This window comes from Triticum aestivum, chromosome 2D (genome assembly GCF_018294505.1).
Source record: "Triticum aestivum cultivar Chinese Spring chromosome 2D, IWGSC CS RefSeq v2.1, whole genome shotgun sequence".
In the NCBI taxonomy this organism is placed as follows: Eukaryota; Viridiplantae; Streptophyta; class Magnoliopsida; order Poales; family Poaceae; genus Triticum; species Triticum aestivum.
The window spans coordinates 358502249-358646427 of record NC_057799.1 but is presented as its reverse complement, the minus strand read 5'-3'; the positions used below and the strand labels follow the sequence as shown (position 1 = coordinate 358646427).

The 144179-nt window shown below is 44.5% G+C and overlaps 1 protein-coding gene across 2 annotated transcripts; it reads left to right on the top strand.

Moving 5' to 3' along the window:
- The first annotated feature begins 136261 nt into the window (after nt 1-136261).
- LOC123053147 (U6 snRNA-associated Sm-like protein LSm6) lies at nt 136262-140815 on the top strand. Of its 2 annotated transcripts, XM_044476555.1 has the most exons (3): nt 136262-136524; nt 140189-140302; nt 140384-140815. In XM_044476555.1, exons 1-3 carry the CDS (start codon nt 136386-136388, stop codon nt 140428-140430), a joined length of 300 nt encoding a protein of 99 aa, XP_044332490.1. In that variant the 5' UTR covers nt 136262-136385; the 3' UTR covers nt 140431-140815. The 2 variants fall into 2 exon arrangements, with proteins under 2 accessions (XP_044332490.1, XP_044332491.1); XM_044476556.1 differs by lacking the exons at nt 140189-140302; nt 140384-140815 and adding an exon at nt 139295-139969.
- Nucleotides 140816-144179: the final 3364 nt, after the last annotated feature.

Sequence of the window (144179 nt, the reverse complement as noted above, 5' to 3'; positions counted from 1 at the left end):
TCTTGCATTGCTATGTCATTTGCTTAGTTTAGACATGCTTTGTGTGAATGCCACCTGTTTAGTGTCTAATTACCATATATGTGAATTATGCAATGCCATCTTGTTGCAAGACATTATATATGTGAATTATGCAATGCTATCTTGTTGCAAGGCATTATATACGTGAATTATGCAATGCCATGCTGTTTAGCCAAGCGTCATATATGTGAATTATATCATGCCGTCCTTTTTTTTGTATTTCTCATTACTTTTGTCGACAATGTTTGTATATTCAACTGCTCTTCCTGTGCATAAGCCATTTGAATTGGTGATGGAGAAATCTGGAGTGAAAACAAGGTCTTCAGAGCAGACAATGCTACCTGGTGAAGCAAATATCTTGCTGGTTACAGATAGCTCTTCAGAGGAGGATTCAGAGGCAGATGACCAGTCCTATTATCCACCTGAGGTGTATGCTCATATTACTCATATCATGCATATGTTGTATTGCAATGCTTAGTTTTTACATCATATACACGATATTGAATGCCATCTCCTTAGTTGACACATCATATATGCGATTGCCCTCTGCTCACTTCCTTAGTATATAAATCATATATTTGAATTATATCATGCCATGATGTTTACATAGACAGCATGTATCTGAATTATGGCATGCCAACCCATTTTCTAAAGACATAATATAGTTATATCATCTCATCCTGTTCACATAGTCATCATATTTTGAATTACGTCATTCTATCCGTGAATTATATCATGCCATCATGTTTCCATCGACGGCATGTTTGTGATTTATGGCATGCCAACCACTTTAATAGACACATCGTATAGTTATATCATGTCATCCTGTTTACATAGTCATCTTATTTTGAAGTATGTCATTCTATCCTGTTTAGTTAGCCATCATACATGTGAAATTGTGTCATGCTATCCTATTTAATTAGCCATCATATATGTGAAATTATGTCCTGCTATTCTGTTTGGTTAGACAACATAAATGTGAATTATTTCATGCCCTGTTTTCTTCCCTACCATCCATTGCACCTGTCTATCTTACAATGTCTGTACATTCAATTACTTTTCTTGTTTATCAGCCATTTTAATTGGAGGGGGTGATGGCAGTATCTGTGGGAGTAAAAACACGGTCTTCAGAAAAGATCGTGCTACCTGTCGATGGAGATAGAACCACGGTTGTACTTGCCCAAGAACCAGCCCCACCACACATAACCCAGACTCACGCAGATTGTACCCCTACCCAGTTGGACAGAGAACCAGCTACACCCCTTCTAACCCCAACCCCAGCAGATAGTAACCCAATTCCCGTTGACACAGCACCGTCTCCACCACAGAGCACCCAAACACGAGCAGTTAGTAGGGCAACTGCAGTGCTCAAAGCACGAGGACCACCACTCTGAACCCCAAGTCAACGCTTAAAGCAGAAGAAGAATTGTTCTCAGGTCAGGTTCCGTAGCTATGGTTCATACTACTTTGCTCTTGCATCACTGTATTTACTCATACCAACTAATTTCAAATTTGAAGGATGCAATTGAAACTCCAATGGCGCAACAGGTATGTTTTAAACCTGTTTCTTTAACGTGTTTGCTGTTGTAACTTGCTCTATGTTGGTTGCAGTTTCAATTGAATAAACAGTTATATTCTGATGGCATGCACCTTACAAGTGTTGTTATTGCTGTGTAGTTTCCCACACTTATATTCTGTCTAAGTTGTTTTGTCTTAAATAGATATGATTCGAACTGTATCTATCTTGATTTGGCAACATAAACTAGAATGATATAGACCATACAGTGACCACACTACATAGATATATGTTTGTTTCATGTTGTTATCCTGTCCACCTTACTACTGAACTGGTTTACCAAAATGAGTTTCATATACTACATTGTAAACCTGTGATGTGTTTGTTTGTTTCTCTTTTAGAATGCGGATAAAATATTGGAGAAGAGTACCCCATTATGCAATGGTACAGGAAGTAATGCAGATAAGGTTCAAGATAGTGAGACATCCCTGTTGGTCTCCAAGAAAGCTGATAAAAACTATATTGAAGACACTGAGACAACCCCAAAGTCCTGTCTTGATGTAGTGTTCGAGTTACTGGCTACTACTGCTGGCACCAGCTCTTTGAACTCGCTGCCTGAATCAGTTCGGCTTCTTGAGTCTCAACTTCAAGTTGAAAGACATCGATCAGATGTTATGCGACAGGAAGCTGAAGGACTGAGGAAGTCCCTGCAGAATTCAGATGCATACTTTCTGGTGCAACAGCAAGTGCTGGAGGATTTAAGCGCCAAACAAGAGAAAGCTAATAAGCTTGCTAAGCATCTTGCCAGGATTATGGGTACCCAGGATATTGTTTCTTGAGCTCTTCTGAAGTGGTTTCAGTTCTGGACTTGTTTTGCTGCGGCGTTTATATGCTGCTTTGTTCCCTATATTTGCACTGGTGGCGAACTTTGATGCCCAGTGGATGTAATATGTGTAATAGCTGTGATAGCCTAGCATAAGTTGCTTGCCTATTTATTTCCTTATTGTCTTGTTTATTTGTTTTCTTGTAGTCAGTGCAATTCTTTTTCCGCGGTTTGCTAGTGGCCGCAATAACCAATTTTTTAAAACTAGGCCACATTAACCATGGGCTACATATTTACTGTAGTTAACATGGGCCTCCTATGGGCCGTAGAAACAATTGGCCTTCTAAGGGCCGTAGAAACAATGGGCCTTCTACGGGGTGTAGAAACCATGGGCCTTATATGGGCTGTTGACACAATGGGCCTTCTACGGGTCGTATCATCAATGGGCCTTCTACGGGCCGTATGATCGGTTGGCCAAACATGGGCCAATAATAGACCACATTATGGCCGTAAATGGGCTAGAGTTGAAAGCGTCCGTTCATGGGCCGACCATAATGGGTCGTCGTTAATCGGCCGTATTTGATGACGCTATGAAAACGGCCCAACGTATTAACGGGCCACGAACGGGCCGACTGTAACCACAGGTTAAATTTGGCCCACAAGCAGAAAATGATAGTAACGGGCCGAAAGTAAACGAATGCTGGAAATGAGCCCAAGAATAAATGGGCCCTGAGAAGGCCGAAAGATAACATGGGCTGGAAACGGCCCAACGGAATAATGGGCCGTTAACGGGTATAAAGTGATACACTGTTCATTACGGGCCAGTTTTACCACGGGCCGTTAATGGGCCGAGGGTTACTAAGGGCCTCATATGGGCCGAAAGACGTCATGGGCCATACATGGGCCGGAAGTTAAAACGGCTGGAATTATATTGGACGGCCCAGATGACGCTACTGGGCCTAACACAGATAGGCCGTAAACGGGCCTTGGGTTAGCGGGCTGTAAATGGGCTATATGCGAACATGCCGTTAATAGGCTTGCCGTGGGCCGGCCCGCCACCTTTTGACCAAGTCAAACGGACCGGCCTTTTCACAGGAATGGGCCTCTGTTGGGCCATGCCACATGTCGACGTATCATAGGCGCTTTGGGTCCAATGAGTGGATGACATCTGTCCCAACGGCGAGCCAACACGTGTTCCCTCCAGCCAATGATGATTTTACATGTGGAAAATCCCCATTGGTCGGGGCTGTTAATGGGTTATCGGATCCAAAACCGGACCCGATAGCTTAACGGCGTTCCGTTACGGTGGATGCCACGTGTTGGTCACCCTTGACGAAAGCACTTCTGTGACGCGCGATTTATCGTCATGGAAGTGGACACTTCCGTGATGATAATTTTGGTAATGTCATGGAACACTTCTACGACAGCATAGGTATGACTATCTTGATTCTGTCATAAAATTGTCATCGATGTACATGCATGACAGAAAATGTGACCTATTGTGACAAACACGTATCATCACGGAAGTGTATTTTTTTGTAGTGCATACCCTCGTAGACCGAAAGCGTAAGCGTTAAGCAACGCGGTTGATGTAGTCGAACGTCTTCGCGATCCAACCAATCAAGTACCGAACGCACGGCACCTCCGCGATCTGCAAATGTTCAACTCGGTGACGTCCCCCGTACTCTTGATCCAGTTGAGGTCGAGGGAGAGTTTCATCAGCACGACGGCGTGATGACGATGATGATGAAGTTACCGACACAGGGCTTCGCCTAAGCACTACAATGATATGACCGAGGTGGAAATCTATGGAGGGGGGCACCACACATGGCGTGGAGGAGGGGTGGGCCGGCCCTCATAGGGCGTGCCCAACGGGGGAGTCCTACTCCTAGTAGGAGTAGGTTTCCCCCCTTCCCTTGTTGGAGTAGGAGAAGAAGGAAGAGGGACAGAGAGGGAAGGAAAGGGGGGCCAGCCCCCCACCCAATTCGTATTGGTCTTCGGGGGCGCGCCCTCCACCTGGCTGCCTCCTCCTCTCTCCCACTAAGGCCCAATAAGGCCCATTGACTCCCCGGGGGGTTCCGGTAACCCCACGGTACTCCGGTAAATGCCCGAACTCATCCGGAACCCTTCCGGTGTCCAAACATAGCCTTCCAATATATTGATCTTTATGTATCAACCATTACGAGACTCCTCGTCATGTCCGTGATCACATCCGAGACTCCGAACTACCTTCGGTACATCAAAACACATAAACTCATAATACCGATCGTCATCGAACGTTAAGCGTGCGGACCCTACGGGTTCGAGAACTATGTAGACATGACCGAGACTCACTTCTGGTCAATAACCAATAGCAGAACCTGGATGCTCATATTGGTTCCTACATATTCTACGAAGATCTTTATCGGTCAAACCGCATAACAACATATGTTGTTCCCTTTGTCATCGGTATGTTACTTGCCCAAGATTCGATCGTCGGTATCTCAATACCTAGTTCAATCTCGTTACCGGCAAGTCTCTTTACTCGTTCCGTAATGGATCATCCCGCAACTAACTCATTAGTCACATTTCTTGCAAGGCTTATAGTGATGTGCATTACCGAGAGGGCCCATAGATACCTCTCTGACAATCGGGGTGACAAATCCTAATCTCGATCTATGCCAACTCAACAAACACCATCGGAGACACCTGTAGAGCATCTTTATAATCACCCAGTTACGTTGTGACGTTTGATAGCACACTAAGTGTTCCTTCGGTATTCGGGAGTTGCATAATCTCATAGTCATAGGAACATGTATAAGTTATGAAGAAAGCAATAGCAATAAACTAAACGATCATAGTGCTAAGCTAACGGATGGGTCAAGTCAATCACATCATTCTCTAATGATGTGATCCCGTTCATCAAATGACAACTCTTGTCCATGGCTAGGAAACTTAACCATCTTTGATTAACAAGCTAGTCAAGTAGAGGCATACTAGTGACACTCTGTTTGTCTATGTATTCACACATGTACTAAGTTTCCGGTTAATACAATTCTAGCATGAATAATTTTATCATGATATAAGGAAATATAAATAACAACTTTATTATTGCCTCTAGGGCATATTTCCTTCAGTCTCCCACTTGCACTAGAGTCAATAATCTAGTTCACATCGCCATGTGATTTAACACCAATCGTTCACATCGTCATGTGATTTAACACTTTATAGTTCACATCGCCATGTGACCAATACCCAAAGGGTTTACTAGAATCAATAATCTAGTTCACATCGCCATGTGATTAACACCCAAAGAGCACTAAGGTGTGATCATGTTTTGCTTGTGAGAGAAGTTTAGTCAACGGGTCTGCCACATTCAGATCTGTATGTATTTTGCAAATTTCTATTTCTACAATGCTCTGCACGGAGCTACTCTAGCTAAATGCTCCCACTTTAAATATGTATCCAGATCAAGACTCGGAGACATCCAGATCGGTGTCAAAACTTGCATCGACGTAACTCTTTTTGACTAACTCTTTATCACCTCCATAACCGAGAAATATTTCCTTAGTCCTCTAAGGATAATTTTTGACCAATGTCCAGTTATCTACTCCTAGATCACAATTGTACTCCCTTGCCAAACTCAGGGCAGGGTATACAATAGGTCTAGTACAAGCATGGCATACTTTGTAGAACCTATGGCTGAGGCATAGGGAATGACTTTCATTCTCTGTCTATCTTCTGCCGTGGTTGGGCTTTGAGTCTTACTCAACTTCACACCTTGCAAAATAGGCAAGAATTCCTTCTTTGACTGTTCCATTTTGAACTACTTCAAAAACTTGTCAAGGTATGTACTCATTGAAAGAACATATCAAGCGTCTTGATCTATCTCTATAGATCTTGATGCTCAATATGTAAGCAACTTCACCGAGGTCTTTCTTTGAAAAACTCATTTCAAACACTCCTTTATGCTCTCCAGAAAAATTCTACATCATTTCCAGTCAACAATATGTCATTGATACGTCCATTTTGCATCATGCTTTTATATCGATATTTATTGCATTATGGGATGTTATTACACATTATGTCACAATACTTATGCCTATTCTCCCTTATTTTACATGGTTTACATAAGGAGGGAGAATGCCGGCAGCTGGAATTCTGGGCTGGAAAAGGAGCAAATATTAGAGACCTATTCTACACAACTCCAAAGGTCCTGAAACTCCACAAAAGTTATTTTTGGAAATAATAAAAAATACTGAGCAGAAGAAATACAAGAGGGGGCCCACACCCTGGCCACGAGGGTGGGGGCGCGCCCTACCCCCCTGGGCGCGCCCCCTGCCTCATGGGCCCCCTGTTGGCCCTCCGGTGCCCATCTTCTGCTATATGAAGTCTTTCGTCCGAAGAAAAATCATAAGCAAGCTTTCGGGACGAGACTCCGCCGCCACGAGGTGGAACCTTGGCGGAACCAATCTAGGGCTCCGGCAGAGCTGTTCTGCCGGGGACACTTCCCTCCGGGAGGGGGAATCATCGCCATCGTCATCACCAACGCTCCTCTCATCGGGAGAGGGTAATCTCCATCAACATCTTCACCAGCACCATCTCCTCTCAAACCCTAGTTCATCTCTTGTATCCAATTCCTGTCTCTAAGTCTGGGATTGGTACCTGTAGGTTGCTAGTAGTGTTGATTACTCCTTGTAGTTGATGATAGTTGGTTTATTTGGTGGAAGATCATATGTTCAGATCCTTTATGCATATTAATACTCCTCTGATTATGAACATGAATATGCTTTGTGAGTAGTTACGTTTGTTCCTGAGGACATGGGAGAAGTCTTGCTATTAGTAGTCATGTGAATTTGGTATTCGTTCGATATTTTGATGAGATGTATGTTGTCTATCCTCTAGTGGTGTTATGTGAACGTCGACTACATGACAATTCACCGTTATATGGGCCTAGGGGAAGGCATTGGGAAGTAATAAGTAGATGATGGGTTGCTAGAGTGACAGAAGCTTAAACCCTAGTTTATGCGTTGCTTCGTAAGGGGCTGATTTGGATCCATATGTTTCATGCTATGGTTAGGTTTACCTTAATACTTCTTTTGTAGTTGCGGATGCTTGCAATAGGGGTTAATCATAAGTGGGATGCTTGTCCAAGTAAGGACAGCACCCAAGCACCGGCCCACCCACATATCAAATTATCAAAGTACCGAACGCGAATCATATGAACGTGATGAAAACTAGCTTGACGATAATTCCCATGTGTCCTCGGGAGCGCTTTTCTCTATATAAGAGTTTGTCCAGGCTTGTCCTTTGCTACAAAAAGGATTGGGCCACCTTGCTGCACTTTATTTACTTTTGTTACTTGTTGCTCGTTACCAATTATCTTATCACAAAACTATCTGTTACCTATAATTTCAGTGCTTGTAGAGAATACCTTGCTGAAAACCGCTTATCATTTCCTTCTGCTCCTCGTTGGGTTCAACACTCTTACTTATCGAAAGGACTATGATAGATCCCGTATACTTGTGGGTCATCAAGACTCTTTTCTGGCGCCGTTGCCGGGGAGTGAAGCGCCTTTGGTAGGTGGAATTTGGTAAGGAAAAATTTATAAAGTGTGCTGAAATTTACTGTCACTTGTTACTATGGAAAGTAATCCTCTGAGGGGCTTGTTCGGGGAATCTTCACCCTGACCAGTAGAGCAAAGAGTTGCTCCTCAACCTACTGAACCTACTGAAGATGAAAATGTCTACTTTGAGATTCCTTCGGGTATGATAGAAAAACCGCTAGCTAATCCTTTTGCAGGAGATGGAACAATGCATCCTGGTGAGCACCTAATATATGTGGATGAAGTTTGTGGATTATTTAAGCTTGCAGGTGTGCCCGATAATGTTATTAAGAAGAAGGTCTTCCCTTTATCTTTGAGGGGAGATGCATTGACATGGTATAGGCTATGTGATGATATGGGATCATGGAACTACAAACGATTGAAATTGGAATTTCATCAGAAGTTTTATCCTATGCATCTTGTTCATCGTGATCGCAATTATATATATAATTTTTGGCCTCGCGAAGGAGAAAGCGTCGCTCAAGCTTGGGGAGGCTTAAATCAATGTTATATTCATGCCCCAATCATGAGCTTCCAAGAGAAATAATTATTCAAAATTTCTATGCTCGGCTTTTTGATAACAATCGCACCATGCTCGATACTTCTTGTGCTGGCTCTTTTATGATGAAGACTATTGAATTCAAATGGGATTTATTGGAAAGAATTAAACGCAACTCTGAAGATTGGGATCTCGACGAAGGTAAGGAGTCAGGTATGACACCGAAGTTTGATTGTGTTAAATCTTTTATGGATACCGATGTTTTTCGTAAATTTAGCACTAAATATGGACTTGACTCTGAGATAGTAGCTTCTTTATGAGAATCTTTTGCTGCTCACGTTGATCTCCCTAAGGAGAAGTGGTTTAAATATCATCCTCCCATAGAAGTAAAAGTAGCTGCACCTATTAAAGTTGAAGAAAAGATTATCACTTATAATTATCCTATTGTTCCTACTGCTTATGTTGAGAAACCACCTTTCCCTGTTAGAATAAAGGATCATGCTAAAGCTTCAACTGTGGTTCGTAAAAGCAATATTAGAACCTATACACCCCCTAAGCAAGTTAAAGTTGAACCTAATATTGCTATTGTTAAAGATCTCTTGGCTAATAATATTGATGGGCATGTTATTTATTTCTGTGATGAAACTGCTAGAATTGCTAAACCTTGTGCTAAACATAAATATAGACCTGTGGTAGGCATGCCTGTTATTTCTGTTAAAATAGGAGATCATTGTTATCATGGCTTATGTGATATGGGTGCCAGTGCTAGTGCTATACCTCATGACTTATACAAAGAAATTATGCATGATATTGCACCTGCTGAGATAGAAGATATTGATGTTACCATCAAGCTTGCCAATAGGGATACCATACCACCCATTGGAATTGTTAGACATGTTGAAGTCTCGTGTGGGAAAACTAAATATCCTGCTGATTTTCTTGTTCTTGGTTCCCCACAAGATAGCTTTTGTCCCATTATTTTTGGTAGACCCTTCTTGAACACTGTTAATGCTAAGATAGACTGCGAAAAGGATGTTGTTACTATTGGTTTGGGTGATATGTATCATGAGTTTAATTTCTCTAAATTTCATAGACAACACCGTGAAGAGGAATTGCCTAGTAAGGATGAAATTATTGGTCTTGCTTCTATTGCCGTACCTCCTAATGATCCTTTGGAACAATATTTGCTAGACCATGAAAATGATATGTTTATGAATGAAAGAAGGGAAATAGATGAAGTATTCTTTAAACAGGAACCCATCCTGAAACACAATTTGCCTGTTGAAATCCTAGGGGATCCTCCTCCACCCAAGGGTGATCCTGTGTTTGAGCTTAAGCCGTTACTTGACACTCTTAAATATGCCTATCTTGATGAGAAAAAGATATATCCTGTTATTATTAGTGCTAACCTTTCAGAGCATGAAGAAGAGAGATTATTGAAAACTCTGAAGAAGCACTGCTGCTATTGGATATAGTCTTGATGATCTTAAGGGCATTAGTCCCACTCTATGTCAACATAAAATAAATTTGGAGAAAGATGCCAAACCAGTTCGTGATCACCACCAACGGGTGAATCCCAAAATGAAAGAAGTGGTAAGAAAGGAAATACTAAAGCTCCTTGAGGCAGGTATAATTTATCCCGTTGCTGATAGTCAGTGGGTAACTCCTGTCCATTGTGTCCCTAAGAAGGGAGGTATTACTGTCGTTCCTAATGATAAAGATGAATTGATTCCGCAAAGAATTATTACAGGTTATAGGATGGTAATTGATTTCCGCAAATTAAATAAGGCTTCTAAAAAGATCATTACCCCTTACCTTTTATTGATCAAATGCTAGAAATATTATCCAAACATACACATTTTTGCTTTCTAGATGGTTATTCTGGTTTCTCTCAAATACCTGTGTCAGCCGATGATCAATCAAAGACCACTTTTACTTGCCCTTTCGGTACTTTTTCTTATAGACGTATGCCTTTTGGTTTATGTAATGCACCTGCTACCTTTCAAAGATGCATAATGGCTATATTCTCTGACTTTTGTGAAAAGATTTGTGAGGTTTTCATGGATGATTTCTCCGTCTATGGATCCTCTTTTGATGATTGCTTGAGCAACCTTGATCGAGTTTTGCAGAGATGTGAAGAAACTAATCTTGTCTTGAATTGGGAAAAGTGCCACTTTATGGTTAATGAAGGTATTGTCTTGGGGCATAAAGTTTCTGAAAGAGGTATTGAAGTTGATAAAGCCAAGGTTGATGCTATTGAAAAGATGCCATGTCCCAAGGACATCAAAGGTATAAGAAGTTTCCTTGGTCATGCCGGTTTTTATAGGAGGTTCATTAAGGACTTCTCAAAAATTTCTCGGCCTCTGACTAATTTGTTACAAAAAGATATACCATTTGTCTTTGATGATGATTGTGTAGAGGCATTTGAAATACTTTAGAAAGCATTGATCTCTGCACCTATCGTTCAGCCACATGATTGGAATTTACCTTTTGAAATCATGTGTGATGCTAGTGATTATGCTGTAGGTGTTGTTCTAGGACAAAGAGTTGATAAGAAATTAAATGTTATTCAATATGCTAGTAAAACTCTAGACAATGCTCAGAGAAATTATGCTACTACTGAAAAAGAATTCTTAGCAGTTGTATTTGCTTGTGATAAGTTCAGACCTTATATTGTTGATTCTAAAGAAACTATTCACACTGATCATGCTGCTATTAAATATCTTATGGAAAAGAAAGATGCTAAACCTAGACTTATTAGATGGGTTCTCTTGTTACAAGAATTTGATTTGCATATTATTGATAGAAAGGGAGCTGAGAACCCCGTTGCAGACAACTTGTCTAGGTTAGAAAATGTTCTTGATGACCCACTACCTATTGATGATAGCTTTCCAGATGAACAACTAAATGTCATAAATGCTTCTCGTACTACTCCATGGTATGCTGATTATGCTAATTACATCGTTGCTAACTTTATACCACCTAGTTTCACATACCAACAAAAGAAAAAGTTTTTCTATGATTTGAGACATTACTTTTGGGATGACCCACATCTTTATGAAGAAAGAGTAGATGGTGTTATTAGACGTTGTGTGCCTGAGCATGAACAGGAACAGATCCTACGCAAGTGTCACTCCGAAGCTTATGGAGGACACCACGCTGGAGATAGAACTGCACATAAGGTATTGCAATCCGGTTTTTATTGGCCTACTCTCTTCAAGGATGCCCGTATGTTTGTCTTATCGTGTGATGAATGTCAAAGAATTGGTAATATTAGTAGACGTCAAGAAATGCCTATGAATTATTCACTTGTTATTGAACCATTTGATGTTTGGGGCTTTGATTATATGGGACCTTTTCCTGCCTCTAATGGATACACACATATTTTAGTTGATGTTGATTACGTTACTAAGTGGGTAGAAGCTATTCCAACTAGTAGTGCTGATCATAACACATCTATTAAAATGCTTAAAGAAGTTATTTTTCCGAGGTTCGGAGTCCCTAGATATTTAATGACTGATGGTGGTTCACATTTTATTCATGGTGCTTTTCGTAAAATGCTTGCTAAATATGATGTTAATCATAGAATTGCATCTCCTTATCACCCACAGTCTAGTGGTCAAGTAGAATTGAGCAATAGAGAGCTCAAATTAATTTTGCAAAAGACTATTAATAGATCTAGAAAGAATTGGTCTAAGAAATTGGATGATGCATTATGGGCCTACAGAACTGCATATAAAAATCCTATGGGTATGTCTCCGTATAAAATGGTTTATGGAAAAGCATGTCACTTACCTCTCGAACTAGAACATAAGGCGTATTGGGCTATTAAAGAGCTCAACTATGATTTCAAACTTGCCGGTGAGAAGAGGTTATTTGACATTAGCTCACTTGATGAATGGAGAACCCAAGCCTATGAGAATGCCAAATTATTTAAAGAAAAAGTTAAAAGATGGCATGACAAAAGAATACAAAAGCGTGAGTTTAATGTAGGTGATTATGTATTGCTATACAACTCTTGTTTAAGATTTTTTGCAGGAAAACTTCTCTCTAAATGGGAAGGTCCTTACGTTATCGAGGAGGTCTATCATTTCGGTGCCATAAAAATCAACAACTTCGAGGGCACAAATCCGAAGGTGGTGAACGGTCAAAGAATTAAACATTATATCTCAGGTAATCCCATAAATGTTGAAACCAATGTTATTGAAACCGTAACCCCGGAGGAATACATAAGGGACACTTTCCGGAACGTTTCAGACTCCGAAAAGGAATAGGTATGTGGTACGGTAAGTAAACCGACTCCAAAACAGTTCTAATGGCAACTTTTCTCCATTTTGGAATATTTAGAAAAATAGAAAAATAAGAAGCAGTCCGGGAAGGACACGAGGGCTCCACGAGGGTGGAGGGCGCGCCCTACCCCCCTGGGTGCGCCCCCTTCCTCGTGGGCACCTCGTGCGCTCTCCGGACTCCGTTTTCTTGCACGATACGTATTTTGGTCGGTAAAAATTCATTATATAATCTCCCGAAGGTTTTGACTCCTGTACCACGCAAATATCGTCTGTTCTTGTTAGATCTTTTTTTTGACAAATCTAGATCATCATGACGTCTCCAAGTGCCCCCAAGGACAAGTTCTTCGAGAAGGTCATCAATCCCTATATCGCGGAGGTGCTGCAACACCCTCAAACCATTGAGATGCATGAGGGGGTGCTGCACATCCGCGATGTTGAGGGACCGAGGAAGACTGGAAGCATGGAGACAAGGCTCGAGGCAATGGAGCAACAATTTTTCAAGTGCCAGGAGATGGTGGAGCGTGGACTTGACTCCAATCACATGATGATCGCAGAGTTCACCAACAACCACAAGATGGATGCCAAGGACATTGGGGAGGCCATCTTCAAGCTCCACGAGAAAATTGAGCACCTCCAAGCCCAAACCTATGACCTGCAAAACCAAAACTGTGAATGTGAATATAGATTCAAGAGAATGAGTTTGGCTGCAGATTTGAGGATCCCGGAGACTCGATCATCCTTCTATGATGGTGAGCCCATGCCTTGGAAGAGGGACGACAAGCCTGCTTCATCAACAACCCCATCACCACCACTTCTGAGGATGGAGACATAATCACATGGGTATGGGCACTCCCCTTGGCAACTACCAAGCTTGGGGGAGATGCCCCGGTATCGTATCACCACCACATCTCCTATCTTTACTATTTTTCTTAGTTCGATCCTTTTAGTAGTATCTTGATCTAGTAGAATAAAGTTTTAGTATGATCTAGTTTAGAGTTTTGCTTTATGATCTTTCTATGTAATCGAGTCCGTAAGCTATATATAATAAAGATTAGTGTTGAGTCAAGGGCTTGATTATTTTGCTATGATCTTGAGTGAATAAAAGAAAAGAGAAAATAATAAAAAGAAACAAAGAGATCATATTGATCTTATGGAGAGTAATGACTTCACATAGAAAGAGTATGATGATTAAAAGTTGTTGAGACTTGACAAACATAGCTTTGGTCATCGTTGCAATTAATAGGAAGTAATAAAGAAAGAGAGGTTTCACATATAAATATACTACCTTGGACACCTTTTATGACTGTGAGCACTCATTAAAATATGACATGCTAAAGAGGTGATGTTGGACAAGGAAGACAACGTAATGGGTTATGTTTTCTTATATCTGAGATAAAGTATATTGTCATGGATCATCCAACATGTTGAGCTTGCCTTACCCCCTCATGCTAGCCAAATTCTTTGCACCAAGTAGAGATACTACTTGTGCTTCCAAATACCCTTAAACCAAGTTTTCCATGAGAGTCCACCATATCTACCTATGGATTGAGTAAGATCCTTCAAGTAAGTTGTCATCGGTGCAAGCAATAAAATTGCTCTATAAATATGTATGATTGATTGGTGTGGAGGAAATAAGCTTTATACGATCTTGTGATGTGGAAGAAATAAAAGCAACGGACTGCACAATAAAGTTTCATATCACAAGTGGCAATATAAAGTGGCGTTCTTTCGCATTAAGATATTGTGCATCCAACCCTGAAAGGGCATGGCAACCTCTGCTTCCCTATGCGAAGGGCCTATCTTTTACTTTTATCTTCTACCTTATGCAAGAGTCATGGTGATCTTCACCTTTCCTTTTACATTTTATCCTTTGGCAAGCACAGGATGTTGGAAAGATCCTGATATATATATATATCTAATTGGATATAGGGTAGCATGAGCTATTATTGTTGACATTACCCTTGAGGTAAAAGGTTGGGAGGCGAAACTATAAGCCCCTATCTTCTTTGTGTCCGGTTAAAACTCCGTAACCACAAGTATTGCGTGAGTGTTAGCAATTGTGAAAGATTAAATGATAGTTGAGTATGTGGACTTGCTAAAAAGATCTGACATAGACTCTTTCTGATGTTATGATAAATTGCAATTGCTTCAATGACTGAGATTATAGTTTGTTAGTTCTCAATAAAGTTTCTGATTCATACTTGACATTGTGAATAGATTATTACTTGAGCATAAGAAATCATATGACAACATCCATATATGTTGCTGTTATGATAATAATCATGATACCCTCATGTCCGTATTTTATTTTATCGACACCTCTACCTCTAAACATGTGGACATATTTATCGTTATCGGCTTCCGCTTGAGGACAAGCGAGGTCTAAGCTTGGGGGAGTTGATACGTCCATTTTGCATCATGCTTTTATATCGATATTTATTCCATTATGGGCTGTTATTACACATTATGTCACAATACTTATGCCTATTCTCTCTTATTTTACAAGGTTTACATAAGGAGGGAGAATGCCGACAGCTGGAATTCTGGGCTGGAAAAGGAGCAAATATTAGAGACCTATTCTGCACAACTCCAAAAGTCCTGAAACTCCACGAAAGTTATTTTTGGAAATAATAAAAAATAGTGAGAGGAAGAAATACCAGAGGGGGCCCACACCCTGGCCACGAGGGTGGGGGCGCGCCCTACCCCCTGGGCGCGCCCCCCTGCCTCGTGGGCCCCCTGTTGGCCCTCCGGTGGCCATCTTCTGCTATATGAAGTCTTTCGTCCGAAGAAAAATCATAAGCAAGCTTTTGGGACGAGACTCCGCCGCCACGAGGCGGAACCTTGGCGGAACCAATCTAGGGCTCCGGCAGAGCTGTTCTGCCGGGGACACTTCCCTCCAGGAGGGGGAAATCATCGCCATCGTCATCACCAACGCTCCTCTCATCGGGAGAGGGTAATCTCCATCAACATCTTCACCAACACCATCTCCTCTCAAACCCTAGTTCATCTCTTGTATCCAATTCTTGTCTCTAAGTCTGGGATTGGTACCTATAGGTTGCTAGTAGTGTTGATTACTCCTTGTAGTTGATGCTAGTTGGTTTATTTGGTGGAAGATCATATGTTCAGATCCTTTATGCATATTAATACTCCTCTGATTATGAACATGAATATGCTTTGTGAGTAGTTACGTTTGTTCCTGAGGACATGGGAGAAGTCTTGCTATTAGTAGTCAAGTGAATTTGGTATTCGTTCGATATTTTGATGAGATGTATGTTGTCTATCCTCTAGTGGTGTTATGTGAACGTCGACTACATGACACTTCACCGTTATATGGGCCTAGGGGAAGGCATTGGGAAGTAATAAGTATATGATGGGTTGCTAGAGTGACAGAAGCTTAAACCCTAGTTTATGTGTTGCTTCGTAAGGGGCTGATTGGGATCCATATGTTTCATGCTATGGTTAGGTTTACCTTAATACTTCTTTTGTAGTTGCGGATGCTTGCAATAGGGGTTAATCATAAGTGGGATGCTTGTCCAAGTAAGGACAGCACCCAAGCACCGGTCCACCCACATATCAAATTATCAAAGTACCGAACGCGAATCATATGAACGTGATGAAAACTAGCTTGACGATAATTCCCATGTGTCCTCGGGAGCGCTTTTCTCTATATAAGAGTTTGTCTAGGCTTGTCCTTTGCTACAAAATGGACCACCTTACTGCACTTTATTTACTTTTGTTACTTGTTGCTCGTTACCAATTATCTTATCACAAAACTATCCGTTACCTATAATTTCAGTGCTTGCCGAGAATACCTTGCTGAAAACCGCTTATCATTTCCTTCTGCTCCTCGTTGGGTTCGACACTCTTACTTATCGAAAGGACTACGATAGATCCCCTATACTTGTGGGTCATCAAGACTCTTTTCTGGCGCCGTCGCCGGGGAGTGAAGCGCCTTTGGTAGGTGGAATTTGGTAAGGAAAAATTTATATAGTGTGCTGAAATTTACTGTCACTTGTTACTATGGAAAGTAATCCTCTGAGGGGCTTGTTCGGGGTATCTTCACCCCGACCAGTAGAGCAAAGAGTTGCTCCTCAACCTACTGAACCTACTGAAGATGAAAATGTCTACTTTGAGATTCCTTCGGGTATGCTAGAAAAACTGCTAGCTAATCCTTTTGCAGGAGACGGAACAATGCATCCTGATGAGCACCTAATATTTGTGGATGAAGTTTGTGGATTATTTAAGCTTGCAGGTGTGCCCGATGATGTTATTAAGAAGATGGTCTTCCCTTTATCTTTGAAGGGAGATGCATTGACATGGTATAGGCTATGTGATGATATGGGATCATGGAACTACAAACGATTGAAATTGGAATTTCATCAGAAGTTTTATCCTATGCATCTTGTTCATCGTGATCGCAATTATATATATAATTTTTGGCCTCGCGAAGGAGAAAGCATCGCTCAAGCTTCGGGGAGGCTCAAATCAATGTTATATTCATGCCCCAATCATGAGCTTCCAAGAGAAGTAATTATTCAAAATTTCTATGCTCGGCTTTCTAATAACAATCGCACCATGCTCGATACTTCTTGTGCTGGCTCTTTTATGATGAAGACTATTGAATTCAAATGGGATTTATTGGAAAGAATTAAACACAACTCTGAAGATTGGGATCTCGACGAAGGTAAGGAGTCGGGTATGACACCTAAGTTTGATTGTGTTAAATCTTTTATGGATACTGATGTTTTCCGTAAATTTAGCACTAAATATGGACTTGACTCTGAGATAGTAGCTTCTTTCTGTGAATCTTTTGCTGCTCACATTGATCTCCCTAAGGAGAAGTGGTTTAAATATCATCCTCCCATAGAAGTAAAGGTAGCTCAGATACAAATGCATGATGTATATATTATATCATGCATATATCATAAAGAAGGAGTCACCTATTATAGTTGAAGAAAAGATTATCACTTATAATGATCCTATTGTTCCTACTGCTTATGTTGAGAAACCATCTTTCCCTGTTTGAATAAAGGATCATGCTAAAGCTTCAACTGTGGTTCGTAAAAGCAATATTAGAACCTATACACCTCCTCAGCAAGTTAAAGTTGAACCTAATATTGCTATTGTTAAAGATCTCTTGGCTGATAATATTGATGGGCATGTTATTTATTTCTGTGATGAAACTGCTAGAATTGCTAAACCTTGTGCTAAAGATAAATATAGACCTGTGGTAGGCATGCCTGTTATTTTTGTTAAAATAGGAGATCATTGTATGGATTTGTATGTATAGCCACTTCAGTCGTGCTCCTCGTTTCTCGAATGGAAAAAACCGCTGACATCCGCCACAGGGTAAACCACCGCCTCTCAGGCCTCCCCGTAACCACCAGTTGAAACTGAGCGAGGATGCCTCCCCTAATGGAAGTTACGGGCTCAAACAATACCTAATGGTAGGCAACTTTGCTACCCGAGCACCTCTTTCAAAGAAAATCTCGTTCTGATCCTATCATGGCTTATGTGATATGGGTGCCAGTGCTAGTGCTATACCTCATGACTTATACAAAGAAATTATGCAGGATATTGCACCTGCTGAGATAGAAGATATTGATGTTACCATCAAGTTTGCCAATAGAGATACCATATCACCCATTGGAATTGTTAGAGATGTTGAAGTCTCGTGTGGGAAAACTAAATATCCTGCTGATTTTCTTGTTCTTGGTTCCCCACAAGATAGCTTTTGTCCCATTATTTTTGGTAGACCCTTCTTGAACACTGTTAATGATAAGATAGACTGCGAAAAAGATGTTGTTACTATTGGTTTGGGTGATATGTATCATGAGTTTAATTTCTCTAAATTTTGTAGACAACACCGTGAAGAGGAATTGCCTAGTAAGGATGAAATTATTGGTCTTGCTTCTATTGCCGTACCTCCTAATGATCCTTTGGAACAATATTTGCTAGACCATGAAAATGATATGTTTATGAATGAAAGAAGGGAAATAGATGAAGTATTCTTTAAACAGGGACCCATCCTGAAACACAATTTGCCTGTTGAAATCCTAGGGGATCCTCCTCCACCCAAGGGTGATCCCGTGTTTGAGCTTAAGCCATTACCTGACACTCTTAAATATGCTTATCTTGATGAGAAAAAGATATATCCTATTATTATTAGTGCTAACCTTTCAGAGCATGAAGAAGAGAGATTATTGAAAACTTTGAAGAAGCACCGCGCTGCTATTGGATATACTCTTGATGATCTTAAGGGCATTAGTCCCACTCTATGTCAACATAACATAAATTTGGAGAAAGATGCCAAACCAGTTCATGATCACCAACGATGGCTGAATCCTAAAATGAAAGAAGTGGTAAGAAAGGAAATACTAAAGCTCCTTGAGGCAGATATAATTTATCCCGTTGCTGATAGTCAGTGGGTAAGTCCTGTCCATTGTGTCCCTAAGAAGGGAGGTATTACTGTCGTTCCTAATGATAATGATGAATTGATTCCGCAAAGAATTATTACAGGTTATAGGATGGTAATTGATTTCCGCAAATTAAATAAGGCTACTAAAAAGATCATTACCCCTTACCTTTTATTGATCAAATGCTAGAAAGATTATCCAAACATACACATTTTTGCTTTCTAGATGGCTATTCTGGTTTCTCTCAAATACCTGTGTCAGCCGATGATCAATCAAAGACCACTTTTACTTGCCCTTTCGGTACTTTTGCTTATAGACGTATGCCTTTTGGTTTATGTAATGCACCTGCTACCTTTGAAAGATGCATGATGGCTATATTCTCTGACTTTTGTGAAAAGATTTGTGAGGTTTTCATGGACGATTTCTCCGTCTATGGATCCTCTTTTGATGATTGCTTGAGCAACCTTGACCGAGTTTTGCAGAGATGTGAAGAAACTAATCTTGTGTTGAATTGGGAAAAGTGCCACTTTTTGGTTGCATCATATACAGCTCTTCTTTAAGAAATCCATTAAGGAATGTAGTTTTGACATCCATTTGCCAGATTTCATAAAATGTGGCAATTGCTAACATGATTCAGACAGACTTAAGCATCGCTACGATTGAGAAAATCTCATCGTAGTCAACACCTTGAACTTGTCAAAAACCTTTTTCGACAAGTCTAGCTTTTTAGATAGTAACACTACTATCAGTGTCCGTCTTCCTCTTGAAGATCAATTTATTTTCTATTGCTTGCCGATCAACGGGCAAGTCAACCAAAGTCCATACTTTGTTCTCATACATGGATCACATCTCAGATTTCATGGCCTCAAGCCATTTTGCGGAATCTTGGCTCATCATAGCTTCCTCATAGTTCGTAGGTTTGTCATGGTCTAGTAACATGATTTCCAGAACAGGATTACCGTACCACTTTGGTGCAGAACGTATTTTGGTTGACCTACGAGGTTCGGTAGTGACTTGATCTGAAGTTTCATGATCATCATCATGAACTTCCTCACTAATCGGTGTAGGCATCACTGAAACTGATTTCTGTGATTAACTACTTTCCAATTCGGGAGAAGGTACAATTGCCTTATCAAGTTCGACTTTCCTCCCACTCACTTCTTTCAAGAGAAACTCCTTCTCTAGAAAGGATCCATTCTTAGCAACGAATATCTTGCCTTTGGATCTGTGATAGAAGGTGTACCCAACAGTTACTTTTGGGTATCCTATGAAGACGCACTTCTCCGATTTGGGTTTGAGCTTATCAGGATGAAACTTTTCACATAAGCATCGCAACCCCAAACTTTAAGAAACGACAGCTTAGGTTTCTTGCTAAACCACAGTTCATACGATGTCGTCTCAACGGATTTAGATGGTGCCCTTTTTAACGTGAATGCGGTTGTTTCTAATGCATAACCCCAAAATGATAGTGGTAAATCGGTAAGAGACATCATAGATCGCACCATATCTAATAAAGTACGGTTATGATGTTCGGACACACCATTACGCTGTGGTGTTCCAGGTGGCGTGAGTTGCGAAACTATTCCACATTGTTTCAAATGAAGACCAAACACATAACTCAAATATTCGTCTCCGCTATCAGATCGTAGAAACTTTTTCTTGTTACGATGATTTTCCACTTCACTCTGAAATTCTTTGAACTTTTCAAATGTTTCAGACTTATGTTTCATCAAGTAGATAAATCATCTGTGAAGGTCAGAAAATAACAATACCCACCGCGAGCCTCAATACTCATCGGACCGCATACATCAGTATGTATTATTTCCAGTAAGTCAGTTGCTCGCTCCATTGTTTCAGAGAACGGAGTCTTAGTCATCTTGCCCATGAGGCATGGTTCGCAAGCATCAAGTGATTCATAATCAAGTGATTCCAAAAGCCCATCAGCATGGAGTTTCTTCATGCGCTTTACACCAATATGACCTAAACGGCAGTGCCACAAATAAGTTGCACTATCATTATTAACTTTGAATATTTTGGCTTCAATATTATGAAGATGTGTATCACTACGATCGAGATTCAATAAACCATTTATATTGAGTGTATGACCATAGAAGGTTTTATTCATTTAAATAGAACAACAATTATTCTTTGACTTAAATGAATAACCATATTGCAAATAAACATGATCCAATCATATTCATGCTCAACGCAAACACCAAATAACATTTATTTTAGGTTCAACACTAATCCCGAAGGTAAAAGGAGTGTGCGATGATGATCTTCTCAACCTTGGAATCACTTACAACACACATCATCACCTTGCCCTTAACTAGTCTCTGTTTATTTTGCAACTCCCGTTTCGAGTTACTACTCTTAGCAACTGAACCAGTATCAAATACCGAGGGGTTTCTATAAACACTAGTAAAGTACACATCAATAACATGTATATCAAATATACCTCTGTTCACTTTGCCATCCTTCTTATCCGCCAAGTATCTAGGGCAATTCCACTTCCAATGACCATTTCCTTTGCAGTAGAAGCACTCAGTTTCGGGCTTGGGTCTAGCTTTGGGCTTCTTCACGAGGATGACAACTTGTTTGTCATTCTTCTTAAAGTTCCCTTTCTATCCCTTTGCCCTTTTCTTGAAACTAGTGGTCTAGTTAACCATCAACACTTGATGCTTTTCTTGATTTCTACCTTCACCGATTTTAGCATCGTGAAGAGCTTGGGAATTGTTCTCATTACCCCTTGCATATTATAGTTCATCACGAAGTTCTAGTAACTTGGTGATAGTGACTAGAGAACTTTGTCAATTACTATCTTATCTGGAAGATTAACTTCCACTTTATTCAAGCAATTGTAGTACCCAGGCAATCTGAGCACATGCTCACTGGTTGAGCTATTCTCCTCCATCTTGTAGGAAAAGTACTGTCAGAGGTCTCATACCTCTTGACATGGGCATGAGTATGAAATACCAATTTCAACTCTTGGAACATCTTATATGCTCTGTGGCATTCAAAACATTTTTGAAGTCCCGGTTCTAAGCCGTAAAGCATGGTGCACTAAACTATCAAGTAGTCATCATACCGAGCTTGTCAAAACGTTCATAACGTCTGCATCTGCTCCTGCAATAGTGTTGTCACCTAGCGGTGCATCAAGGACATAATTTTTCTGTGCGGCAATGAGGAAAATCCTCAGATCACGGACCAAGTCCGCATCATTGCTACTATCATCTTTTAACTTATATTTCTCTAGGAACATATAAAAAATAAATGGGGGAGCTACATCGCGAGCTATTGATCTACAACATAGATATGCTAATACTAGGACTAAGTTCATGATAAATGAAAGTTCAATTAATCATATTACTTAAGAACTCCCACTTAGATAGACATCCCTCTAGTCATCTAAATGATCACGTGATCCATATCAACTAAACCATGTCCGATCATCACGTGAGGTGGAGTAGTTTTCAATGGTGAACATCTCTATGTTGATCATATCTACTATATGATTCACGTTCAACCTTTCGGTCTCAGTGTTCCGAGGCCATATCTGCATATGCTAGGCTCGTCAAGGTTAACCTGAGTATTCTGCATGTGCAAAACTGTCTTACACCCGTTGTATGTGAACATAGAGCTTATGACACCCGATCATCACGTGGTGTCTCGGCACGACGAACTGTAGCAACGGTGCATACACAGGGAGAACACTTATACCTTGAAATTTAGTGAGGGATCATCTTAAGTGCTACCGCCGTACTAAGCAAAATAAGATGCATAAAAGATAACACATGCAATCAAAATATGTGATATGATATGGCCATCATCATCTTGTGCCTTTGATCTCCATCTCGAAAGCACCGTCATTATCTCCATCGTCACCGGCTTGACACCTTGATCTCCATCGTAGCGTCGTTGTCGTCTCGCCAACTATTGCTTCTACAACTATCGCTACCGCATAGTGATAAAGTAAAGCAATTACATGGCAATTGCATTTCATACAATAAAGCGACAACCATATGGCTCCTGCCAGTTGCCGATAACTGTGTTACAAAACATGATCATCTCATACAACAATTTATATAATCATGTCTTGACCATATCACATCACAACATGCCCTACAAAAACAAGTTAGACGTCCTCTACTTTGTTGTCGCAAGTTTTACGTGGCTGCTACGGGCTTAGCAAGAACCGTTCTTACCTACGCATCAAAACCACAACGATTTTTCGTCAAGTTTGCTATTTTAACCTTCAACAAGGACCGGGTGTAGTCACACTCGATTCAACTAAAGTTGGAGAAACAGACACTCACTAGCCACCTGTGTGTGAAGCACGTCGGTAGAACCAGTCTCGCATAAGCGTACGCGTAATGTCGGTCTGAGCCGCTTCATCCAACAATACCGCCGAATCAAAGTATGACATGCTGGTAAGCAGTATGACTATTATCACCCACAACTCTTTGTGTTCTACTCGTGCATATAACATCTATGCATAGACCTGGCTCGGATGCCACTGTTGTGGAACGCAGTAATGTCAAAGAAAATCCTATGCACACGCGAGATCCATCTAGGTGATGCATATCAATGAGCGGGGAGAGTGTGTCCATGTACCCTCGTAGACCGAAAGCGGAAGCGTTAAGCAACGCGGTTGATGTAGTCGAACGTCTTCGCGATCCAACTGATCAAGTACCGAATGCACGGCACCTCCGCGATCTACACACGTTCAAATCGGTGACATCCCTCTTACTCTTGATCCAGTTGAGGCCGAGGGAGAGTTTCGTCAGCACGACGGCGTGATGACGGTGATGATGAAGTTACCGACGCAGGGCTTCGCCTAAGCACTACAACAATATGACCGAGGTGGAAATCTGTGGAGGGGGGCACCGCACACGGGTAAGACAACTGTCAACTTGTGTGTCTATGGGGTGCCCCCCTCCCCCGTATATAAAGGAGTGGAGGAGGGGAGGGCCGGCCCTCATAGGGCGCGCCCAAGGGGGAGTCCTACTCCCAGTAGGAGTAGGTTTTCCCCCTTCCCTTCTTGGAGTAGGAGAAGAAGGAAGAGGGGCAGAGAGGGAAGGAAAGGGGGGCCGGCCCCCCACCCAATTCTGATTGGGCTTGGGGGCGCCCTCCACCTGGCCGCCTCCTCTCTCCCACTAAGGCCCAATAATGCCCATTGACTCCCCGAGGGGTTCCGGTAACCCCCCGGTACTCCGGTAAATGCCCGAACTCATTCGGAACCCTTTCGGTGTCCAAACATAGCCTTCCAATATATCGATCTTTATGTCTCGACCATTTCTAGACTCCTCGTCATGTCCGTGATCACATCCGGGACTCCGAACTACCTTCGGTACATCAAAACATATAAACTCATAATACTGATCGTCATCGAACGTTAAGCGTGCGGACCCTACGGGTTCGAGAACTATGTAGACATGACCGAGACTCATGCTGCCTCTTGAGCACTGCATTGGTGTTCCATTTAAGAGGAAAGGATGATGCAGCAAAGTAGCGTAAGTATTTCCCTCAGTTTTTGAGAACCAAGGTATCAATCACTTAGGAGGCCACGCTCAAGTCCCTTGTACCTACACAAACAAATAAGAACCTTGCAACCAACGCGATAAAGGGGTTGTCAATCCCTTCACGACCACTTGCAAAAGTAAGATCTGATAGAGATGATAAGTTATATTTTTGGTATTTTTATGATAAAGATTAAAAGTAAAGATTGCAAAATAAACGGTGATAGAAATAACGGGAGATTAATATGATAGAGAATAGACCCGGGGGCCATAGGTTTCACTAGTGGCTTCTCTCAAGATAGCGTAAGTATTACGGTGGTGAACAAATTACTTCCGAGAGAATTGAGCATAGTTATGAGAATATCTAGGTATGATCTTGTATATACGCATCACGTCCGTGACAAGTAGACCGACTCCTGCCTGCATCTACTACTATTACTCACACATCGACCGCTATCCAGCATGCATCTAGAGTATTAAGTTCATAAGAACGGAGTAACGCTTTAAGCAAGATGACATGATGTAGAGGGATAAACTCATGCAATATGATATAAACCCCATCTTTTTATCCTCGATGGCAACAATACAATACGTGTCGTTTCCCGTACTGTCACTGGGATCGAGCACCGCAAGATTGAACCCAAAGCTAAGCACTTCTCCCATTGCAAGAAAGATCAATCTAGTATGCCAAACCGAACTGATAATTCGAAGAGACTTGCAAAGATAACCAATCATACATAAAAGAATTCAAAGAAGATTCAAATATTGTTCATAGATAATCTTGATCATAAACCCACAATTCATCGGATCTCGACAAACACACCGCAAAAGAAGATTACATCGAATAGATCTCCAAGAGAATCGAGGAGAACTTTGTATTGAGATCCAAAGAGAGAGAAGAAGCCATCTAGCTAATAACTATGGACCCGAAGTTCTGAGGTAAACTACTCACACATCATCGGAGAGGCCATGGTGTTGAGGTAGAAGCCCTCCATGATCAATGCCCCTCCGGCGGAGCGCCGGAAAAGGCCCAAAGATGGGATCTCACGGGTACAGAAGGTTGCGGCGGTGAAATTAGGTTTTCGTGGTGCTCCTCGATGGTTTCGGGGTACGTAGGTATATATAGGAGGAAGAAGTAGGTCGTTCGAGCCACGAAGGGCCCACGAGGGTGGAGGGCGCGCCCAGGGGGGTTAAGCGCGCCCCCTGCCTCATGGCCTCCTCGTTGGTTGCTTGACGTCCACTCCAAGTCCTCTAGATCACGTTTGTTCCAAAAATAACTCTACCGAAGGTTTCATTCCGTTTGGACTCCGTTTGATATTCCTTTTCTGCGTAACACTAAAATAGGCAAAAAAGACAGCAATTTGGGCTGGGCCTCCGGTTAATAGGTTAGTCTCAAAAATAATATAAAAGTGTATAATAAAGCCCATTGAACATCCAAAACAGATAATATAATAGCATGGAACAATCAAAAATTATAGATACGTTGGAGACGTATCAAGCATTCCCAAGCTTAATTCCTGCTCGTCCTCGAGTAGGTAAATGATAAAAACAGAATTTTTGATGTGGAATGCTTCTTAGCATAATTTCAATGTAATTCCTTTTATTGTGGCATGAATATTTAGATCCGAAAGATTCAAGATAAAAGTTTAATGTTGACATAAAAACAATAATACCTCAAACATGCTAACCAAGCAATTATGTCTTATCAAAATAACATAGCCAAAGAAAGCTTATCCCTACAAAATCATATAGTTAGGCCATGCTTCAATTTCGTCACACAAAACGTTCTCATCGTGCATAACCCCGATGACAAGCCGAGCAATTGGTTCATACTTTTTAACGCGCTTCAGCCTTTTCAACCCTTACGCAATACATGAGCGCAAGCCATGGATATAGCACTATGGGTGGAATAAAGTATAATGATGGGGGTTATGTGAGAAGACAAAAAGGTAGAAAGTCTCACATTGACGCGGCTAATCAATAGGCTATGGAGATGCCCATCAATTGATGTCAATGAGAGGAGTAGGGATTGCCATGCAACGGATGCACTAGAGCTATAAATATATGAAAGCTCAACAAAAGAAACTAAGTCGGTGTGCATCCAACTTGCTTGCTCACGAAGACCTAGGGCATTTTGAGGAAGCCCATCATTGGAATATACAAGCCAAGTTCTATAATGAAAAATTCCCACTAGTATATGAAAGTGACAACATAGGAGACTCTCTATCATGAAGATTACGGTGCTACTTTGGAGCACAAGTGTGGAAAAGGGATAGTAACATTGTCCCTTCTCTCTTTTCTCCCATTTTTTTTCTTTTTTTTTCTTGGGCCTTCTCTTTTTTTTCTTTGGCCTCTTTTTTTTTATTTAGTCCGGAATCTCATCCCGACTTGTGGGGGAATCATAGTCTCCATCATCCTTTTCTCACATGGGACAATGCTCTAATAATGATGATCATCACACTTTTATTACTTACAACTCAAGAATTACAACTCAATACTTAGAACAAAAATACGACTCTATGTGAATGCCTCCGGTGGTGTACCGGGATATGCAATGAATCAAGAGTAACATGTATGAAAAATTATGAATGGTTGCTTTGCCACAAATATGATGTCAACTACATGATCATGCAAAGCAATATGACAATGATGGAGCGTGTCATAATAAACGGAACGGTGGAAAGTTGCATGGCAATATATCTCAGAATGGCTATGGAAATGCCATGATAGGTAGGTATGGTGGCTGTTTTGAGGAAGATATAAGGAGGTTTATGTGTGATAGAGCATATCATATCACGGGGTTTGGATGCACCGGCGAACTTTGCACCAACTCTCAAGGTGAGAAAGGGCAATGCACGGTTGTCGGGTCTTGGGTTCCGGCAAAACCCTTAAGGTTCGAACTCTGGGGTGCGCGCGAAGTTCTTTCCCCCCTACCGATCCACGCCCTAGCTCGCTAAGATCTCACGGACGAACTCGACGAACTCATAACACAGAGAGGCACGGGGTTTATACTGGTTCGGTCCACCGATGTGGTGTAATACCCTACTCCAGTGTGTGGGGGTGGTGTCACATCCCTAGCTTCTGACATTGCACTAGGCTAACTTCATGTGTGCATCATGTTTAAGCTTTGAAAGAAACTTGAAATGGGGATTGCCTAAACCCTAGCATCAAAGGAATTCACTAGGTTCAACCAAAATATTTCTAGTAAATCCAAATGGCTTTAAAAAAATGTTCATCACTCTTGGAAAATGCTGGAAACAGTAACCAGAGGTGATGCACATTTTTCCATGACATATTTGGGCTCTGGATTAAATCATACTCTATTTGCATTTGGGCATTTAAATGCTATTAAATATTTGAAATGCTCAAATAATCATAAACTAAAATGTTTACTGTTGGATATATTCTAAACAGTAGCCCTGATTAGTTTCATGATTTTTGGAAATGCCCTGGCATTTTTAATAAAGCCCAGAACACAATTACAGAAATAGAAAACAGAACAGAAATTATGGAAAGACAGAAACCTCACCTGGGCCTTACCTGGCAGAAGAGGCCCAGCCCACCAGGGGCTGAGTGGTCTTCTTCCTCCTGCCAGGAGGACAGACAGGTGCGTGGCGAGCGCGCCGACGACGCCTTGCCACCTCCTGCTTCAGCCGCACGACCCCGACCCCTCCAGACGTGCCACGGAGACGCCCCGCAGCCCCTCGCCTCTCCCCCTCACTCTCTGCTCTCTCCCTCGCCCTCTGCTCCCTCTCCCGAGCACACCCGAGCGGAGCTCGTCGTCGCCGACGCAAATTACCGCGGCCACCGTCCATCCCGTGCCTCCCCGATGGGTCCAGAGGAACCGCCATCGCCTTCTGCGTCGTCAACACCAACCCATTCGACCGCGGGAGCCCTCTAGCGTCTTCCCCGAGCTCATCCCCAACCTTCGGCCGCCGGCAACCTCACCGGCGATTCGCCGCCGTCTCCGCCTCCCCGAGCACGCTGAGCTACTCATCGACCTCACTGTGAGCCCCTGTTGCTTCCTCCTCGCTCTCCCCCTCTGTTCTCGTCCCCTAGCCCCGTCTTCCGACCGAGCCCGAGAGCTCACCGCCGCCGGCCATGACGCCGCCGTGGCCACTATCACCTAGAGCTGCAACCGAGCACATAGCTGTGCTCAGCGCAACGCCCGAAGCCCAAACCCCCCTCCAGCTGCTCCTGCCGTGCTTCGCAACACCGAAACCGCCGAGAACCGAACTCCGGCCGCCGCATTCGTGCTCGCCGCCGTCGACTCAGACCACCCCAGCTCCTCCCGCTTGGCCTACTAGATGTGCGCGAGCCCCAGCTACGCGTAGGACCAAACCGCGGTCGATTTGGTCGACCGTGGGCAAATCCCGAGCCCCTCCGCCGTCCCGGGTTTCACCGGCGACGAGCCGTGGACCAAGTCCGGCGGGTCTGACCCTGCTTGACCGGGGTTTGACTTCCCCCCTGACCCACTGACGTGTGGGGCCAGCCCCTGTTGAAAGTTAGTTTAGTTTAAACCTAAACTTAATTAGGCACTGAGAGACTGACATGCGGGACCCACTGGTCAGGTTTGACCTGGACCAGCCGCTGTTGACCAGCTGACGTCACAGCGACGCAGTGCTGACGCAATTAATCCTTTTCTGGATTTAAAATAACTCAGGAATTCCAGAAAATAGTATAAACTTCTAAAAATCATATAAAATCAACCGTAGCTCAGAATGAAATAATTTATATATGAAAAATTATCAGAAAAATGCAATCCATCCATCTGTATCATTTTCATGCATGTCAAACTAAGTTATACCTGCTGTATAGGTGAAAACATGATAATGCACTATTTGAATTCATAGTTTGAATGTGAATTTGAATCTTTGGTTCAAATCAACTCAAACCATTCTGTTCTAGCTTGCATTAGCCCAAACCACATTCATATTGCCATGTCATAGCATGCATCATATTGTGCATTGCATTGATCATGCCCTTCTCTGTTTGCCGGTAATCGTCCCCTCTCAGTAGCCGATGCTCCGATGACGTGATCGATGACACCGATGAAGAACTATAATATCTTCAGAAGTGCCAGGCAAGCAAAACCCCCTTGTTCAATCCGATACAATCCCATTCTCTCGCTCCTGCTCTCTTCTCCTGCATTAGGACAATCGATTCAACTGTTACATGCTGCGGTAGTTGAACCCCTTTTCCTCTGCATGACCTGTCATTGCCACAGTAAATAGATGAAACCCACTAGCATGAGTAGGAGTTGTTTGAGCCCTGATGTGCCTACTCATTCATGCTTGTTTGTCATGCCTGCTACTGCTTAGAGTTGAGTCGGGTCTGATTCGTCGGGGATGAATTGGAATGGTGATGAACATGTCCTACTGTGTGTGTTAAGTGTGTGAACACGATTTGGTAAAGGTAGCGGTGAGAGGCCATGTAGGAGTACATGGTGGGTTGTCTCATTGAAGCCGTCCTCAGGAACTGAGTTCTGTGTTTGTGATCCATGATACAGTTACTACCACGCATTGGGCCCGAAACCAATGGACCCTCTCGGCTTCTTAATCACCCTTGTCCTCTGTCCAGGAGTTGCAAGTAGTTTCTGGTGTTTGTAGTATGCTGGAGGCCGTGGACAGCGCTGACCGAGGGGTGGGCTGTGATGCGGTAGGCACGTGGCACGGTGTACCGGGCGCCCGTTTGGTGTCTCGGGAACCCTGCACACATCGTTCGGGGCCGTATGTGGAAACCTCGGCCGGACTCCCTGCGGATGGAACCTGAATAGGCGATAAACCTGGACTAGAGACTTGAGTGTTTAGGTAGGCTGTGGCCGACTCCCTCGCCAGGCTTCCGCTTGAAGGTTGCCGAGGTACACGACGTGTACATGGTGGTAAGTGGCGAGAGCGTGTGTGACGAAGTACACCCCTGCAGGGTTAATATGATCTATTCAAATAGCCGTGTCCGCGGTAAAGGACTTCTGGGTTGCCTATAACAGTTCATAGACAAGTGAAAGTGGATACTCTAAAATGCGCAAGATAAGCGTGAGTGCTATGGATGGCGTTCTCGTAGGGAGACGGGAGCGGGTCCATAGTGGAGTATTGATATGGTGAATATGTGGACTCGTGTGCGCCACCTCAAAAGAGTTGCTTGCAGTTGTAGTTCAGGTTAGCCACTGAGTCAAAGCTGGCTTGCTGCAGTCAAACTCCACCACCCCCCCCTTTGTTGATACCGATGCATATGTAGCTAGTTCTGATGTAAGTCTTGCTGGGTACATTTGTACTCACGTTTGCTTATTTATGTTTTTGCAGAGAGACTTCAGTCTCGCTAGTAGTTCCGCGTGGACTTCGACGTTTAGCTTGATACCTCAGCTACGATCTTGTGCCCTCGGCAGGATCTAGTAGATAGTCAGGCTTCTCAGCCTTTTTCATTTATAGTTGTCTGTACTCAGACATGTTAAGCTTCCGCTTGTGTTTGACTTGTATGCTCTGAGTGTTGGGTCATGAGACCCATGTTTGTAATATCTGGCTCTTCGGGGCCTAATGAATAATACTCTGAGTCGTAGAGTCTTGTTGTGATGCCATGTTGTATCTGCACATATCGAGCATATTGTGTGTATGATTGAAATGCTTGGTATGTGTGGGATCCGACAATCTAGTTGTCTATCCTTAGCAGCCTCTCTTATGGGGAAATGTAGTCTAGTGCCTCCTTGAGCCATAGTAGTCTGCTACAGCCCGGTTCACCGGAGTCCTGCTAGCCCAGCACTACTGCTCTGGACACTTGACTGGCCGGCATGTGTTTCATATCGTTCCTGTGTCTGTCCCTTAGGGGAAATGTCACGCGGCGACATCCGGAGTCCTGCCTAGCCTGCTACAGCCCGGGTTCCCGGAGTCCTGTTAGCCCAGTGCTACAGCCCGGATTCGCATGCTGCTGACCGACACGTTCGATGTTGATTCATGTATGCCTGTCCCCATACGTTAGTGCCGCTTTGGGTTCACGACTAGCCATGTCGGCCCGGGTTCTCTGTCATATGGATGCTAGCGACATTATCATATACGTGAGCCAAAAGGCGCAAACGGTCCCGGGCCATGGTAAGGCGACACCCGTGGGAATACCGTGCGTGAGGCCGCAAAGTGATATGAGGTGTTACAGGCTAGATCGGTGTGACTTGGAATCGGGGTCCCGACAGCGTTGGTATCAGAGCCTGACTGCCTGTAGGATTACCAAGCCAAACTGGTCGAAGTTGAGTCTAGAAATGCTTTAGTTATGTAAGGGAATTGATTGTGGGAAGGAACGTAAGGCTCTTTTTACTCCTTTACCTTATGCCCTTCTGATCTGAGTCACCCTCTTCTCTTCGACGGGGATTAGGAACTAGGATTCTCATCTTTCTATCAGGATCACGTGTTACTAATCCGTAGACTCGTAGGATTGTTGGTTTCAAGCCTCAGTTCAGTCTCTACTACTTCCGTGTGTTCATAGTTGGTCTCGGAACCTTGATATTGTGCTTCTAAGTGGTTATGCCACCATTTTGCAGGATGTCTCAAATCTTTTGAGCATTTACAGCCGTTATGCTATCCGAGTCATCCCAGGTTTCTAAACTATCTGATGCATTTGCAAAATCATCTCCCTCTGGTCGATGTTCCTTTAGGCCAGGTTAATCACACTAATCGTTGAGTTGAGGTACTCTGTTGCCTTGACATATATATTGGAGATATTATTATGACCCTAGGTGTCATCGAGGACCACTCAGTAATCTAGCAATGCCTTGTATCCCCAGTGTGATGATTCTGGCCAATATTCTCGAAAGCATCCCGTGATGCCATTTAGTTAGTAGGCATTCTATTCCTGGGTTCTTGAACCCAAGATTCACTCTACTTAATTCGTGTAGCTAGTATTTGCTAGCTCCCTTAAAGATATTAGTAACCTTTGCGATAGTCCTCGAGGTCCGTGGTATTTCCTTCTTCCAAATACCATGAACCCTTATGGCAGAAGTTCTTTTAACCAAAAGATCACAACCAGAGCGCTCTTGAGGAGTACTCCATCCATATTGTGACTCTGCCAGTCCTTCCTCCTCTGCATGGGTTACCCGGAAGAAATATGTTGAATTTGTTCGACATACTAATCCATGCATCCACAACTCAGAAAAACATATGTTCCCTTGGGTTGTCCCTCTTTAGTTATTTTCTGGCCCTCGTCTATCAATTGATAGTCAGGAGTAATTGTGCATTTGTGTTATCAATGCCTATTATTCTTGTGGTCCGTCAAGCCATTCTATTCCAGAATGACTAGGAGAAACAAACTCCAGTACCTCAACCATATCCAGGATTGGGTCAAAGTAGCTGTATTCCACAGATCAAATGCCAATCCAGTTTTTGTTCTGTTCTACCTTGGAGTGTTACCATCTTTATGTCAAGAGTGTCATGAGAATTGCACCACCTCCTATGAATTCTTGACGCAGTAATACTTCTTGCTATCATTGTTCATTCCTCGGTTCCCGTGTTATTGTAACCGGAATGCCGACAAGTGAATTGTGGTGTGTGAAATCAATACTCCGAGCAACTTGTTGCTTGGTAGTTAATGGACAATACTCTCACTCTTAGCGTGTTGGTTATTGAATCACCATCCTGAGGTTGATCGTGCTACCTAGTCCATATTCCCGGTGTACTTTTCGATCAATGAGTTAGGATAGTGTCAGTCCTTGCTTATTCGGTCATATCGTCTTGCCCTGAAAAGCAAGATTGTTCTCGATCCTAATAACATGTCGGTGGATCGCGATTTTCCAAATATCTTCTTGGAAGTACCACCAGGTTGTCCATGACCGATATGTTGAGTCGTGAACAAGTTGGTTTTCCAGTAAACCACCCCTTCTCCAAGAATCCGTGTTGGATACCCCTGAGCTAGTTGGTCAAGCTAAACAACAACTTGGAGAGTTGGAAGATAAAAGGTTGTCTAACTTAGTTCATTTCCAAAGGGATATCTTGTGTCTGTGTGTGTGATGAAGAAAGATGATATCTTCATTGATTGATCCCTGTGATCAGTTGTTGGATCTATTGTCTTGTCCAAACTTTGATTCGAGTATGGGCTATCGTCAAATCAAACCAGAGCCAATGGTGTTCGTAATGTTGTCTTACTCGTGGTTGATCCCTCGAGCATACACCATTATATTCTTTGGATCTGACCAATGCTATCACTTGTTCACATAATCATGGAATTCCATCTCCATGGAAACCTGGATGAATTGTTGTTGAGCCCATCAGCAACACTGCTACCTTCTCCATGACTCGTGTTGAACATCCAGCTAGTATTGGAAACTTTATAAGCATTATCTTCGTGTTCCGTTCATGAAGCATATGTTTGGATGAAAGTAGAGACTTCCTCTAATTCACGTGCATCTGATGCAAGTTGCCGTCGTGGACTTGAGAAAGTCAATGTTGCCTCCTCTGGAATCGTCCCAAGTCAGTTATGCACGTGCGAAGTATTCCGTGGTCTGTTAGACTGATCATCTTCATTCCATATGAATTCTCTAGCACACCAAGCCACTGATTGATTTGTTCAAGGAAAAGGAGTTGTTGTGCAAATCCTAGGTCATGCACAAGACTTCGTTACCCTAGATGATGGTTCCCCACCTGAACTCGGTAGTGTTTTATCATAAGACTACTATGTGGTCATGCTTGTCTGGGACAGCGTGTTCACATGTGTTTGTAGCAGAACCAGCTCATGTTTTGGAGCTTGCTATCGTAGTTCATCCCCTGAGAATCTCGCAACGTCATCTCGTCGATTTGTGTTGCAAACTTTCATTTTCCTTCTAGACTTGATGAGTCTGGAATATCCTGACACCAACCAGATCTGAATCTCGGGCAGATATGATGGTTGGAACATTTTCCAAGAACTACAATATTGGTCTCTCGTTAATCGGTAAAGTGGATGTCGTGGCCAACACATCCAGCCGGAAGTCCTATTATTGTAGTATCTTGATTGGTAAAGTTGGCCACCTCCCCATAAGGATTTCGTAGGACTTACCTCCGTAGTTATTCCTTATGGATTCTTGTGCTCCTGAAGTCCGACCTTTTACTTGATGTTCTAGATACCAAACCTTATCAATAAATGGGTTACGCTAGCACATCAAGGAGAACATTAGAAGCGGAGTGCTAAATGTCTCTCGGTCGATCATCCAGATCTGCTTCTTTGGCATTGCTAAGGAAAAATCTGAGAAAGTGTTGTCCTCCTTTGCACCTGCATCCTCCATCACCGTTCATCATGGTAGTATGTTGTGTTGCCAGGATCCTCGACACGGATGTTGGTAAAACCTTGATGAATATGGAAATGCTCAAGTTCTTGAGAGCACGCACAAGCACTAGGTGTTATCATCGGCACTAACTGGGATTGCTCCCAGTTTCCTTCGGTTATGCTAAACCTTTCAAACAGTAGATTCACTCTCTACTGTTGAGCTCCTCCCTAGTTACTACAATCATTCCTAGCATTTGCATTTTTGTTCCCAGCTTGCACCGTCATTGTGCCATCCTACCATGGGTCCCATCCATTTCCGATGATAAGCAAAATCATCCCTTGCTTTGTCTTCAACAAGGTAGTTCACATCATCCACTCTAGTCCGAGTATGCCATTCCTTCGAACTCCGCCAAACGATTGCTGTGATTTGCCTTAAGCTGGTATAAAGAGTTTCAATGATCTATGTATCAAAAGTAATTCTTTTTGCCACTTAAGGAATAGTTCTATGAGTCACCTTCCCCAAGGTGCCCCGTTATGGAATCATGGCAATTATCTCCTCGCTACCTTGAAACCATGCACCGTCTTATTCAACGTGGAATTGTGTTTATCAACTTGAACCTTCGTTCTCTGTTTCACTTCATCCCTCTCTCGATGTATGTGTTGAGTCTCAGCTCAAGAGATGTTTCAACGTCTCACTCCATGAGTTGATCGTGAGTTGCTCGATCTTCAAGGAGATCGATTTCTATAGAGTTTCCCTTGTCGTCATAGTGTCGGATGAAGATCTCGAAAGCAAAGACGTCAACGTTAATTGAAGCAACGGATCAACATCTTCGCGAAGAGCAATTGGATCATGAAGATCGTGTTAGCTTTGTGTACCCTCTGTCTTCTTACCTCACGTCTCGAATCTCGGGACGAGATTCTTGTTTAGTGGGGGTGAGTTGTCACATCCCTAGCTTCTGACATTGCACTAGGCTAACTTCATGTGTGCATCATGTTTAAGCTTTGAAAGAAACTTGAAATGGGGATTGCCTAAACCCTAGCATCAAAGGAATTCACTAGGTTCAACCAAAATATTTCTAGTAAATCCAAATGGCTTTAAAAAAATGTTCATCACTCTTGGAAAATGCTGGAAACAGTAACCAGAGGTGATGCACATTTTTCCATGACATATTTGGGCTCTGGATTAAATCATACTCTATTTGCATTTGGGCATTTAAATGCTATTAAATATTTGAAATGCTCAAACAATCATAAACTAAAATGTTTACTGTTGGATATATTCTAAACAGTAGCCCTGATTAGTTTCATGATTTTTGGAAATGCCCTGGCATTTTTAATAAAGCCCAGAACACAATTACAGAAATAGAAAACAGAACAGAAATTATGGAAAGACAGAAACCTCACCTGGGCCTTACCTGGCAGAAGAGGCCCAGCCCACCAGGGGCTGAGTGGTCTTCTTCCTCCTGCCAGGAGGACAGACAGGTGCGTGGCGAGCGCGCCGACGACGCCTTGCCACCTCCTGCTTCAGCCGCACGACCCCGACCCCTCCAGACGTGTCACGGAGACGCCCCGCAGCCCCTCGCCTCTCCCCCTCACTCTCTGCTCTCTCCCTCGCCCTCTGCTCCCTCTCCCGAGCACACCCGAGCGGAGCTCGTCGTCGCCGACGCAAATTACCGCGGCCACCGTCCATCCCGTGCCTCCCCGATGGGTCCAGAGGAACCGCCATCGCCTTCTGCGTCGTCAACACCAACCCATTCGACCGCGGGAGCCCTCTAGCGTCTTCCCCGAGCTCATCCCCAACCCTCGGCCGCCGGCAACCTCACCGGCGATTCGCCGCCGTCTCCGCCTCCCCGAGCACGCTGAGCTACTCATCGACCTCACTGTGAGCCCCTGTTGCTTCCTCCTCGCTCTCCCCCTCTGTTCTCGTCCCCTAGCCCCGTCTTCCGACCGAGCCCGAGAGCTCACCGCCGCCGGCCATGACGCCGCCGTGGCCACTATCACCTAGAGCTGCAACCGAGCACATAGCTGTGCTCAGCGCAACGCCCGAAGCCCAAACCCCCCTCCAGCTGCTCCTGCCGTGCTTCGCAACACCGAAACCGCCGAGAACCGAACTCCGGCCGCCGCATTCGTGCTCGCCGCCGTCGACTCAGACCACCCCAGCTCCTCCCGCTTGGCCTACTAGATGTGCGCGAGCCCCAGCTACGCGTAGGACCAAACCGCGGTCGATTTGGTCGACCGTGGGCAAATCCCGAGCCCCTCCGCCGTCCCGGGTTTCACCGGCGACGAGCCGTGGACCAAGTCCGGCGGGTCTGACCCTGCTTGACCGGGGTTTGACTTCCCCCCTGACCCACTGACGTGTGGGGCCAGCCCCTGTTGAAAGTTAGTTTAGTTTAAACCTAAACTTAATTAGGCACTGAGAGACTGACATGCGGGACCCACTGGTCAGGTTTGACCTGGACCAGCCGCTGTTGACCAGCTGACGTCACAGCGACGCAGTGCTGACGCAATTAATCCTTTTCTGGATTTAAAATAACTCAGGAATTCCAGAAAATAGTATAAACTTCTAAAAATCATATAAAATCAACCGTAGCTCAGAATGAAATAATTTATATATGAAAAATTATCAGAAAAATGCAATCCATCCATCTGTATCATTTTCATGCATGTCAAACTAAGTTATACCTGCTGTATAGGTGAAAACATGATAATGCACTATTTGAATTCATAGTTTGAATGTGAATTTGAATCTTTGGTTCAAATCAACTCAAACCATTCTGTTCTAGCTTGCATTAGCCCAAACCACATTCATATTGCCATGTCATAGCATGCATCATATTGTGCATTGCATTGATCATGCCCTTCTCTGTTTGCCGGTAATCGTCCCCTCTCAGTAGCCGATGCTCCGATGACGTGATCGATGACACCGATGAAGAACTATAATATCTTCAGAAGTGCCAGGCAAGCAAAACCCCCTTGTTCAATCCGATACAATCCCATTCTCTCGCTCCTGCTCTCTTCTCCTGCATTAGGACAATCGATTCAACTGTTACATGCTGCGGTAGTTGAACCCCTTTTCCTCTGCATGACCTGTCATTGCCACAGTAAATAGATGAAACCCACTAGCATGAGTAGGAGTTGTTTGAGCCCTGATGTGCCTACTCATTCATGCTTGTTTGTCATGCCTGCTACTGCTTAGAGTTGAGTCGGGTCTGATTCGTCGGGGATGAATTGGAATGGTGATGAACATGTCCTACTGTGTGTGTTAAGTGTGTGAACACGATTTGGTAAAGGTAGCGGTGAGAGGCCATGTAGGAGTACATGGTGGGTTGTCTCATTGAAGCCGTCCTCAGGAACTGAGTTCTGTGTTTGTGATCCATGATACAGTTACTACCACGCATTGGGCCCGAAACCAATGGACCCTCTCGGCTTCTTAATCACCCTTGTCCTCTGTCCAGGAGTTGCAAGTAGTTTCTGGTGTTTGTAGTATGCTGGAGGCCGTGGACAGCGCTGACCGAGGGGTGGGCTGTGATGCGGTAGGCACGTGGCACGGTGTACCGGGCGCCCGTTTGGTGTCTCGGGAACCCTGCACACATCGTTCGGGGCCGTATGTGGAAACCTCGGCCGGACTCCCTGCGGATGGAACCTGAATAGGCGATAAACCTGGACTAGAGACTTGAGTGTTTAGGTAGGCTGTGGCCGACTCCCTCGCCAGGCTTCCGCTTGAAGGTTGCCGAGGTACACGACGTGTACATGGTGGTAAGTGGCGAGAGCGTGTGTGACGAAGTACACCCCTGCAGGGTTAATATGATCTATTCGAATAGCCGTGTCTGCGGTAAAGGACTTCTGGGTTGCCTATAACAGTTCATAGACAAGTGAAAGTGGATACCCTAAAATGCGCAAGATAAGCGTGAGTGCTATGGATGGCGTTCTCGTAGGGAGACGGAAGCGGACCCATAGTGGAGTATTGATATGGTGAATTTGTGGACTCGTGTGCGCCACCTCAAAAGAGTTACTTGCAGTCGTAGTTCAGGATAGCCACCGAGTCAAAGTTGGCTTGCTGCAGTTAAACTCCACTACCCCCTTTTGTTGATACCGATGCATATGTAGATAGTTCTGATGTAAGTCTTGCTGGGTACATTTGTACTCACGTTTGCTTATTTTATGTTTTGCAGAGAGACGTCAGTCTCGCTAGTAGTTCCGTGTGGTCTTCGACGTTTAGCTTGATACCTCAGCTACGATCTTGTGCCCTCGGCAGGATCTAGTAAATAGTCAGGCTTCTCAGCCTTTTTCATTTGTAGATGTCTGTACTCAGACATGTTAAGCTTCCGCATGTGTTTGACTTGTATGCTCTGAATGTTGGGTCATGAGACCCATGTTTGTAATATCTGGCTCTTCGGAGCCTAATGAATAAATACTCTGAGTCGTAGAGTCTTGTTGTGATGCCATGTTGTATCCGCACATATCGAGCATATTGTGTGTATGATTGAAATGCTTGGTATGTGTGGGATCCGACAAACTAGTTGTCTATCCTTAGCAGCCTCTCTTATGGGGAAATGTAGTCTAGTGCCTCCTTGAGCCATAGTAGTCCGCTACAGCCCGGTTCACCGGAGTCCTGCTAGCCCAGCACTACTGCTCTGGACACTTGACTGGCCGGCATGTGTTTCATATCGTTCCTGTGTCTGTCCCTTAGGGGAAATGTCACGCGGTGACATCCGGAGTCCTGCCTAGCCTGCTACAGCCCGGGTTCCCGGAGTCCTGTTAGCCCAGTGCTACAGCCCGGATTCGCATGCTGCTGACCGACACGTTCGATGTTGATTCATGTATGCCTGTCCCCATACGTTAGTGCCGCTTTGGGTTCACGACTAGCCATGTCGGCCCGGGTTCTCTGTCATATGGATGCTAGCGACATTATCATATACGTGAGCCAAAGGGCGCAAACGGTCCCGGGCCATGGTAAGGCGACACCCGTGGGAATACCGTGCGTGAGGCCGCAAAGTGATATGAGGTGTTACAGGCTAGATCGGTGTGACTTGGAATCGGGGTCCCGACAGGTGGATTGCCTCTTGGGCTGATGATGAACAGTACAAGGGGAAGAACAGCCTCCTGAGGTTGAGGTGTTCTTGTGCGAGCGTGGGTTGGCTCCAGACCGGATGAGATGTCCCTACTGTGGCACCTAGCTCTACTTATATAGGCCCTGGTCCTCTCCCCAAATATTGAGCGGGAAGGGAGCCAACAACAGCGGGCGAATTTGAAAGGGGACAGCTAGTACAAGCTATCCTGACAAAAGCGGTCTTCGCCTGCAAAAGGCTCTGGTGGTGACGCCGTCTTGGGCTCCATGGTGACCTCCGTCTTGCCGTCCCGCTAGTCTTGGTCTCGTTGCACCGATATAGAAACCTTTGTCTGATGCCTCGGTACTCCGCGCCTGCGCCTGCTTCCTTAGCACCAAAGAGGAAACAAGGACACTGCATGCGCTGGCGCCCGCCTGGTGTCAATCGTCATGGCTCACGTCACAGGAGCCTCGCGAGGTTCGCCTCGCCTTGATATCTCCGCTCCTCGTGAGCCTGCCTGGGGAGGCAGCTCCTGAGGAGGTCTTGCGTCGTCCGCCTCGCGAGGCTTGGTCCCTCGCGAGGGTCTTGAAAGCATTGTTGATGAAGATGGGCCGTACAGGCCTACTAGCACAGCCACGCCGTGGGCCGCAGGCAGGCAAGTCTGGGGACCCCCATTCCTAGAACGCCGACAGTAGCCCCCGGGCCCAAGGTGCGCTCGGGCTTGGCTTCGAGGCGAAGCCAAAGGTCAAGTACGGAGCGCCGCGGGCCCCAAAAGCCTGCGGCCTCGGTTGACGCGTGACAGTTGATTGGACGTGGGCGTCTTCGCTTCCCCACGCTACCTCGGCAACTGCTTGATTTGACAAGTCCCTGCGACATGCAAGGAAAACCATCATTACCTGTGATAGTGGGAGGCGCCGGTTGGCCTTCTTCCGCTATAAATGGGGAGGGGGCGGAGCCCCCATCGCCCATCTCTTCCTTGCTCGCTTGCTTCTTCCTCCTCGCTCCATTGCTAGCAGCGCCACCAATGGCGCCACGAAGGAAGTTCTCTGCCGCTGAGAAGGGGAAAGCCCCTCGCGAGGGACCCGGTTCCCCGGTGCCCAAGCGCGGACGCAGCCGTCCGCGCAAGCACGTCGCGACCCCTGCCGCGGCCCACTGTCGTGGCGGCACCGCGGCACGCGGAGGGGGTCGTCCCAGCCATGGCGTTCAAGTTGACGAAGGGAGGTGCGCCATGGTGGCGCGGCCTCCCCGTCCGCGCTTCCATTCGGCGGAAGTGTTGCCGGAGTTCGTCGTCTGGTTGGAGAACCTGGCCGGCAACTGGCTCCAGCTCCCGCGCTTCTTCGTCGACGAACTGCCGGCCTCTGGTCCAGGCGAGCTCTGGTTGCAGGTGGATGGTTGCTGCAGCAAGCCCTCTTTGGTCGCGGTCGAGACTTCCGAAGCGGGCAACATAGTCCTGGCCCGCAGCTGGCAAGTGTTCGCCCGCGCGGGCGGCCTGGCCAGCACCCTCCACTTCAAGTATGATGGTGGAGCGACCCTCTATGTGAGGGTGTTTGGGGAAGATGGTCGCCGCGTTGGGTGCTACCCCGAGACGAACGACGGCGAGGAGGTGCTCGGCCTTGGCGACGGTCACGACGAGCATGAGGGCGAGCCCGCCCTCAGCGGCGACCGTGTCTCGTCCAGCTATGGCGGCTCTTCCTCCGGCGACAGCTCCAGCAGTGGTGGCTATGACTAGCCGCCGCGCCCGCTTTGAAGGCGGCAGCGGGTCGTCTCGTCGCCGCTCCTTCGTGAAGCGCGAGGAGGGGTCTGGCTAGGCTCGGGATGTCACTAGGGGCCTGCCTCCGTGGATCGCTGCAACGCTGCTTTTGTTTTGTTCTTTTCCCTGCATCAAAAAATGAAACCAGTATGGGCCCAGAGGGGCATGTATCGAACTGTGGTTCCTTGATTATTGCACTATGCGTGTTGTTCCCGTGCCGTGTTGCTATTTTGCGCAAAAGATAACTTAACCTGGTGCATCCGGGACGCCCTCTTCCTTACGAGGTGTTTGTTTCCTCGTGTCCATCCTGACCTGGTGGTCTGTGCTTGCTCAGGAACTGCAAAAATTTGTTAGGAGGTGCGCTAGAAGATTTTCCGTCCACCCAAGCCTTGCCCTGGCGCTTTGTATCATGGTACCCGAGGGGCACGGACTAGGAGAGATGCGCCCGTTTTTGGGCTCGAACGAGGGTGGCTCGTGAGAAGGCAGAGAGGAGAAAAATGCTCACGAGGGCACCTGCCTAGCCCCCTCGCGAGGTATGCAAGATAGAGAACACGAGCGAATCAGAGCCAGAAAATGCGGTAAGAGGCGAGGGAATCGAATCAGCAAGGAACACTAAAAGCAAACTTCGGTTAAGAAAAAGCGAGCCAACTACGGAAAGCAAATGAAAAGCCGCGTCCGGCACCTAATCTAGTCTTCAAGTCTTCTCACCAGCGCGGAGCTGAGTGCTGCCACTAGGCGTGGGAGGGAGCCCCAGGGCCTGAGGTCGGCGCTCCTGAGACTCCGGGGCATGTACAGCCCCACTCATTATTACGTGAGAGTGTCACGGGCGGCGATTCTTCACAAGCACCGGGCCTTCTTCACAGGCTTTGGGGCTTTCTTCACAGGCTCTGGGCCTTGCTTCATGGGTAGAACTTCCGGAGGTGCTGGATGTTCCAGGCGTTCTGGATGGGTATCCCGTCCTGTGTCTCCAGGCGCGCGGCGCCAGACCTGGAGACATGGACGACCCTGAACGGGCCCTCCCACATGGGCGAGAGCTTGTGCAGCCCTTCCCTGGAGAGGACCCGCCTCAGGACGAGGTCGCCCACCTCGAGCGTCCTGGAGTGGACGTTGCGGCGGTGGTATCGCCGCAGCGCTTGCTGGTACCTTGCCGCCCTCAGTGCAGCTTCGCAACGATGTTCCTCCCCCAGCACGAGATCCATCCCCCGCGTGGCATCCTGCTGTGTTTCGTCGAACGCCAGGACCCATGCGGAGCGATGCTTGACCTCGTGAGGGAGGACTGCTTCAGCTCCGTAGACAAGGAAGAATGGGGTCTCGCACGTTGGCTTGGTGGCAGTGGTGCGGATGGACCACAACACGGACTGAAGCTCGTCGTGCCAGCCCCTGCCACAGGCCTCGAGCTTCTTCTTGAAGGTCCTGGTCTTGAGGCCCCTCGGGACCTCCGCGTTGGCGCGTTCGGCCTGACCATTGCTCCTGGGGTGCGCCACCGAAGCGTAGCAAATCTGCGTTCCAAGGTTAGCACAGTAGGTTTTGAAGAGGTTACTAGTAAACTGCGAGCCGTTATCTGTGATGATGCGGTTGGGGACCCCGAAGCGGCTCACGAGGCCCTTGATGAACTTGACAGCAGAGCCGGCTGGGATGGTACAGACGGCTTCCACTTCGGCCCACTTGGTGAACTTGTCGATGGCGACGTAGAGGTAGCGGTAGCCCCCTGGCGCTCGAGGGAACGGGCCCAAGATGTCCAGCCCCCAGACTGCGAACGGCCACGTGAGCGGGATGGTCTAGAGGCGCTGAGTCGGCTGATGAATTTGCTTGGCGTGGAACTGGCAAGCCTCGCAGGACTTCACCAACTCGGCCGCGTCGTTGAGCGCCGTGGGCCAGTAGAATCCACTGCGGAACACCTTGCCGGCAAGAGTCCGTGACGACGAGTGGTGTCCGCAGTCCCCACCGTGTATGTCAACCAGCAACTCCTTTCCTTGGTCACTGGAGATGCAGCGCAGCGTAACATCGTTCGGTCGCTTCCTGTACAACTCACCGTCCTGGATAAAGTATGCCATGGCCTGCCGGGCCACGCACTCTGCGTCCTCTTCCTTCTCCGGCAGCGTCCCTTGCATCAGGTACTCCTTGAATTCCTTGGTCCAGCATTCCTTCTGGGGCTCGAGCGCCAAGAGCAGGCGAGCTCCTGAGGTCGGGCCACAGGCTGGGGCTCCCGTGGCAGGTGGCTATGGAAGCTCCTCCCGAGGCTGAGCCATGCTTGAAAGTGGTGGTGTCGCTGATGGCTTGAAGAGCCGTTCCTCAAAGACACCGAGCTCTTGCGGCTGCCACTTGGATGCTCTCCTGGCGATGTCGTCGGCTTCCTTGTTGGTGCCCCGGGGCACGTGCTGTAGCTCCAGGCCCAAGAACTGCTTCTCCATCTTGCGCACCTCCGCGAGGTATGCCTCCATATGCTCGTCCTTCGGCTCGTATACTTTGTTGGAGAAGTTGACGACAAGCTGCGAGTTGCCTCTAACGGTAAGGCGCTTCACCCCCAGAGCTATCGCGGCCTTCAGGCCAACTATGAGGCCTTCGTATTCTGCGATGTTGTTGGAGGCCTTCTCGCCATGCTGGAAGCAGAGTTGCACGGCGTAGTAGAGCTTATCCTGAGTGGGCGAGATTAGTACTGCTCCGGCCCCTGCGCCCTGGTGCGCGAAGGTGCCATCGAAGTACATGACCCAACCGTCCGGTGCCTCGCTTCCTGGTGAGGTGGATCGGTCTTCGCCTTCTTCGAGTGTCGGGGCATCCGTCCATTCCACCACAAAATCAACGAGCGCGACCCCCTTGATGACCCTGGTAGTGCTGAACTCCAACTGGAATGCTTGCAGCTCGATGTTCCACTCAGCGACCCTTCCAGCTGAGTTGGGGCTCCTGAGCACTCTCTCTAATGGGTAGGCCGAGACGACCTTGATAGGGTGTCCCTAGAAGTAGTGCCGCAGCTTGCGTGAGGCCACCAAGAGCGCGAGCAGGAGCTTTTGAGGCATGGGGTATCGTGCCCTAGCGTCCCGCAACACGGTGCTAACAAAGTACACCGGGTGCTCGACGAGGGCTGGCGCGCTGTTGAGGCTCGGGTCTTGCGGAGATTGGGGCGTCTCCTGAGGTGGATGGGCTCCTGAGGCCTGACTGCTTTCGGGAATTTTGGCAATGTCGTCTTGCCGAGCTTGGTCTTTTGCTGCCAAGGCTTTTGCAGCGCCTTCTTGACCCTGCATTACTGCAGCTATAGCTTGGCGCAATGCGCCCTTGGCTTGGTGCTCCTCCCGAACTGCCACCAGTGCTGCGCTGGCGGAGTACGGGGTGGCGGCAAGGTAGAGCACTAGGGGCTCGAGAGGTCGTGGTGCCACCATCACCGGAGGGCTGGTCAGGTACTTCTTGAGGTCTTGGAAGGCTCGGTCGGCCTCCGGGGTCCACTCGAATGGGCCCTTCTTCTTCATGAGCTTGAAGAAGGGTAAGGCGCGCTCTCCCAGCTTGGAGATGAAACGCCCCAATGCAGTCACTCGTCCCGCCAGCTTCTGTATCTCTTTGAGGGTCTATGGTGGGCTCATGTCCTCGATGGCCTTGATCTTCTCCGGGTTCGCCTCGATCCCTCTGTGGGACACGAGGAATCCCAGCAGCTTGCCAAAAGGGACACCGAACACACACTTCTTCGGGTTAAGCCGCAAGTTCACCTGGCGCAGGCTCTCGAAGGTCTCCTCCAAGTCTTGAATCAAGGTTCTCGCCTCCCGAGACTTTACCACTATGTTGTCGACGTAGGCCTCTGTGTTTCTCCCGAGCTGCCGCCCCAAGGCGATGCATCAGTCGCAGAAAGGTCGTGCCTGCATTGCGCAGCCCGAAGGGCATGCAGGTGTAGCAGTACACCCCACACAGGGTTAGGAAGGTTGTCTTCTCCACATCTTCCACGCCATCTTGATCTGGTGATATCCTGAGAACGCATCCAGGAAACACAGCAAGTCGCACTCAGCGGTGGAGTCGACGATTTGGTCGATGCGCGAGAGCGGGAACAGATCTTGGGGTGGGCTTTGTTAAGGTTGGTGAAGTCGACACACATCTGTTCCTTCCCGCCTTTCTTCGGCACTACGACTGGGTTTGCCAGCCATGTGGGATACCGAACCTCGCGAATGGCACCCGCCGCCTCCAGCTTGCGGGTCTCTCGGACGATGAAGGCCTGCTTCTCCGTGGATTGCCGCCTTGCTCGTTGCTTGACAGGGCGCATGTTGGGGCACACCCTTAAGTGATGTTGAATCACCTCTCTCGGAACCCCCACCAGCTGATTGGTCTCCCATGCGAATATATCCTTGTTTGCGCGCAAGAACCTCACCAGCGCCTCTTCTTGGACGGAACCGAGGCCGGCACCTATGGTGAAGGTGGCCCCTGAGGGTCCGTCCTCATTGACTGGCACCTGCTTGGTTTCCGCCTTGTCTTGGGTGAACAGCTTCTTCTTCTTGGTAGGCGCGGCCTCCTTGGCTTCGGGGGTACCAGCACCGGCGGGCTGCGCCGCTGCTGCGGTCTTGAAGGCAAGCTTGAGTGCCGTTATGGCCTCCTTGGTGTCCCCCTTGATGGTGAGGATGCCCTTGCTCCCAGGCATCTTCATGAGGTTGTGGGCTGGGTGAGTCGCCGCCATGAACTGGGCGAGAGCCGCGTACCCGAGGATGGCGTTGTACGGGAGGCCGATGCGGGCGATGTCGAAGTCAACCAGCTCGGTGCGGTAGTTGTTGCGTGTGCCGAAGGTGACTGGGAGACGGATCTGTCCCAGAGAGTGGGCAGCGCCGCCACCAACTCTCGAGAAGGGCTTGCTGAGACTAACTGCTCGAGCGGCACGTGAAGAAGGCTGAAGGCCTCCACGGAGCGCAAGTTGAGGCCGGCACCGCCGTCGATGAGGGTCTTGGTAACAGCCACATTGCAGATGGTGGGCGTGCAGAGCATTGGGAGCATGCCCAAGCCGGCGGTGGAGTTGGGGTGGTCTTCTGAGCTGAAGGTGAGGTCGGCCTCTGGCGCAGCCCAACCTGGCGGAGGAACGGCTTGACGTGGCGATCTGAAGGCGGTGCTTGAGAGCCGCCCAGCAGGGCTGCGACTGCGTGGTGCGCCGGCACCGCGTAGCGAGCAGTGAAGAGGTCGCGGAGTTCCCCCCAGAACGCCACCGCGGATCCAGGGAGGTTGAGCAGCCAGGCGCGTGGCTCGCCGGCGAGGGCCATGGGGAACCAGTTGGCCATGACCTTGTCGTCGCCCCCGGCCTCGAGGACGGCCTCCTCGTACGCCAGTTGGAACGGCGTCGGGTCTGCCGTGCCGTCGTAGCGCGGCGGCATCTCCGGCCTGAACTTGGGTGGCCATCGCACCCGTCGCAGGGCGGGGGCCAGGGCTCGGAGCCCCCTGGCCCCGTCGTCGACACCGGCCGCAGGAGCGGATGGTGGGGCACCCGCCATGGGGGCGAAGTGTGGCGGCGCGGGGCGTAGGCCGATGGAGAGAAGCTACGGCGCACCCCTACCTGGCGCGCCAAATGTCGGATCTTGGGTTCTGGCAAAACCCTTAAGGTTCGAACTCTGGGGTGCGCGCGAAGTTCTTTCCCCCCTACCGATCCACGCGCTAGCTCGCTAAGATCTCACGGACGAACTCGACGAACTCACAACACAGAGAGGCACGGGGTTTATACTGGTTCGGGCCACCGATGTGGTGTAATACCCTACTCCAGTGTGTGGGGGTGGATTCCCTCTTGGACTGATGATGAACAGTACAAGGGGAAGAACAGCCTCCTGAGGTTGAGGTGTTCTTGTGCGAGCGTGGGTCGGCTCCAGACCGGATGAGATGTCCCTACTGTGGTACCTAGCTCTACTTATATAGGCCCTGGTCCTCTCCCCAAATATTGAGCGGGAAGGGAGCCAACAACGGCGGGCGAATTTGAAAGGGGACAGCTAGTACAAGCTATCCTGACAAAAGCGGTCTTCGCCTGCAAAAGGCTCTGGTGGTGACGCCGTCTTGGGCTCCATGGTGACCTCCGTCTTGCCATCCCGCTGGTCTTGGTATCGTTGCACCGATATAGAAACCTTTGCCTGATGCCTCGGTACTCCGCGCATGCGCCTGCTTCCTTAGCACCAAAGAGAAAAAAAAGACACTGTGCGCGTTGGCGCCCGGCTGGTGTCGATCGTCATGGCTCATGTCACAGGAGCCTCGCGAGGTTCGCCCCGCCTTGATATCTCCGCTCCTCGTGAGCCTGCCTGGGGAGGCAGCTCCTGAGGAGGTCTTGCGTCGTCCGCCTCGCGAGGCTTGGTCCCTCGCGAGGGTCTTGAAAGCCTTGTTGATGAAGATGGGCCGTACAGGCCTACTAGCACAGCCACACCATGGGCCGCAGGCAGGCAAGTCTGGGGATCCCCGTTCCCAGAACGCCGTCAACGGTACCGTAGAGGCTAGAAAATTGTGGAAGGTTTGAGAGTGCGTATAATCCATGGACTCACATTAGTCATAAAGAACTCATGTACTTATTGCAAAATTTTATTAGCCCTCGAAGCAAAGTACTACTACGCATGCCCCTAGAGGGATAGATTGGTATGAAAAGACCATCGCTCGTCCCCGACCGCCACTCATAAGGAAAGCAATAAAAGAACACCTTATGTGTCAAAATTGTAACACAACTTTAACCATACGTGCATGCTACGGGACTTGCCAACCTTAACACAAGTATTTCTCAATTTCACAATTACTCAATTAGCACACTCTAATATTACCACCTTTATATCTCAAAACACTTATCAAGTATCAAACTTCTCATGATATTCAATGAACTCAATATGGAAGTTTTTATTATGCTCATCTTAGATGCCTATCACATTCGGATTAATTTCACAATTAAAGAAAATTACCATGCTGTTTAAGACTCTCAAAATAATATAAGTGAAGCATGAGAGATCAATAATTTCTATAAAATAAAACCAACACCGTGCTCTAAAAGATATAAGTGAAGCACTAGAGCAAAAACTATGTAGCTCAAAAGATATAAGTGAAGCACATAGAGTATTCTAACAAATTCCGAATCATGTGTGTCTCTCTCAAAAGGTGTGTACAGCGAGGATGATTGTGATAAACTAAAAATCAAAGACTCAAATAATACAAGATACTCCAAGCAAAACACATATCATATGGTGAATAAAAATATAGCCCCAAGTAAAGTTACCGATAGACGAAGACGAAGGAGGGGATGCCTTCCGGGGCATCCCCAAGCTTAGGCTTTTGGCTGTCCTTGAATTTTACCTTGGGGTGCCTTGGGCATCCCCAAGCTTAGGCTCTTTCCAATCCTTGTTCCATAATCCATCAAATCTTTACCCAAAACTTGAAAACTTCACAACACAAAACTTAACAGAAAATCTCGTGAGCTCCGTTAGCGAAAGAAAACAAAACACCAATTCAAGGTACTGTAATGAACTCATTATTTATTTATATTGGTGTTAAACCTACTGTATTCCAACTTCTCTACGGTTTATAAACTCTTTTACTAGCCATAGATTCATCAAAATAAGCAAACAACACACGAAAAACAGAATCTGTCAAAACAGAACAGTCTATAGTAATCTGTAACTAACGCAAACTTCTGGAACTCCAAAAATTATACAAAAATAGGACGACCTATATAATTTGTTTATTGATCTACTGCGATTAGAATCAGTATTTTATCACGTTCTGGTGATTTTAAACAATTGTTTTCGTGAACAGAAAATTCTGAAATTTTCAGCAAGATCAAACAACTATCATCCAAGAAGATCCTATAGGTTTAACTTGGCACCAACACTAACTAAAACATAAAAGCACATATAACCAGAGGCTAGATCAAAGATTTATTCCTAAATAGCAAGGATAAATATTGGCTTGTCTCCCAACAAGCGCTTTTCTTTAAAGCCTTTTTAGCTAGGCATTGAGATTTAGTGATGCTCACATAAAAAGATAAGAATTAAAACACAAAAAGAGCATCATAAAACACGTGACAAACACATCTAAGTCTAACATACTTCCTATGCATAGGCATCTTATAGGCAAACAAATTATCAAGGAAAGCAAAAACTAGCATATGCAAGGAAGCGGAAAGAAACAATAGCAATCTCAACATAACGAGAGGTAATTTAGTAACATGAAAATTTCTACTCCCTCCGTAAACTAATATAAGAGCGTTTAGATCACTATTTTAGTAATCTAAACACTCTTATATTAGTTTACAGAGGGAGTACAACCATATTTTCCTCTCTCATAATAATTACCTGTAGGATCATAAACAATTTCAACAATATAGCTATCACAAAACATATTCTTAACACGATCCACATGTATGCAATGTTGACACTCTTTCAAAATAGTGGGATTAACATTAACTAAAGTCATGACCTCTCCAAACCCACTCTTATCAAAAACTTCATAAGATTGAACATTCTCCAAATATGTGGGATCTAAAGTTGACACTCTTCCAAACCCACTTTCAATATTATTGCAAACAATATTATCAATCTCATATTCATCATGAGGCTTAAATAAATTTTCAAGATCATAAGAAGAATCGCCCCAATCATGATCATTGCAGCAAGTAGTAGAAATAGCAAAACTAGCATCCCCAAGCTTAGGGTTTTGCATATTATTTGCACAATTGACAACAAGAGAATTTATAATAACATCATTGCAATCATGCTTTTCATCGAAGGAACTATCATGAATCACTTCATAAGTTTCTTCTTTCAACACTTCATCACAATTTTCAGATTCACGAATTTCAAGCAAAACCTCATAAAGATAATCTAGTGCACAAAACTCACGAGCAATAGGTTCGTCATAATTGGATCTTTTAAAAAGATTAGCAAGAGGATGAGGGTCCATAACAATAGATTTTCAGCAAGTGAAGATGCAAGCATATAGAAGGCACATGGCAACACAAGCAAACAAAAGGTCTAACGAGAAAAAGGCGAACGGAAAAGAGGGACGAATAAAACGGCAAGGGTGAAGTGGGGGAGAGGAAAGGGTGATGCAGCAAAGTAGCGTAAGTATTTCCCTCAGTTTTTTAGAACCAAGATATCAATCCAGTAGGAGGCCACGCTCAAGTCCCTTGTACCTACACAAACAAATAAGAACCTTGCAACCAACGCGATAAAGGGGTTGTCAATCCCTTCATGGCCACTTGCAAAAGTGAGATCTGATAGAGATGATAAGATAATATTTTTGGTATTTTTACGATAAAGATTAAAAGTAAAGATCGCAAAATAAACGGTGATAGAAATAATGGGAGATTAATATGATAGAGAATAGACCCGGGGGCCATAGGTTTCACTAGTGGCTTCTCTCAAGATAGCATAAGTATTACGGTGGGTGAAAAATTACTGTCGAGCAATTGATAGAATTGAGCATAGTTATGAGAATATCTAGGTATGATCATGTATATAGGCATCACGACCGTGACAAGTAGACCGACTCCTGCCTGCATCTACTACTATTACTCACACATCGACCGCTATCCAGCATGCATCTAGAGTATTAAGTTCATAAGAACGGAGTAATGCTTTAAGCAAGATGACATGATGTAGAGGGATAATCTCATGCAATATGATATAAACCCCATCTTTTTATCCTCGATGGCTACAATACAATATGTGTTGTTTCCCCTACTGTCACTGGGATCGAGCACCGCAAGATTGAACCCAAAGCAAAGCACTTCTCCCATTGCAAGAAAGATCAATCTAGTAGGCCAAACCAAACTGATAATTCGAAGAGACTTGCAAAGATAACCAATCATACATAAAAGAATTCAGAGAAGAATTAAATATTGTTCATAGATAATCTTGATCATAAACCCACAATTCATCGGATCTTGACAAACACACCGCAAAAGAAGATTACATCGAATAGATCTCCAAGAGAATCGAGGAGAACTTTGTATTGAGATCCAAAGAGAGAGAAGAAGCCATCTAGCTAATAACTATGGACCCGAAGGTCTGAGGTAAACTACTCACACATCATCGAAGAGGCTATGGTGTTGATGTACAAGCCCTCCGTGATCAATGCCCCCTCCGGCGGAGCGCCGGAAAAGGCCCCAGGATGGGATCTCACGGGTACAGAAGGTTGCGGCGGTGGAATTAGGTTTTTGTGGTGCTCCTCGATGGTTTTGGGGTACGTAGGTATATATAGGAGGAAGAAGTAGGTCGGTGGAGCCACGAGGGGCCCATGAGGGTGGAGGGCGTGCCCGGGGGGTAGGTGTGCCCCCCCTGCCTCGTGGCCTTGTTATTGGTTGCTTGACGTCCACTCCAAGTCCTCTGGATCACGTTTGTTCAAAAAATAACTCTCCCGAAGGTTTCATTCTGTTTGGACTCCGTTTGATATTCCTTTTTCTGCGAAACACTGAAATAGGCAAAAAACAGCAATTTGGGCTGGGCCTCCGGTTAATAGGTTAGTCCCAAAAATAATATAAAAGTGTATAATAAAGCCCATTGAACATCCAAAACAGATAATATAATAGCATGGAACAATAAAAAATTATAGATACATTGGAGACGTATCAACTCACTTCCGGTCAATAACCAATAGCGGAACCTGGATGCTCATATTGGTTCCTACATATTCTACGAAGATCTTTATCGGTCAAACCGCATAACAACATACGTTGTTCCCTTTGTCATCGGTATGTTACTTGCCCGAGATTCGATCGTCGGTATCTCAATACCTAGTTCAATCTCGTTACCACCAAGTCTCTTTACTCGTTCCGTAATGCATCATCCCGCAACTAACTCATAAGTCAGATTGCTTGCAAGGCTTATAGTGATGTGCATTACCGAGAGGGCCCAGAGATACCTCTCCGACAATCGGAGTGACAAATCCTAATCTCGATCTATGCCAACTCAACAAACACCATCGGAGACACCTGTAGAGCATCTTTATAATCACCCAGTTATGTTGTGACATTTGATAGCACACTAAGTGTTCCTCCGGTATTCGGGAGTTGCATAATCTCATAGTCATAGGAACATGTATAAGTTATGAAGAAAGCAATAGCAATAAACTAAACGATCATAGTGCTAAGCTAACGGATGGGTCAAGTCAATCACATCATTCTCTAATGATGTGATCCCGTTCATCAAATGACAACTCTTGTCCATGGCTAGGAAACTTAACCATCTTTGATTACGAGCTAGTCAAGTAGAGGCATACTAGTGACACTCTGTTTGTCTATGTATTCACACATGTACTAAGTTTCCGGTTAATACAATTCTAGCATGAATAATAAACATTTATCATGATATAAGGAAATATAAATAACAACTTTATTATTGCCTCTAGGGCATATTTCCTTCAAAGCCTGCCTACTAGAATCGCCGGTGCTTGAAAGGAAAAGTGAAGGAAAAACATAGGAATTGGAAAGTTTCCTATGGTACTACTATTCATGCATTTGGTTCAAAGGAATGGAGTAAAGCAAAACTATAGGATTTGTTCCTTTAGTGTCTCCTTGAATGAAAAACCGTAGGAATTTTAATATCCACTTGTCCTCCTTTTCAAATTCCTATTCATTAAGCACAAGACTAAGAGATAGTAGCATAATAGCATTATAACCGTACATTTTCTTGTGGTTTGACTTAATCTCACCATGCTTCTTTGCATCCTGTGATCTTCCAATTCTCGTGAACCAAACACCAGATTGCCAGAAATCCTGTGTTTTTAAATTCTCTATTTTGCACGTGCATTCCTATCTTATTCCTATGTATTTCCTATCCCTGCATTGTTATAATCCTCAAATTCAAACAAGCCCTTACACAATTACTTCTGTTACAGATATGTGTCAAATAAAACCTTGTGTGGTTTGTCCCGCTCCTACTGTGTTGTGTTCCACCCCAGCTCAGCTGCTCCAACGACGGAAGGGTTCACCACAGCAGGGATCCGCTCTCCAAATTGTCTTTCGCCACCTCAGAACATCTTCCCCACCGCCGGCAGCCACGACAACTGCATTACCATCATCAACTGAGCAGATGACCTTGAGGACTACACGGGTCCGCAAGATAGGTCGCACTCTTCCGTGTCTGCTTACGTTATGCATCGCTTAATATGATGACATGCTACTTTATCGTCGTGTTCACCTATTAGACTCCGAGTCAGGTCCAAACTAATGTTGAAACTTGAGTTTTTAAATGGTTGTGGGGTACATATTGGGGCAACAATCAGTACTATCTGTCTACTATCTGGTTAATCTTGGGTGTCTGCTATGATTTTCATGTTGGGTGCAAACAAACATTAAAGGAGCCATTATCTGTATTTTTTAACTAAAGCTATTATCTGCCCGCTATCATTGGTTTTGGGTCTATCCACAGTTTGCTACCATCACTCTGGATTTGTGCATGCACTCCTTACATAATCTCACTATGTTTTATTCCTATGCATGTCAGTTATTGTACACAATGGAACTGGACATGTAGAGCAAAAGAGACAAGCCTTGCGTGGCAATAAAATTTCATGCAAACGTCGCTCCATGGTGAGCGCAAAGGCAGCCACCCTCCATCGATTTCGGATTGTAGTCAAGAGGAAGATAACTGTTCTGAGGGGGATTCAGAAGGAGAAGACCACTCCTATTTACCCCCTGAGGTCTTCGCTCTAACTTGGCATGCTGATGTTGGTAATATCATGCATATGGTGCCTTGCATTGCTTACTTTATACATCAAATATGTCATCTGCTTAGTTTAGACATGCTTTGTGTGAATGCCATATGTTTAGTTTCTTTATCGTATATGTGAATCATGCAATGCCATCTTGTTTAGCCAGGCATCACATATGTGAATTTTGCAATGCCACCCTGGTTAGCCAGACATCTTATATGTGAATTATATCATGCCATCATTTTTTATTATGTATTAAATTTTTCAGCAATTTTAGTACATTCAATTACTCTTCATGTGAATCAGCCATTCAGCACGGTCATGAGAAAATCTAGAATGCAAACAAGGTCTTCAGAGCAGACAATGTTATCTGACGAAGCGCATGTCTTTCTGGTTACGGATAGCTCCTCAGAGGAGGATTCAGAGATAGATGACCAGTCCTATCCCCCCCCCAAGGTGCATGCTCTAACTTGGCAGGGTTATGTTGCTCATATCGTGCGTATGGTATCTTGCATTGCTATGTCATTTGCTTAGTTTAGACATGCTTTGTGTGAATGCCACATGTTTAATGTCTAATTACCATATATGTGAATTATGCAATGCCATCTTGTTGCAAGACATTATATATGTGAACTAGCAAAAAAGCCCGTACGTTGCCACGGAAGAAAAAAATCATCACATTTGATTTGATTTATGACCCAAAATCAATTATTTCATCCCTTATCATTCAACTTCTGACCATGACTCCCGGTATATAGCTCTAATCTTAGGTTTTTAATATTAAACAAAATCCAACCATGACAAATGTGCACATTGTTAGTTGCGGAAAAATCTGTTGGTACCAAATGCTTCAACATATATTAAAAATAAGTACAATTATACGGCTTATAGGCCCTGTTTGGTTCAGGTTTTATCGACGGATTCCGCTGCCGCGCAGCGGCATATGAACCAAAGGGAGAACCCAGCAGAATCCGATTCCAGAAATCCGCTGCCAAAATTTGAACCAAAAGCGGAAGTAGCCCAGGACGTGCTTTCCAAAATCTGATTCCGCTGCGGGCCAAAATCTGAAAAAGCTGTATCAGCTGGTTTGCCAAATGACCTACATTTTTTCCACAGCAGATTTTTCACAACTGCTTTTAGAAATCCACAGCCGAACCAAACTGGGCCATGAATTATAGAAAAGAGAGCAGGTTGGTTGTTTCAAATAGAAGATCTCGGGAAACTTGTGGACCAAAGTAAAGAAATGAATGTAGGAGAAAAGATACACAAATTAGATTATGCTACGTAGACCCTATTTTCATGATACATCACCTTGTTTATCTTGCTTCTTCAGAGTAACTTGCATATATAAGAAGGTTAGCATAGAGCCAACAGAAATAAGATAACCACTACAGAGTTCAATCGGACTTCTCACATTAGAAAACAATTTGCCCCTTCCTTTTGGTTCGCATTTCTTTACAGTTTTTCTTAACTGTTTGGCATTCTTTGACCATTTATATGGTATTTTTAGATAATTTTGTTGTCCCTAATACTAAAGTTTAGTTCTGGACACGGTTAAGCCCATGTACTACCGTTCAACGCAAAAAAATCATGTCATAACCTTAAGCAATTGGAGCGAGATCCTTCCCTCGGGCAATCAAACTGGAAGTGTTGCTCCTGCATCAGGAGTACCAAGAGCAAACAGAGGCCTGTATCCCATAGGTTGCTGATTAGAGGAAACTTGGAGCATCCATTAAGCAAACATTCACATATGAAACCCATCCTGATCTATCCCGATGCTCAGATCCTCTAACTAATGGAGGACACACCATTTGCACTGCACAATTGAATGATCCATTCAATGCGTGGTGAATTTGTTCCAGAATTGGAGAACTCCATCAGCATATTAATGGTGAGTGGGAAAACCTAACCAGTAGTATGTCACATTGGTAGCTAAGTTACAGTAAGTTTTACTTTCTGCCCTTGACCACTTAGTTCGTTTCTTGTATTTTTTTGAAGCATGTCAAACATATCAGTGCATACAAAACAGTCAAAGGGACTAGGGCACCTTGTACAGATGATACTCAATGCAGAAGCAATTAGTAATAGTATAACCAGCAAGTAAGAGAACTCTCCTTCTTCTTCGTCTTCAAAATCACAAGGATGTCCTGAATCATTTTCAGGAGCCACCATCTCAAAGAAGAAGTAATTATCAATTGCAGCATCCACTACTACCTTGATGACAACAGTATCTGAAATTGGAAAGTTAACGAGCTCAGGCCTTATTAGCTGGGGAGTTACATTGAGAACTAAAACAAAATTATCTAAAAGGATGACTGAAACTTTATAACGGTAAGATTGCTTACCATGAGGATCTGTTGTATCTTGGTTGATGTTTTCAACTGAAAAATCTTCAGCTGGACATTCAAGAATAGATACTTGCTCGCACCAATTTAAATTGCTACTTGCTGTAGCTAGTTTCACACAATGGAAAGAAGATGGCAAAATAATACAAAGTTTCTATCCTATAACCATAAGAAAACTCGGTTGTAAATGAAAGATAGCGACTACAGGAGCTGATCCAAGCTTTCATCCTCACATGTGACTGTCTCTTCTAATTAACCACAGTCCATGTGAGTGAGTGAGTTCATCAGCACAAGTGCACGAGAACATATACATTGAAATTGCTATTCAAAATCGTGCAACTTATATGCATGTTTTTTCATCCTATAACCATCAGTAAGCTCTGGTTGTAACTCAAAATAGTTGCATCATAATTTGCAAACAAAAAAAGATACCTGCGGTGAAGTAGGCGGAGACGATAGTAGATGGTCTTCCGGCAAAGTCGGCGGAGGTAACGGCAGATGGTCTTGCACCAAAGTCCACAGAGACAATAGTGGATGGTCTTCCTGCAAAGTTGGCGGAGGCGACGGCGAAGTCGGTGGAGGCGACATTGGACTGTTTGTCTTCAAAACTTGCGATGTGATCCGGTCGAGGCTTCCTTTGTATGACACTGACGAATATGTGAAATCCGGGTCAGGCACCCATGGCTATTGTGTTGGAGGTGTTCTCCGTTCTCCTGCACGGACACACGAATAGATACTGAAATTGTATGGTCGCGGCTTACAGCTTACTGCAAGCCTGTCTCAAACTCTCAGTTCCCATGCATGCAGTTTAGTGTTGGTAATACTAATAACAAAACAAAGTAGGTGCTCCTTTTGCATATAGTGACTAATCTCCATGCCGTCATCTTCCCTCAAAAAATAGTATCACAATTGTTTCTAACAATTCTTGTCGAGCACAAGCACAAACCCTTGATACGTCTCCAACATATCTATAAATTTTTATTGTTCCATGCTATTATATTATCTGTTTTGGATGTTTAATGGGCTTTATTATGCACTTTTATATTATTTTGGGACTAACCTATTAACCGAAGGCCCAGTGCAAATTGCTGTTTTTTGCCTATTCCAGTGTTTCGCATAAAAGGAATATCAAACGGAGTCCAAACGGAATGAAACCTTCGGGAGAGTTATTTTTGGAACAAACACAATCCAGGAGACTTGGAGTGGAGGTCAAGAAAGAACCGAGGAGGCCACAAGGTAGGAGGGCGCGCCCAGGGAGGGTAGGCGCGCCCCCACCCTCATGGGCCCCACGTGGCTCCACCGACCTACTTCTTTCGCCTATATATATTCATATACCCTGGAAACATCCGAGAGCACCACGAAACCCTATTTCCACCGCCACAACCTTCTGTACCCGTGAGATCCCATCTTGGGGCCTTTCTCGGCGCTCCGCCGGAGGGGGATCGATCACGGAGGGCTTCTACATCAACACCATAGCCTCTCCGATGACGTGTGAGTAGTTTACCACAGACCTTCGGGTCCATAATTATTTGCTAGATGGCTTCTTCTCTCTCTTTGGATCTCAATACAAAGTTCTCCTCGATCTTCTTAGAGATCTATTCGATGTAATTCTTTTTGCGTGTGTTTGTCGAGATCCGATGAATTGTGGGTTTATGATCAAGATTATCTATGAACAATATTTGAATCTTCTCTGAATTCTTTTATGCATGATTTAATTATCTTTGCAAGTCTCTTCGAATTATCAGTTTGGTTTGGCCTACTAGATTGATCTTTCTTGCAATGGGAGAAGTGCTTAGCTTTGGGTTCAATCTTGCGGTGTCCTTTCCCAGTGACAGCAGGGGCAGCAAGGCACGTATTGTATTGTTGCCATCGAGGATAAAAAGATGGGTTTTATATCATATTGCTTGAGTTTATCCCTCTATATCATGTCATCTTGCCTAATGTGTTACTCTGTTCTTATGAACTTAATACTCTAGATGCATGTTGGATAGCGGTCGATGTGTGGAGTAATAGTAGTAGATGCAGAATCGTTTCGGTCTACTTGTCGCGGACGTGACACCTATATACATGATCATGCTTAGATATTCTCATAACTATGCGCTTTTCTATCAATTGCTTGACAGTAATTTGTTCACCCACCGTAAATTATGCTATCTTGAGAGAAGCCACTAGTGAAACCTATGCCCCCCGGGTCTATCTTTCATTATATTATTTTCCTATCAATTTACTATTCCTTCCGTCTTTTATTTTGCAATCTTTACTTTCCAATCTATATCATAAAAATACCAAAAATATTTATCTTATTATCTCTATCAGATCTCACTTTTGCAAGTGGCCGTGAAGGGATTGACAACCCCTTTATCGCGTTGTTTGCAAGGTTCTTATTTGTTTGTGTAGGTACGAGGCGACTTGTGCGTAACCTCCTACTGGATTGATACCTTGGTTCTCAAAACTGAGGGAAATACTTATGCTACTTTGCTGCAGCACCCTTTCCTCTTCAAGGGAAAACCAACGCAGTGCTCAAGAGGTAGCAAGAAGGATTTCTGGCGCCGTTGTCGAGGAGGCTTACACCAAGTCAAGTCAAGATTTGATCTCCCGCCAATGTGCGATTTCTGGCGCCGTTGCCGGGGAGACTTACGCCAAGTGAAGACTACCAAGTACCCATCACAAACTCTTATCCTCGCATTACATTATTTGCCATTTGCCTCTCGTTTTCCTCTCCCCCACTTCACCCTTGCCATTTTCTTCGCCTTCTTCCCGTATGTCTTTTTGTTTGTGTTTCCATGTGCCTTCTATTTGCTTGCATCTTTTCTTGCTAAAAATCTATTGATATGGATCCGCTTAAAGTGTTCTACTTGGATCATCTTCGATCCTTATGCGCTCATGCTGAAACCCCAACTAGCCTAGTTGATGGGAAATCTTTAGATGAGCATGCTCATTTTGTGCGTCACCATTTGTCTGAAAAAGGGAGACTCTTATGGGATCAAATAAATAGATTGCTATGTTATGCTTGGAATCTTTGTGAAATTTATGATTTTACTTGTTGCTCTAAGAACCCTAAAAAACACCTCCCCTACCTATGTGAGTTTAACGATAATGAAATCTTCTTATGCAAAGGGTGTTTATAGTTACTACGATATCGAACAAATTGAAGAATCTGTTGCTTTTAAGGGTGCTTATGAAGTTGCTTCTTTGATTGAAAAGTATGATATTACTCTCTACAATCTGAAATTTTTGACATACTTAAATATTGCTATGAAAACTATGCTCATAATGTCTATGTCAAAGAATTTATTGAAAGAATGACCGTTTCTTATGAAGAAAATAATGATATGCATGAATCTATAGATAATTATGATTCTGATGATTTGATTGAAATATCCCTTGATGAACATGATGCTTGCTATTCTTGTGGCCATGATGCCAATATTTATGAAGATGAATTGCTATAGTTCCTTATGTTAAACAAGAGATCGTTGCTATTGCACCCATACTTGATAGTTCCTTCGATGAAAAGCATGATTGCAATGATGTTATTATAAATTTTCTTAATGTCAATTGTGTTAATGATATGCAAAACCTCAAGCTTGGGGATGCTAGTTTTGCTATGACTACTATTTATTGCAATGATCATGATTGGGGTGATTCTTCTTATGATTTTGAAACTTTATTTTAGCCTCATGATGAATATGAGATTGATAATAATGTTTGCAATAATATTGAAAGTGGGTTAGGAAGAGTGTCAACTTTAGATCCCACATATTTGGAGAATGTTCACTCTTATGAAGTTTTTGATAAAAGTGGGTTTCGAGAGGTCATGACTTTAGTTAATGTTAATCCCACTATTTTGGAAGAGTGTCAACTTTGCATACATGTGGATCGTGTTAAGAATATGTTTTTTGATAGCTATATTGTTGAATTTGCTTATGATCCTACATGTAATTATTATGAGAGAGTAAAATATGGTTGTAGAAATTTTCATGTCACTAAATTTCCTCTCGTTATGTTGAGATTGCTATTGTTTCTTTCTTCTTCCTTGCATATGCTAGATCTTGCTTGTCTTGCTAATTTGTTTTCCTATAAAATGCCTATGCATAGGAAGTATGTTAGACTTAGATGTGTTTGTCACGTGTTTCATGATGCTCTCTTTGTGCTTCAATTCTTGTCTTTCGTGTGAGCAGCATCGAAATCTCAATGCCTAGCTTGGGGCGTTAAACGATAGCGCTTGTTGGGAGGCAACCCAATTTTATTTTTGCTTCTTGCTTTTTGGTTTTGTTCAGTAATAAATAATTCATATAGCTTCTGTTAAGATGTGTTTTCATGTTTTAATTAGTGTTTGTGCCAAGTATAACCAATAGGATCTTCTTGGGTGATAGTTGTTTGATCTTGCTGAAAAAAGACAGAAATTTTGCGCTCACGAAACTAATTGTTAAAATTCACCAGAACATAATAAAATACCAATTCTTTTTGCCGATGATTAATAGACAAATTCCGCACGTCCACCAATTTATTTCAGAATTTTTGGAGTAACAGAAGTATACGTTTGATCCAGATTACTACAGACTGTTTTGTTTTTGACAGATTCTGTTTTTCGTGTGTTGTTTGCTTATTTTGATGAATCTATGGCTGGTATCGGGGGGTATGAACCATAGAGAAGTTGGAATACAGTAGGTTTAACACCGATATAAATAAAGAATGAGTTCATTACAGTACCTTATGGTGGTGATTTGTTTTCTTATACTAACGGAGCTCATGAGATTTTCTGTTGAGTTTTGTGTTGTGAAGTTTTCAAGTTTTGGGTAAAGATTTCATGGATTATGGAATAAGGAGTGGCAAGAGCCTAAGATTGGGTATGCCCAAGGCACCCCAAGGTAAAATTCAAGGACAACCTAAAGCCTAAGCTTGGGGATGCCCCGGAAGGCATCCCCTCTTTCGTCTTCGTCTATCGGTAACTTTACTTGAGGCTATATTTTTATTCACCACATGATATTTGTTTTGCTTGGAGCGTCTTGTATGATTTGAGTCTTTGCTTTTTAGTTTACCACAATCATCCTTGATATACACACCTTTTGGGAGAGACACACATGAATCAGAATTTATTAGAATACTCTATGTGCTTCACTTATATCTTTTGAGCTAGATAATTTTGCTCTAGTGCTTCACTTATATCTTTTTAGAGCACGATGGTGGTTTTATTTTATAGAAATAATTGATCTCTCATGCTTCACTTATATTATTTTGAGAGTCTTTTAGAACAGCATGGTAGTTTGCTTTGGCTATAAAATTAGTCCTAATATGATGAACATCCAAGATAGGTATAATAAAAACTATCATATAAAGCGCATCGAATACTATGAGAAGTTTGATACTTGATAATTATTTTTAGATATGAAGATGGTGATATTAGATTCATGCTAGTTGAGTAGTTGTGAATTTAAGAAATACTTATTCTAAAGTTTGTGATTCCCGTAGCATGCACATATGGTGAACCGTTATGTGATGAAGTCGGTGCATGATTTATTTATTGATTGTCTTCCTTATGAGTGGCGGTCGGGGACGAGCGATGGTCTTTTCCTACCAATCTATCCCCCTAGGAGCATGCGCGTAGTACTTCGTTTCGATAACTAATAGATTTTTGCAATAAGTATGTGAGTTCTTTATGACTAATGTTGAGTCCATGGATTATATGCACTCTCACCCTTCCACCATTGCTAGCCTCTCTAATACCGCGCACCTTTCGTCGGTATCATACACCCACCATATACCTTCCTCAAAACAGCCACCATACCTACCTATTACGGCATTTCCATAGCCATTCCGAGATATATTGCCATGCAACTTACCACCGTTCCGTTTATTATGACATGTTTCATCATTGTCATATTGCTTTGCATGAACATGCAGTTGACATTGTATTTGTGGCAAAGCCACCTTCATAATTCTTTCATACATGTCACTCTTGATTCATTGCATATCCCGGTACACCACCGGAGGCATTCACATAGAGTCATATTTTGTTCCAAGTATTGAGTTGTAATTTTTGAGTTGTAAGTAAATAAAAGTGTGATGATCATCATACACCCACCATATATATTCCTCAAAACAGCCACCATACCTACCTATTATGGCATTTCCATAGCCATTCCGAAATATATTGCCATGCAACCTTCCACCGTTCCGTTTACTATGACACGCATCATCATGGTCATATTGCTTTGCATGATCATGTAGTTGACATAGTATTTGTGGCAAAGCCGCCGTTCATAATTTTCATACATGTCACTCTTGAGTCATTGCACATCCCGGTACACCGCCGGAGGCATTCATATAGAGTCATATCTTTGTTCTAGTATCGAGTTGTAAGTAAATAAAGTGTGATGATCATCATTATTAGAGCATTGTCCCAGTGAGGAAAGGATGATGGAGACTATGATTCCCCCACAAGTCGGGATGAGACTCCGGACGAAAAGAAAAAAAAGAAAAAAAAGAGGCCATAAAAAAAGAGAAAAAGGCCCAAATAAAAAAATATAAAAAAAGAGAGAAGCGACAATGTTACTATCCTTTTACCACACTTGTGCTTCAAAGTAGCACCATGATCTTCATGATAGAGAGTCTCCTATGTTGTCACTTTCCTATACTAGTGGGAATTTTACATTATAGAACTTGGCTTGTATATTCCAATGATGGGCTTCCTCAAAATGCCCTAGGTCTTCGTGAGCAAGCGAGTTGGATGCACACCTACTTAGTTTCTTTTGTTGAGCTTTCATACACTTATAGCTCTAGTGCATCCGTTGCATGGCAATCTCTACTCACTCACATTGATATCTATTGATGGACATATCCATAGCCCGTTGATACGCCTAGTTGATGTGAGACTATCTTCTCCTTTTTTTCTTCTCCACAACCACTTCCACATATAGTGCTATGTCCATGGGTCACGCTCATGTATTGCATGAAGATTGACAAAGTTTGAGAACATCAAAAGTATGAAACAATTGCTTGGCTTGTCATCGGGGTTGTGCATGATTAAATACTTTGTGTGATGAAGATAGAGCATAGCCAGACTATATGATTTTGTAGGGATAACTTTCTTTGGCCATGTTATTTTGAGAAGACATGATTGCTTTGTTAGTATGCTTGAAGTATTATTATTTTTATGTCAATATTAAACTTTTATCTTGAATCTTTCGGATCCGAACATTCATGCTACAATAAAGGAAATTACATTGAGAAATATGCTAGGTAGCATTCCACATCAAAAATTCTGTTTTTATCATTTACCTACTCGAGGACGAGCAGGAATTAAGCTTGGGGATGCTTGATACGTCTCCAACGTATCTATAATTTTTTATTGTTCCATGCTATTATATTATCTGTTTTGGATGTTTAATGGGCTTTATTATGCACTTTTATATTATTTTTGGGACTAACCTATTAACCGAAGGCCCAGTGCAAATTGCTGTTTTTTGCCTATTTCAGTGTTTCGCATAAAAGGAATATCAAACAGAGTCCAAACGGAATGAAACCTTCGGGAGAGTTATTTTTGGAACAAACACAATCCAGGAGACTTGGAGTGGAGGTCAAGAAAGAACCGAGAAGGCCACAAGGTAGGAGGGCGCGCCTAGGGGGGTAGGCGTGCCCCCCACCCTCGTGGGCCCCTCGTGGCTCCACCGACCTACTTCTTTCGCCTATATATACTCATATACCCTGAAAACATCCGAGAGCACCACGAAACCCTATTTCCACCGCCGCAACCTTCTGTACCCGTGAGATCCCATCTTGGGGCCTTTTCCGGCACTCCGCCGGAGGGGGAATGGATCACGGAGGGCTTCTACATCAACACCATAGCCTCTCCGATGATGTGTGAGTAGTTTACCACAGACCTTCGGGTCCATAGTTTTTAGCTAGATGGCTTCTTCTCTCTCTTTAGATCTCAATACAAAGTTCTCCTCGATCTTCTTGGAGATCTATTCGATGTAATTCTTTTTGCGGTGTGTTTGTCGAGATCCGATGAATTGTGGGTTTATGATCAAGATTATTTATGAACAATATTCGAATCTTCTGTGAATTCTTTTATGCATGATTTAATTATCTTTGTAAGTCTCTTCGAATTATCAGTTTGGTTTGGCCTACTAGATTGATATTTCTTGCAACGGGAGAAGTGCTTAGCTTTGGGTTCAATCTTGCGGTGTCCTTTCCTAGTGACAGCAGGGGCAGCAAGGCACGTATTGTATTGTTGCCATCGAGGATAAAAAGATGGGGTTTATATCATATTGCTTGAGTTTATCCCTCTACATCATGTCATCTTGCCTAATGTGTTACTCTGTTCTTATGAACTTAATACTCTAGATGCATGCTGGATAGCGGTCGATGTGTGGAGTAATAGTAGTAGATGCAGAATCGTTTCGTTCTACTTGTCGCGGATGTGATGCCTATATACATGATCATGCCTAGATATTCTCATAACTATGCGCTTTTCTATCAATTGCTCGACAGTAATTCGTTCACCCACCGTAAATTATGCTATCTTGAGACAATCCACTAGTGAAACCTATGGCCCCGGGGTCTATCTTTCATCATATTATTTTTCTATCAATTTACTATTCCTTCCGTCTTTTATTTTGCAATCTTTACTTTCCAATCTATATCATAAATATACCAAAAATATTTATCTTATTATCTCTATCTGATCTCACTTTTGCAAGTGGCCGTGAAGGGATTGACAACCCCTTTATCGCGTTGATTGCAAGGTTCTTATCTGTTTGTGTAGGTATGAGGCGACTTGTACGTAACCTCCTACTGGAATGATACCTTGGTTCTCAAAACTGAGGGAAATACTTACGCTACTTTGCTGCATCACCCTTTCCTCTTCAAGGGAAAACCAACGCAGTGCTCAAGAGGTAGCAACCCTCGCACCACTTCCGTGGAAAACAAATGATTCTCAGCTCAACTAAAGCTTAGAATTACTGCACATGGGTCTGTTTTTGACCGAGCTCTGCTTCAGAATATAAATCTCCATCCTCCCTTTCTGTCTAATCATCAACCCTTGCTCTACTCACCATTTCTTCGAGAGAACATAAATATTGGTTTTCGTTCACCAATACTTAAGGACGCAAGGAATGTTTTTACAAGTATTGCACATCATGTTAATCTTTAGCCAAGACAATTATACTCAAATGGTGTTTGATGACTTGATACTTTTCACACCGAATCTTCAGCAATATTGTTTCTTCTACTGATCTTCAATAAAAAATGGACAAGAGGAAAAAGAGAGAGAATGCATGGATGTGTTGCCTTACTTACATAACTGATGATCTTCAAGGCAGACTGCAAGTTCGCATACATAACTGATGACCTATAATTTTTTTAAGAAAACTGACTTCCTTCAATTTCTGTTGTAGCCGGGTGGCACTTTCCCTTTCCGTGATCTAAGGCATAACCATCAGAAGCATGTCTTAATAGACCAGTTCTATTTTCTAGCAGAATAACATTTGTTAATCACAACTTAACATGCACGACAACATCAGTCATCGTCCGTACGGTCTGGACCTGTCATATATGCAGAAACCGAAATAAATAGATAAAGCTTCCCCAGATACAATTGGGTAGGTCATACTTGAGAGAACTAGAAGCATGTTACAAAAGTTTGCTCTCTTGATTAGGTGGCCTAATCAAGATGTACATCTATACCTGACTGTTTAGGATTTGTCAAAGAGCACACTTGATGTGGTTAGAAATGTTATGCCAAATAAGCTAGTAAACCGCCCTAAAAGAGATGGATAATTTGTTATATTATTCATCAGAATATAATACAAATGGATGCAGTTTTCGACTTTTACTAAGGTTTATCGTCAGCTAACACCTTGAGACAAACTTGGATCCTTATATCTACAATCAAATTTTGCACAGCTGAAATTAAAATAATGGTAAAACAATTATTACCACCATAAGTATTCTGCCTAAACTGTTTCAATGGAGAGAACCTATTCACTCAAGGATTCCAGGGAACAAGATGTAATGAAAGTTCCAATGTAGGAAAACTTGCCTTTTCATGTTCTTTCGTAAACACATATTGTTCTCCAGCAATAAAATCATTTCTATAGAATCGAAGGTCTGAATCTTTTCCATTATTAGATGAACATTTTTTTTGTCGGAGTGTCATTTATATAGAATGCAACCACAAAAAAATTGTAAGTAAATAATTTCATATAACAACAGAAAATGCCTTGAGATTTATTACCACCTGAGGGAGAGTGTGGGTGGCGAAGAACAAGACTGGGAGGCAGTGTTGAGTGACCAGGCAGGTTGGGTCATCATCTCCTCTGCCCAGATGCAAATGAAGCAGAGTGAAGCGATGGAGAACCGATAGGATAGGTCCGGCTGAATCTGGCCAGAGCAGGCAATGAAGACCGCCGGGGCAGCCACTGACGGCGGCAACCTCCACACGCCCCTCCTCCTCGAGCTCTTACAAGTCTGAAGCACTCACGCCCTGTATAACTACAACTTCCTTGGTCGGCTCCAAACCTGCATCGAGTAGATCATCTCAGTCAAATGCAATACTGTACTCCATTAACTCAAGCAAGGAGAGTATAAAAGAATAGGTTCCATCAATGTGCTTCTGATTTGATCTTATTAAGAAATAATGTCAGAAGTACATCGGTCCATCTGACATTATGCTACTACTTCTAAAATAGATCCAAGTCTGCCTTTTTGTGTCAGCTGGAGACCTACTGCTTCTGTATCTTATTGTATACAATTCAAATGATGCAAAAATTATGAACTTGAGACTGAGACACCATGTAGAAGATTGTATAGTTTCAGAAGTTCCTAATTAAGATGGAATATGTTTAGATCATGGAGAAGCATGGACAAATAGCCTGCAGATAATCAATCTGTAGATTTCCTAGCTTGATTACATCATCTATTCAGGACCGGGTAGCAACACTAAATTATGGCATAATATTATTCACTTCTTTTTGTTGCCAATGAACACTGAATTGTCCACTTGTTACTAACTAATAGAGATTACCAAAAGCAATTGCCCTGAAAATCATTATGCTATTTTGAAGCTTACTTGGGAAAGAAACTAAAGCACTAACTAATCTCTCGTCTATTTCTTGGATAGAAGATTCAAGTATCAACTAACAGGATCCAATAGTTGGCATCAGATAAACTTACACCATGATTAAAGAGTGTTCAGAATCCAAACCATTTGATAAGTGAGCCAAAGAGGAAATGCTGCATGACGGACACCTTCTCAAGCACTTCAGCCTTGTACTTCTCGACCTCGGAGTCGGCGAGGTCCGAGGGGGACGCGGAGGTGGCTGTAATCGGGGCGATAACCTCGTTGATGGAGTCGGCAAGCTTCTGGTGCCAGAGGCGGAAGGCGGGGTTGTCGTAGCGGGAGCTGTGCAGGAACGGCGGGGTGGACGCAAGCAAGGAGAACAACGTAGAGATGAGGTCGAGGAGCGCATAGACAGCGGGGGAGTGGAGCGGGTCGGAGAGCTTGCGGCCGTGCGTGGAGGCAGAGAGCGATGCGATGGAGTAGAGGAAGTGGCGGCCGTGGGTGGAGTCCTTGAAGCGCGATGTCGTCGGGCGACGGTCGAAAGCGATTTGGACGCCTATGGGGGCGGCGGCGCGGACGGCTGTGGTGGCGGAGGCAAAGGGCGGCGCGGACGGCCGTGGTGGCGGAGGCAAAGGGCGTGTTGGCGCGATTGCGGGTTGGGGACGATGGGTGGGTTTATTTATTTATTTTTTGCGTAGCGGTGAATCTTTTTCGCACTTACGGATGGCAACGGTGGGTAATTATTTGCAACTTTTAGGGCATAATTAATGACGGTGAGCCGGCGGGCAGCTTTATTATTATTATTATATTATATTATATTATTATTATTATTATTATTATATAGGGAAAGATAGGGAAAGATTATGCAATGCTATCTTGTTGCAAGGCATTATATATGTGAGTTATGCAATGCCATGCTGTTTAGCCAAGCGAATATATGTGAATTATATCATGTCGTCCTTTTTTTGTATTTCTCATTGCATTTGTCGACAATGTTTGTATATTTAATTGCTCTTCCTGTGCATCAGCCATTTGAATTGGTGATGGAGAAATCTGGAGTGAAAACAAGGTCTTCAGAGCAGACAATGCTACCTGCTGAAGCAGATATCTTGCTGGGTACAAATAGCTCCTCAGAGGAGGATTCAGAGGCAGATGACCGGTCCTATTATCCCCCTGAGGTGTATGCTCAAACTTGGCAGGGTTATATTACTCATATCATGCATATGTTGTATTGTAATGCTTAGTTTTTACATCATATACACAATATTGAATGCCATCTCCTTGGTTGACGCATCATATATGCGATTGCCCTCTGCTCACTTGCTTAGTATATAAATCATATATTTGAATTATATCATGCCATGATGTTTACATAGACAGCATGTATCTGAATTATGGCATGCCAACCCATTTTCTAAAGACACAATATAGTTATATCATCTCATCCTGTTACATAGTCATCATATTTTGAATTATGTCATTCTTTCCGTGAATTATATCATGCCATCATTTTTCCATCGACGGCATGTTTGTGATTTATGGCATGCCAACCACTTTAATAGACATATCGTATAGTTATATCATGTCATCCTGTTTACATAGTCATCTTATTTTGAAGTATGTCAATCTATCCTGTTTCGTTAGCCATCATACATGTGAAATTGTGTCATGCTATCCTGTTTAATTAGCCATCATATATGTGAAATTATGTCTTGCTATTCTTTTTGGTTAGACAACATAAATGTGAATTATTTCATGCCTTGTTTTCTTCCCTACTATCCATTGCACCTATCTATCTTACACATTCAATTACTTTTCTTGTTTATCAGTCATTTCAATTGGAGGGGGTGATGGCAGTATCTGTGGGAGTGAAAACACGGTCTTCAGAAAAGATCGTACTACCTGTCGATGCGGATAGAACCACTATTGTACTTGCCCAAGAACCAGCCCCACCACACATAACCCAGACTCACGCAGATTGTACCCCTACCCAGTTGGACAGAGAACCAGCTACACCCCTTCTAACCCCAACCCCAGCAGATAGTAACCCAGTTCCAATTGACACAACACCATCTCCACCACAGAGCACCCAACATGAGCAGTTAGTAAGGCAACTGCAGTGCCCAAAGCACGAGGACCACCACTCCGAACCCCAAGTCAACGCTTAAAGCAGAAGAAGAATTGTTCTCAGGTCAGGTTCCGTAGCTATGGTTCATACTCCTTTTCTCTTGCATCACTGTATTTACTCATACGAACTAATTTCAAATTTGAAGGATGCAATTGAAACTCCAATGGCGCAATAGGTATGTTTTAAACCTGTTTCTTTAATGTGTTTGCTGTTGTAACTTGCTCTATGTTTATTCCAGTTTCAATTGAATAAACAGTTATGTTCTCATGCCATGCACATTACAAGTGTTGTTATTGCTGTGTAGTTTCCCACACTTATATTCTGTCTATGATGCTTTGTCTTAAATATATATGATTTGAACTGTCTCTATCTTGATTTGGCAACATAAACTAGAATGATATAGACCATACAGTGACCATACTACATAGATATATGTTTGTTTCATGTTGTTATCCTGTCCACGTTACTACTGAACTGGTTTACCAAAATGAGTTCCATATACAACATGGTAAACATGTGATGTGTTTGTTTGTTTCTCTTTTAGAACGCGGATAAAATATTACAGAAGAGTACCCCGTTATGCAATGGTAAAGGAAGTAATGCAGATAAGGTTCAAGATAGTGAGACATCCCTATTGGTCTCCAAGAAAGCTGATAAAAACTATATGGAAGACACTGAGACAACCCCAAAGTCCTGTCTTGATGTAGTGTTCGAGTTACTGGATACTACTGCTGGCACCAGCTCTTCGAACTCACTGCCTGAATCAGTTCGGCTTCTTGAGTCTCAACTTCAAGTTGAAAGACATCGATCAGATGTTATGCGACAGGAAGCCGAAGGACTAAGGAAGTCCCTGCAGAATTCAGATGCATACTTTCTGGTGCAACAGCAAGTGCTGGAGGATTTAAGCGCCAAACAAGAGAAAATTAATAAGCTTGCTAAGCATCTTTCCAGCATTATGGGTACCCAGGATATTGTTTCTTGAGCTCTTCTGAAGTGGTTTCAGTTCTGGACTTGTTTTGCTGCGGCGTTTATTTGCACTAGTCGCCAACTTTGACAACCAGTGTATGTGATATGCTGCTTTGTTCCCTATATTTGCACTCGTGGCGAACTTTGATGCCCAGTGGATGTAATATGTGTAATAGTCGTGATATCCTAGCGTAAGTTGCTTGCTTATTTATTTCCTTGTTGTCTTGTTTATTTGTTTGCTTGTAGTCAGTGCAGTTCTTTTTCCGCGGTTTGCTAGTGCCTGCAATAACCCTTTTTTTAAACTAGGCCACAATAACCATGTGCTACATATTTACTATAGTGACCCTAGGCCTCCTACGGGCCGTAGAAACAATGGGCCTGCTACGGGATGTAGAAACAATGGGCCTTCTACAGGCCGCAGAAACAGTGGGCCTTCTACAGGTCGTAGCATCAATGGGCCTTCTACGGGCCGTATGATCGATCGGCCAAACATGGGCCAATAATAGACCGCATTATGGGCCGTAAACGGGCTAGAGTTGGAATCGTCCGTTCATGGGCCGACCATAACGGGATGTCGTTAATTGGTCGTATTATGAAAATGGCCCAACAGATTAACGGTCCGCAAACAGACCGATTGTAACCACGGACTGAATTTGGCCCACAAGCAGAAAAGGCCAGTTACGGGCCATAAGTAACCGAATGCTGGAAATGATCCCAAGAATAAATGGGCCCTGAGGAGGCCGAAAGATAACACGGGTTGGAAACGGCCCAATGGAATAATGGGCCGTTAATGGGTATAAAGCGGGTGCATTGTTCATTACGGGCCAGTTTCATCACGGGCCGTTAATGGGCCAAGAGTAACAAAGGGCCTCATATGGGCCCAAAGACATCATGGTCCATACATGGGCCGGAAGCTACAATGGGCTGGAATCATAATGGACGGCCCAGATGAAGGTACTGGGATTAATTCTGATAGGCCGTAACGAGCCGTAAATGGGCCATATGCGAACAGGACGTTAACAGGCTTTCTGTGGGCCTATCCATTACCTTTTGACCAAGTCAAATGGGCCGGCCTTTTCACCGGAATGGGCCACTGTTGGGCCGTGCCACATGTCGAGCTATCATTGGCGCCTCCTGTCGAATGAGTGGATGACATCTGTCCCAGCGGTGAGCCAACACGTGTTTCCTCCGGCCAATGAGAAATTTACACGTGGAAAATTCCCTTTGGTCTGGGCTGTTAATGGGTTATCGGATCCAAATTGGAACCCGATAGCTTAACGGCGACCCGTTACGGTGGATGTCATGTGTCGGTCACCCTTGACAAAAGCACTTCTGTGACGCGCGATCTATCGTCATGGAAGTGGACACTTCCGTGATGATAATTTTGGTAATGTCATGGAACACTTCTACGACAGCACATGTATGACTATCTTGATTCTGTCATAAAATCGTCATGGATGTACATGCATGATGTAAGTGCATCTAGTGCCCCTTAGTGATTTTGGTGTATTGAAGACTTATAGGTGAAGGGACTAATGTGCTTATGAGTGTACACAGGTCTATAAGTCTATGAGGAGATTGATATTTACAGAGAAAGTCGACCCCTAAAAATGAAGTTCTTCGACTGAAGACTTTGGATTTCTGAAGACTTTCTGAAGACTTTGAAAGTGAAGAAATTGGTGTGACCTTGAAGACTTGGTATTCATTTGAGGAATAGAAGCGTGAAGACTTTTGTTTTCGTAGTTTCATTTTCTCTTTCTTGAGTCATAGGAAACACCGTACTATTAAAGGGGGTCGAGGAAATACGAAGGAAAAATTTCCATGTGATGCTCAACTCAAAATCCTACACCTACCAATCCCTTCGAGTGAAGCCATTGGAAATCTCATACAGTTCAGTCATATTCTTCATTGACAGAGACGAAGCTCTTCTGGTCTCTGAGGAATTTGTTCTGACTGAGGAGTTAGGAATTCGCCAGTGCGGATTGCCTACACAGTGAGGAACATGGTAGGCCTGAGGAATTTGATACTCAAATTTCTGACCATTGCTGTGCTATGCGCCAGCTGTCCCAAAATATCTACCCACCTAACGGTCATATCATTGAAGGGCATTTATGTCTTATCATGTCGGGCTGCTCCCTAGGCTATAAATAGCCGCCCCCTACAACCACTAGTTGGTTGGCTGCTCCAAGAGAAACTGACACTTGTCAATTGAGAGCATCCCATCCTCCGAGGACTTTGAGCGAAAATCATCAAGTGAGGAAAACCCAAACCCAAACACCTACAAACCCCAAGTGATTGAGCATCACTGAAGAGATTGATCCTGCGTGGATCCGAAGCTTGTTAGCTTTGAAGACTGTGCTTCTTCCAGACGGTTAGGCGTCATGGTCTAGAGCATCCAAGAGGAAATTGTGGATCGCCGAGTGACCGAGTTTTTGAAGGTTTGGAAGTCACCTGAAGACATACCACGAGTGATTGGACGAGGTCTGTGTGACCTTAGTTCAAGGAGAATACGGTGAGGACTGTGTGTCCTCAGGTTTAAATACCTAGCCGCTCCAACCAGACGTACAACTGAGAAAGCAGTTGGAACTGGTCTACCAAATCATTGTCTTCACCAAGCCTACTGGTTCTATTTCCTCAACTCTTTCATTTCCTCATTACTATGTTGTGCACTTGTTCATATCTGTGTTTGAAGACTTTGACTGAAGACTTTCTCAATTTCCTCAGTTCCATTTCTTCAGTCTGTTTGTCTTCATCCTGTGTTATCCTGTGTTTACGCTTTCTGTACTCTGTGCTTGCTTTCATTTCATCATGATGACTATGCTTGTGTTCTGCTATGCCTACTTTTGAGTACTTATTCCACTACAAGTAGTTCTTCGCTAAGGAATTTCCTCACTAGCAAATTCCTCAGTGAAGAATTCATAAAAATCACCTATTCACCCCCCCCTCTAGTCAATATAACGCACTTTCAATTGGTATCAGAGCGAGGTACTCCCTTGTTCTGTGTGATTTTGGTTTAACTGCCTGGAGTTTTAGTTATGTCGACCGCAGGTATGATCAAGGTCTCTGCTGGGTGTCCTACCTTCGATGGGACGGACTACCCCTACTAGAAGAATAAGATGCGAATGCATCTTGAGGCAATTGATAACGATCTCTGGTATGTGGTGGAAAATGGTGTTCCCTCTATCTCACCCTCACTGAACGCTGCCGATGTGAAGAGATTCAAGCAACTCGATTCTCAAGCGAAGAATATCATATGTGGTCATCTGAGCAAAGGACAGTATGGAAGAGTGAGTGCTTTGGAAACTGCTAAGCTTATCTGGGATAGGATGTCCAAAGTAAATGAAGGAGTCTCAACTCAGCGTGACTCTCGAGTTGATGTTCTTCGCAATCTCTTCAACCGCTTCAAAAGACTCGACAATGAAAATGTTCAACAAACCTTCGATCGCCTCACTGACATCTCAAATGAGCTTCAAGCACTTGGTGCCACTGACATCACCGACCATGAGGTGGTGAAGAAATTGTTGAGATCGCTTGATTCCTCATTTGATACTCTGGCATTGATGATACAAGAACGTGTTGACTACAAGTCACTTGATCCCGCTGATATCCTCGAAAGGCTAAACACTCATGAGTTCCAGCTTGCTGAAAAGAGAGATCTATATGGTTCGAGCTATGGCAAATCACGTGCACTGAAGGCCACGGCAGCTTCTGAGTCTGAGGATGAAGACTCTGACAGCAGCCTTGGTGACCCTAAAGAACTGAGCCATGATCTAGCACTGCTCGTGAAGAAATTCCAGAAGTTCTCAAGACGTGGTCGCTTTGGAAGACCCTCAAGGAGAAATGATTCCTCATCCAGTGACTACAAGAAGAGGCTTTGTCACAAATGCAAGAAACCAGGACACTACATTCAAGATTGTCCTCAGTGGGAAAAGGAATCGAAGAAGAAGAAATACAAGGATTACAGTTCTGATGATGCGAAGAAAAAGAAGAAATCCTCAAAATCTTCATCATCAAAATCCTCAAAGTCTTCATCTCACAAGAAGAGCAGCTCCAAGAAGGCTCGGGCATTCATTGGCAAGGAAATGGACTCTGAGGCTGAATCTGAAGAAAATGAGGAAGAGGAGGCATCTGAGTATTCCGAATCCGGTGTGGCGAGCCTAGCCCTCGCTACTGCATTCGTCAGCAAGTCTATTTTCAACACTGAAGAAAATGACCTCACCAACAAGGCTGATGAAGGCAATGATGACTACGCTCCCACCTATTGCTTCATGGCAAAGGGTGCCAAGGTACTCAAATATACCTCCTCTGAATCAAGTGAGAATGAATCTGATGAAAACCTTAAGCCCAGCTATTCTAAACTTGCTAAGATTGCTGTGAAACAACAAAGGGCTTTTGAAAAGGTTCAAAACATGCTAGACAAAAGTGATGATATGTTGGGTGAAGAAATGGATCGCACTAAAACCTTGACTGAAAATCTTCAGAGACTCCAGACTAGGTTTGACAACCTTCAAGGTCATCATAACACTCTCTTGTCTGATCATGAGAAGCTTTCTTATGAATTTCTTCAAAGGAAGCAAGATCTTGAAAAGCTAAGAGTGAGTTATGAAGATCTTCAGAAGGAGCGCGATTCATTACTTGCTCATCAAATCAGCGCTGCTCAGGAAGAATTTGTTCCTCCATGTTTGAAATGCATTGAACGTGAATCTGCTAATTCTTCACCTGAATGTTCAAATGCTTCTAATGCTACAAATTCTTCAAACTAATTCCTCATCTGAGGACATTGCTAGTATCACTGACGATGCAGGGCTGAAGGAATTGTACATGACAGGCATGTACAAAAGCCTCAAAGGGCATCAGACTCTTTGTGATGTGCTTAAAAAGCAGATCCTCAATAGGAACCCTAGGAAAGAGGGTATTGCCTTTGAGAGGAAACTCAATGCTGATGGTACATATTGGAAGCCTGAGCAGTACCCCAAAACCTCATGGGTTGCTGAAAAGGGACCTCCAGTTGATCCATCTAATTTATCTGGCTTTACATGTGAATCTTCTCATTCTTCTGATGAGTCATTTGACTCCAACTATAAACTGTTCAAAAATCAGAATGGTGAAGTATTTGCTAGATATGTTGGCACTAACTGCGGGAACGGTTCTCCTATGAAGAAAATCTGGGTTCCCAAAAAGTGCCTTGAAAGTCTTCAGGTGAATGTCCTCATGACACCACCTGTGAAGAATATGAACCCCAGATCAAATTCTTCATATGGACCAAATTCTTCATATGGATCCAAGTCCTCATACGGACCAAATTCCTCAAAAGGATCAAAGTCCTCATATGAACATCATCGTGCTAACAACTTTGTTTCGCAGGGAAGAGCCAAGGGCTATGAATATGAGCATTATTATTCTAATCATTATGTTCATAAGTCCTCGAAGAATTTCTCTGCTTATTCATATGCTTACCCTAACTTCTCTTATGTGAAACGAAATGGATTAGCTTCTATGCCACCTTTCTCGTATGGAGCTCGCAGAGTGATGAACTCTTTGCCACCCCTTCAGATGTGGGTGCTGAAGAAAAAGAACTAATCTCTTCTGCAGGGTCAGGTCTCCAGACATGCTTAAACGTCTGAAGAATTTGTTGGAGACCTGAAGAGTGCCTGAAAGGACGCAGGCTAATCATGAAGAAATGAACTTTCATTTCTCACGTCCTCATACTGTTTTAACTGTTGCATTGCTTGATGAAATTTGTCTAATGAATTGTGATGTCATACTCTTCACTGATGAAGTATATGAAGTTCGTAAGCCGCACTAATTCATCTGTAGGATGATCAAGCCAAAGCCACTGAGTGGGTCCTCGATAGTGGATGTACAAATCACATGACTGGTGACAAGAATCTATTGATAGATGCACCCTTATCACCATCGCATCTGAAGCATATCATCTTCGCTGACAAAGGCAAAAGTCAGGTATTGGGTCTAGGTAAGGTTGCGATCACAAAGGATCGACACATGGACAAAGTCATGCTTCTCGAGTCCTTAGGATACAATCTTATGTCTGTCTTAATGCTTTGTGATCTTGATATGGTAGTTGTCTTTGGCAAGTATCGTTGTGTTGTGGTTATGGAAGCTGACAATTCCAAAGTCTTCGAAGGCTTTAGGAGAGGAGACTTGTATATTGTTGATTTCTCTACAGGACCGCAACCAGCCGTGTGCCTACTTGCAAAAGCTTCAGAAGGTTGGCTATGGCATCGACGACTTGGTCATGCAGGCATGAGGAATTTGCACACGCTTGTGAAGAAGAAGCATGTCATTGGCATTGAGAATGTCAAATTCCTCAAGGATCACCTGTGTGGAGCTTGCGAAGCTGGAAAGATGACCAAGGCTAAGCATCCAGCGAAGACTATCATGACCACTACTCGACCATTCGAATTGCTTCACATGGACCTCTTTGATCCTAACCATTACTCAGCCGTCACAAATAACGCATCTCTCTATGGCCTTGTTATTGTTGATGATTACTCTCGTTACACATGGGTACACATTGTTACTTACAAACATGAAGTGCATGAAGTCTTCAAACGATTTTCCTCGAGGGCTTCAACCAACTTTGGTGTGAAGATCAAGCACATCAGAAGTGACAATGGAACTGAGTTCAAGAATTCTAGTCTTGATGACTATCTTGATGAACTTGGTATTACTCATGAGTTATCTGCTCCTTACACTCCTCAGCAGAATGGCGTCGTGGAGCGCAAGAACAGGACTCTTGTTGAGATGGCTCACACTATGCTTGATGAGTACAAGATGCCTCGTCACTTCTGGATTGAGGCAATTTATACTGCGTGCCACATCATCAACAGGGTATATCTTCACAAATTCTTCAAGAAGACTGCCTATGAACTCCTGACTGACAAGAAACCCAATGTGAGTTATTTCAAAGTCTTCGGTGCTAAATGTTGGATTAGAGATCCTCATCACAATGCTAAATTTGCACCGAAAGCACATGAAGGTTTTATGCTTGGTTATGGAAAGGACTCGCACACCTACAGAGTCTTCAACAACGTTCTTCACAAGGTTGTTGAAACTGTAGATGTGCGGTTCGATGAAACTAATGGCTCGCAAAGAGAGCACCGACCCTCTGTGATAGATGAACCAGCACCTGAGGAAACTACCAAGTTCAAGGCTACTGAGGATGTCATTCCTACTGAAGAATCTGCTGAAGAATTTATTCCAGAACGAGAAGAACGTCGAGCTAATGCACCTGAAGAAAATGCTGAAGAAAATGGTGCTGAAGAAAATGCTGAAGAAAATGGTGCTGAAGAAAATGTTGATCAAATTCCTCGACGACAACCAACTCATCCTCGCGTTGCAAAAGAAGTGCAAGTTGAAAAGATCATCGATGACATTGAAGCACCAGGTCCTCTCACACGCTCAAAAGCTTCACATTTATCTAACTTTTGTGGGCACTATGCCTTTGTCTCTATCACAGAGCCCACTAAGGTAGATGAAGCATTTCTGGAGCCTGAGTGGATTCAGGCCATGCAAGAAGAATTACATCAGTTCGAGCTCAACAACGTCTGGGAACTGGTTAATCGTCCAGATCCTCGCAAACACAATATCATTGGCACAAAGTGGATCTACCGCAACAAGCAAGATGAAAATGGCCTTGTGGTGAGGAATAAGGCATGGCTAGTACCTCAAGGCTACACACAGGTTGAAGGAATTGATTTCGATGAAACTTTTGCACCTGTTGCTAGACTTGAAGCTATTCGCATATTACTTGCTTATGCTAACCATCATGATATCACTTTATATCAAATGGATGTGAAAAGTGCATTCCTCAATGGTAAGCTTGAGGAAGAAGTATATGTTGCTCAACCCCCAGGTTTTGAAGACCCTAAGCATTCTGACGAAGTCTTCAGACTAAATAAGGCCCTCTATGGCCTCAAGCAGGCCCCTCGGGCGTGGTATGATACTTTGAAGGAATTCCTCATGAAGAAAGGCTTCAAACCCGGTTCACTTGACCCTACTCTTTTCACTAAATCATATGATGATGAATTGTTTGTGTGCCAAATATATGTTGATGATATCATCTTTGGCTGTACTGACCAACGTTATAGTGATGAATTTGCCTATATGATGAGTGAAGAATATCAAATGTCTATGATGGGAGAGTTGAAATTCTTCTTAGGTCTTCAAATTCATCAACAGCGCAATGGCATATTCATATCTCTGGAGAAATACCTCAAGGATGTACTGAGGAAATTCGGCATGCAAGATTGCAAAGGTGTCAAAATTCCTATGCCCACAAATGGCCATCTGTGCACTGATGAAAATGGTATTGACTTCGATCAAAAGGTATACCGCTCCATGATTGGTTCTTTATTGTATTTATGTGCATCTAGGCCAGATATTATGCTTAGTGTTTGCATGTGTGCCCGATTTCAAGCTACACCGAAGGAATCACACCATAAGGTTGTGAAACATATTCTTCGATATCTAGCTCACACACCAACACTAGGATTATGGTACCCCAAGGGCTCGGTTTTTGATCTCATTGGATATTCTGACTCTGACTATGCTGGTGATCGTGTGGAGCAAGTCAACATCTGGTACATGTCATTTCCTCGGACGATCTTTGGTCTGTTGGTCCTCGAAGAAACAGAACTGCGTATCACTGTCTACTGCTGAAGCTGAGTACATTGCTGCTGGCTCTTGCTGTGCTCAATTGCTGTGGATGAAGCAAACTCTCAAGGACTACGGCGTCAACGTGAAGAATGTGCCTCTCTTCTGTGACAATGAGAGTGCCATCAAGATTGCTCACAAACCCAGTTCAGCACTCGAAGACAAAGCACATTCAGATTCGTCATCATTTTCTTCGCGATCATGTGTTGAAGGGCGACATTTCTATTGAGCATGTGAAGACTGAAGAACAGCTAGCCGATATCTTCACAAAGCCCTTGGATGAGAAGAGGTTTAGCAAGTTGCGGTGTGAGCTAAATATCCTAGAATCTTCGAATGTTCTTTGAAAAGGACACTCATCCTAACACTTATGCAAAATTGATGACTTAGACGTGCAACACATGAAGAAACGTTTTTCTTCAATCAATGAAGAATAACACTCTAAGTGTGAAGAAATTAATGAAGAATTTGATTCTCAGAACCCTACGACAATTGTACGCGGTGTCTGAAATCATCATTCTTATACGGTGGGTCACGCCACCACAAAAGTTGAAAATCTTCAATTTGAGTTTTTCCTCAGTTTTTGAAATTCCTCAGTTGTTCATTTTCTTCAACTTTGCATTGTCTTCACTGTTTCCATCGTTTTTCTTCATTGGCTATATATATATATATGAGTTTATGTCCTCTACAACATTCACTTATGGCTAATTCTTCAAGTTGGTGTTTCTGCTAAGTGAATGTGATCGGACCCTTCCCCCTCTATGCTTTACTCAACCCAATCTATTCACAAATTCTTCATGTGCGTTCTATTTGAAACTCGTTCAAAATCTTCACTGTGTCCTTGTCAGCTGAAGAATTTGCGAACGGAACTTTTAACTTATCTTATCCAAAAAAATTGGCTTTGCCGCTCAAACCGTTCTGCATCCCATGATATACTTATCTATTCGCCCACGATCTAACATGATCTCCACTTCTCAGTACGTGGGTGACACATGTCAAGCGAATGAGAAAGGTCAGGGGCATGTTCATCCAATTTCTTCAGGCGAACAATTTTTCACCATGGCTATAAATACCCCCTCTCCCCTTCCTCACTTCTTTTACTCCGCTCGACCTTTCTCCAGCTCAAGCTTCTCAAACCCTAGCCCCGCCGCTACTTCATCATCGCCGGTGAGGACGAGCTTCACTGCCTCGACCTCATCATCGCCGTACTCACGCCGGCCGCGGAAATCTTCACTCCGCCGCCGCCGTAGCCGTCTTCCTCTGCCAAGTTAGGGCGTGGAAGATCTGCACAGACGAACTTCACTTCTCCACCTCACAGTTCGTCGTGTTCTTCGTCCAGGGTAATTAAAAGTTACTTTTACTGCCCCTTTTGATTCAAATGATTCCTACAAAATCTTCAAAGGTGTTTATTCTTCAAATTTTTCACACACACCTCACATCTCATCTATTCTTGATTTGTTTCCGTAAGCATCATTTTTCTTCAAGATTCCTCAATTGTGTGGATCTTTGATCTATACAATTCTGGAACCTAAGACAAAGAACGCTTAGTGAAATTCTTCAAGACTCAACTGGTCAAATTACTCAAACATTTTGTTTTTGAAAAACCTTCTTAGAACGCATATGACCTCTCCAAATTCCTCGCAACTATACTCTGTTCACAGGTATTCATGTCCGCTGCTGAATCACTAGGTTCTCATCAACTTAACTCATTTGCAGCATTCCTCGAAGAAAAGTTGCATACTTCTTCAGAAAGTTCAATTGTTCAAATTCCTCAACTGAAGAAAATGGCTGATGGAAAGAAGCCACAGAAAGGAGGAAAGAGGCCTGAAATCAATACTGCCTTTGAAATCCCTGAGGACATTTATGCTGGGTACTGCACACCCCCTAAGGAAGATAGAAATCAGCGCAAGGTGCGCATTCAGAGGATAGAAAGGAGATGGGCAAAAGAGTGGAGGGAGTACAGGTATGTGACTCCAAAATACATGAAGAAATTCGCTGTTACTCCTCCATGCACAAGACCACCATTGGCACCTGGCCAAGAGGCAGATCCCACTAGCATCAAGCGCGGTGAGGATTTTCCTGAAGAATGGGCCAAGAGGCAGATCCGCCAGGCCAAGTTGGCCAAACATGCAAAAATGCAGTGAAGAAATTCAACGAAGACTCTACTGCTGCTGCTGCTGAGGCCTTTGTAAGGCCGAAGAAATCCATGGCAAAGAAGCCTGCGCACAAGCCAAGTGCCTCTTCTTCAATGCCCTTACGGCCAATTTCCTCAGCTAAGCCCTCACGGCCAATTCCTCAAGCCACTCCTGCTCCTCCAAAGTCCTCAGTTTCTCCGCCCAAATCCTCAGCACCTGTGCATCTAGCCACGTGCCAAAGGACTACAGGCATCTCCATTGCCTTAGGAGCTTCAGCTAGTTCCTCAGCTGCACCAAATTCTTCAACAGGACCATCTCTGCTGAAGACAAAGACCGCTGCTGGACGAGGCTCTCGCCCAAGTCCTCACAAGAGGCAGGTCGCCTTCCAAGTGCCGTCTGAAGAAGACGAAGCTGATGATGAAGAACTTGCTGAAATCATCAGAGACAGGCAAGTCAGGGCCGCTAGAGCCAAGGGCACAAATGTGCCACTGCTTTTGGATCCAAAGTTGATCCTCGACTACATTGACCTCTGGCACAAGAACCCAAACACTCCTATGCCTGACTTCAAGCTGACTCCTGGTCAAAGTCATATGCTGACTGCCTTCATCCAAGAAGAAAAATGGAAATTTGAGAAGGCCAGACAGCTCAAGAAAGCACAGTGCAGGAAGGAAAAATTCCTGAAGAACAACGTTGTCTCTATGACAACTGATGAACTTGTAAAGATCCAGTCTGAAATCAAAGTCCTCAGTGATGATTTCAATGCTTACTATGCTGATTGGAAAGGAGCCAAGGTCAGGTTTGTCAAACTGACTAAGATGTTCACCTCAAATGTTGCAGCCCCATCGCAACAAGAAATTCCTCAGGCTGAAGCCTCTGCTCAGCCAATTGAAGGACATGCCAGCACCGCTGATGACAATCAGGCTGCTGAAGAAAATGTGAGTTCCAGGGCTGATGACTGCATTCCAGCCGCTGAAGAAATTGATTGGGCACCCACTAGTGGTGCGCCTGAAGAAAATGAAGAGGTCAGGGCAACTGCATCAGTTGTGCCTGAAGAAAATCAACCACATTCCTCTGCTCCTCCTGCGCCTACTCCAACTCCAATCCTTCCATCTGCATCAGATGTGAAGAAGACCAAGGCTACAGAGCGTGCAACAGTGAAGAAAAGGAAAGCATCAGCTCCTTCAGATTCTTTAGCACCGAAGAACATGAAGAAATTGACAAGCTCATTTGCTCATCCAATTGATGTTGTTCCAGTTTCCTCCATGCCATCAAAGGAAATCATCCCTTTTGATGAAGAATATGTGATCCCTAGCGGATCTGATGAAGAAAATCCTTCTGCTGCTTCGTCAGAGCAGATGGATGAAAAAATTGAAGTGGATAAAATCCCTTCAACCCCCACAGTTTCCTCGCCTATGCCTCAGTTTACTGCTGAAGAGGCTCGCGTTGAAGAAATTGAAGAAGAAGATCTGGACATTGGTTGTACCACACCAGTGATGAATGATGACTTTTGGGAAAGTCAGCACCCCAATTCTCCACTCTTCACTCCACTACAGCAAATTCCTCAGTCCCCAGCCACTACAGTTCAAATGGGATCTGATGAAGCTCATGAAGACATTCCAGCCGCTAGTGCTGAAGAAAATGAAAATGAAGAATTGAAGAACCAGGCTGCCACTGAAGAGGAACCAGAAATTCCTCAGCCTGAAGAACCTGAGATTGCGATTCCTGAGGTCATCATGCAACTGACTGACACTCCACTGCCCAAGCCAAAGGATCCATTCTCAAGGAAGCAAAAATTCAAGGCTGATGATTTCTTTGGCGAGCACGTATTCTTCACTGATTACAACCCTTATGACTTTGCTCGTTTAAGGAAAAGGCGTTTCTGGACTGCCAGCCAGGCAAATTTCTATTCCTCAGTGCTGTTCAACAAAGACAAAGTCTTCGATCATGAGCACATTCCTCACGTGGATATGGAATCTTTGCCATGCTTCGGGCTAGTCCTCAGTGTTCTCTATGATGTTGGACTGTTAAATGTCTGCACTGACATATGTGATTGGAATGAAGAGCTAATTCTTCAATTTTATGCAACTCTGCACATCACCGGCAACTCTGAAGACGTGAATTCATGGGTGCTGGACTGGATGTCTGAAAACACTCACTACAAAGCACCAGCTACTGAATTGCTTTGTGCTTTGCCTCTTAGTCCGCCCCTTGAAGGTGCTTGTTGCGTCTACAATGAACCTGAGCTTACCGATCACTATATGCAAGTGTTGATGAAGCCTTTGAAGCCAGGTCTGGCCCCAAGAACAAAATTCCTTGTGAAGGAATTGTTGTATGTGCCTCGGACTGTCTATCGCATTCTGATGAAGACATTGAGTCCTATCAAGGGCCACGACTCGAATGAAGAAGAAGTCGTTGGCATCATGAAGAATCTGCTTTTCAATATCATTCATGGTGTTCCCGTCAACTTCCATGATTTCTTCATGAGGACTCTGGCCAATGTCGCAATTTCACCATTTGAGTTGAAGCCTTATGCACCGTGGATTATGAGATTCATCAGAACAAGGTCTTCACTCAACTACAAAGCTGATACACTGAACCATTGCAGCTACTTGCCCCCGATTGAAGTCCTCAAAAGGACATTTTCCTCAGCTGATGAAAAGGGCAAGGCTACTGCTGTAATTGATGAAGGCATTCGTCCATTGGATGGTCAATTTCGCAAGGCTGCATCCTACTCCACCAATGATGACTCTGCCACCCATGACTCTGCCGCCAACGCACCCAAGCAAAATCCTCAAGGCACAGCACCCAGGGTGATGACTGACCGTGAGCTTCTCCTCAGTCTTCACCAGAAGGTTGGTCGCAATCATAAATGGGTCAAGCGTCAGTTTGGTTCAATTCTTCACAACATGACTGCTACCCATAATGTAGTGAAGAAAAACCATTACTACCTTCATGAAACCCTCAACCGCACCTGGGCTGTTCTGTCGCACATATATGGTGAAGAAGATCTGAAGAAAATGGGTCTCAAGGAAGATTTTGACTGGGTTGCACCTCCTCCGAAGAAGTACAAGAAGGTCAAGGTTCCTTCCTTGGTGGCCAGCTCCTATTCTTCATCACGTGACACAGATGAACATGAAGATTTGGACGACACTGCGGCAGGCCCTACTACAACAAACGACCCCAACAACGCTGACGCTCCTTCATCACCTTGATATTCTTCAGGGGCGTTAGTCCTCATTTTCGAACATTTTGGTCATTTGATGACAAAGGGGGAGAAATTTGAGTTAGTCTTCAAGCGGGTCTATCTTATATGGGCGTTTTTTTTCTAAGTTACAACTCTCGTTCTTCTGATGACTTTGTTGGACCGAGTTGTAAACTTAAAACTCTATGGTGGCCTGATACTTTTGTTGTTTCTTCTGCATGCTTATTCCTCGTTAATGTTATTGCACGCATGCTGAATTACATCAGTCACCAGATTTTCATTATGCATTTCAAATTCTTCATATATTATGTCAAATGCGTGTATGAATTACAAGATATAGGGGGAGATCTCCATGATTCAACTCTTCAAGTGTGCATTGCTTCAAAAGCAAATTCCTCACTATTCACATCTCTAGGGGGAGTTCTTCTATATCTTGCAATCAAATTCCTCAATATCAGTATTTACACTTCATATGTTTATCCCCGTTGAAAACTTAACCTATATTGTCATCAATCACCAAAAAGGGGGAGATTGTAAGTGCATCTAGTGCCCCTTAGTGATTTTGGTGTATTGAAGACTTATAGGTTAAGGGACTAATGTGCTTATGAGTGTACACAGGTCTATAAGTCTATGAGGAGATTGATATTTACAGAGAAAGTCGACCCCTAAAAATGGAGTTCTTCGACTGAAGACTTTGGATTTCTGAAGACTTTCTGAAGACTTTGAAAGTGAAGAAATCGGTGTGACCTTGAAGACTTGGTATTCATTTGAGGAACATGAAGCATGAAGACTTTTGTTTTCGTAGTTTCATTTTCTCTTTCTTGAGTCATAGGAAACACCGTACTATTAAAGGGGGTCGAGGAAATACTAAGGAAAAATTTCCATGTGATGCTCAACTCAAAATCCTACACCTACCAATCCCTTCGAGTGAAGCCATTGGAAATCTCATACAGTTCAGTCATATTCTTCAGTGACACAGACGAAGCTCTTCTGGTCTCTGAGGAATTTGTTCTGACTGAGGAGTTAGGAATTCGCCAGTGTGCATTGCCTACACAGTGAGGAACATGATAGCCCTAAGGAATTTGATACTCAAATTTCCGACCGTTGCTGTGCTATGCGCCAGCTGTCCCAAAATATCTACCCACCTAACGGTCATATCATTGAAGGGCATTTATGTCTTATCATGTCGGGCTGCTCCCTAGGCTATAAATAGCCGCCCCCTACAACCACTAGCTGGTTGGCTGCTCCGAGGGAAACTGACACTTGTCAATTGAGAGCATCCCATCCTCCGAGGACTTTGAGTGAAAATCATCAAGTGAGGAAAACCCAAACCCAAACACCTACAAACCCCAAGTGATTGAGCATCACTGAAGAGATTCATCCTGCGTGGATCCAACGCTTGTTACCTTTGAAGACTGTGCTTCTTCCAGACGGTTAGGCGTCATGGTCTAGAGCATCCAAGAGGAAATTGTGGATCGCCGAGTGAACGAGTTTGTGAAGGTTTGGAAGTCACCTGAAGACTTATAATAGACAGTCTATTGTAATAGCAGAATAGCAGAATAATTATTCTTCTAATTTAGTACGAAAGTGCATATTATGCAGTTCTCTAAAACACAAAATGCATTTTAAGAAAAGAGAAATCTCATAAGCTATCATGCCCACTGTAATACAGTTTATAGTGAAGTCCACTACTAACAAAAATGCAGTACACTACAACATATGCCAGAACTGTAACAATAAAATCAAAGCAGTACAGATCCAGACATGTGGGAGACTAACAGAGGTGCCAATTCCACTCGCAGTTCGATAACTCGCCTAAAAATTGCGCAATCACTCAATTTTGAAAAATACCCCACAAAAAACTGTTGGGGAACGTAGTATTTCAAAAAAAAATCCTATGATCACGCAAGATCTATCAAGGAGAAGCATAGCAACGAGCGAGGAGAGTGTGTCCACGTACCCTCGTAGACCGAAAATGGAAGCGTTAAGTAACGGGGTTGATTTAGTCGAATGTCTTCGCAATCCAACCGATCAAGCACCGAACGCACGACACCTCCGCGGTATGCACACGTACAACTCGATGACGTCTCTCGTACTCTTGATCCAGCTGAGGCCGAGGGAGAGTTTCATCAGCACGACGGCGTGGTGATGGTGATGATGAAGTTACCGGCGCAGGGCTTCACCTAAGCACTGCAACGATATGCCCGAGGTGTGTTTCTGTGGAGGGGGCACCGCACACGGCTAAGAGAAACTTTTGGTGTGCCTTGGGGTGCCCCCCTCCCATGTATATAAAGGGGGGACAGAGGATGAGGTCGGCCAAGGGGAGGAGGCACGCCTAGGGGGGCAATCCTACTCCAAGTAGGATTCGGTCCCCCCTTTCCTAGTCCAACAAGGAGAAGGGGGAAGGTGAGGGAGGAGAGAAGGAAAGGGGGGCCACCCCCCTAGTCAAATTCGGTTTGGGCTAGGGGGGCGCGCGCCCTGCCTTGGCCTGCCTCCTCTCTTCCACCAATAGGCCCATGAGGCCCAATAACCCCTCGGGGGGTTCCGGTAACCCCCCGGTACTCCGGTAAATACCCGATACACCTCGGAACCATTCCGGTGTCCGAATATAGTCATCCAATATATCAATCTTTATGTCTCGACCATTTCGAGACTCCTCGTCATGTCCGTGATCTCATCCGGGACTCCAAACTACCTTTTACATCAAAACACATAAACTCATAATACTGATCGTCATCGAACGTTAAGCGTGCGGACCCTACGGGTTCGAGAACTATGTAGACATGACCGAGACTCATCTCCGGTCAATAACCAATAGCGGAACCTGGATGCTCATATTGGCTCCTACATATTCTACGAAGATCTTTATCGGTCAAACCGCATAACAACATACGTTGTTCCCTTTGTCATCGGTATATTACTTGCCCGAGATTCGATTGTCGGTATCATCATACCTAGTTCAATCTCATTACCGGCAAGTCTCTTTACTCGTTCTGTAGTGCATCATCCAGTAACTAACTCATTATTCACATTGCTTGCAAGGCTTATAGTGATGTGCATTACCGAGAGGGCCCAGAGATACCTCTCCGATACACGGAGTGACAAATCCTAATCTCAATCTATGCCAACCCAACAAACACCTTTGGAGACACCTGTAGAGCATCTTTATAATCACTCAATTACGTTGTGACGTTTGATAGCACACAAGGTGTTCCTCTGGTATTCGGGAGTTGCGTAATCTCATAGTCAGAGGAACATGTGTAAGTCACGAAGAAAGCAATAGCAATAAAACTTAACGATCATAATGCTAAGCTAACGGATGGGTCTTGTCCATCACATCATTCTCTAATGATGTGATCTCGTTCATCAAATGACAACACATGTCTATGGCTAGGAAACATAACCATCTTTGATAAACAAGCTAGTCAAGTAGAGGCATACTAGGGACACTCTGTTTTGTCTATGTATTCACACATGTACTAAGTTTCCGATTAATACAATTCTAGCATGAATAATAAACAATTATCATGATATAAGGAAATATAAATAGCAACTTTATTATTGCCTCTAGGGCATATTTCCTTCAGTCTCCCACTTGCACTAGAGTCAATAATCTAGTTCACATCGCCATGTCATTTAACACCAATAATTCACATCTTTATGTGATTGACACCCATAGTTCACATCGCCATGTGACTAACACTCAAAAGGGTTTACTAGAGTCAATAATGTAGTTCACATCGCTATGTGATTAACACCCAAAGAGTACTTAGGTGCGATCATGTTTTGTTTGTGAGAGAGGTTTAGTCAACGGGTCTGCCATATCCAGATCCGTATGTATTTTGCAAATTTCTATGTCTACAATGCTCTGCACGGAGCTACTCTAGCTAATTGCTCCCACTTTTAATATGTATCTAGATCGAGACTCAGATTCATCCAGATCGGTGTCAAAGCTTGCACCGATGTAACTCTTTACGACGAATTCTTTATCACCTCCATAACCGAGAAATATTTCCTTAGTCCTTTTAAGGATAATTTTGACCGCTGTCCAGTGATCCACTCATGGATCATTATTGTACCCTCTTTCCAAACTCATGGTGAGGTACACAATGGGTCTGATACACAGCATAGCATACTTTATAGAGCCTATGGCTGAGGCATAGGAAATGACTTTTCATTCTCTTTCTATTTTCTGCCGTGGTTGGGTTTTGAGTCTTACTCAACTTCACACCTTGCAACACAGGCAAGAACTCCTTCTTTGACTGTTCCATTTTGAACTACTTCAAAATCTTGTCAAGGTATATACTCATTGAAAAAAAATCTTATCAAGCGTCTTGATCTATCTCTATAGATCTTGATGCTCAATATGTAAGCAGCTTCACCGAGGTCTTTCTTTGAAAACCTCCTTTCAAATACTCCTTTATGCTTTCTAGAAAATTCTACATTATTTCCGATCAACAATATGTCATTCACATATACTTATCAGAAAGGTTGTAGTGCTCCCACTCACTTTTGTACATACAGGCTTCACCGCAAGTCTGTATAAAACTATATGCTTTGATCAACTCATCAAAGCATATATTCCAACTCCGAGATGCTTGCACCAGTCCATAGATGGATCACTGGAGCTTGCACATTTTGTTAGCACCTAGGATTGACAAAACCTTTTTGGTTGCATCATATACAACTCTTCTTTAAGAAATCCATTAAGAAATATAGTTTTGACATCCATTTGCCAGATTTCATAAAATGTGGATATTGCTAACATGATTCAGACAGACTTAAGCATCGCTACGAGTGAGAAAATCTCATCGTAGTCAACACCTTGAACTTGTCAAAAACCTTTTTTGACAAGTCTAGCTTTGTAGATAGTAACACTACTATCAGCGTCCGTCTTCCTCCTGAAAATCCATTTATTTTCTATTGCTTGCTGATCATCGGGCAAGTCAACAAAAGTCCATACTTTGTTCTCATACATGGACCCCATCTCAGATTTCATGGCCTCAAGCCATTTTGCAGAATCTGGGCTCATCATCGCTTCATCATAGTTCGTAGGTTTGTCATGGTCTAGTAACATGATTACCAGAACAGGATTACCGTACCACTTTGGTGCAGAACGTATTCTGGTTGACCTACGAGGTTCGGTAGTGACTTGATCTGAAGTTTCATGATCATCATCATTAACTTCCTCACTAATCGATGTAGGCATCACTAGAACTGATTTTTGTGATGAACTACTTTCTAATTCGGGAGAAGGTACAATTACCTTATCAAGTTCTACTTTCCTCCCACTCACTTCTTTCGAGAGAAACTCCTTCTCTAGAAAGGATCCATTCTTAGCAACGAATATCTTGCCTTCGGATCTGTGATAGAAGGTGTACCCAACAGTTACTTTTGGGCATCCTATGAAGACGCACTTCTCCGATTTAGGTTCGAGCTTATCAGGATGAAACTTTTTCACATAAGCATCGCAACCCCAAACTTTAAGAAACGACAACTTATGTTTCTTGCTAAACCACAGTTCATACGGTGTCGTCTCAACGGATTTAGATGGTGCCCTTTTTAACGTGAATGCAGCATTCTCTAATGCATAACCCCAAAACAATAGTGGTAAATCGGTAAGAAACATCATAGATCGCACCATATCTAATAAAGTTCAGTTACGACGTTCGCACACACCATTACGCTGTGGTGTTCCGGGTGGCGTGAGTTGTGAAACTATTCCACATTGTTTCAAATGAAGACCAAACTCGTAACTCAAATATTCACCTCCATGATCAGATCGTAGAAACTTTATTTTCTTGTTACGATGATTTCCACTTCACTCTGAAATTCTTTGAACTTTTCAAATGTTTCAGACTTATGTTTCATCAAGTAGATATACCCATATCTGCTCAAATCATCTGTGAAGGTCAGAAAATAACGATATCTTCCGCGAGCCTCAACACTCATTGGACCGCATACATCAGTATGTATTATTTCCAACAAGTCTGTTGCTCGCTCCATTGCTCCGGAGAACGGAGTTTTAGTCATCTTGCCCATGAGGCATGGTTTGCAAGCATCAAGTGATTCATAATCAAGTGATTCCAAAAACCCATCAGCATGGAGTTTCTTCATGTGCTTTACACCAATATGACCTAAACGGCAGTGCCACAAATAAGTTGCATTATCATTATTAACCTTGCATCTTTTGGCTTCAATATTATGAATATCTGTATCACCACAATCAAGATTCAATAAACCATTCACCTTGGGTGTATGACCACAGAAGGTTTTATTCATGTAAACAGAATAACAATTATTCTTTGACTTAAATGAATAACCATATTGCAATAAACATGATCCAATCATATGCTCAACGCAAACACCAAATAACAATTATTTTAGGTTCAACACTAATCCCGAAGGTAAAGGGAGTGTGCGATGGTGATCTTATCAACCTTTGGAATCATTTCCAACACACATCGTCACCTCGCCCTCAACTAGTCTTTGTTCATTTTGTAACTCCTGTTTCAAGCTACTAATTATAGCAACTGAACGAGTATCAAATACCCAGGGGCTACTATGAACACTAATAAAGTACACATCAATAACATGTATATCATATATACTTTTGTTCACTTTACCATCCTTCTTATCCGCCAAGTATTTGGGGCAGTTCCGCTTCCAGTGACCATTTCCTTTGCAGTAGAGGCACTAGTTACAGGCTTGGGTCTAACTTTGGGCTTCTTCATGGGAGTGGCAACTTGCTTGCCATTCTTCTTGAAGTTCCCTTTCTTTCCCTTGCCCGTTTACTTGAAACTAGTGGTCTTGTCAACCATCAACATTTGATGCTTTTCTTGATTTGTACCTTCGTTGATTTCAACATCACGAAGAGCTCGGGAATCGTTTCTGTCATCCCTTGCATATTATAGTTCATCACGAAGTTCCAGTAACTTGGTGATAGTGACTAGAGAACTCTGTCAATCACTATCTTATCTGGAAGATTAACTCCCACTTGATTCAAGTGATTGTAGTACTCAGACATTCTGAGCACATGCTCACTGGTTGAGCTATTCTCCTCCATCTTGTAGGCAAAGTACTTGTCAGAGATCTCATACCTCTCTACTCGGGCATGAGTCTGAAATACCAATTTCAGATCTTGGTACATCTTATATGCTCCATGGCATTTCAAAACGTTTTTGAAGTCCCGGTTCTAAGCCGTAAAGCATGGCGTACTAAACTATCAAGAAGTTATCGTACCGAGCTTGCCAAACATTCATAACGTCTGCATCTGCTCCTGCAATAGGTCTGTCACCAAGCGGTGCATCAAGGACATAATTCTTTTGTGCAGCAATGAGGATAATCCTTAGATCACGGACCTAGTCCGCATCATTGCTACTATCATCTTTCAACATAGTTTTTCTCTAGGAACATATCAAAAATAAACGGGGAGCTACATCGCGAGCTATTGATCTACAATATAGTTATGCAAATACTATCAGGACTAAGTTCATGATAAATTAAAGTTCAATTAATCATATTACTTAAGAACTCCCACTTAGATAGACATCCCTCTAATCATCTAAGTGATCACGTGATCCATATCAACTAAACCATGTCCGATCATCACGTGAGATGGAGTAGTTTTCAATGGTGAACATCACTATGTTGATCATATCTACTATATGATGCACGCTTGACCTTTCGGTCTCAGTGTTCCGAGGCCATATCTGCATATGCTAGGCTCGTCAAGTTTAACCCGAGTATTCTGCGTGTGCAAAACTGGCTTGCACCCGTTGTATGTGAACATAGAGCTTATCACACCCGATCATCACTTGGTGTCTCAGCACGACGAACTATCGCAACGATGCATACTTAGGGAGAACACTTGTACGTTGAAATTTAGTGAGAGATCATCTTATAATGCTACCGCCGTACTAAGCAAAATAAGATGCATAAAAAGATAAACATCGCATGCAATCAAATAAGTGATATGATATGGCCATCATCATCTTGTGCCTTTGATCTCCATCTCCAAAGCACCGTCATGATCACCATCGTCACCGGCTTGACACCTTGATCTCCATCGAAGCATCGTTGTCGTCTCGCCAACTATTGCTATCACGACTATCACTACCGCTTAGTGATAAAGTAAAGCAATTACATGGCGATTGCATTTCATACAATAAAGCGACAACCATAAGGCTCCTGCCAGTTGCCGATAACTGTTACAAAATAGGATCATCTCATACAACAATTTATATATCATCACGTCTTGACTATATCACATCACAACATACCCTGCAAAAACAAGTTAGACGTCCTCTACATGTTGTTGCAAATTTTACATGGCTGCTACGGGTTTAGCAAGAACCATTCTTACCTACGCATCAAAAACCACAACGATTTTTCGTCAAGTGTGTTGTTTTAACCTTCAACAAGGACCGGGCGTAGTCACACTCGATTCAACTAAAGTTGGAGAAACAGACACCCACTAGCCACCTGTGTGTGAAGCACAGCGGTAGAACCAGTCTCATGAACGCGGTCATGTAATGTCGGTCTGGGCCGCTTCATCCAACAATACCACCGAATCAAAGTATGACATGCTGGTAAGCAGTATGACTATTATCGCCCACAACTCTTTGTGTTCTACTCGTGCATATAACATCTACGCATAGACCTGGCTCGGATGCCACTGTTGGGGAACATAGTATTTCAAAAAAAATCCTACAATCACGCAAGATCTACCTAGGAGAAGCATAGCAACGAATGAGGAGAGTGTGTCCATGTACCCTCGTAGACCGAAAACGGAAGCGTTATGTAACGCGGTTGATGTAGTCGAACGTCTTCGCGATCCAAACGATCAAGCACCGAAACGACACCTCCGCGATCTGCACACGTACAGCTCGATGACGTCCCTCGTACTCTTGATCCAGCTGAGGCCGAGGGTGAGTTTCGTCAGCACGACGGCGTGGTGACGGTGATGATGAAGTTACTGGCACAGGGCTTCGCCTAAGCACTGCAACGATATGACCGAGGTGTGTTTCTGTGGAGGGGGCACAGCACACGGCTAAGAGAAACTTTTGGTGTGCCTTTTGGGTGCCCCCTCCCACGTATATAAAGGGGGAGGGAGGAGGAGGCCGGCCAAGGGGAGGAGGCGCGCCTAGGGGGGAGATCCTACTCCAAGTAGGATTCGCCCCCCCCCCTTTCCTAGTCCAACAAGGAGAAGGGGGAAGGTGAGGGAGGAGAGAAGGAAAGGGAGGCCGACCCCCCTAGTACAATTCGGTTTGGACTAGGGGGTGCGCGCCCTGCCTTGGCCTGCCTCCTCTTTTCCACCAATAGGCCCATGAGGCCCAATAACCCCCCAGGGGTTCCAGTAACCCCCCGGTACTTCGGTAAATACCCGATACACCTCGGAACCATTCCGGTGTCCGAATATAGTCATCCAATATATCAATTTTTATGTCTCGACCATTTCGAGACTCCTCGTCATGTCCGTGATCTCATCCGGTACTCCAAACTACCTTTTACATCAAAACACATAAACTCATAATATCGATTGTCATCGAACTTTAAGTGTGCGGACCCTACGGGTTCGAGAACTATGTGTTTGAGAACTATGTAGACATGACCGAGATTCATCTCCGATCAATAACCAATAGCGGAACTTGGATGCTCATATTGGCTCCTACATATTCTACAAAGATCTTTATCGGTCAAACCGCATAACAACATACGTTGTTCCCATTGTCATCGGTATGTTACTTGCCCGAGATTCGATCATCGGTATCATCATACCTAGTTCAATCTCGTTACCGGCAAGTCTGTTTACTCGTTCCGTAATGCATCATCCCGTAACTAACTCATTAGTCACATTGCTTGCAAGGATTATAGTGATGTGCATTACCAAGAGGGCCCAGAGATACCTCTCCGATACACGGAGTGACAAATCCTAATCTTGATCTATGCCAACCCAACAAACACCTTTGGAGACACCTATAGAGCATCTTTATAATCACCCAGTTACGTTGTGGCGTTTGATAGCACACAAGGTGTTCCTCCGGTATTCGGGAGTTGCATAATCTCATAGTCAGAGGAACATGTATAAGTCATGAAGAAAGCAATAGCAATAAAACTTAACGATCATAATGCTAAGCTAACGGATGGGTCTTGTCCATCACATCATTCTCTAATGATGTGATCCCGTTCATCAAATGACAACACATGTCTATGGCTAGGAAACATAACCATCTTTGATAAACAAGCTAGTCAAGTAGAGGCATACTAGGGACACTCTGTTTTGTCTATGTATTCACACATGTACTAAGTTTCCGATTAATACAATTCTAGCATGAATAATAAACATTTATCATGATATAAGGAAATATAAATAACAACTTTATTATTGCCTCTAGGGCATATTTCCTTGAAAAACTACATCGAACCCACTGCCACTGGTATGAACAACATGCGCCATGAAAATATGAAGATTACAGGCGCAATATAGTTAATTCAAACCAAATAGAGACACTAATTACAAGATTCAAAATGCATCGATGTACAAAATCCAAAAAAAATAACAAGTACAGAGGAGCGGACGAAGCTCATACGCCCACACAATCGATTTCGCAGAAATTGAAACCTAATTCCTAAAAATTACACAGATCATAGAGTAAAGGGAGCGATTAAATGAACGCAATCAAGGAATTCCTACTAACAAACAACGCCCGAGCGCGAAAAAGTCGCATCCGACACAAACACGAACGAACAGAGCAAAGCTCGCCCGCCAAATCACTCGATTTGCATAGATTTTAGTCATTTTTCCTGTAAATTACAAAGAATAAAGGTCAACTAGCGTCCAGAAACAAATAAAATCGTCCCGCAACACCCGATTGCACACAGAACTCACAGACGGACCGCAAAACTACGAAGCAGTTCTCTCATGAAGCATTGCAGTGCTCACTGTACAGAGATGTAGTGCACTTCCGTTGAGCATGCAGTTTGGAAGTGTTAGTAGAATAACTTATTCTGCTAATATTAGCATAATAGACCGGCTATATATATATACATAAGAATTAAAGTGGCTAAGCTAGAGGCCATCTTATGCGTTTGAAGCTTTGGTGGGTGCTCTCTCTCTCTCTCTCTCTCTTTGACACTTGTATTTGCTTTCACATTTGGTTAGCTAAGCTTTAGTTTTATTGTTTTGAATTTTTACTTTATTTTTTTGAGAAATTCTTTCGTTTTTTTACTGATCCATGGGATTTACCGCACAAGGCCACTGTAGCGATCTGACCTCAGACGGTCAAATCTCTGTGTTCAGTGTCATCCCTGGATCGGTAATGCTGACACACACAGTACTCGAAGGATTTATAACAGAGTAGCAATCACACACTTATTACATCGAATATCTCAAAAGAGAACTTAATACAATAAATATGGTTAAGGCCATCTAAATAAGATAACAGCGGAAGGCTTGGAATATAAGGTGAATCCATCAACTCCAACGGCATAGCTGAGTGCACGACAAACGACCTAGCGCACCTTACTCCTCGTCTGAAAAGTCTGCAACATGATATGTTGCAGCCCGAAATGGGTCAGCACATGGAATATGCTGGCAATATAACACAGTAGAGCAATGAACAGATAAATACTATCACTATATGCATATATGGCTGGTGGAGGCTCTATGGTTAAAATGTTTTTGCGATAAGCCAATTTTTTCCTACAACAAAGGAATATATTTTATTTAACTATCATGGTGGTTGAAACATTGAGAATGGTACCCCCATCTCAATCCCAATTAAAAGTATTCATTAGCAGCCCAACAAATTACTTTAGAGTGACGAGATCAAATCAATAATCCAAGTACTAGATACTCAAGTTGTCCATAACCGGGGACACGGCTAACCATGATTAGTTTGTACACTCTGCAGAGGTTTGCGCACTTTTCCCCACAAGACTCGATCTCCTCCGTTGGATTTCTCGCACTACGTTGTGTTTGAGAAACGGATGACCGAGACACAGTCTTTCAGCAGCATTAACTCTAACCCCGGGTAGACAGTACCAACCTACATCCCCTACATCTGCTAGCCTACCACTGGAAGAGGTCATGCAACATACTCAACTATGCTAGAGCCCATAATAGCTTGTGGTTGCACACGGAAGTTTCTAGCATGAAAAATCTTATGATCCCTTTGAGCCTGGGTGGCAGACCATAGGAGGATCACATGGTATAACCCCGGGATCTCCTAGGACAACACCGGTATAACCCCAGGTGCCCTAAACCAACAATCCACCCAGATGTGTATTAAAGTTGCCACCTTAAGTTGAACCATTAAATTAACAACTCACGTCTATCATGGATACACTCAAACCCAATCCACGTCTACGACCATAGCATGGCAATATAAGCATAACGTAGAAGTAACTCCCAAGGGTTTGATAATAAAACAGGTAATAGGTTCCTCATCATCTACTTCCCAATACCCACAAGTTAATCACATCCTAATCATGCAGTGTTTGAGGATTTTAATTAATGCATAAAAACGGGGTATGAAAAGAGTATGATCAGTGTGTTACTTGCCTTGCTGACGATTCGCAAAACCTAGTGACTCGTAGTAGCACGCTTCGCACTCCGGGAATCCTATCGCAAACAAACAATAGCATACATAAGCACTCAAGCAAAGATGCACGGGTAAAACTCAAATAAAAAGATCTAACCAGAAGGTTCAACTGAAGAACTCCGGTTTGCAAAAAGAATCAAATCAAACGGAGCAACAAAACTCAAACTACAAAAGAAACAAGATCCGTTTACTAATCTGGACTAAAGTCAAATTTTAGAGTACCAAAATCTTGTTCAAGTTGGTTAAACAGAAAGAGGGCTTCAAGATGAAGATCTAGGCGCTTGTTTCACCTAATTTGGATAAACGAGCGAAAAGATAAACTAAAACGAAAATCTGGGCAGAAATCGCGATCGAAAATAATCGCGGAAAAACCCTGGAAAATAAAACGAGATGAACAGGCTAACGAACAAACGTTCGTTGTCTGCGGCTGATGAACAGCGTTCGCTAAAACGAACGTAGGGACAAACATCCGCTATTTAACTAAACCGAAGAAAACCGATCTAAAAAAACTGATCTAGGGTTTTTACCAAAAACAAAACCGACGAAAACCGGCGAAGAAAACTGGCGGCGCGAACTCTGGCAGGATCCGCGGCAGCAGCGGCGGACGGTGGCGCGGGAGACGGCGGGGCGGCGGCAACGCGGGCGGCAGCAAGGCGACGGACGGCAGCGCGGCGGTGGGCGGCGTGCGCGACCGCGGCGGCGGCTGGGCGGCGCTAGGGTTAGGGTTTGGGGCGGCGGCGCAACTTGGGCCTCGGGGTCGCGATCTGGCGGCTTATAAAAGCCCCGGCCGGAGGACTCCGGCTCGGGCACGGCCCGATAGGTCGGTTCGCGTTTTTTTAAATAATCCTGACACGAAAAAACAACTAAAAGAAATACTAAACGGAGTCCACAAATCCTGAAATAAATTTTCACGGTCCTCTAATAATATTGCGGACAAAGTGAACATTTATTTGGGCCTCTAAAGCAATTTTTGAAAAACGCATATTTTTCCTAACTCAAATAAAATAGCAATAAAATCCAAATAAAATTATTTATTTGATTTTAACATTTTTCCTCCCATATTTCTTTTATTTTGGAGAAGTCATATTATCTCCTCTCATATATTTTAATATGAAATATTTTCGAACAGAAAAATAATTAAAACCAAATTATCCTCTTTTCAAAATTTGAGAAAAACTCAAATATGAAAATAACGAAATTCCCAACTCTCTCCGTGGGTCCTTGAGTTGCTTAGAATTTCGAGGATCGTGAAATGAAATGCGATAAAAACATGATATGCATAAATGACCTATTTATAACATTCCAAATTGAAAATTTGGGATGTTACAGCCACCAACATATCTTGGGCTAGGCCTTAATCTTCTTCCTCCACCGCTTCACCAGGGTAAGTATGAAACCCTTCGCGAATCTTCCTCGACCGGTTTTATCCCCCCGTGCAACCTCTTCCCCCAATTTCTTCCCTCATCTCTCATCTCTCCCAACTATCGACGGTAGAGCGATTGAGCAGCGCAGCATTAGCGGTAGGGCAGCAGCACGACACCCTCTCCTCCAACCTTTCCTCTCTGTCCTCTTCCCTGATCTCTCCTACCAGCATGTAGTTCCTCTTCCCCGCGGCCATGGGAATCACTGGCTCGATGGCTCCGAACCAGAGCCACACGCGTTTCCGACGCCGTGATCCAAAGGGGTTCCCCTCCCCTCTTCTCTCCATTTTGGGCCGAAGGTGGCCTAGGCGTAGCGTTGGACTCAGTGCAGAAGGTTTCACCATGGACAAGGAGCCATCGATGCCCGGTCTCAGAGGGCATGCAAAAGGGTCGGCCTTGGGGCTACACGCATAATATGAACGGATGCATAGGCATGCTACACCTCGCCTATGCATCCGTCCATATTCTGCATGCAGCCCAGGTTAGCTCTTTTCCTTTTTAACCTTTCAATTACATTGATTTCTTCTTATTTTTTTGGTTTAGTGGAAGGGCGTTTATTTTCTTCAATAAAAGATTTATACCTCTCAAACTTGGTGATTTATTCATGGGTACAAAGAGATTTTAGATTAAGTTGTTCTTGGGGCTTCGTTGTTCATGTTTTAGATGGAATATATTGTTGGCACTTAGCGGAATAATGTATATAGGACAAATTTTATCTACCACCGGTGGTCGTTACCACCACTTGAGTTTTCTGTGTTGTATGTAGTATCTATCAAAACCGAGAGTACATATGTGTAGTATTTAGTATATAACAATGTTTAGGTATTATATACCTACTCTTTTTTCCGTACAAATATGTACATATTTCATAAATATAACAAAAACTATGGGCTCATATGCATTTTTTCGCGTAACTTGCTTTGAAATTTCTTAGATATAGTATTTGAATATATGTAGAATGATAAAGTAGTGTATATATACTACTACATGATATTATATGAGACATGTGGGGTAACTACCACCGGATGATAAGATGTATTTTCTCTATATATAGGACTGGACTATTATGTAAATAGTAACAAAATATTATTCTGTTACTATCGCCCTTATGAGGCGTGACGCGCCCTATAGGTACGATGCGTATCGTCACCCAATGCACCCACGACCCACCCACCCTTGAAGGAAATATGCCCTAGAGGCAATAATAAAGTTATTATTTATATTTCCTTATATCATGATAAATGTTTAATATTCATGCTAGAATTGTATTAACCGGAAACTTAGTACATGTGTGGATACATAGACAAACAAAGTGTCCCTAGTATGCCTCTACTTGACTAGCTCATTAATCAAAGATGGTTAAGTTTCCTAGCCATAGACATGTGTTGTCATTTGATGAACGGGATCACATCATTAGAAAATGATGTGATGGACAAGACCCATCCTTTAGCTTAGCATAATGATCGTTTAGTTTTTCTGCTATTGCTTTCTTCATGACTTATACATGTTCCTCAGACTATGAGATTATGCAACTCCCGAATACTGGAGGAACACCTTGTGTGCTATAAAATGTCACAACGTAACTGGGTGATTATAAAGATGCTCTACAGGTGTCTCCGATGGTGTTTGTTGAGTTGGCATAGATCGCGATTAGGATTTATCACTCCGTGTATCAGAGAGGTATCTCTAGGCCCTCTCGATAATGCACATCACTATAAGCCTTGCAAGCAATGTGACTAATGAGTTAGTTACAGGATGATGCATTATGGAACGAGTAAAGAGACTTGCCAGTAACGAGATTGAACTAGGTATGATGATACCGACGATCAAATATCGGGCAAGTAACATACCGATGACAAAGGGAACACCGTATGTTGTTATGCGGTTTGACCGATAAAGATCTTCGTAGAATATGTAGGAACCAATATGAGCATCCAGGTTCCGCTATTGGTTATTGACCGGAGATGTGTCTTGGTCATGTCTACATAGTTCTCGAACCCGTAGGGTCCGCACGCTTAACGTTCGATTTGTATTATGAGTTATGTGATTTGATGTACTGAAGTTTGTTCGGAGTCCCGAATGAGATCATGGACATGACGAGGAGTCTCGAAATGATCGAGACATAAAGATTGACATATTGGAAGGCTATATTTGGACACCGGAATGGTTTCGGATAGGTTCGGGCATTTTCCGGAGTACCGGGGGGTTACCGGAACCCCCCGGGGGGTTAATGGGCCTTCATGGGCCCTAGTGGAAGAGAGGAGGCGGAAGCCAGGTGGAGGCGCGCGCCCCCCTCAAGCCCAATCCGAATTGGACTAGGGTTGGGGGGGTGGCCCCCCTTTCCTTCTCTCCTCCTCCTCTTTCCCCCCTTCTCCTTGCAGAAATAGGAAAGGGGGGGCGAATCCTACTTGGACCGGGAGTCCAAGTAGGACTCCCCCCTTGGCGCGCCACACCTATGGCCGGCCTCCTCTCCTCCCCCTTTATATATGTGGGAGGGGGCACCCCCAAAGGCACACAAAAGTTTCTCTTAGCCGTGTGCGGTGCCCCCTCCACAGTTACACACCTCAGTCATATCGTCGTAGTGCTTAGTCGAAGCCCTGCGCCGATAAACTTCATCATCACCATTGCCACGCCATCGTGCTGATGGAACTCTCCCTCGGCCTCAACTGGATCAAGAGTTCGAGGGACGTCACCGAGCTGAATGTGTGCTTATCGCGGAGGTGCGGTATGTTCGGTACTGGGATCGGTTGGATCGCGAAGACATTCGACTACATCAACAGCGTTACTAAATGCTTCCACTTTCGGTCTACGAGGTTACGTGGACACACTCTCCCCGCTCGTTGCTATGCTTCTCCTAGATAGATCTTGCGTGATCGTAGGAAAATTATGAAATACTATGTTCCCCAACAACCCTACCCCGCTTCCTACCGCCGGAGGCAGCCGTCGCGGGCGAGCGAGCGGCGGTGTCAGCCGGAGTGAGGGAGCCCGCGGCGCTGATGACCCACAAGTATAGGGGATCTATCATAGTCCTTTCAATAAGTAAGAGTGTCGAACCCAACGAGGAGCAGAAGGAAATGATAAGCGGTTTTCAGCAAGGTATTCTCTGCAAGCACTGAAATAATAGGTAACAGATAGTTTTGTGATAGGATAATTTGTAACGAGCAACAAGTAACAAAAGTAAATAAAGTGCAGCAAGGTGGCCCAATCCTTTTTGTAGCAAAGGACAAGCCTGGACAAACTCTTATATAGAGAAAAGCGCTCCCGGGGACACATGGGAATTATCGTCAAGCTAGTTTTCATCATGTTCATATGATTCGCGTTCGGTACTTTGATAATTTGGTATGTGGGTGGACCGGTGCTTGGGTGCTGCCCTTACTTGGACAAGCATCCCACTTATGATTAACCTCTATTGCAAGCATCCACAACTACAACAAAAGTATTAAGGTAAACCTAACCATAGCATGAAACATATGGATCCAAATCAGCCCCTTACGAAGCAACGCATAAACTAGGGTTTAAGCTTCTGTCACTCTAGCAACCCATCATCTACTTATTACTTCCCAATGCCTTCCTCTAGGCCCAAATAACGGTGAAGCGTTATGTAGTCGACGTTCACATAACACCACTAGAGATAGACAACATACATCTCATCAAAATATCGAACGAATACCAAATTCACATGACTACTAATAGCAAGACTTCTCCCATGTCCTCAGGAACAAACGTAACTACTCACAAAGCATATTCATGTTCATAATCAGAGGGGTATTAATATGCATATAGGATCTGAACATATGATCTTCCACCAAATAAACCAACTAGCATCAACTACAAGGAGTAATCAACACTACTAGCAACCTACAGGTACCAATCCCAGACTTGGAGACAAGAATTGGATACAATAGATGAACTAGGGTTTGAGAGGAGATGGTGCTGGTGAAGATGTTGATGGAGATTGCCCTCTCCCGATGAGAGGAGCGTTGGTGATGACGATGGCGATGATTTCCCCCTCCCGGAGGGAAGTGTCCCCAGCAGAACAGCTCTGCCAGAGCCCTAGATTGGTTCCGCCAAGGTTCCGCCTCGTGGCGGCGGAGTCTCGTCCCGAAAGGTTGCTTATGATTTTTCTTCGGACAAAAGACTTCATATAGCAGAAGATGGCCACCGGAGGGCCAACAGGTGGCCCACGAGGCAGGGGGGCACGCCCTGGGGGGTAGGGCGCGCCCCCCCCCCCACCCTCGTGGCCAGGTGGGCCCCCCTGACGTACTTCTTCCGCTCAATATTTTTTATTATTACCAAAAATAACTTTCGTGGAGTTTCAGGACTTTTGGAGTTGTGCAGAATAGGTCTCTAATATTTGCTCCTTTTCCAGCCCAGAATTCCAGCTACCGGCATTCTCCCTCCTTATGTAAACCTTGTAAAATAAGAGAGAATAGGCATAAGTATTGTGACATAATGTGTAATAACAGCCCATAATGCAATAAATATCGATATAAAAGCATGATGCAAAATGGACGTATCAACTCCCCCAAGCTTAGACCTCGCTTGTCCTCAAGCGAAAGCCGAAAATGATAAATATGTCCACATGTTTAGAAGTAGAGGTGTCGATAAAATAAAATACGTACATGAGGGCATCATGATTATTCTCATAACAGCAACATATATGGATATTGTCATATGATTGCTTATGCTCAAGTAATAATCTATTCACAATGTAAAGTATGAATCCGAAACTTTATTGAGAACTAACAAACTATAATCTCAGTCATTGAAGCAATTGCAATTTATCATAACATCAGAAAGAGTCTATGTCAGAGCTTTCTAGCAAGTCCACATACTCAACTATCATTTAGTCTTTCATAATTGCTAACACTCACGCAATACTTGTGGTTACGGAGTTTTAATCGGACACAGAGAAAGATAGGGGCTTATAGTTTCGCCTCCCAACCTTCTACCTCAAGGGTAATGTCAACAATAATGGTTCATGCTAACCCACATCCAATTAGATATATCTATCAGGATCTTTCCAACACCCTGTGCTTGCCAAAGGATAAAATATAAAAAGGAAAGGTGAAGATCACCATGACTCTTGCATAAGGTAGAAGATAATAGTAAAAGATAGGCCCTTCGCAGAGGGAAGCAGAGGTTGCCATGCGCTTTGAGGGTTGGATGCACAAAATCTTAATGCGAAAGAACGTCACTTTATATTGCCACTTGTGATATGAACCTTTATTATGCAGTTTGTCGCTTTTATTACTTCCACATCACAAGATCGTATAAAGCTTATTTCCTCCACACCAATCAATCATACATATTTAGAGAGCAATTTTTATTGCTTGCACCGATGACAACTTACTTGAAGGATCTTACTCAATCCATAGGTAGGTATGGTGGACTCTCATGGCAAAACTAGTTTAAGGGTATTTGGAAGCACAAGTAGTATCTCTACTTGGTGCAAAGAATTTGGCTAGCATGAGGGGGAAAGGCAAGCTCAACATGTTGGATGATCCATGATAATATACTTTATCTCAGATATAAGAAAACATAACCCATTACGTTGTCTTCCTTGTCCAACATCAACTCTTTTGCATGTCATATTTTAATGAGTGCTCCCAATCATAAAAGATATCCAAGATAGTATATTTATATGTGAAACCTCTCTTTCTTTATTACTTCCTATTAATTGCAACGATGACCAAAGCTATGTTTGTCAACTCTCAACAATTTTTAATCATCATACTCTTTCTATGTGAAGTCATTACTATCCATAAAATCAATATGATCCCTATGTTTCTTTTTATTCTTTTCTCTTTTCTTTTATTCACTCAAGATCATAGCAAGATAATCAAGCCCTTGACTCAACACTAATCTTTATTATATAGCTCACGGACTCGATTACATAGAAGGGATCGTAAAGTAAAACTCAAAACTAGAGCATACCAAAACTTTTATTCTACTAGATCAAGATACTACTAATAGGATCGAACTAAGAAAAAGGTAAAGATAGGAGATGTGGTTGCAATACGATATCGAGGCATCTCCCCCAAGCTTGGCAGTTGCCAAGGGGAGTGCCCATACCCATGTGATTATGTCTCCTTCTTCGGAGGTGATGGTGCGATATTCTTGGTGATGATGCCCCTCAGGATACGATTCTCCTCCTCAAGCTTGTTGACTTGCTGCTTGAGGTCCATTACTTCCTTACGAAGCTTTCCTGTAACAGCTAAAGCTCCTTGCACCCAAGGGTGTTGCATAGCTGCGGGAGAACAAGTGACACTCTTCTTCATATTTTCATAAGAAAGAAATCTAACATTGGAAGGGATAACCGAGTTTGGAATGGCTGAGCTCTGTAGTTCTCCCATCGTGAACCCAACTCGGAAGCGAGAAGTGACTTCTTGATCCTCCATGGCATCTATCCTCATCAAATCAGCCTCCATCTCTTCCTCCGTTGCTGGCCCAAAGTGGTCAGCATCGCTGTTTGTCCTTGGTTCCGATGCCGGATGAGACACCCGGCTCTCCCCAACTGACTCTTGAGAAGACATCTTGCTCTAATCTGCAGCAGCAACATCTCGAAACAAGAACAGAGAATATTTACGTGATACAGGAGTCAAAACCTTCGGGAGATTATATAATGAATTTTTACCGACCAAAATACGTAACGTGCAAGAAAACGGAGTTCGGAGAGCACACGAGGTGCCCACGAGGTAGGGGGCGCGCCCAGTAGGGTAAGGCGCGCCCTCCACCCTCGTGGAGGCCTCGTGTCCTTCCCGGACTGCTTCTTATTTTTCTAAATATTCCAAAACAGAGAAATATTTCCATAAAAACTGTTTTGGAGTCAGTTTACTTACCGTACCACATACCTATTCCTTTTCGAAGTCTGAAACGTTCCGGAAAGTGTCCCTTATGTATTCCTCCGAGGTTACGGTATCAATAACATTGGTTTCAACATTTATAGGATTACCTGAGATATAGTGTTTGATTCTTTGACCGTTTACCACCTTCGGATTTGTGCCTTCGAAGTTGTTGATTTTTATGGCACCGGAACGATAGACCTCCTCGATAACGTAAGGACCTTCCCATTTAGAGAGAAGTTTTCCTGCAAAAAATCTTAAACGAGAGTTGTATAGCAATACATAATCACCTACATTAAACTCACGCTTTTGTATCCTTTTGTCATGCCATCTTTTAACTTTTTCTTTAAACAACTTGGCATTTTCATAGGCTTGGGTTCTCCATTCATCAAGTGAGCTAATGTCAAATAACCTCTTCTCACCGGCAAGTTTGAAATCAAAATTGAGCTTTTTAATAGCCCAATAAGCCTTATGTTCTAGTTCGAGAGGTAAGTGACATGCTTTACCATAAACCATTTTATACGGAGACATACCCATAGGATTTTTATATGCAGTTCTGTAGGCCCATAAAGCATCATCAAGTTTCTTGGACCAATTCTTTCTAGATCTATTGACAGTCTTTTGCAAAATTAATTTGAGCTCTCTATTGCTCAATTCTACTTGACCACTAGATTGTGGGTGATAAGGAGATGCAATTCTATGATTAACATCATATTTAGCAAGCATTTTATGAAAAGCACCATGAATAAAGTGTGAACCACCATCAGTCATTAAATATCTAGGGACTCCAAACCTCAGAAAAATAACTTCCTTAAGCATCTTAATAGAAGTGTTATGATCAGCACTACTAGTTGGAATAGCTTCTACCCACTTAGTAACGTAATCAACAGCAACTAAAATATGTGTATATCCATTAGAGGCAGGAAAAGGTCCCATATAATCAAAGCCCCAAACATCAAATGGTTCTATAACAAGTGAATAGTTCATAGGCATTTCTTGACGTCTACTAATATTACCAATTCTTTGACACTCATCACAAGACAGGACAAACTTACAGGCATCCTTGAAAAGTGTAGGCCAATAAAAACCGGATTGCAATACCTTATGTGCAGTTCTGTCTCCAGTGTGGTGTCCTCCATATGCCTCGGAGTGACACTTGCGTAGGATCTGTTCCTGTTCATGCTCAGGTACACAACGTCTAATAACACCATCTACTCCTTCTTTATAAAGATGTGGGTCATCCCAAAAGTAATGTCTCAAATCATAGAAAAACTTTTTCTTTTGCTGGTATGTGAAACTAGGTGGTATAAATTTAGCAACAATGTAATTAGCATAATCAGCATACCAGGGAGCAGTATGAGAAGTATTTATGACATTTAGTTGTTCATCAGGAAAGCTATCATCAATAGGTAGTGGGTCATCAAGAACATTTTCTAACCTAGGCAAGTTGTCTACAACGGGGTTCTCAGCTCCCTTTCTATCAACAATATGCAAATCAAATTCTTGTAGCAAGAGAACCCATCTAATAAATCTAGGTTTAGCATCTTTCTTTTCCATAAGGTATTTAATAGCAGCATGATCAGTGTGAATAGTTACTTTAGAATCGACAATATAAGGTCTGAACTTATCACAAGCAAATACGACTGCTAAGAATTCTTTTTCAGTAGTAGCATAATTTCTTTGAGCATTGTCTAGAGTTTTACTAGCATATTGAATAACATTTAATTTCTTATCAACTCTTTGCCCTAGAACAGCACCTACAGCATAATCACTAGCATCACACATAATTTCAAAGGGTAAATTCCAATCAGGTGGCTGAACAATAGGTGCAGAGATCAATGCTTTCTTAAGTATTTCAAATGCTTCTACACAATCATCATCAAAGACAAATGGTATATCTTTTTGTAATAAATTAGTCAGAGGCCGAGAAATTTTTTAGAAGTCCTTGATGAACCTCCTATAAAAACCGGCATGACCAAGGAAACTTCTTATACCTTTGATGTCCTTGGGACATGGCATCTTTTCAATAGCAACAACCTTCGCTTTATCAACTTCAATACCTCTTTCAGAAACTTTATGCCCCAAGACAATACCTTCGTTAACCATAAAGTGGCACTTTCCCCAATTCAAGACAAGATTAGTTTCTTCACATCTCTGCAAAACTCGATTAAGGTTGCTCAAGCAATCATCAAAAGAGGATCCATAAACGGAGAAATCGTCCATGAAAACCTCACAAATCTTTTCACAAAAGTCAGAGAATATAGCCATCATGCATCTTTGAAAGGTAGCAGGTGCATTACATAAACCAAAAGGCATACGTCTATAAGCAAAAGTACCAAAAGGGCAAGTAAAAGTAGTCTTTGATTGATCATTGGCTGACACAGGTATTTGAGAGAAACCAGAATAACCATCTAGAAAGCAAAAATGTGTATGTTTGGATAATCTTTCTAGCATTCGATCGATAAAAGGTAGGGGGTAATGATCCTTTTTAGTAGCCTTATTTAATTTGCGGAAATCAATTACCATCCTATAACCTATAATAATTCTTTGCGGGATCAACTCATCTTTATCATTAGGAACGACGGTAATACCTCCCTTCTTAGGGACACAATGGACAGGACTTACCCACTGACTATCAGCAACGGGATAAATTATACCTGCCTCAAGGAGCTTTAGTATTTCTTTTCTTACCACTTCTTTCATCTTAGGATTCAGCCGTCGTTGATGATCACGAACTGGTTTGGCATCTTCTTCCAAATTTATTTTATGTTGACATCGAGTGGGACTAATGCCCTTAAGATCATCAAGAGTATATCCAATAGCAGCACGGTGCTTCTTTAGAGTTTTCAATAATCTCTCTTCTTCATGCTCTGAAAGGTTACCACTAATAATAACAGGATATATCTTTTTCTCATCAAGATAAGCATATTTAAGAGTATCAGGTAACGGTTTTAGCTCAAACACGGGATCACCCTTGGGTGGAGGAGGATCCCCTAGGATTTCAACAGGCAAATTGTGCTTCAGGATAGGTTCCTGTTTAAAGAATACTTCATCTATTTCCCTTCTTTCATTCATAAACATATCATTTTCATTGTCTAGCAAATATTGTTCTAAAGGATCACTAGGAGGTACGGCAATAGAAGCAAGACCAATAATTTCATCCTTACTAGGTAATTCCTCTTCATGGTGTTGTCTACTAAATTTAGAGAAATTAAACTCATGAGACATATCACCCAAGCCTATAGTAACAACATCCTTTTCGCAGTCTATCCTAGCATTGACGGTGTTCAAGAAGGGTCTACCAAATATAATGGGACAAAAGCTATCTTGTGGGGAACCAAGAACAAGAAAATCAGCAGGATATTTAGTTTTCCCACACAAGACTTCAACATCTCTAACAATTCCCATTGGTGAAATAGTATCTCTATTAGCAAGTTTAGTTGTGACATCAATATCTTCTATCTCAGCAGGTGCAATATCATGCATTATTTCGTTGTATAAGTCATAAGGTATTGCACTAACACTAGCACCCATATCACACAAGCCATGATAACAATGATCTCCTATTTCAACAGAAATAACAGGTATGCCTACCACAGGTCTATGTTTATCTTTAGCACAAGGTTTGGCAATTCTAGCAGTTTCACCGCAGAAATAAATAACATGCCCATCAATATTATCAGCCAAGAGATCTTTAACAATAGCAATATTAGGTTCAACTTTAACTTGCTCAGGAGGTGTATAAGTTCTAATATTGCTTTTACGAACCACAGTTGAAGCTTTAGCATGATCCTTTATCCTAACAGGGAAAGGTGGTTTCTCAACATAAGAAGTAGGAACAATAGGATCATTATAAGTGATAGTCTTTTCTTCAACTTTAATAGGTGCAGCTACTTTTACTTCTATGGGAGGATGATATTTAAACCACTTCTCCTTAGGGATATCAACATAAGCAGCAAAAGATTCACAGAAAGAGGCTACTATCTCAGAGTCAAGTCCATATTTAGTGCTAAACTTACGGAAAACATCAGTATCCATAAAAGATTTAACACAATTAAACTTAGGTGTCATACCTGACACCTTACCTTCGTCGAGATCCCAATCTTCAGAGTTGCGTTTAATTCTATCCAATAAATCCCATTTGAATTCAATAGTCTTCATCATAAAAGAGCCAGCACAAGAAGTATCGAGCATGGTGCGATTGTTTTCAGAAAGCCGAGCATAAAAACTTTGAATAATTATTTCTCTTGGGAGCTCATGATTGGGGCATGAATATAACATTGATTTATGCCTCCCCCAAGCTTGAGTGATGCTTTCTCCTTCGCGAGGCCAAACATTATATATATAATTGCGATCACGATGAACAAGATGCATATGATAAAATTTCTAATGAAATTCCAATTTCAATCGTTTGTAGTTCCATGATCCCGTATCATCACATAGCCTATACCATGTCGATGCATCTCCCTTCAAAGATAAAGGGAACACCTTCTTCTTAATAACATCACCGGGTATACCTGCAAGCTTAAATAATCCACAAACTTCATCCACATATATTAGGTGCTCATCATGATGCTTTGTTCCATCTCCTGCAAAAGGATTAGCTAGCAGTTTTTCTAACATACCTGAAGGAATATCAAAGTGGACATCTTCATTTTCATTTTCAGTAGGTTCAGTAGGTTGAGGAGCAACTCTTTTCTCTACTGGTCGGGGTGAAGATACCCCGAACAAGCCCCTCAGAGGATTACTTCCCATAGTAACAAGTGACAGTAAATTTCAGCACACTATATAAATTTTTCCTTACCAAATTCCACCTACCAAAGGCGCTTCACTCCCCGGCAACGGCGCCAGAAAAGAGTCTTGATGACCCACAAGTATAGGGGATCTATCGTAGTCCTTTTGATAAGTAAGAGTGTCGAACCCAACGAGGAGCAGAAGGAAATGATAAGCGGTTTTCAGCAAGGTATTCTCTGCAAGCACTGAAATAATAGGTAACAGATAGTTTTGTGATAGGATAATTTGTAACGAGCAACAAGTAACAAAAGTAAATAAAGTGCAGCAAGGTGGCCCAATCCTTTTTGTAGCAAAGGACAAGCCTGGACAAACTCTTATATAGAGAAAAGCGCTCCCGAGGACACATGGGAATTATCGTCAAGCTAGTTTTCATCACGTTCATATGCGCATTCGGTACTTTGATAATTTGATATGTGGGTGGACCGGTGCTTGGGTGCTGCCCTTACTTGGACAAGCATCCCACTTATGATTAACCTCTATTGCAAGCATCCGCAACTACAACAAAAGTATTAAGGTAAACCTAACCATAGCATGAAACATATGGATCCAAATCAGCCCCTTACGAAGCAACGCATAAACTAGGGTTTAAGCTTCTGTCACTCTAGCAACCCATCATCTACTTATTACTTCCCAATGCCTTCCTCTAGGCCCAAATAATGTTGAAGCGTTATGTAGTCGACGTTCACATAACACCACTAGAGGATAGACAACATACATCTCATCAAAATATCGAACGAATACCAAATTCACATGCCTACTAATAGCAAGACTTCTCCCATGTCCTCAGGAACAAACGTAACTACTCACAAAGCATATTCATGTTCATAATCAGAGGGGTATTAATATGCATATAGGATCTGAACATATGATCTTCCACCAAATAAACCAACTAGCATCAACTACAAGGAGTAATCAACACTACTAGCAACCTACAGGTACAAATCCCAGACTTGGAGACAAGAATTGGATACAAGAGATGAACTAGGTTTTGAGAGGAGATGGTGCTGGTGAAGATGTTGATGGAGATTGCCCTCTCCCGATGAGGGGAGCGTTGGTGATGACGATGGCGATGATTTCCCCCTCCCGAAGGGAGGTGTCCCCGGCAGAATAGCTCTGCCGGAGCCCTAGATTGGTTCCGCCAAGGTTCCGCCTCGTGGCGGCGGAGTCTCGTCCCGAAAGGTTGCTTATGATTTTTCTTCGGACGAAAGACTTCATATAGCAGAAGATAGCCACCGGAGGGCCAACAGGGGGCCCACGAGGCAGGGGGTGCGCCCTGGGGGTAGGGCGCGCCCCCACCCTCGTGGCCAGGTGGGCCCCCCTGAGGTACTTCTTCCGCTCAATATTTTTTATTATTTCCAAAATAACTTTCGTGGAGTTTCAGGAATTTTGGAGTTGTGCAGAATAGGTCTCTAATATTTGCTCCTTTTCCAGCCCAGAATTCCAGCTGCCGGCATTCTCCCTCCTTATGTAAACCTTGTAAAATAAGAGAGAATAGGCATAAGTATTGTGACATAATGTGTAATAACAACCCATAATGCAATAAATATCGATATAAAAGCATGATGCAAAATGGGCGTATCAGGCGCCAGGACGGGTCCTCGCCGAATCCACAGTCGTCGCCTCCTTCCTCACCGGCGCAACAACGCCGACTTGGTGATTGATACATGTCCAATGTATCTATAATTTTTTATTGTTCCATGTTATTATATTATCTGTTTTGGATGTTTTATATGCACTAATATGCTATTTTATATTATTTTTGGGACAAACCTATTAACCTAGAGCCCAGTGCCAGTGTCTATTTTCTCTTTGTTTTTGACTTTTACAGAAAAGGAATATCAAACGAAGTCCAAACGGAATAAAACTTTACGGTGATTTTTCTTGGACCAGAAGAAACCCAGAAGACTTGGAGAGGGGGCCACAAGACCTACGAGGCGGCCACAAGCCCTACGGGCGCGGCCCAGGGGGCGCACCCCCCAGGCTTGTGGGCCCCTCGTAGACCCTCCAGCCCTAATTCTTGCTCCATAAATACCCAAATATTCCCCCTATACCGAGGCACACACAAAAAATACTTTTCCGCCGCCGCAGCTTCTGTTCCCATGAGATCCCATCTTGGGGCCTTTTCCGGCACTCTGTCGGAGGGGGATTCGATCACAAAGGGCCTCTACATCAACCTTGTTGCCCTTCCGATGATGCGTGAGTAGTTTACCACAGACCTAAGGGTCCATAGCTAGTAGCTAGATGGCTTCTTCTCTCTCTTTGATCTTCAATACAATGTTCTCCTTAATGTTCTTGGGGATCTATTCGATGTAATCTTCTTTTGCGGTGCATTTGTTGAGATCCGATGAATTGTGGATTTATGATCAGATTATCTATGAATATTATTTGAGTCTTTTATGAACTATTTTATGCATGATTGAGATAGCTTAGTAACTCTATCCGATCTATCGATTTGGTTTGGCTAACTAGATTGATTTTTCTTGCAATGGGAGAAGTGCTTTGTGATGGGTTCAATCTTGCGGTGTCCTCTCCCAGTGACAAAAGGGGCAGCGAAGCACGTATTGTATTGTTGGCATTAAGGATAAAAAGATGGGGTTTATATCATATTGCTTGAGTTTATCCCTCTACGTTATGTCATCTTGCTTAAAGCGTTACTATGTTCTTATAAACTTAATACTCTAGATGCAGGCAGGAGTCGGTCGATGTGTGGAGTAATAGTAGTAGATGCAGAATCATTTCGGTCTACTTGTCACAGATATGATGCCTATATTCATGATCATTGCCTTAGATACCATCATAACTTTACGCCTTTCTATCAATTGCTCAACAGTAATTTGTTTACTCACCGTATGCTTTCTTCAAGAGAGAAGCCTCTAGTGAAACCTATGGCCCCTGGGTCTATTTTCCATCATATTATTTTCAGATCTATAAACCAAAAAAATCCAAAAATACCTTGCTGAAATTTATTTATATTTACTTTGTTTTGTTATTTACTTATCTTTTATACCTATCTCTATTAGATCTCACTCATGCAAGTGACCGTGAAGGGATTGACAACCCCTCTTTCGCCTTGCGTGCAAGTGTTTGTTAGTTTGTGCAGGGCATATATTGGGGACTTGCTTGTGCCTCCTACTGGATTGATACCTTGGTTCTTAACTGAGGGAAATATTTATCTCTACTTTGCTGCATCACCCTTTCGTCTTCAAGGGAAAAATCAACGCAAGCTCAAGAAGTAGTAGGAAGAATTTTTGGCACCGTTGCCGGGGAGGTTCTACATCAAGCCTACCAAGTACCTATCATAAACTCTCATCTCTTGCACTTACATTACTTTCCATTTGCCTCTCGTTTTACTCTCCCCCACTTCTAAAACATTTTCAGAAAAACACAAAAATATTTGCCTTTTTATTCGCCTTCTTTTGTTCGTCTTTTCGTTTGCTTTTGTTTGCTTGTGTGCTAGATTAGTTTCTTGCCATCATGTCTGAATCCGGGGATGTTTTCATTGAAGAGAGTAGTAACAATCTCGAGGAAAATTTTGAATCTCTTGTTCTTAACCATGATCCTCCTGAAACCGATACTCCCACCGATCTTAAAATAAAAATCTTTTATGTTGGTGATGGTAATATTATTGGAAAGAATGTTATTCAAGATTTTTTTATTGCACGGGAGTTATGCCAATGATTAGGGGAGCTATCCTTGATAATACCAATTGCTATGCGGATGCTATTTCTATGCTTGTGCTTAAACTGGAAAGAGAATTTTTACACATTCATCCTGCTTTAGAAAAGATGTTTTATGAACTCCCCAATATCTTAGATCCCAAAGCTAAGAAACTTGCTACCATTATCCTTATGCATGAATTTGATTATGTAGTCAGAGAGGCTAGGGAATTTTTTTGCTTTCTATAACATGAATATTGAGCATCCTCAAATAGAAGAGATTCTTGATGATAAAGAAACTTTACGTGGTTTTGAATCTAAGGATTATGATGCTTTTAGTGAAAATCGAAGAAAAAGGGTTCCTTATCCCGAAATTATGCAAGCCTTATACATTGATGCTTATGATAGATTTGATTGGGTTACTAAAGGAATTGATGAAGGTTCTAATAAAGAATGGATTGAAGACTTATCTAGAAAACCCATTAAGAGTGAATTACATGTTCCTTATGAAGATATTTTTGGTGATGATCCTAAGTATGACATTATGAATGTTAAAATCACTAATCGGAGTCCTTTCCATGCTTTAAGCTCTCCCGCTAGAAAGGAAGAACATGAAAAGAAAGATTTACTAAGAAAGGTTTTGGAAGATTTGATCAGGAAAGAATTACATACTAAAGATGACAATACCTAGATCTATGTTTTATGCCTAGCTAGGGGCGTTAAACAATAGCGCTTGTTGGGAGGCAACCCAATTTTATTTTTTGTTTTTTGTTTTTGCTACTGTTCTTGAATAAATACACATGATTACTTCTGTAGTAGTTGCGTTTTAGTGTTTTTATTTAGTGTTTGTGCCAAGTAAGACCTTTGGGATGGTCTATGGTGATAGTTGATTTGATCTTGCTGAAAAACAGAAAGTGTCCAGTAGCAGAATTGTTTAAAATCGTAGAAGCGTGATAAAATTCTGATTTTTTTTAAATATTGATATACAAATTTCCTAGGATGTCCTAATTTTTCAGAATTTTTGGAGTTACAGTACTATACGAAGTTTCCAGATTACAACAAATTGTTCTATTTTTGACAGATTCTGTTTTCTATGTGTTGTTTGCTTATTTTGATGAACTTATGGGTAGTATCGGGGGTATGAACCATGAAGAAGTTGGAATAAAGTAGATATTACACCAATATAAATTTAGAATGAGTTCCCAATAGTATCTAAAGTGGTGATTTGCTTTATTATACTAATGAAGCTTACGTTCTGTTGAGTTTTGTGTTGTGAAGTTTTCAAGTTTTGGATAAAGTTTTGATGGACCACGGAATAAGGAGTGGCAAGAGCCTAAGCTTGGGGATGCCCAAGGCACCCAAGGTAATATCCAAGGACAACCAAGCATCTAAGCTTGGGGATGCCCCGGATGGCATCCCCTCATTCGTCTTCAATCTATCGGTAAATTTACTTGAGGCTATATTTTTATTCACCACAGATATGTGTTTTGCTTGGAGTGTCTTGTATGATATGAGTCTTTGCTTTTTAGTTTGCTACAATCATTCTTGTTGTGCACACCTTTTGAAAGAGACACGCATTAATCATGAATTTATTAGAATATTCTATGTGCTTCACTTATATCTTTTGAGCTAGACAGTTTGCTCTAGTGCTTCACTCATATCTTTTTAGAGCACGGCGGTGGTTTTATTTTGTAGAAATTGATGAACTCTCATACTTTACTGATATTATTTTGAGAGTATTTAAACAACATGGTAATTTGTTTAGGTTATGAATTTAGTCCTAATATGATGGGCATCCAAGAGGGATATAATAAAAACGTTCATATAAGAGCATTGAATAATATGAGAAGTTTGATTCCTTGCATTTGTTTTGAGATATAAAGATGGTGATATTAGAGTCATGCTAGTGAGTAATTGTGGATTGGTAGAAATACTTGTGTTAAAGTTTGTGATTCCCATAGCATGCATGTATGATGAACCGTTATGTGATGAAGTCAGAGCATGATTTTTTTTACTGTCTTCCTTATGAGTGGCGGTCGGGGACGAGCGATGGTCTTTTCCTACCAATCTATCCCCCTAAGAGCATGCGTGTAGTACTTTGCTTTGATGGCTAATAATTTTTTGCAATAAGTATGTTTTTTTTCTCGCGAATACGCAAAAGTGCGTATCATTTCATTGATAGGTAGGGAGAATACAAGGGGGCTGTGCGGGCTCGAAGAAGGAGCCGCAGAGCCTTTTGAGGGTGGGATGCTCAGCCCAACAATATTATTATTACACTCCTATGCCAGCAATAGATTTAGTTGACGAGCACCAGCTTGATCCCAAGTCCTAGCCTCGTCCTGAATAGATGCAAACAGCCTCGAGGTGGAGGGGGAATCGCTGTCGAACACGCAGCGGTTGCGGTGTTTCCAGATGCACCAAGCTGTGAGCATAGCTAACGTGGCAAGGCCCTTGCGAAGGCCGGAGGGGGATCCAACGATGGCCGACGTGCACCAGGGGAGGAAGTCTTCGTCTCCGGTCGGGGGGGGGGGTAGCACGCACCCAAGCAAGCACATCATGCCATATTTGCCGAGAGAAAGGGCAGCCAATGATGATGTGCTGCATGGTCTCCATAGCCTGATCACAAAGGACACATCGGTTGTTGTGTGGCAGGCCGTGTCAAGCGAGTCTGGCGGCGGTCCAGCAACGGTCGAGGTCGGCGAGCCATGTGAAGATCTTGACTCACAGGGGAGCCCAGCATTTCCACGTCAGTTGCTAGAATGGGGCCGCAGTGGAACCAGCGTACAAGGCCAGGTAGCAAGACTTGGCCGAGTACTTGGCATTCGCGGTCCATCTCCAGATCTGATGGTCGGGTAGGCTGGAGAGAACGATAGGCCGGAGCGTTCTCCACCGGTGCACGTAGTTGGCAAGTGCACCAGGGGTCAGGGCGCCATGAAGGTCAGCGATCTAGCTGCGGCCGTGGAGCGCCTCTACCACCGTGCGCTTCCGCAGGCGCCGTGGGACAAGGGGAGGAGGGAAGGGGCGACATCGGAGACTGCCTGGCCATTGATCCAGTGGTCCGTCCAGAATCGGCAAGTCCGGCCATCGCCGACGTCCCAGGATGTAGAGGCCCAGAAGATAGCGGAGGCGTCGGGGTCGCTTGGGAGATGAAGATGCGCCCAAGGTCTGCTGGGGTCCGTGCGTTGAAGCCACAGCCAACGCACGCGCAGCGCAATGCCTTGGTGGTGGAGGTCCTAGATCCTGAGGCCGCCAAGCTCGAGAGGGCGACAGCCGTGCTGTCAGTTGACGGGGCCATGCCCACTACGGGTGTCCTTTCTGCCGTGCCAAAGAAACTCCCGAATGATGCGGTTGACCTGCTTAAGCACCGGAGGGCAGATGGCAATGGCGACCATGATGTGGGAGGGGATCGCACATAACACGTGACGGACTAGGGCAAGGCGCTCGCCACGGGAGAGGAGAGTTGTGCACCATGTGGAGAGTTTCTTAGATAGCCTTTCGACGATGGGCAGCTGTAACGCCCACGATGCGGCTATATCTCCCACGTGTCGAGGCATGACTTAGAGGCATAACCGCATTGTAGGTATTGTCGCAAGAAGGGTCATCTTCACACAATCCCATGTAATGAACAAGAATGGGATAGAGAGAGTTGGCTTACAGTCGCCACTTCACACAAAACATAAATAAATTCATACATCATCCAAAATATACACATAGACCGACTACGGTCAAATCCAAATGAAAAGAAGATAACCCCAAATGCTAGATCCCCGATCGTCCCAACTGGGCTCCACTACTGATCAACAGGAAACGAAACATAGTAACGACCAAGGTCCTCGTCGAACTCCCACTTGAGTTCGGTAGCATCAACTGCACTGGTATCGTCGGCACCTGCAACTGTTTTGGTAGAATCTGTGAGTCATGGGGACTCAACAATCTCACACCCGCGAGATCAAGACTATTTAAGCTTATAGGAAGGATAGGGTAATGAGGTGGAGCTGCAGCAAGCATTAAGCATATATGGTGGCTAACATACGCAAATAAGAGCGAGAAGAGAAGCAACGCATCGGTCGAGAAGCTAGAAGTGATCAAGAAGTGATCCTGAAACTACTTACGTTCATACATAACCCAAACCGTGTTCACTTACCGGACTCCGCCGAAAAGAGACCATCACGACTACACACGCGGTTGATGTATTTTAATTAAGTCAAGTGTCAAGTTCTCTACAACCGGATATTAACAAATTCCCATCTGCCACATAACCACGGGCACGGCTCTCGAAAGTTTATACCCTGCAGGGGTGTCCCAACTTAGCCCATTATAAGATCTCACGGTCAACGAAGGATATTCCTTCTCCCGGGAAGACCCGATCAGTCTCGGAATCCCGGTTTACAAGACATTTCAACAATGGTAAAACAAGTCCAGCAAGACCACCCGAATGTGCCGACAAATCCCGATAGGAGCTGCACATATCTCGTTCTCAGGGCACACCGGATGAGCAGTCCGTACAACTAAAACCAGGCCTCAAGTTTCCCCGAGGTGGCGCTGCAAAGGGCTCTAGTTTGGACCAACACTCGGAGGAGCACTGGCCCGGAGGGTTAAAATAAAGATGACCCTTGAGTCTGCAGAACCCAAGGGAAAAAGGCTTAGGTGGCAAATGTTAAAACCAAGGTTGGGCCTTGCTGGAGGAGTTTTATTCAAAGCGAACTGTCAAGGGGGTCCCATAAATCACCCAACCGCGTAAGGAATGCAAAAATCAAGGAATATAACACCGGTATGACGGAAACTAGGGCGGCAAGAGTGGAACAAAACACCAGGCATAAGGCCGAGCCTTCCACCCTTTACCAAGTATATCGATGCATTAATTAAGATAAGAGATATTGTGATATCCCAACATAAACATGTTCCAACATGGAGCAATCTTCAACTTCACCTGCAACTAGCAACGCTATAAGAAGGGCTGAGCAAAAGCGGTAACTTAGCCAAACAACGGTTTGCTAGGAAAGGTGGGTTAGAGGCTTGACATGGCAATATGGGAGGCATGATATAGCAAGTGGTAGGTAGCGCGTCATAGCAATAGAGCGAACAACTAGAAAGCAAAGATAGAAGTGATTTCGAGGGTATGGTCATCTTGCCTGAAAACCCGCAAGGAAGAAGAACGAGTCCATGAAGAAGACAAACGGACGTAGTCGAACGAATCCTCACAACTCCGGAACGAAACCGAAGCTAGCGAGAGAAGCAAACCGGAAAGAAGCAAACAACATGGTAAACATCCATCACATACACATGGCATGATGCACAAACAAGTATGATGCATGTCCATATAAAGAGGCATGGCATGGCAAGGTGCACAAACAATGCTACAAATTGTTGGAAATATGCCCTAGAGGCAATAATAAAATGGTTATTATTATATTTCCTTGTTCATGATAATTGTCTATTGTTCATGCTATAATTGTGTTATCCGGAAATCGTAATACATGTGTGAATACATATACCACAACATGTCCCTAGTGAGCCTCTAGTTGACTAGCTCGTTGATCAACAGATAGTCATGGTTTCCTGACTATGGACATTGGATGTCATTGATAACGGGATCACATCATTAGGAGAAGGATGTGATGGACAAGACCCAATCCTAAGCATAGCACAAGATCATGTAGTTCGTTTGCTAGAGCTTTTCCAAATGTCAAGTATCATTTCCTTAGACCATGAGATTGTGCAACTCCCGGATACCATAGGAGTGCTTTGGGTGTGCCAAACGTCACAACGTAACTGGGTGGCTATAAAGGTGCACTACGGGTATCTCCAAAAGTGTCTGTTGGGTTGGCACGAATCGAGACTGGGATTTGTCACTCCGTATGACGGAGAGGTATCTCTGGGCCCACTCGGTAATGCATCATCATAATGAGCTCAATGTGACCAAGTGTTTGGTCACGGGATCATGCATTACGGTACGAGTAAAGTGACTTGCCGGTAACGAGATTGAACAAGGTATTGGGATACCGACGATCGAATCTCGGGCAAGTAACGTACCGATTGACAAAGGGAATTGTATACGGGATTGATTGAATCCTCGACATCGTGGTTCATCCGATGAGATCATCGTGGAACATGTGGGAGCCAACATGGGTATCCAGATCCCGCTGTTGGTTATTGACCGGAGAGTCGTCTCGGTCATGTCTGCATGTCTCCCGAACCCGTAGGGTCTACACACTTAAGGTTCGGTGACGCTAGAGTTGTAGAGATATTAGTATGCGGTTAATCGAAAGTTGTTCGGAGTCCCGGATGAGATCCCGGACGTCACGAGGAGTTCCGGAATGGTCCGAAGGTAAAGATTTATATATGGGAAGTCCTATTTTGGCCACCGGAAAATGTTCGGGATTTTTCGGTATTGTACCGGGAAGGTTCTAGAAGGTTCTGAAGTGGGGCCCACCTGCATGGGGGGACCCACATGAACGTGGGTAGTGGGGGCAAGGCCCCACACCCCTGGTCAAGGCGCACCAAGATCCCACCTTAGAAGGAATAAGATCATATCTCGAAGGGATAAGATCAAGATCCCTAAAAAAGGGGGATAACAATCGGTGGGGAAGGGAAATGATGGGATTTCTTTCCCCCACCTTTGCCAACGCCCCAATGGACTTGGAGGGCAAGAAACCAGCCCCCTCCACCCCTATATATATTGGGGAGGCGCATGGGAGCAGCACCCCAAGCCCCTGGCGCCTCCCTCTCCCTCTCGTGACACCTCTCCCTCTCGCTGAGCTTGGCGAAGCCCTGCCGAGATCCCCGCTGCTTCCACCACCACGCCGTCGCGTTGCTGGATCTCCATCAACCTCTCCCTCCCCTTGCTGGATCAAGAAGGAGGAGACGTCTTCCCCAACCGTACGTGTGTTGAACGCGGAGGTGCCGTCCGTTCGGCGCTCGGTCATCGGTGATTTGGATCACGACGAGTACGACTCCATCAACCCCGTTCACTTGAACGCTTCCGCTCGCGATCTACAAGGGTATGTAGATGCACTCTTTTCCCTCTCGTTGCTAGAAGACTCCATAGATTGTTCTTGGTGATGCATAGAATTTTTTTTAATTTCTGCAACGATCTCCAACAGTGGCATCATGAGCTAGGTCTATGCGTAGTTTCTATGCACGAGTAGAACACAAACTTGTTGTGGGCGCCGATGTTGTCAATTTTCTTGCCACTACTAGTCTTATCTTGTTTCGGCGGCATCGTGGGATGAAGCGGCCCGGACCGACCTTACACGTACGCTTACGTGAGACAGGTTCCACCGACTGACATGCACTAGTTGCATAAGGTGGCTAGCGGGTGTCTGTCTCTCCAGCTTTAGTCGGATCGGATTCAATGAAAAGGGTCCTTATGAAGGGTAAATAGAAGTTGGCATATCACGTTGTGGATTTACGTAGGTAAGAAACGTTCTTGCTAGAAACCAATAGAAGCCACGTAAAAACATGCAACAACAATTAGAGGACGTCTAACTTGTTTTTGCAACATATGCCTTGTGATGTGATATGGCCAAAAGGATGTGATGAATGAAATATATGTGATGTATGAGATTGATCATGTTCTTGTAATAGGAATCACGACTTGCATGTCGATGAGTATGACAACCGGCAGGAGCCATAGGAGTTGTCTTTATTTTTTGTATGACCTGCATGTCATTGAATAACGCCATGTAAATTACTTTACTTTATTGCTAAACACGTTAGCCATAGAAGTAGATGTAATCGTTGGCGTGACAACTTCATGAAGACACGATGATGGAGATCATGGTGTCATGCCGGTGAAGAAGATGATCATGGCGCCCCGAAGATGGAGATCAAAGGAGCAATATGATACTGGCCATATCATGTCACTATTTGATTGCATGTGATGTTTATCATGTTTTACATCTTATTTGCTTAGAACGACGGTAGCTTAAATAAGATGATCCCTCGCAATAATTTCAAGAAAGTGTTCCCCCTAACTGTGCACCGTTGCGAAGGTTCGTTGTTTCGAAGCACCACGTGATGATCGGGTGTGATAGATTCTAACGTTCGAATACAACGGGTGTAAGCCAGATTTACACACGCAATACACTTAGGTTGACTTGACGAGCCTAGCATGTACAGACATGGCCTCGGAACACGGAAGACCGAAAGGTCGAGCATGAGTCGTATAGAAGATACGATCAACATGAAGATGTTCACCGATGTTGACTAGCCCGTCTCACGTGATGATCGGACACGGCCTAGTTGACTCGGATCATGTTTCACTTAGATGACTAGAGGGATGTCTATCTGAGTGGGAGTTCATTGAATAATTTGATTGGATGAACTTAATTATCATGAACTTAGTCTAAAATCTTTACAATATGTCTTGTAGATCAAATGGCCCACGCTAATGTTGCCCTCAACTTCAACGCGTTCCTAGAGAAAACCAAGCTGAAAGATGATGGCAGCAACTATACGGACTGGGTCCGGAACCTGAGGATCATCCTCATAGCTGCCAAGAAAGATTATGTCCTAGAAGCACCGCTAGGTGACGCACCCATCCCAGAGAACCAAGACGTTATGAACGCTTGGCAGCAGCGTGCTGATGATTATTCCCTCGTTCAGTGCGGCATGCTTTACAGCTTAGAACTGGGGCTCCAAAAGCGTTTTGAGCAACACGGAGCATATGAGATGTTCGAAGAGCTTAAAATGGTTTTCCAAGCTCATGCCCGGGTCGAGAGATATGAAGTCTCCGACAAGTTCTTCAGTTGTAAGATGGAGGAAAATAGTTCTGTCAGTGAGCACATACTCAAAATGTCTGGGTTACACAACCGCTTGACTCAGCTGGGAGTTAATCTCCCGGATGACGCGGTCATTGACAGAATCCTTCAGTCGCTTCCACCGAGCTACAAGAGCTTTGTGATGAACTTCAATATGCAGGGGATCAAAAAGACCATTCCTGAGGTACATTCGATGCTGAAATCAGTGGAGGTGGAGATCAAAAAGGAACATCAAGTGTTGATGGTGAATAAAACCACTAAGTTCAAGAAAAGCAAGGGTAAGAAGAAATTCAAGAAGGACGGCAAGGGAGTTGCCGCGCCCGGTAAGCCAGTTGCCGGGAAGAAGCCAAAGAATGGACCCAAGCCTGAGACTGAGTGCTTTTATTGCAAGGGAAGTGGTCACTGGAAGCGGAACTGCCCCAAGTACTTAGCGGACAAGAAGGCCGGCAACACCAAAGGTATATGTGATATACATGTTATTGATGTGTACCTTACCAGCACTCATAGTAGCTCCTGGGTATTTGATACCGGTGCGGTTGCTCATATTTGTAACTCAAAGCAGGAGCTGCGGAATAAACGGAGACTGGCAAAGGACGAGGTGACGATGCGCGTCGGGAATGGTTCCAAGGTCGATGTGATCGCCGTCGGCACGCTACCTCTACATTTACCTATGGGATTAGTTTTAAACCTCAATAATTGTTATTTAGTGCCAGCTTTGAGCATGAACATTGTATCAGGATCTCGTTTAATTCGAGATGGCTACTCATTTAAATCCGAGAATAATGGTTGTTCTATTTATATGAGAGATATGTTTTATGGTCATGCCCCGCTGGTTAATGGTTTATTCTTAATGAATCTCGAACGTAGTGTTACACATATTCATAGTGTGAATACCAAAAGATGTAAGGTTGATAATGATAGTCCCACATACTTGTGGCACTGCCGTCTTGGTCACATTGGTGTCAAACGCATGAAGAAGCTCCATGCAGATGGACTTTTGGAGTCTCTTGATTACGAATCATTTGACACGTGCGAACCATGCCTCGTGGGTAAGATGACCAAGACTCCGTTCTCCGGAACAATGGAGCGAGCAACCAACTTATTGGAAATCATACATACTGATGTGTGCGGTCCAATGAGTGTTGAGGCTCGCTGTGGCTATCGTTATGTTCTCACTCTCACTGATGACTTGAGTAGATATGGGTATGTCTACTTAATGAAACACAAGTCTGAGACCTTTGAAAAGTTCAAGGAATTTCAGAGTGAGGTTGAGAATCAACGTGACACAAAAATAAAGTTCTTACAATCAGATCGTGGAGGGGAATATTTGAGTCACGAATTTGGCACACACTTAAGGAAATGTGGAATAGTTTCACAACTCACGCCGCCTGGAACACCTCAGTGAAATGGTGTGTCCGAACGTCTTAATCGCACTCTATTGGATATGGTGTGATCTATGATGTCTCTTACCGATCTACCGCTCTCATTTTGGGGCTATGCTTTAGAGACTGCCGCATTCACTTTAAATAGGGCTCTGTCGAAATCCGTTGAGACGACACCGTATGAATTATGGTTTGGGAAGAAACCTAAGCTGTCGTTTCTAAAAGTTTGGGGATGCGATGCTTATGTCAAGAAACTTCAACCTGAAAAGCTCGAACCCAAGTCAGAAAAATGCGTCTTCATAGGATACCCTAAGGAAACCATTGGGTATACCTTCTACCTCAGATCCGAAGGCAAGATCTTTGTTGCCAAGAACGGGTCCTTTCTGGAGAAAGAGTTTCTCTCGAAAGAAGTAAGTGGGAGGAAAGTGGAACTTGATGAAGTACTACCTCTTGAACCGGAAAGTAGCGCAACTCAGGAAGATGTTCCTGTGGTGCCTGCACCGACTAGAGAGGAAGTTAATGATGATGATGATCAAGGTACTTCGGATCAAGCTCCTACTGAACTTCGTAGGTCCACAAGGACACGTTCCACGCCAGAGTGGTACGGCAACCCTGTCTTGGAAATCATGTTGTTAGACAACGGTGAACCTTCGAACTATGAAGAAGCAATGGCGGGCCTAGATTCCGACAAATGGCTTGAAGCCATGCAATCTGAGATAGGATCCATGTATGAAAACAAAGTGTGGACTTTGACAGACTTGCCCCATGATCGGCGAGCGATAGAAAACAAATGGATCTTTAAGAAGAAGACAGATGCGGATGGTAATGTTACCATCTATAAAGCTCGACTTGTCGCTAAGGGTTATCGACAAGTTCAAGGGGTTAACTACGATGAGACTTTCTCACCCGTAGCGAAGCTGAAGTCCGTCCGAATCATGTTAGCAATTGCCGCATACTATGATTATGAGATATGGCAAATGGACGTCAAAACGACATTCCTTAACGGCTCTCTTAAGGAAGAATTGTATATGATGCAACCGGAAGGTTTTGTCGATCCTAAGAATGCTAACAAGGTATGCAAGCTCCAGCGCTCCATCTATGGGCTGGTGCAAGCATCTCGGAGTTGGAACATTCGATTTGATGAGATGATCAAAGCGTTTGGGTTTACACAGACTTATGGAGAAGCCCGTGTTTACAAGAAAGTGAGTGGGAGCTCTGTAGCATTTCTCATATTATATGTGGATGACATACTGTTGATGGGAAATGATATAGAATTCTTGGGAAGCATAAAGGCCTACTTGAACAAGTGTTTTTCAATGAAGGACCTTGGAGAAGCTGCTTATATATTAGGCATCAAGATCTATAGAGATAGATCAAGACGCCTCATTGGTCTTTCACAAAGTACGTACCTTGACAAGATATTGAAGAAGTTCAATATGGATCAGTCCAAGAAGGGGTTATTGCCTGTATTGCAAGGTGTGCAATTGAGCACGGCTCAATGCCCGGCCACGGCAGAAGATAGAGAAAAGATGAGTGTCGTCCCCTATGCCTCGGCCATAGGGTCTATTATGTATGCCATGCTGTGTACCAGACCTAATGTAAACCTTGCCGTAAGTTTGGTAGGAAGGTACCAAAGTAATCCCGGCATGGAACACTGGATAGTGGTCAAGAATATCCTGAAGTACCTGAAGAGGACTAAGGATATGTTTCTCGTTTATGGAGGTGACGAAGAGCTCATCGTAAAGGGTTACGTCGATGCTAGTTTTGACACAGATCTGGATGACTCTAAGTCACAAACCGGATACGTGTATATTTTGAATGGTGGGGCAGTAAGCTGGTGCAGTTGCAAGCAAAGCGTTGTGGCGGGATCTACATGTGAAGCGGAATACATGGCGGCCTCAGAGGCAGCACAAGAAGCAATCTGGGTGAAGGAGTTCATTACCGACCTAGGAGTTATTCTCAATGCGTCGGGCCCGATGACTCTCTTCTGTGACAACACTGGAGCTATTGCCCTTGCCAAGGAGCCCAGGTTTCACAGGAAGACCAGGCATATCAAGCGTCGCTTCAACTCCATTCGTGAAAATGTTCAAAATGGAGACATAGATATTTGTAAAGTACATACGGACCTGAATGTAGCAGATCCGTTGACTAAACCTCTCCCTAGAGCAAAACATGATCAACACTAGAACTCTATGGGTGTTCGATTCATCACAATGTAACTAGATTATTGACTCTAGTGCAAGTGGGAGACTGTTGGAAATATGCCCTAGAGGCAATAATAAAATGGTTATTATTATATTTCCTTGTTCATGATAATTGTCTCTTGTTCATGCTATAATTGTGTTATCCGGAAATCGTAATACATGTGTGAATACATAGACCACAACATGTCCCTAGTGAGCCTCTAGTTGACTAGCTCGTTGATCAACAGATAGTCATGGTTTCCTGACTATGGACATTGGATGTCATTGATAACGGGATCACATCATTAGGAGAATGATGTGATGGACAAGACCCAATCCTAAGCATAGCACAAGATCGTGTAGTTCGTTTGCTAGAGCTTTTCCAAATGTCAAGTATCATTTCCTTAGACCATGAGATTGTGCAACTCCCGGATACATAGGAGTGCTTTGGGTGTGCCAAACGTCACAACGTAACTGGGTGGCAATAAAGGTGCACTACGGGTATCTCCGAAAGTGTCTGTTGGGTTGGCACGAATCGAGACTGGGATTTGTCACTCCGTATGACGGAGAGGTATCTCTGGGCCCACTCGGTAATGCATCATCATAATGAGCTCAATGTGACCAAGTGTTTGGTCACGGGATCATGCATTACGGTACGAGTAAAGTGACTTGCCGGTAACGAGATTGAACAAGGTATTGGGATACCGACGATCGAATCTCGGGCAAGTAACGTACCGATTGACAAAGGGAATTGTATACGGGATGGATTGAATCCTCAACATCGTGGTTCATCTGATGAGATCATCGTGGAACATGTGGGAGCCAACATGGGTATCCAGATCCCGCTGTTGGTTATTGACCGGAGAGTCGTCTCGGTCATGTCTGCATGTCTCCCGAACCCGTAGGGTCTACACACTTAAGGTTCGGTGACGCTAGAGTTGTAGAGATATTAGTATGCGGTTAACCGAAAGTTGTTCGGAGTCCCGGATGAGATCCCGGACACGAGGAGTTCCGGAATGGTCCGAAGGTAAAGATTTATATATGGGAAGTCCTATTTTGGCCACCGGAAAATGTTCGGGATTTTTCGGTATTGTACCGGGAAGGTTCTAGAAGGTTCCGAAGTGGGGCCCACCTGCATGGGGGAACCCACATGAACGTGGGTAGTGGGGGCAAGGCCCCACACCCCTGGTCAAGGCGCACCAAGATCCCACCTTAGAAGGAATAAGATCATATCTCGAAGGGATAAGATCAAGATCCCTAAAAAAGGGGGATAACAATCGGTGGGGAAGGGAAATGATGGGATTTCTTTCCCCCACCTTTGCCAACGCCCCAATGGATTTGGAGGGCAAGAAACCAGCCCCCTCCACCCCTATATATAGTGGGGAGGCGCATGGGAGCAGCACCCCAAGCCCCTGGCGCCTCCCTCTCCCTCCCGTGACACCTCTCCCTCTCGCTGAGCTTGGCGAAGCCCTGCCGAGATCCCCACTGCTTCCACCACCACGCCGTCGTGCTGCTGGATCTCCATCAACCTCTCCCTCCCCTTGCTGGATCAAGAAGGAGGAGACGTCTTCCCCAACCGTACGTGTGTTGAACGCGGAGGTGCCGTTCGTTCGGCGCTCGGTCATCGGTGATTTGGATCACGACGAGTACGACTCCATCAACCCCGTTCACTTGAACGCTTCCGCTCGCGATCTACAAGGGTATGTAGATGCACTCTTTTCCCTCTCGTTGCTAGAAGACTCCATAGATTGTTCTTGGTGATGCGTAGAATTTTTTTTAATTTCTGCAACGATCTCCAACACAAATTAAGTGGAGCTCAATATGCAACGAGTTGCATATTGACGAAACACCACATTCGAGTTATTTAGTTCGCTCTTGTTTATGTACCCAACAATATTAAATGTTATTCAACATGGCAAGGGGTGAAGCATAAATAAACTATCTATTTAGGAAAGTTTAAATGAGGCCGGAAATAACAAACAACAATTCCGGAAAACCCCCATATGCATATAGCAATTTAAAGCAAACAACAATTTTAAATGTTGTTAACATGATGCGGATGACATATGCAAGTTTTATGCAATTTAATGAAAATATTGACTTGAGCAAGATACGAGGCGTTTGTCACCGTGGTGGAAGAAAGGGGTGCCACGGCAACGAATCCGAAAATGATGCCACGGCAACATATCGATTCCGGTAGCTCATGGAGATACCGGTGCAAAAGAAGCAAGTGTGCGGATGTGCGAAACATGCTAGAGATGGTGGGGTGCTCCCGACTACCGGGTTCCCACAGGTTAGTGGCATGGAAACGAGTGACAAATCGGACATGGTGCAAACACGAGCATCTCATACAACACATGCATTCGGTCCACGGTGGTCGTCTCGTCATTATACCTTTGAAGCGTGCGTTTCAAGGCGGTTCAAAAATGTCGAGGGAAGTAGTCGTTCACGGGTCGTAGTAGAAGTAGTCGTTCTCGCGACGGTAGTGGAAGTAGTGGTACACGGTGACGGTAGTGGAAGTAGTGGTACACGTCTTGGAGAGGGACTCGACGAATCCGAGTTCTTCGGGGCAATCGGGTACCCGTTCGCGTTGTAGTCGTGCATGGTTCATAGACGTTCAATGCGCCCGTAGAGGTACTCGGCACATCGTTACAAAGGTCGTACACAGATCCAGAAGAGGGACTTGGTGTTTCGTTCGGCACTCGTTCGAGCATCCGTGTGGTCTTGCCGGTGGTGTACTTGGCGAATCCAAAGGCATTAGTAGTGGTACTTGGCGAATCCCATGCTCGGTGGTCCTTGGACTTGGCGTCAATAGCAACGGGGCGCGATGCAGGGGCGACGGCCGCGGGACTTGGCGCGATGCAGGGCACCGTGGCTCCGGGAATATGGCGGGGCGGCAGAGCCGCGGGGGAAGCCGAGATCCACCGGATCCTGGCAGAGCACGTCGGCGGCAACGTCGTTCGGCCAAAAGGGGCAGAGGCCATGGCGCCATGGATGAGCGGCAGCGGCGGATCCGGTTCACGCAAGGGCGGATCCGGCGGGACCTGATACGGCCGGAGTCGGGACGAAGGCGAGCTCCAGCGGCGGGACTTGGTGACGGGGCCGGCGCGAGGAGACGGGACAGCGTCGGGCGCGTAGGGCTCAGGGACGAAGCACCGAGGACGAGGCAGGAAGGGAAGGAGAGGGCGCGCGGGGTCTGCTGGAACTGCATGTCACCGGCGAGGAGGCTGGGGATGCGGATGACGGCGTGGAGGCGCGGCAGCTCGGGGCTGATCCTGTCGTTGGAGGCCGGGACTTGGCCGGCAGCAGGGCGTCGTGTAGGAGCAGGAGAAGGGGAGGCGTCGCATGGAGGGGCGCTGGGGCTCGCTCGCCAGGGCGGCGATGGCGAGGAGGGGAAGAGGCGCTCGGGCCTTGTAGCACGGGGAGCTCCTCTCTCTGGCGATGTGTGGCGGCGCGAGGGAAGGAGGAGGAGTGATCGATGGGAATTGGGGATCGGGCGCTGGGTGCGGCTAGGGTTAGGAGGGGTTTTAGTGGGCTGTGGGAACGGGTCGGTCTGGTTGGTTAGGCCCAAGAGGCCTAGCTGGGCTCTCTCTCTCCCTCATATTCTTTAGCAGAAAAGAATTAGAGAGAAGAAAAGAAAGCGAGGGTTAGGGAAAGAATTTGTGCATGCGGACAATTTTCCCGGACTCATAAAAATGAGCTTGATCCAAGAAAAATAGAAAGTGAGCATGGGCGTGAAGTTGAATTCAAACTCATTCGAATTATTTTCAAATGAGTGTAGGAAGGAAGTGGGTATTTGGTAGATCCAAAAATGTTGAGAATTTTGGAAGAGCCTCGATAAATGAGATAAGAATTGTTGGCAAAGTTTGAGGCAAGGAATTGAGGTAGAAAAATGCATGGAACTTAAACTGTAAGTGTGTTATGGTTTATTCCTAAAGGATGGAATATTTATCATAGCTCCCTAATAATATTGGGAGGTAATTGTTATAAAGAGAAATCACCATGTGTGTTTCCCTTGATTTAAATGGATCAAAAATCTATGCAATTTATTTAGTTCAGTTTTAAAAATTAAATGACATGAAGGCATGATGACATGATGCAATGAAAAATAAAAGAGCAAGCACAAAAGAAACACACGGTGATCACGAAATATGGAAGTCTTCTGAAGCGTCGGTCTTGGGGCGTTACAGCAGCAGGGATGACGCCGACGGTTTCCGCATGGATAACGGGATGCCGAGGTAGATGATGGGGAAGCCAACCACAGCACAGGCAAGCTCACTCTGGATGCAAGCAATCTCGTCATCGCCACACTGAATGGGCATGGCCGAGCAGTTCGAGAAGTTAGTGCATAGCCCAGACGCCATCCCAAAGACACGCAGCAGCTCACGGATGACTCGCAGGTCGTGGGTGGAGGGGTGGCAGAACACGACGACATCATCGGCGTAGAGGGATATGCTCGAAGCAGCATGCCTAGCGGTGAGTCGCTGCAGAAGTCCACACCGATGGGCATGCACCAGTAGTGAGTTGAGGGCATCAATGGCCATCGTGAATAGCATCGGGGAGATAGGGTCTCCTTGTTGCAGGCCGCAGGCGAGGGCGATCGGGGGACCGGGGGACCCCGTTGACGAGGACACGCGTGCTGGAGGTGGAAAGGAGGATGGTGATCCACTCGATCCAACGCCTGCCGAAGCCCAGGTGACGTAGGACGTCGATGAGGAAGGGCCAGGAGACCGTGTCAAAAGCGCGCGTGGTGTCGAGCTTGAGGAGCACCCTAGGCGCCCGCAAGTTGTGCAGCTGGTGAGCGGTCTGTTGGACAAGCATGAAGTTGTCGTGAACACAACGGTCGGCGATGAATGCACTCTGGTTAGTGGACACGAGCTGGCTCAGACGAGGAGCGATTCGGAGCGAGAGGACTTTGGCGATGAGCTTGGCAATAAGGTGGATCAAGCTGATGGGCCGGTAGTCCGAGAGGGCAGAGGCATCTTGTTTTTTGGCAGGAGGGTGATGAGGGCCTCGTTGAGACGCTGCAGGCTGCGCCCATTCATGGATTAAAATTTGTCGAACACCTCGCAGATGTCGGCCTTGATCGTGTCCCAGCAGGCAACGAGGAATTCCGCGATGAAGCCATCGGGGCCCGGAGCTTTGCCACGGGGGAGCGCCCGCACCGCTCTGAGGATTCCATCTTCTGTGAATGGGTGCTCAAGATCGGCCAAGTCAAAGGACCGGTCGTCGATCTGGTCGAGGTCGATGGAGAATTCCCGAGGTGAGTATGATCCAAAGAGGGAGGAGAAGTGGTGGAACCCAGCTTCTGCCATGCCTTGCTCGTCGTGGACAGTTGTGTTATCAACCCGCAGAGAGAAGATGCGGTTTTTGTGACGCCTGTGGGCTGCGTGGATCTTCAGAAATGCAGTGTTGGTTTCGCCCTCCTTGAGCCAGCTGAACCTGACCCACTCGCGGGCAATGGACCTCTCTAGTGAGGCCAGCCACAGATAAGCGCGCCTGAGATTTCTGCGCAGCCAGGTTTCCGAGGGGGAGAGAGGACGGTAGTCTTGCGCCGCATCCAGCCGAGCCGTGAGCTCGCGCGTGATCAAGAGCTGAAGTGAAACGTGGCCGATGGTACGCGCACCCCAGCTCTGGAGGCGGCGCGCAGTGTGCTTGAGGTGGAGGTAAACATGCCGAAAGGGGTTTGGGTCGTGGACGCCGGCCCAGGCATCCGCCACCGTCTCCTGGAAGCCGTTGAGTTTGATCCAGAATCGCTCGAAGTGGAATCGTTTAGGGCCTGCTTGGAGCGGGGAACAGTCCAGGAACAACGAGCAGTGATCGGAGACAGTTGTTGCAAGGCACCGAAGGTGAGCATGAGGCTGCGAGGTGTCCCAGTCGGAAGTGCAGAGGAATCTGTCGTTGCGCACAAGGGTTGGAGAGTCTCGTTCGTTGGACCAAGTGTAGCGGAGGCCATGCATGTATACGTCCCGAAGTTCCATGTCCGCGATGAACCTGCGGAAGCGGCTCGAGGTGCGTCTATTGATGCGCCCATTGCTCTTATCTTCAATGGAAGAAACAAGGTCGAAATCACCGCCAAGCAGCCAAGGGCCGGCACAAGACTCCCGAGTCTCCTGTAAATCTTGGAGGAATAGAATCTTCTCATCATCCTCTTGCAGGCCATACACACCGGAGATCCACCAAGGGTGCGCACCGGTGGTGGTAGAGACAAGGGCAGTGATGTGGTGTTGCCCAATGTAGGGGCTAGAGATGGAGATCTCGTTACGGTTCCAAGCGAGTAGAATTCCGCCACGGGTGCCAGTAGCTGGTAGGGAGAAGAAGTCAGCGAAGCAGGGGCCAAGGGTCTCAATGACGAGCGGCAAGGAGACCGAGTCGAGCTTGGTCTCTTGGAGACACACGATGGTGGGAGAAACCGAAGCAATAACGGAGCGCACAGTGTTACGTTTGGCCCTGCAGTTGAGACCGCGGACGTTCCAGAAAACAATCTTAAGATTACAATCCATATGAAGAAGAGGGGTACGTGGGTAGCGGCGGAACGGAGCTAGTTCGCGGCAATGCCGCGTGCCGCCGAGGGGGTGTTGTCGGCCAAGGTGCCGGTGGGGATGTGCCAGCCGTAGTAGTCCGCAAAGGCCTGGACAACGTCCTCCGCAAGGGGCTGCTCAAAGAGCTTGCTGTATCGCTCCATGGAAGCAGAGGATATAGGCTCGCCATCGCGGACAAGGCCGAGCCGAAGTAGGAGCCCCCTCTTGGCCTTTGCTTCAGAGTCCCGTCCACGGTCATTCTTTGCAATCCGGTGACTCCTTCTCGGGGTTAAGTTGGGTGGGAGCTCCTTTCTCTTCCTCTTGGGGCCAGGAGTGGGGAGAACCGGCGCTTCGCGGCGTTGGATCCCAAGGATGAAGTCCTGCAGAGTGCAGTCATCGGGGGTAGCTGGAGCGGTGCCTGCATGGTCCAGCGAGGCTGGGGCGAGTAGGGCTTGGACACCTGGCAGGAAGGGGGTGGCCGCAGCAGAGAGCTGGCTGGGAGAGCACGTGCATGCAGCGGGGGATGGTGGGGTCGGCGACAATGCGGCCTCTGGATCCGTCCCGATCTGCCGCGGCACCAGGGGGAAAGCGGGGCCACCATGCAAGAGGAAGCCTCGGGATCCGCATCCGCCTGCGGTGAATCAGGGAGAGGGGGAATCGCGCTCTCCTGATCCTCTGACCACCCGTTGGTCAGGGAGGCCTGGCCCAGGCCAGCATCCGCCTTGTCATGGAGCGAGGGTGGGGCCATGGAAGTCTCGCGAGCTGTGCGGCCAGGGGAGGAATATCCATCCAAATCTTGGTGGGGCCAGTATGTCAGCAGCAGCGGTGTGGGGGCGGGCCGCGCAGGCACAGCCGGGGCGGGAGACCAGGTCGCGCTGCCCGAGCGATGGTCAAGGCGGCTTTTAGCCGAGCCGAGGCGGCTTTTTGCATGGGCCCGGGGGGGAGCGTCAGCATGCAGCGGGTGGGCTCCAAGGATCCCGTGCCAGTCGGAGGGAGGAGACGGGGGTGGCGCCGACGACGAGAACGCGGACCGGTGCCGGAGTTGCCAGGGCCAGGGCGGGGACGGCGCGCATCACCAGAGCTTCCGGACCGACGCGGAAAGTCGCAGTGACGCGGCCAGGCGGCAGGGCACGGCGGCGACGGGGGCACGTCGAAGGGGTTGCCGTCGTCAGAGGGGGCGGCGGTGGCGGCGCCGGAGCAGGCAGACGGAAGTCCGTGGAGCGCGTCACGTGGATGGTCACTGGATAACGCAGGACCCCCAACGCGAAGCGCTCGACGACGTTGGGGTTGGCATCAGGGAGCACCGCGTCCTGCTCCGGGAGGTAGAGATTAGAAGTCCGGGGGATCACATCGGGGTTGGGAGTCCACGCCGATAGGTGGAACACGGACATGTCGGCGCCGCTGCTGGTCTCGGGGGCGAGCTCATCAACCTTGCAGAACGGCGCGAGCAGAGTCACCGCGGACGAACGGTGCCACCCGTGCTCCGGGATGCCGAAGATCTCCAAGTCGACCTTGAACCGGAGAGAGACCTCCTGAGCGTCGGCGAGGCGGCACCATGGATGCATGAGGAGGCGGAACCGCGGCCCACGGGCGACGCCCGCAGCCACCCGGGCACGGTCCTCCATGTTCCTGAACCGGATCAAGAACTGCGCCGGGCCGCAACGGTGGACCGAAAACTCGTCGGCGGGGATGTCGAAGCGCCCGCTAACCAGCCCCGTGACGTCAGTGCAGGGGACACTAGTACGGTGGCCGGCGACCGTGGCCACCAGGGCACGCTGAAGCGCAGTCTCGGCGGCGTCGATCTCGTCGGAGCGGGGGAGGAAGCACGTTGCGGAGGCGGGACGGAGGGAGGGATGGCCAGACATCACGGTGGAGTGCCCGAGGAGGAAGTCGCCGCAGCAGAGGACGACGACAAGGGCCGCGGCGACGGCGCCGCGAGCAAGGGCTAGGAAGACGGCCGCGAAGGCGGAGCCGCGCCCGAGGACGTCGACGAGGGGCGCGGGGAGGGGGCCGGCGACGGGGATGGTGAGGCCTGCCCGGAGGACACGGGAAGGCCGGAACCGTTGAAGCTGGGCACCGGGGAGGGTGGCGCGGCGCGCGGTCGCTTGGCCGGAGGGAGGGAGGCATGGGGCACGGTGCAAGCGCGTGCCTTGTGACCGAAGAACCTGCACCGCCGGCAACGGATGTCCTTGCGGCAGTCCGCGAGCAGGTGGCCAGGGGAGAGGCAGCGGGGGCACTCGCCACCGGAAGCGGCCGGGGAGCGGAGACGCGGGGGCGCCTCAGGGCGGCGCGGACGTGGGCGAGGCTACCGCAGACGCTTCCGGCGGTGGTCCCGGGCCGCCTGCCATGGCTCCTCCAACGGAAGGGCGACGCGGTGAACCTCCGACCGCGGTCCGGGCCGGCGGGGCGGAGGACCGGCCTGGAGGTCGCCGACAGAGGGGGCTGGGGAGGCGAGGAGGGTGTCGCGGTAGGAGGATGCCACGGAGCCAGATCCAGCGGAGGAGGGGCTTGAGGCAAGCCAGCGCGGTACCGGGTGCTGGCCTCCAGGGGGGAGGGGAGATGTCCATCGGGGGTCGGGGAGGCGGCCGGCGAGAGGCAGTGGGTGGCCGCCGGGGCCGGAGTGGCCACCGGCGCGGCTAGGGAGCGAGGAGCTCGAGGTGAGTGGTTGTTAAGATGAAGCGGGCCCTGGATCTACCGAATATGACTAATGTTGAGTCCATGAATTATACGCACTCTCATCCTTCCATCATTGCTAGCCTCTCTAGTACCGCGTAACTTTCACCGGTGCATTAAACCCATCATATATCCTTCCTTTAAACTCTAATGTATTTGTGCATATGAATACGAAAGCTAAAAAGTTGTGCTCCCTCCCAAAGTTGCGTCATTTAATTTGGATTGGAGATAAAAATAAGGACCCTATTAAGTGTCACACTTGTGGCATGAAGCAATTCCGTTCTAACGTTTTTATGGCAATTTTAGTTACTCGAGGATGGCAATTTTAATTACTCGAGGATGGCAACTTTAGTTGTGAAGTATGATAACTTTCTGTTTGAATGGCAAGTTTCAGTTTTTTGAGGTTTATTTTTTGGATGGCAATTGTAGTTATAAAAATGTCAGGGCGGTGTTACTTTTTTTTTGAAAGGTGGGGCGGTGTTACTTCGTGTCATACATGTGATACTTATCGTATGATGAGAAAAATAAAGCATTGCACCAGGTCTCTCCTGATCCGTTAGATATATAATTAACAGACAGGATTTCCCCTAGGTCCAGTAAACTCAGTTCGCCTCGAACTCCAAACCAACAGACCGAGCCTTCAAAGCTGAATCCCACCCAACTCAGCCCAACCAAGCCCAAGACCAAACCCTCGCAGCCTCCCAGTCCCAGCCACACAACCGAGAGAGATGAGCACCGGCGGCGCGGACAAGTCCGGCAGCGGCGGCGGAGGAGCTGGTGGGCCGGTGAAGACGCCGTCAGACTTCCTCAAGTCGATCAGGGGCCGACCCGTCGTCGTTAAACTCAACTCAGGCGTCGACTACCGAGGTCCGTCTCCATCCCTGTCTCGTTTCCATAGCACCAACCCTAGGAAGCGCAGTATGTTTTGTGCGCAGTTTGGTAAATTCGGTAGATCCCCCGACCTATGAGACTTCTGTTGAGATAAACCAGGGCTACTGGGAGCCTGCTTGCGGATAGCTTTTTATCCCGGAGTTTAGGTCGGAGAGCACCGACGTTGATTTATCACTTGGATAGTTACTAGATGCTTTAGGTTATTTTAGCTGTAAAATTTGGTCTTCTGCAAAGGAGGATAATTCAGTGTTAGGTTCGTTGCCCTTTGCTTGAAGCTCACGTGGCAGCAGCTCATCTTGCAGAACTAGAATTACCAAATGAACTCTATTATTTGGGTTTCACAAATTACTCTCGTCTCTCGGGGTTGTAGACAAGTTGTAAAGTAGCAAACTGATTCAAGAAACTTGTGCATTTTGACATGTACATTCATATGTCATGATATTCTAATTTTATGCACCACACATTTCAAGTGAAGTAATCTAAAGAATTCGGATATTGTTACGCAAAATGTGCATTGTAATCAAGAGATTCCTTCTATTGGGACCATTGAGATTTGATGTCACGCCCCAAAACAGGGGTTCGACAGAACAGCCACCACACATTTATAAGCCCAACTTCATAAACATGCCAGGCTAAAATTTGTACATGTTCATCGATGACCATCGTTTTCTACCGCACACAAATCTCTAAAAACAAACTTTATAATTCCGTCCCATGGTGCTAAACCTACTGCCCACCATCATTAGTTTATGACCATCACTGCTGTTTGCTGCCAAAATCGGATAAGCAAGAATGAGTATGAAGTCACACTCAGCAAGCATGCACAAGAATATTTGATTGCACCGGCAAAAAAATATATTTGGTGATTTACCAAGAATAACAGAATGTCGGGGATAACTGTTTTTTTTATTAGAGAGGGAACTAATTGGTATAAAAAATGAACATGAGCTTCCTAACCCGGGGTTCACAGTCATGGGGGTGAAATTTCACACTTCTCACAGTCTGACATTAACAGTGTCTACTAAAACTCCGAACATCCTAGAAGAGCAGAACTCTTTGATCCCCCAAGGCACAGCTACTCATTAGCATATGATAACTTGTCACACTTCATATGCTTGAATCAGGTACAAAGCATGGAATAAAATATTTTGAACAAAGGTGAAGAACAAATTAAATAGATAACCACCTGTATTTTGGGTGCATGCTTGCTTTATGCATGTTGAGTTCACTCTCAGTTTCACCTAGGTAGTTCCAGGCTTCCAGCAGTCACTTCCTTCACCTAGAGAATGCTACTGAGCCAAGTATCCTAGTTACTTGAGAGCTTGATTCCCACCACGGTTTGTGGTAGGTAAAAGTGAGAGTGTGGAATGTGCGACAGAAGTTATTTAATCACAGGAGCCTTAAATCTTACTTCAGAGCTTGATTCCCACCACAATTGGTAGGTAAAACCGTAAAAGTGAGAGTGTGGAATGTGCAACAGAAGTTATTTAATTGCTGCCGCAGTGCTTCTCTGGATGACCCTTCAAGACTTGAAAGATTTAAGGCTCCTGTGATTTCCCTTATTTTGGAATATTTTACTGAGGTAAAAAAGTCTTTAGATGTTTATTAAATTTTATCTTGCATGAATTAAAATTCTAAAATACGGGCTACAGGATATTTACACGTGAGGACCTGAACTCCAAGCATCTAGCTATGAATCACCTGGATCAAATGGTTGGACTCAGTCCTCAGCTGGGCATGTTGTACCCTGCGAAGCACTGCACTGCAAGAACTGTAGCTAGTACCGTGTCAGTTAATTAACAGTTCCATTGAGTAGCCTAAAATTGTAGCTTATACATATGTTAGAAGATATAGTGATGAAAGGTGAAAGTGCACTGTAGCTATTCTCAGTGACTATACTGCTATGGTGAGTGCCTCGCTAGTAAGTTCAAAGGGTCAATAGTGTTGTCTGCCTCTGGTGGTATTTGTGCTAATGTCTGTTCTAGTAAAGAAACAATTATCTGCAGTACTGTATTCTTGACAATATCCGTTTACCTTGTCAATCCATGTGACTTAACATTTGGGATACATGGAAATAGTAATGGTTATCCTTTTGTAAAACAATAGATATTTAGACACGAGGGTGCCCATTAATTTACATTGTTCTGCAATTTACTACTATAGTAGTATACTGTTTATCAGTAAGACTGCCCAAGTTAAATATGATAAGTAAATAGTAATAACCATTCTAGAATAGCAAGATAACAAATGGTATTTCTCAGTGCATAGTCTTGTTCCATCAAAAGCAACTCCGGCAGTAACTGTAAATGGGAAGCAGAATGGTTAAGTGTCAAGCTGCTGGATACCTTCTTCAAGCTAGCAACCTCCTAAAATAGTGATATGTGCTTTTGATTTGGTCCCTTTTTTCTTCTCTCGTAGTCTCGTATGGACAAACCTTTGTTTACACTATGTGCATTAGTGACCAGTTGCTGCAAACTTTGCACTTTGCAACTGTAACTGTAATAATTGTTAGAAGTACACAGCGATACTGACCACACTAAGTTGATATGTCACTTCTATTGCATAGTTGCCGGATTCGCTCAAAACATCGTTGAACTCTGATCTGGATCGATTGATCTAGATCATGGTTCAAATTCGTTCGGTTCGTTCCCGATTCGCGACCCAAGGACAAAGTCATAGGAACATGGGTGTCCATGTCCTCACTGTTGCTACATGACCGTGCTACCTCCGTTGCCATTAATTGCAGGCGAGGTGGGAGTAACGATCAACCAGGAGCACCGGCCATCAAGGAGCAGCCTGGACATCATTGGGAGTAGATGGGAGGGAGCTGCAGCCAGCGCGGAGCAACAAGGACACGTCGCTGGGAAGACATGGGAGCAGGCTGCAGCGGTTGGGTAGAAGGAGCAGCAGTTTGTGGGGCTGGGACTGGAGGAAGGAAGTGAGGACGTGTGGCTGGTGGTTTTGACCTTAGTTTGTCAGGGAGTTAGGGCAGAAATGAGGAGGGTATTGACTTGGACAGTGCAGATCACTATTTGAGCATCCAATGGTTCTTGGTTATGAGAGAGGAAGTGGCACTTGCTGGGCTGGTCCAACTGCCTGATGGGTCGTCTTCTCTCGTCTTTTAGTTCTTCAAAATATATTTCATCTTTGATTGTCAAATTGAACCGAAACGCAAATCCCATCAAGCCGATTCGCAAATCGTAGATGTATATCCCCTATCGAATTCAATTCATGGAAAATGGCGAATCGCGAGTCTAATAACTACTCCCTCCGTTCCGAATTATAAGATGTTCTAGTTTTTTTATGAATCACATGTATCTAGACGCCTTTCATTGTGCCTGATCACTCGTTTCAGTCTGTATGTAGTCCATATTGAAGTATCCAAAATATCTTATAATTCAGAATGGAGTGATATGTTCTATTGCTTGATGAGCACTACTGTTGCATTTGGAATTCCCATGCTTGGATACATACACCAACTCAGTTCATTAAGTGTACAATAAAAACAATATATACACTAAATTTCCAGCAAATGCCGCCCTCCTTATTTTTATCTTATATCCAGTCGACTTAGCTAGCATCCGGACATGGTTATTCAAAATTTAATGATAGCGTTGTATTTACATCAACTCTGAACCAGGTATTCTGGCTTGTCTGGATGGCTATATGAACATTGCGATGGAGCAAACCGAAGAGTACGTGAACGGCCAACTGAAGAACAAGTATGGTGACGCCTTCATAAGAGGCAACAACGGTATGTGTGTCATGTATATTTCAATCAAACTCCAATTTGCCTGCCTTTTCTCCGTTCTGATTGCCTCTTGTTTGGGTGCAGTCCTATACATCAGCACGTCGAAGCGGTCCCTCACCGACGGAGCATAGGCCGAGTGGAGCATTCACATCATCATGATGTAATTTCAAGGTCGTTAACCCGATTATTGGTTGTGATCTGACTGGTGCTGCCTTTTTCAATCTTGTACCTGTTGTCTGCTGTATTGCCTGCTGACAGAGACTTATCTGGAACCATTTCGATTTGATGTTATCTGCGTTTTTAGCTTGGAGATGTTTGTGGCCAAGATTCTGCGATCAGGATATAGATAAGATTTGTGTTTCCATGGTCGTGTGCTGCTTAGAACAGACATTACGTGTCTTAAGACACACCCAGTGTGCTACCACCGGTGCGATGTTTTTGTTGGCGCTTTGCTAGACAAACCTACACTATGTGTCAGCCACGACGATATTATCTCTTGCATGCGTTTTGGCATAATTTTCTCCTGTTGTTGCACACTATTGATTTCCTGAGTAATTTGTTCATGATGAATATGTTCAGCCGAATGGGGACACTTGCTGATTGTAGAACTGTAACAATCAGATCGTCAGCTCTGCCAAGGAGTCCATTAGACCATAGTTTTACCTTCTTCTGGTGGCTGCCGCTGTGCGTTCACCGAGTACGACATCTCTCCGTTGCGATCAATGGTTCCCTTGTTGCCTGCAACCACTCTGAAAGCGAGGTAGCGAGGGGTTCTGCAGGCGAGGTAGCGAGGGGTTGGATGCAGTGACGGGGAGATCGGAAGTCATGGCAAATTTGTCGGAGAAGGAAGACAAGGTAGTTCATGTGGGAAGAATGTAGATGATCCTAGTTCTTCTAGCGACACTTCATCTAGAGAATGGTGAACTCGACAATTTGATTTGGGAGAAGGAATTGGATGAACCAGGAGAGAAACATAAGTGGTTAGCTCTTGCAAGGGCGGAACTTTTTGAGAGCTCTTGGATCTCCAAGGGCGAGTGAGAGCGAATGCGATTTTCTGTCTAAATCCCATCTAGATAAAGCTAAGGCAGTTGAGTTGAGAGTTGAGCCAGGTTTTGATTTCCTTCATGTAATACAAAGTGATGGTCGTTCAGGCGGCCTAGTTCTTTTTTGACAATCAGTCTAACGAAGTGGTGTTGAACTATGCTACTCCTAACTTCATCGATGGTTTGGTAATGGAAGGTGATAGCGTTGCTTGGCGCTTGATTGGTTTCCATGGCGAACTAGCATGGGATGAGAAACACCTTTCTTGGTCCTACTTGCGGGATCTTCACAACAATGCTACAACATCTTGGATGATAATTGGTGACTTTAATGACATTCTAGTTGCTAGTGAAAAGGAAGGCGGAAATATTGGACCACAACAAATGATGCAGAGCTTTAGGGATTGTGTGGATAACTTTGCTCTTCAAAAAGTGTATGTAATTGGAAATCCTTTCACATGGAGTCGAGGCGTGATCAGGGAACGCCTTGATAGAGCCTTACGCAATGAAACTAGGGCTGAGAAATTTTCTTCTTCTGCACTATTGCATGAGCACCAGATTTTCTCAAAATAAAATAAAATACATGAACACCATGTTCACTCGGATCACATGCCCATTCTCCTTGATACGGAGTACTTTGCTCTTGTAAATACACAATGGTCTATGGGTCCAAGGAAATCCGGAGCCCGCTGGCTCAACGAGGAGACCGTGACTAAAATTGTTACAACAACTTGGGAACATTCGAAACTTGCTTGGACCGGCCCATCCTTGGCTGACCATATAAGCGATTCGTAATGATCTGGATCAGTGGGACAAAGATGTTTTGAAGAGTCCCAAAAAATAGTTGCAAAGCTGCAGAAAGAGTTAGAGAAATTAAGGCATGGGCCTTTGGCAGTTGAATCTCAGTCAAAAATGAAAGATCTTCAAGCACTCATCGAAAATCTTCTGGATCAGGAAGAACTGGTGTGGCTCCAGAGAGGTTGGGCCAATTGGCTTATGCATGGAGAGAGGGGCACATCATTCTTTCATAAGGCCGCATCGGCTCGGAGGAAAATAAACTATATTTAAAAACTTTTGGACGATTTCGGGGTTTGGAGAAACGGTACAGATGGGCTAAACGGTTCCATTAAGGATTATTTTTCTGACATATTTACTACCCAAGTTCAAGCACCTAATGTTGATGTCATATCCCGAGTACGGCGGATAATTTCTTGTGAGATGAACTATGCCCTCTTGGCCCCTTATTCCGTGGAGGAGGTTAGAAAAGTCTTGTTCTCTGTCGGTGACTTCAATGCTCCTGGTCCTTATGGACTTCACGTTGCATTCTATAAAAGGTTTTGGTTTATGTTAGGGATGAACTTATTGAGGAGGTTCCTAAAGCAGTTAATACTGGGGTGAAACCACATGGATGGAATGATACGACTATTGTGATGATGCTGAATGTAAACTCACCTGAAAAAGTTACCCAATTTAGACCAATTAGCTTGTGTAATGTTTTTTTACAGAGTTATTTCAAAGATGCTAGTTGCCAGACTCGAAGGCCTTCTGCATGAGGTTATTAGTCTAACACAGAGTGCTTTTGTTCCGGATCGGTTAATCACTGATAATGTTTTCATCAGGTATGAGAGTCTCCATGCAATAAAAAATGAAAAGGTGGGCAAAGGGCGCTGGTGTGTGGTAAAGTTGGATATGCATAAAGCTTATGATCATGTGGAATGAAGTTTCTTGGAGGCTATTTTACTAAAATTGGGTTTTCATGTTGATTGGGTTGGTAATGCTATGTGTTTCAAGTGTTTAGTGCGCCTTAATACATAGGAGACTGGAAGTTTTAAACCTTTGAGGGGGCTGCAATAGGGGGCTTCACTAACCCCTTACCTTTTCTACCTTGTATTGAAGGCCCATTAACTTTGTTGACACATGCAGAGGAGAATGGTAGTTCCAATGGTGTCAAGGTCTGCCGTGATGCTCCTGCTGGTACAAACCTTCTCTTTGCTGATGACTCCTTAGTTTTGATGAAAGCCAATGTACAAAATTGTCACGACCGGTTTTCAAATAAAACATTTATTGAGAAACCGACCCTTTAACGGACCAGTATAGAAGAATCCGTCTTACTGGTAGACAAATCCCTGATTTTCAGAAATCCAGAAGTACTGAATATAATACAGGGTTGAGCTGAGGCTGCTCAACAATTTATTACAAGCACGCCGATACAAATCATAAAGGCGGATATGACACAAGGGTTTTGGTGGCATAACTACTGACTCGTAATAAAAGTGGTGGTGGATATGTCACAGCGAGGTGGTTGACATGACTCCTAAATCTTACAACTCATCGAGCATCGGAGTGAGGCTCGAGGGCTTTTATTCTGGGTAGCGGAAGCGTATAATACAAGTGACCAATTCCAGGATCGCACGGGACTGACTGGGACTCCTCTAGGCGTCGGACTCGCTATCGAACTCTTCATCCATAAGATCGCCTTCGTCAACATCTGGCCAAATCAACAAGCCAGGTGAGTACTATGAAAGTACTCGCAAGCCAGTTTGGACATAAGATATAACAAATGCAAACATGATGCACATGAGCAGATTAGTAACGCGCACTCAGATAATAAAATTTGCACTGCATGGTAAATAAAAAGGAAGTCGGGCGGTAGTCCTCCCGAAATCCCAATGAAATAACTGAAGACCGATCGAGTGTCTGAAGCGACGCCTCGAAAAGGTAAAAATAAATTAACAATGCCGCAGTCGGGCGTTAGGGCGACACCACATAAAGGGCTTATATTGGAATGTAAATGACAGTGCGTGCCACAGTCGGACGTCTGAGCGACATCACATAAAGGG

Excerpts from the sequence above, each read along its gene's own strand:
- LOC123053147 (XM_044476555.1), top strand. The coding sequence starts at position 136,386 with ATGAGCACCGGCGGCGCGGACAAGTCCGGCAGCGGCGGCGGAGGAGCT. Across the intron at positions 136,525-140,188 it reads CTCAGGCGTCGACTACCGAG|GTATTCTGGCTTGTCTGGAT; the intron begins GTCCGTCTCCAT and ends ACTCTGAACCAG. Across the intron at positions 140,303-140,383 it reads CTTCATAAGAGGCAACAACG|TCCTATACATCAGCACGTCG; the intron begins GTATGTGTGTCA and ends GTTTGGGTGCAG.